General features: G+C 32.1%; 16 protein-coding genes, 1 long non-coding RNA gene and 1 pseudogene across 29 annotated transcripts; 10 read left to right on the plus strand and 8 right to left on the minus strand.

Moving 5' to 3' along the window:
* The first annotated feature begins 707 nt into the window (after positions 1 to 707).
* Positions 708 to 11,784, plus strand: LOC107410749 (uncharacterized; annotated as a pseudogene).
* Positions 11,785 to 14,759: 2,975 nt separating this feature from the next.
* Positions 14,760 to 16,546, plus strand: LOC132799666 (putative xyloglucan endotransglucosylase/hydrolase protein 1). The gene is made up of 4 exons (XM_060812103.1): positions 14,760 to 14,940; positions 15,525 to 15,625; positions 15,855 to 16,048; positions 16,177 to 16,546. The coding sequence occupies exons 1-4, from the start codon at positions 14,760 to 14,762 to the stop codon at positions 16,544 to 16,546; spliced, it is 846 nt and encodes a 281-aa protein (XP_060668086.1).
* Positions 16,547 to 16,753: 207 nt separating this feature from the next.
* Positions 16,754 to 19,059, minus strand: LOC107410800 (ycf20-like protein). The gene is made up of 3 exons (XM_025070377.3): positions 18,703 to 19,059; positions 17,732 to 17,913; positions 16,754 to 17,470 (listed from the first exon to the last, which is right to left on the minus strand). Exons 2-3 carry the CDS (start codon positions 17,908 to 17,910, stop codon positions 17,026 to 17,028), a joined length of 624 nt encoding a protein of 207 aa, XP_024926145.3. The 5' UTR covers positions 17,911 to 17,913; positions 18,703 to 19,059; the 3' UTR covers positions 16,754 to 17,025.
* A 492-nt stretch (positions 19,060 to 19,551) lies between these two features.
* LOC107410815 (pentatricopeptide repeat-containing protein At3g20730) lies at positions 19,552 to 24,437 on the minus strand. Of its 3 annotated transcripts, none has more exons than XM_016018293.4 (5): positions 24,299 to 24,437; positions 23,128 to 23,932; positions 20,716 to 21,895; positions 20,217 to 20,287; positions 19,552 to 20,053 (listed from the first exon to the last, which is right to left on the minus strand). In XM_016018293.4, exons 2-3 carry the CDS (start codon positions 23,789 to 23,791, stop codon positions 20,814 to 20,816), a joined length of 1,746 nt encoding a protein of 581 aa, XP_015873779.3. In that variant the 5' UTR covers positions 23,792 to 23,932; positions 24,299 to 24,437; the 3' UTR covers positions 19,552 to 20,053; positions 20,217 to 20,287; positions 20,716 to 20,813. The 3 variants fall into 3 exon arrangements, with proteins under 3 accessions (XP_015873779.3, XP_060667929.1, XP_060667928.1); XM_060811946.1 differs by having other exon boundaries at positions 19,552 to 20,149; XM_060811945.1 differs by having other exon boundaries at positions 19,552 to 20,287.
* LOC107410771 (putative metallophosphoesterase At3g03305) lies at positions 24,394 to 29,053 on the plus strand. The gene is made up of 4 exons (XM_048466292.2): positions 24,394 to 24,679; positions 25,842 to 26,083; positions 26,256 to 27,812; positions 28,480 to 29,053. Exons 1-4 carry the CDS (start codon positions 24,394 to 24,396, stop codon positions 28,594 to 28,596), a joined length of 2,202 nt encoding a protein of 733 aa, XP_048322249.2. The 3' UTR covers positions 28,597 to 29,053.
* Positions 29,054 to 29,735: 682 nt separating this feature from the next.
* Positions 29,736 to 37,233, plus strand: LOC125419913 (gamma-tubulin complex component 2). 4 transcript variants are annotated; one of them, XM_048466443.2, is made up of 21 exons: positions 29,737 to 29,976; positions 30,164 to 30,222; positions 30,458 to 30,503; positions 30,646 to 30,780; positions 31,190 to 31,321; positions 31,710 to 31,793; positions 31,867 to 31,965; positions 32,111 to 32,202; positions 32,825 to 32,897; positions 32,963 to 33,127; positions 33,266 to 33,385; positions 33,537 to 33,590; positions 33,883 to 33,966; positions 34,068 to 34,142; positions 34,216 to 34,347; positions 34,783 to 34,908; positions 34,989 to 35,096; positions 35,681 to 35,743; positions 35,909 to 35,983; positions 36,553 to 36,755; positions 36,841 to 37,233. In XM_048466443.2, exons 1-21 carry the CDS (start codon positions 29,899 to 29,901, stop codon positions 36,965 to 36,967), a joined length of 2,130 nt encoding a protein of 709 aa, XP_048322400.2. In that variant the 5' UTR covers positions 29,737 to 29,898; the 3' UTR covers positions 36,968 to 37,233. The 4 variants fall into 4 exon arrangements, with proteins under 4 accessions (XP_048322402.2, XP_048322400.2, XP_048322401.2 ...); XM_048466444.2 differs by having other exon boundaries at positions 29,738 to 29,976; positions 32,975 to 33,127; XM_048466445.2 differs by lacking the exon at positions 34,068 to 34,142 and having other exon boundaries at positions 29,736 to 29,976.
* A 4,869-nt stretch (positions 37,234 to 42,102) lies between these two features.
* LOC125419901 (protein FAR1-RELATED SEQUENCE 5-like) lies at positions 42,103 to 48,717 on the minus strand. 4 transcript variants are annotated; one of them, XM_048466425.2, is made up of 7 exons: positions 48,310 to 48,716; positions 44,223 to 46,402; positions 44,062 to 44,135; positions 43,512 to 43,965; positions 43,267 to 43,418; positions 42,842 to 42,974; positions 42,103 to 42,554 (listed from the first exon to the last, which is right to left on the minus strand). In XM_048466425.2, exons 2-4 carry the CDS (start codon positions 45,515 to 45,517, stop codon positions 43,940 to 43,942), a joined length of 1,395 nt encoding a protein of 464 aa, XP_048322382.2. In that variant the 5' UTR covers positions 45,518 to 46,402; positions 48,310 to 48,716; the 3' UTR covers positions 42,103 to 42,554; positions 42,842 to 42,974; positions 43,267 to 43,418; positions 43,512 to 43,939. The 4 variants fall into 4 exon arrangements, 3 of the variants coding, with proteins under 3 accessions (XP_048322382.2, XP_048322383.2, XP_048322381.2); XR_007238643.2 differs by having other exon boundaries at positions 43,267 to 43,965; positions 45,303 to 46,402; positions 48,310 to 48,709; XM_048466426.2 differs by having other exon boundaries at positions 43,267 to 43,965; positions 44,335 to 46,402; positions 48,310 to 48,717.
* Positions 48,435 to 49,905, plus strand: LOC125419902 (uncharacterized). The gene is made up of 2 exons (XR_007238644.2): positions 48,435 to 48,568; positions 49,109 to 49,905. It is a non-coding gene; the product is annotated as an uncharacterized LOC125419902 (long non-coding RNA).
* On the minus strand, positions 49,686 to 57,944 carry LOC107410753 (probable E3 ubiquitin-protein ligase ARI8). Its single transcript, XM_048468137.2, has 15 exons — positions 57,437 to 57,944; positions 56,211 to 56,335; positions 55,866 to 55,971; positions 55,659 to 55,749; positions 53,362 to 53,534; positions 52,736 to 52,840; positions 52,496 to 52,584; positions 52,100 to 52,207; positions 51,796 to 51,886; positions 51,602 to 51,691; positions 51,161 to 51,208; positions 50,877 to 50,948; positions 50,708 to 50,807; positions 50,505 to 50,631; positions 49,686 to 50,412 (listed from the first exon to the last, which is right to left on the minus strand). The coding sequence occupies exons 1-15, from the start codon at positions 57,629 to 57,631 to the stop codon at positions 50,136 to 50,138; spliced, it is 1,797 nt and encodes a 598-aa protein (XP_048324094.1). The 5' UTR covers positions 57,632 to 57,944; the 3' UTR covers positions 49,686 to 50,135.
* A 2,810-nt stretch (positions 57,945 to 60,754) lies between these two features.
* LOC107410803 (CMP-sialic acid transporter 2) lies at positions 60,755 to 69,150 on the minus strand. 3 transcript variants are annotated; one of them, XM_048466419.2, is made up of 16 exons: positions 68,856 to 69,150; positions 68,062 to 68,307; positions 67,651 to 67,767; positions 67,330 to 67,386; positions 66,718 to 66,795; positions 66,461 to 66,505; positions 65,967 to 66,026; positions 65,737 to 65,859; positions 64,322 to 64,399; positions 63,808 to 63,877; positions 63,546 to 63,653; positions 62,781 to 62,914; positions 62,609 to 62,688; positions 61,825 to 61,873; positions 61,673 to 61,732; positions 60,755 to 61,407 (listed from the first exon to the last, which is right to left on the minus strand). In XM_048466419.2, the coding sequence occupies exons 2-15, from the start codon at positions 68,215 to 68,217 to the stop codon at positions 61,682 to 61,684; spliced, it is 1,206 nt and encodes a 401-aa protein (XP_048322376.1). In that variant the 5' UTR covers positions 68,218 to 68,307; positions 68,856 to 69,150; the 3' UTR covers positions 60,755 to 61,407; positions 61,673 to 61,681. The 3 variants fall into 3 exon arrangements, with proteins under 3 accessions (XP_048322376.1, XP_048322375.1, XP_048322374.1); XM_048466418.2 differs by having other exon boundaries at positions 61,681 to 61,732; positions 68,062 to 68,236; positions 68,856 to 69,148; XM_048466417.2 differs by having other exon boundaries at positions 61,681 to 61,732; positions 68,856 to 69,147.
* Positions 69,151 to 78,135: 8,985 nt separating this feature from the next.
* LOC125421180 (phosphoglycolate phosphatase 1A, chloroplastic) lies at positions 78,136 to 83,709 on the minus strand. Of its 2 annotated transcripts, XM_048469193.2 has the most exons (11): positions 83,309 to 83,708; positions 82,682 to 82,749; positions 81,942 to 82,034; positions 81,767 to 81,838; positions 81,200 to 81,271; positions 80,851 to 80,910; positions 80,588 to 80,640; positions 80,233 to 80,330; positions 79,431 to 79,530; positions 78,517 to 78,620; positions 78,136 to 78,411 (listed from the first exon to the last, which is right to left on the minus strand). In XM_048469193.2, the coding sequence occupies exons 1-11, from the start codon at positions 83,595 to 83,597 to the stop codon at positions 78,305 to 78,307; spliced, it is 1,116 nt and encodes a 371-aa protein (XP_048325150.2). In that variant the 5' UTR covers positions 83,598 to 83,708; the 3' UTR covers positions 78,136 to 78,304. The 2 variants fall into 2 exon arrangements, with proteins under 2 accessions (XP_048325150.2, XP_048325151.2); XM_048469194.2 differs by lacking the exon at positions 81,200 to 81,271 and having other exon boundaries at positions 83,309 to 83,709.
* Positions 83,710 to 88,003: 4,294 nt separating this feature from the next.
* Positions 88,004 to 90,345, plus strand: LOC107410755 (early nodulin-75-like). The gene is made up of 10 exons (XM_060811721.1): positions 88,004 to 88,111; positions 88,239 to 88,316; positions 88,547 to 88,648; positions 88,828 to 88,929; positions 89,035 to 89,133; positions 89,235 to 89,312; positions 89,525 to 89,623; positions 89,739 to 89,816; positions 89,977 to 90,061; positions 90,184 to 90,345. Coding segments are annotated over exons 1-10 (801 nt in total). The 5' UTR covers positions 88,004 to 88,032; the 3' UTR covers positions 90,185 to 90,345.
* Positions 90,346 to 92,315: 1,970 nt separating this feature from the next.
* LOC125421182 (protein PSY3) lies at positions 92,316 to 94,307 on the plus strand. The gene is made up of 2 exons (XM_048469204.2): positions 92,316 to 92,479; positions 93,949 to 94,307. The coding sequence occupies exons 1-2, from the start codon at positions 92,386 to 92,388 to the stop codon at positions 94,080 to 94,082; spliced, it is 228 nt and encodes a 75-aa protein (XP_048325161.1). The 5' UTR covers positions 92,316 to 92,385; the 3' UTR covers positions 94,083 to 94,307.
* Positions 94,308 to 95,447: 1,140 nt separating this feature from the next.
* Positions 95,448 to 100,277, plus strand: LOC125420939 (internal alternative NAD(P)H-ubiquinone oxidoreductase A1, mitochondrial). The gene is made up of 9 exons (XM_048468547.2): positions 95,448 to 96,232; positions 96,879 to 97,092; positions 97,179 to 97,339; positions 97,550 to 97,615; positions 98,059 to 98,222; positions 98,685 to 98,799; positions 99,393 to 99,572; positions 99,654 to 99,820; positions 99,945 to 100,277. The coding sequence occupies exons 1-8, from the start codon at positions 95,777 to 95,779 to the stop codon at positions 99,804 to 99,806; spliced, it is 1,509 nt and encodes a 502-aa protein (XP_048324504.1). The 5' UTR covers positions 95,448 to 95,776; the 3' UTR covers positions 99,807 to 99,820; positions 99,945 to 100,277.
* Positions 100,278 to 101,162: 885 nt separating this feature from the next.
* LOC125420940 (uncharacterized) lies at positions 101,163 to 103,491 on the plus strand. Its single transcript, XM_060812060.1, has 3 exons — positions 101,163 to 101,421; positions 102,219 to 102,367; positions 103,209 to 103,491. Exons 1-3 carry the CDS (start codon positions 101,322 to 101,324, stop codon positions 103,284 to 103,286), a joined length of 327 nt encoding a protein of 108 aa, XP_060668043.1. The 5' UTR covers positions 101,163 to 101,321; the 3' UTR covers positions 103,287 to 103,491.
* Positions 103,492 to 110,962: 7,471 nt separating this feature from the next.
* Positions 110,963 to 113,369, minus strand: LOC132799646 (putative glycerol-3-phosphate transporter 5). Of its 2 annotated transcripts, XM_060812057.1 has the most exons (3): positions 112,209 to 113,365; positions 111,403 to 111,731; positions 110,963 to 111,274 (listed from the first exon to the last, which is right to left on the minus strand). In XM_060812057.1, exons 1-3 carry the CDS (start codon positions 113,197 to 113,199, stop codon positions 111,245 to 111,247), a joined length of 1,350 nt encoding a protein of 449 aa, XP_060668040.1. In that variant the 5' UTR covers positions 113,200 to 113,365; the 3' UTR covers positions 110,963 to 111,244. The 2 variants fall into 2 exon arrangements, with proteins under 2 accessions (XP_060668040.1, XP_060668039.1); XM_060812056.1 differs by having other exon boundaries at positions 110,963 to 111,731; positions 112,209 to 113,369.
* Positions 113,370 to 115,255: 1,886 nt separating this feature from the next.
* LOC125420914 (selT-like protein) lies at positions 115,256 to 117,441 on the minus strand. The gene is made up of 4 exons (XM_048468366.2): positions 117,211 to 117,441; positions 116,950 to 117,023; positions 115,739 to 116,057; positions 115,256 to 115,598 (listed from the first exon to the last, which is right to left on the minus strand). The coding sequence occupies exons 1-4, from the start codon at positions 117,376 to 117,378 to the stop codon at positions 115,455 to 115,457; spliced, it is 705 nt and encodes a 234-aa protein (XP_048324323.1). The 5' UTR covers positions 117,379 to 117,441; the 3' UTR covers positions 115,256 to 115,454.
* Positions 117,442 to 133,098: 15,657 nt separating this feature from the next.
* Positions 133,099 to 138,534, plus strand: LOC107410864 (U-box domain-containing protein 44). Its single transcript, XM_048469316.2, has 5 exons — positions 133,099 to 134,191; positions 134,291 to 135,085; positions 135,657 to 135,963; positions 136,160 to 136,624; positions 137,167 to 138,534. The coding sequence occupies exons 1-5, from the start codon at positions 133,730 to 133,732 to the stop codon at positions 138,279 to 138,281; spliced, it is 3,144 nt and encodes a 1,047-aa protein (XP_048325273.2). The 5' UTR covers positions 133,099 to 133,729; the 3' UTR covers positions 138,282 to 138,534.
* Positions 138,535 to 139,714: the final 1,180 nt, after the last annotated feature.

Consider the following 139,714-nt stretch of genomic DNA (forward strand, 5'->3'; position numbering starts at 1 on the left):
TATGTATATATTACACTCTACTTTGAGAGATTAAATATTTTCATTTTATTCTATAAAAGAAATAATTAAGATTTTGATATAAAAATAAGTTTAGTTCTGGTTAGTTGAACAAATTCATATTGTTCAGTTGGAGTCCGATAAATATTTAATAAATAAGGATGTTTTTTAAAATTTATGAAAATGGAGTGGGAGAAGCAAAAATGGTTGTATAAAAAGAAGGATCCTATATCAAACTATTGTTGGAGGGTCTTATGAAAGCTGGGCTAAGATTAGGGTAGAATTTGGGCTTCCCTAGCCTAGACTAGCTTTGCGTTTGGAAGTAGTTGACTTCCGTAGGGGGTCTTCCGGGCCCTTCCACCTCCTATAATTATAATTTGGATTTTTTGACAAAATAACGGCCTGAGTATTTTATTTTATTTTATTTTTATGGATGAAACGGACAGCTTTAATGATTTAATCACTATATTTATATAAATGAGAGTATAAATTCGAGTTATAAAGAATAAAAGTAGTTTTGGATAGTTTGTAAATTAAGTGATTTTTTTTTTTTTTTTTTAAGAAAGGGCATTTTTGAAGAAATAGCAAAAACTAAATTCTATGAACAATATTATATATATATATATATATATTTTATTTTATTTTTCAATTTCACTCTCTCTTCTCTATCAAACCGTCCAAAATAAGCATAACCTAGCAGAAGTAAATGGCAAGACAAGTGCATATTATTCCCAATTGAAACATGTAAATCGAATCTGAGCCAAAACCCATAATTAGTATAAAAACTCCCTGAAACGCAGCATTAATTTTTCCTACTAGTAAACCCTCAAAATTTAAAGCATCATAAAGACATAAAAAGAAGCATTATAAAAATAAAAATAAACAAAAATCCCAAAAATAACCATAAAAGAGTTTCATATTAAGGAAACAAAATAATGATAGAAAGAAACAAGAAAGTTAAACTGGGCAAGCGGTGATGAACCGGCAGAAGGCCGAATACTCTACTGGTGACTTGTCAGGAGGTTAACTTGCACATTCACTTTAACAGGACACCGCTTTTTAATTTTTATTCTCAGAGAATAATGGCAAAAATTAATTTGGTCACATAATAAGTGTTTAACAAGTAGGTTTTCCATATTTAATAAATTTAAAAAAAAAAAAGTTGATATCAAAAGTCTTGGTAAAAGCAGAAAACCACAAACCATGTTGCTGGTCAATCTGGATTAATTTTGGATTCTCATAGAATAATAATAGCAAAACAGTTAGTTTGATGACATAATATAAGTGTTTTTAACTGGTAGGTTTTCCATATTCAATGTATAAAAATGTCTACATCTAAAAAGAATTTGGTAAAGGTAGAAACCACTAAACACAATTACTCTTTTTATCTTCTTTGAATTCTAGTAGCAGCTGATGTAACACTACCAGATAAATTTCCTTTCTTGTTTTACCTTAAGTTCAATCAAGATAAATTGACTCCATTATTTCCTTTATTTTCCTTCAATTTCTGATTAGGACTGTAATAATATTAAACAAAGAAAAAACATGAAAACGAAATACTTATGATCTATATCTGCACCTGCAGTCAAAAGAAAATTACATGATAATGATAGTTTTTTTGTTTTTTTGGGTCAAATACATTAGTTTAGGTGAGTGACATTTTAATGAAGCACGACTAAAGCTGACAAGGAAATACCACAGCATGAAGAAACAAAGATCCATATACTCATAATAATTCACCTAATTTATAGGTCAGAGTCTTGCTTTTCAACTTTATAAATAACACAGATATATCAAGTTGCAAGGTCACTTGGGTCAGAGTCTTCCTATATATATGAAAACAGTGAACAGAAAAAAACATTACAAGCATCACAAACAGTGAAGCCAAAATACTCCAAAGTCCAGCTCCCTAACAATGTGAGTGCACTTGCCATAAACTAAAGCCCAAAGAAAACAAAAACAACTCAAACAGAAAAACAAAATACACACTGAAACAGTGAAGCAGAAAGACACCAACCCTAACAATATGCGTAGACACAGAAAACAAAAAAGCATAGAAAGCTCAAAGAATCAAACAGCAAAACAAACACTAACAACTCAAGAAAACGATGGCCATTGGAAGCAACAATGAAAATACTCATGAAGATTGAGGGATGAAACAGAGAACTAAAAACAACATATATGACCTAAATACTCTAAAAACTTATAAACAAAATATACATCAAATAGTGAATTCAAAATGCACCAACATTAACAATAACAACAGTAAAAGGACACACAAACCATAAACAAAGGCTCAAATAATCAACACGACAAAGTAATGGCCATAGGAAGCGACACAAAAAATAAACGAAACACAAAACTAAAAATACAATACACATGAACGAAATACATCAAAGCCTTATAAAATAGAAAAAAAGCACAAACAAAAACTAAACAAAACCTAAAAATCAAACAACGCAACAACAATGGCCAAAGGAAGCAACAATGAATTATTAAGCTTGTAAACACAAAAAACTAACAAAAAAAGAACTAAAAAAATACAACACACATGTGCAGAATACATGATCAAAACCATACAAAATAGAAAGGTAAGCAACACATAATCACAGACAAAGCTAAAATATCAGGGAAATTAAAAAAAAAAAAAACAATGAACACATATAAAGCAAGTACCACAGAAAATGCACACACAAAATGAGAAATTGAACCAAAAAAAAAAAAAAAAAAAGGTCAAAAGAATAGTACACATCAACAAATTATATTAAGCTTAACAATACAAATAAAATGGTACACATATAAAGCAAAGGCACACAAAATCATAAATAAAGCTCAAAAGAATAAAAAAATCCATAAATGTACAATGAACACGAAGTAATAAGCTATGGTAGACACACAAATCATAAACTCAAAATACAACGCGTCTAAAGCAATGGTATACACAAATCATAAACATTAAGGACAGAGAATTAAAGGGAATCCAACATATTTATTAACACGAACTGCACAGCAGAGAAAAAGAATTTAACAAAAAAAAGAGTCCACAAGAAGCAGTAACGACTACCAAAAAAAAAAAAAAAAAGGAAAAACATACATACACTAAGGCAAGAATCATAAACAAAAAGCACAAAGAATTAAAAGGCATTCCACATTGACAAACAAAAACTACACAAAAAAATAAAACAGAAACATGGCCACAAGAAGCAGCAAACAGTACAATGCATACACAAGAAGCACATCTAAAGCTCTGATACACACAGACATAAGAAGCAAAAAACACAAAGAATTAAAAAGGAATAAGTACATTTAAAGCAATAGTCCACATAGAAATCAGATACACAGAAATCATAAAAACCAATGAAAACAACTTTACACAATTCAAAGCACCAAAGAAGCAGCATTGGATATACTGATAAAAAGTAGTATAATCAAATGGAAGGAATTATTAGCCATTATAGGAAGCAACAATGAAAAATAAAAAGAGAATGCACACAAACTCAAAGAAAGAAGGAATGAAACACAGAGAGAACTAACAATACACACATGTGACTGGTTAACACAAATACACTAGATCCAATATACAATCTGAAACAATGGAGCCAAAAAAACCCCAACCATAACGCTATATATAGACATAGAAAACCAAACCATATACAACTCAAAGATTGAAACAACACAACAAACAAAAACAACATTAAGAAAGCTAAATACAATAGATAATTATCCATTGAAAGCAACAGTGGATAATTTACCCATAAAGATTGAGGAATGAAACAGAAAACTAAATACAACAAAAATCCTAATTATAAGTAGAATACACAAGAAATCAATGACCTTGACAATCTAAAAACACAGAACATCATTAAGAAAAAAGCAAGGCATTCTGATAGCAAATTGCACACGTAGAAAAGGCAACGGAAATAAAACCAAAAAAAATATATATATAACTAATTAAAAAACCAAACTAAATGAAAACAAATTACACACAATAATATAACTAAAAAATTTATAAATATTCTAGATGATATAGTCCACCATACAGCCAAAAAAAAAAAAAAAAAAAAAAGATTCTAACGCTTTAATGAAGAAATTCATCTAAGTCCTTAAGAATTCAATCTTTAATCTATTTTCTTTTACAAAAAGCAAAGAATAGTAACCAGTGAGTATTTACCCCCAAAAAAAAAAAAAAAAAAAGAAAAAGTAACCCCGTTGAAGTATAATAATTTTATATGCCAAAAATATATAACTGATGCAATATTAAACTAACATAGACAGCGGTAGAATAAGAGCATATATAAAACATAGAGAGAAAATTAAATTGATAGACTTTTTTTTTTGGGGAATTAAAACGAAAAAATTTAACTTATACTGCAAATAAAAAAATAAAAAAAGAAAAGAAATTCCATGCACTCGAAATCAACTAGAAGAAAGGAAAAGAGAGAAAAACCCAAAACGAAGGTGTCTTTAAAAATTTCCCTTCCTCGTCCTCCTCCTTCCACGCTTGTCTCTGTCTCCCTCTTTTCCCTCAATACACTTCTGAAAATCGTAATCACAATGCGTATATATACATATACATATACACAAGCTAATTTTGAGTTTTGAAAGAAAATTTCTCCTAATTTTATTATTTGCCCCATGGAAATCGTAATGCAAAATGCCTATATATATATATATATATATATTACAACCAAATTTTTTTTAAAAAAAATCTAATTATGAATTTTAAGATAAAATTATTTCATTCTGCTTTAACTTTTGTCAATGCCCAAAGCTCTAAATTATGAAGAGCCCAGATAATTTGTTTTTAAATTTACATTTATAATTTTTTTTAACAAGAAATCCATTATATAATTTTTATTAGAAATATAAGACTTTAATTATTAAAAAAACTTATAACTCTATATTTATTTTAGAATTAATATCATTTTACCTCCTAAACTATGAAAATTATTTTTATAGCAATGATATTACTTAATTTATTCTATTAGTGTTTTATTTTTTAATTTGGTTTTGCTTTGCTTTGGACATGTTGAGAATGTTGGTATGGAAAATGGGACCTTTTTTTTTTCTTTTTGGTGGCTGGAATGGAAAATGGGACTTTGTAGGCTCTAAAAAGTATATTGGTAATTGTTTCTTTTCTTCCTTCATGAAGGGATATCAATAATTATTTATCTTTGGGTAAAAAAAAATGTTATGAAATTTTCCATCACTTGAAATTGAAAAATTGAAGCTTAATTGCTCGTATATTAATGGTTTATAACATTGTAGGTATATATGCAGGAGAGAACCTTAAAAGAAATGAAAAAATAACAAACCTCATATAACTACAGCGATATCCATATTTGCAAAACTTAAATTAGACATATTATTTTGCATAAAAATTATGCATATATATATATATATATATATATATATATATATATAAAATACATTTTATTTATTTATTTGGGCATATGTTGTAAATTATGGATAAGGAGTTTCCAAGTCAAAATTTACTACATGTATATATCCATTAGAATTTATTTTTTGATAGAATATTTCCATTCTAATTTGAAAAATAGTTTTTTTAAAGATATATATAGGAAACAAAATTATCTGTACACGTTCACTTTCTTTTTTACGTGTTCATTTTAAATGATAATATCTATTTTTTAATTACTAAGCTGCAATTTATTTGTTATACAATAAATAAAAAACTGTAATTTAGTTATTCAAGGGTGTAAATCCATGCTATGGTTGGAATTTTCCAATAGTAGAGGACCTCATGTAATATTTACCAGATATTTTTCTGCATATATGGCTAACCGCTAATTCCTATTTTTTGGGCAAACATTCTCTGAATAACCCATATATATATATACACATATGGGAAACCTTTTCCATCTTTATACCTGCTAAAACTTCCAAATAATTGAACAAAAATTATCTCTCTGTCTCAGCAATCTCTCTTAATTTCATTATCTCTAAGTGCTAGCTTATCTGAAGCTAGTTTGTTAATTTGATTAATATTTATTTATATTTTGTAGATGGCAATAATTAAGAGGGTGAGGCAGATGGATAAAAGAGGTGAAATTGCACCACCCCTTCTAATATCCCACAAAAGATGTTCAAGATCAAGTAGCTTGGAGACCATTTTTGAAGAGGGGTCTTCAGGTGATCATCTTCATTTTCATCATCAAAGCTTTCAATTATTAGTTCCTTCCAAAAGGGTGTTGTTTCTTCTTCCTCTTTTTGTTTCTTTGGCTTTCTCTTTTATTATGTATTCTCACATTTGATTCCATAGTGTTGTGGAAAACTATTTCTTATTATAGTATAACAAGGAAAAAAAAACATTTTTTTATTCTTTACTTTTTTTCTTTTTGTTCTTTTATAAGTTATTTATTTAGGGTAAAAAAGGGAACTCAGAACTCATTTTTAAAAGCTTTTTTTTTTCCTTATCACTTGTTCGATTAAATAGATAAACCGTAACTTTCAGTAATAATGAAATTGAAAAAAAAATAAAATATTGGAATTGGGTATTTCTATTCTACTAAAAAAAAATATTAGTGGAATTAAAATTAATTATTTTGATTTTCTCTCGTAAAAAAACTAGATTTTAATTCATGAATAATCATCAACAAGAGAGGAATTCAATCAACAATTCAAAGTCAGTGAAAACTTTGTTAAAACTTAACACTGTGTTTGGATTGAATGGAAGAAAGGAAAAGAAATGAAATGTTTAATGAGGAAAGGAAAGGAAAGGGGAAAAAAAAAAAAAAAAGGGAAAGGAAATATTTTTTTATAATTGTTGTTTGAATAATTGATAAATGAAAAGGAAATGAAAGGGTATGAAGGAGTAACTGTATAATCAGGGTAATTTTGAAATATTATTAAATTTTTTTCTATTTTCCATCTATTTTCTGACAATTTTGGGAGGAAAACAAATATGATTAAAATGAAAAAAAGCTAATTTGTTTCTTTTCCTTCCATTTCGTTTATTAGTCGAAAATACTATTTTTTTAAAGATAACATTTTTGCCCTTTTTCATTTATTTATAATTAACAGTTATTTGAATAAACCATATAAATTTGTCGAAATTTGCATTTTATAAAGGACACATTTTTATTGAAATTTATTAAATTTACTCTTTATTAATTTTTTTCCAATTAAACGAACTATTTCATTGAATAAGGATAATAACTTCATTCTTACATTGTTTAGTTTTTATGTTTTTTTTTTGAAGCATTGTTTAGTTTTTATGTTGTTCGAACAAAATTCAAACGTGATGGAGATAAAATATGATTTTATTTTTTTTAGAAAAGACATATTATATACAAGGCTTGGACACTGGATATCATAAATTTGGGCCTGATTTCTGGGCTATACGTATAAGGCCCAATCACTGGCCTGGCCCGATGGAGGAGCTCCGTCTCCTCTTTCTAAAGTATATATATTAAAGTATAATGTGTGTGTGTGTGTGTTTGTGTATATAAAAATATATAAATATATATATATATATATATATATTTGATGAATAATAATATACCAGGAAGCAAAGGAGAATTTTGAATTGGCTATAGAGACAGACAACTCCAATACCCATGCTAGATATTGGTTGTCCAAATTGCATTTGAAATACCATGTTCCTGGGACATGTAAAGCAATGTTCAGTACAATTTTTTTAAGTCACTGTTTTTGTTCAGTATTTTTCTCTTTGTTCCTTGATGGAGGTTTATGTGCAAAGATTTATTTATTTATTTGTTTTGTTAATCAATGTAATGAAGATGTTAAATGTGAAAACCAATTGACGGTTGCAATGATTGTTATATTTGTAGATGAAAACATTTGAGGGAAAATGTTAATTATATTTCAGAAAGTTTAATCTGGTGTCACAAACAGTTGTTATCATTTTTTATCCCATATTAGCAACCAGTTGCTGATCATTTAAATTGTAGTTTTTCTGGTTGTTTGCATTTTCTAACTGATTGGCATTTGCCTTTTTCATTGTAAAGAGGAGCTGCTTTTTTTGGTTGAAGCTGCAGATATGGGTGACCCAGAAGCACAATATGAACTGGGTGTGGGCTGAGAATGGAGGTTAGGTTTCTCCATATGATATTTTGTTCAGTACATTTGAATCCTTTTTTTTTCTTCTCTGTCTTCACATGGACTGCTTTGCTTCCTGGAAGTGAAAGACTTGAAATTAATCTGTTATGGCAGATTTTAACATGAGAACAACAATGATATTTGTTGCAACAATTAGAAATATTAAAACATGATGAAGAGAAGGGATTTTAAAAGACAAAGCTGCATGTTCAAAAAATGTGTCCTTCCTTTTTATGAGAAAAAAGATGAAGTTAAAATATCTTGAAAGAAGCAACCCAAATCTCTCCATTTTTTGGTGTACATAAAATTGTTTTCCACCTGCAAACGCATGGAAAATCTTATACATGAAAAATATGCAATAAATGCAACATAACTATTAACAACTTCTACATGGAAGAGATAAAGCCCCCCGCCATCAAATGCTTATTAATTTAATTAAGCATCAATGTTGTTTACCTTTTACATACAGAACAATCATTTTAGTACAAAGCAGCCTATGGTTAGTGCAGGGCTGTCTTTATTTAATAAAGAGGATGATCATAAAAGAGCTAAGGAGAAGAAGAAGTGCAACTTATACAACTAAGATGCTACTGCTAATGGTTCCTTAAATAGTTATGGAAAAAAAAAAATGATAAACCAAGTGACATCCTATAAGAAATTACATAAGCAGCCACATAGACAGCATTCAATATCTACTGGTCTAATGAGCCTAGACTTGACTATCACAGCCATGTGCCACCAAGAAATGAAGATGACCTTGGAGGGGTAATGTTAAGTCAGAAGAAGATACAACAAGACCACAGTAACGTAGTTTCTCTATCAATAGTAGTACAACGAATTAGATACTGAACCATGGATTTATGCCTGAACATGACACTCCTCTAAGGGTTTTGTTTTTTTGTTTGTTTTGTTTTGTTTTGTTTTGTTTTGTTTTGTTTTTTTTTTTTTGTTTTTTTTTGTTTTTTGTTTTTTTTTTTTTTTTAAGTAAATCATAGCTACTCAAGAGGAGAGTTTTCCACACGAAAGAGGATTTATTGATGCATTCTGCGGTGATCCAAAACTGGGAATGGAACTATTAGATGTCAAATAACCGTGTATAGAGATTTCTCTATCTATTAAATTTGATCAATTGGATGACACTTCATTGCAATCCTCTTTTATGAGAAAGTTCCATCTACAAGATCATGACACTAATCAATGTAATAATGTTAATTCCTCCTTGAGCACCAGGCTAGGTGCAAAACTTACAAGGGAGTTATCTCTTATGCTATCTTAAGGTTCTCATAGAAATGAAACGAGTAAAGAAGTATATCCTGAAAAAAGAAATCCATTAACATAAAAACTGTCCCGCATCATCAAGTTTCAACGTAGTGGGTAGGGCAATAAAAGAATAATAGTAAGTACTTGACCATTTTAATCGGAAATCTTACCACAACTAATTTGGCATTCAAAATTTAACTAATATTAATTTGAATGATAAGAGTTATTGGTAGGCAAACAGTCTAAGCGGTGATGTTCATCCCCAACAAATAAGCAAACACTTTTCCAAAAACAGTAAGAAGCACAGAAAATATTCCAAGCTGCATAGTAACTAACAGAAAAGAACAATATAAACTCTTAAAAAATAAACCAGAAATGTAGATTGATTTCACCCTAACAAATTTCCATATAATATATTAAGAAGAATATGCATGGAAACCAAGCATGAGATCATGCTAATGAAATGTACATCATTTCGACACAAATACCATAATTAAAACCTGTTTCAATAGTAAACATACGAAAATGTTAGTCATGCGACTCATGAAAAGTAAAACAACATTTCAAAGGGAACCAAACAAGATGTTTCTATTTGCAAAAAAACCAAAGAAGAGGCACATCTAATAGCCTTAAAATTTTCAAATAGATCGACTATAGAACCCTGGTGCGTGGGTACTTGAGACACTCTGCAGCACTCGGCTAGGAATCATCTGTTAAAGAATACTTCACAGGTTAGTTAATATGTTCAAAACCAAGCATTCAAATGTAACAAGACAGAAATAAACATTGAGCAGGCAAGATCAACAATAAGCCAACCCTTGTACTTGTTAGAATATACCTTGCATATTATGGTCAATGCTGCTGCTGCCGCTGTTTATGCAATGGCAGATTCTTTTGCTGGGACCCACTTTTTTCCCGAGGAAGCTTGATTTTTAGAATGCTTTAAAAAGCATTTCTTATTAAAGATGATTTGGTTTTCTTTTCCCTTAGGGAACTTGATTTGGATTTTCCTTTTGCTTTTGAGACATTATGGCTCATAGGCTTATTTTTTGAATTGTTAGCTTGAGTTTCTTGTAACTTATATTTATGTCCGCTAATTATCTAATGGTTTCATTTTCTTTTCCCTTAGAATTTTATTAATTTCATCATGAAATGATGATTATCTTGGTTTTTTGATAGAATGACTATGTTCAATCAGATCAACAAGCTTTTAATTATTTGGAGAGGTATATTTTAAAATGGCAGATTTAAACTTTATGTCACTTCCACAATAAGTCTCAGAACCTTACTGGGTCTTGCTATTTTTTAGTTGCATCCAGGTGCTCTTTACCTTCTGAGTGTTGTGTATTAGACAGGACAATGTGTGAAGAAGGATATGGCTTCAGCACTATGGTGTTTTCATAGGGCATGAGAGAAGGTGTAGACTGGTTTTTCAATTTCATCTGCTTGAGCACTTTAGAGAGATAGAGATGAGTAATAGTTATGAGTTGGTCATATACAATCAGACCTGACATTCATAAGCTCTTGAAGGAAGATATTTGTCTGTTGGAGTAGCTTAGATAAACCTTCCAAAGTCATAATTTATGAAATCTGACATGCAAACAGAATTTCTTTGTTGAAAATTTGACATGTAAAATTAGTGCATATATTATTCAAAATGAAGTGGACAATCAAATTTTCTTCAGTATGTTTGCTCCTCGGTATCATAGCTTTTGGTTAACTAGATGCAGGGGCGCGTAACTAGCAAATTTTGAAAACTAAAAAGAAAGTAATAGTTTCACTTTTCATTTAGCTTATGCACTTATATATCCTCTCACTAGAAATATGTGTGCGGACATGCTGATGCAGCTATCGCATATGGGTCTCTTCTACTTCAAGGTTTGTTCTCTTCTACACTCGTGCTTCATTAGTTGTATACTTGCACTATGTAGCTAATGGAGTTAAAGAAGATTAGCTACAATACCTGAAGATGTTATGCATTAGTTATTATATTCAATGATTTTATTTTATTTGAAGAATAGGAACAGAAGTGATTAAATGAAATTGATATCACATCTGTGGTTAATCATACTCGGATTTTTCCAGTGTGTGATGACATCTTTTTGTGTATGGTGGCATGTCTCAGGTGTTGAAATCCCAGAGAGGAATTCTTTAGCCAAAGAGGCAAGAAAGGATGCGGAAAGTCCTGTGATAGATCCAGTAGAGATGGCATAAAGAACAGTTCCTGATTGCAGCGACAGCAGGATGTGATCTGGGACTGAATTAATGGTTGGAGAGACTTGAGGAGGAAGAAAAGCGTTCTTCGACCGCATAATACACCGGATAATTATTGATATAATGCCAAGGTACCTGGTATGCCTCATCCATTCAGTGCTTAAATGATAGATAAGCTTGTTGCATATAACCTCCCACCATAAATAATTTTTTCCAAGAATTTTTGGACAAATGCATGAAAATAACATGCTGCCATGAACTTCTAAAGCCAAGGGAACTGTATTCTTTTTATATATTATTCACATAATGTACGCAACCATATGTTTTATGTTTAATCTTTCCTCCTCCCAGAATTTGACACTTGTATAATAGAATTGGCCTTTGGTTCTCAAACATGCCAATGAATATGGCAGATGGTAGGAGAATGGAGCTCTGGTTATGTCTCTTTTCTCTTTAACAGAGTGAATAGTTAGTAATTTCTCATGGTTCAATTTGTCTCCTTCATATTATTTATATGTATATATATATATATATATATTTTCTTCTGAATAAAGGCTTATCAGAATGAAAGACATCCCCAAAAGAATGACAAATTTACTTGGCTTTAAAGTCCATAAGATGTTTTCCAACGTCCTACTCAATACAAGCAGTTTTTTCAGTAAATAATAAATTTGAAAAGGTTACCAGAATCACTTTTATTATTATTATTAATTTTTTTTTTCTTGGGATGATTGGAAAAAAAAAAAAAAAAAAAAAGGGGCCTTGGATCGTTCATCAGTGTCCAATGCAATATTAGTGTTCTGTTTGGTACACACGACAGGACTGAAATTAAAAATGATGAAAGAAAATGCAAAATAATAATAATAATAATAATAAAGAAAAACTAAAACTAAAACTGATAAAGAAAAAAAAGAAGGAAGAAACGAAGTTTATAAAAATAAAAAAATAAAGAGAGAGAGAGAGAGAGAGAGAGAGAGAAACAAGGGGAAGATAAAAGACCACCAGCATTATAACGATAGTAATTTTATTTTATTTAATATATATATATATATATGGATGTAGGAAAAACTAAAACCTTTTTTCCAATCCGTCAACATCAAGTTGCCTAAAGTAGTATTATATTCACCTTAATTTCCAACCTTATTCATGATTTTCCATTTAATAAGGGATAAAGCTTCGTATTATATATGGCTTTTATTCCTAAATAGGAAAATAGGAAATTGATTTCCGTATTTAAATGAACTTTTTTTTTTCTCAATATAAATCTAGTCCCATGATGCAATTGGTTGTTATAAGCAAAAAGAATCCATTTAGAAAGTCTTTTGTGGCTCCAATTAGGAGTGTTCATTGTTCCAAACTGATCTAATTTGAGAAAAATTTAATCAATCCAATTATTAGTTGATTTGTTTTTTTAATCCAATACATACATAAAATCCAATCCAAACTAATCCAATTAGTAATTTGTTTGAATTGGTTTGGATAATCAATTTTAAGCTTGGGCTTATTAAAATTTTATTATTATTATTATTATTATTATTATTTTAAATTTTGGATCGCAATTTTAGCTTTTTTATTATATAAAATATATACTTCTTATTTTATGGATAGATTGTTTAAAAGAAAAAGAAATAAAGAAAAATGATAATACATAAAATTACATAAATATTAAAACAAAAAACATAAGTTAAAAATAATAATAATACATCAATTTTTAAGCTAATATAACAATAAAGATAGAATGCATAGATAATAACATAAAATATATATATATATATATAATTTATTATATTTTATGGTTAATTGATTCAATTTGAATCCGTTTAATCGGATTTTTATTTTAGAAATCAAATTAAACCAAATTGGTATTTGATTTTTAATTTTGAAAACCAATCCAATCTAATTACATTTAAAAAATTGATGTAAACATATTAGATTGGATTATTTGATTTTATCGGTTGATGGTTTTTTTACACACCACTAGCTCTAATAGCTACTAGACCAACATGTTATTATTTTAGGAGAAATTCTTATCGACATTTACTATGATCTTTGGATAACTATCAGTAAATTTATAGGCCTTATCTAATAGTAAATAGCATAAAAAAAAAGGAATTCCTTGTATATACCTTCTTTATCAAGAAGTAGAAGAAGCTATATAAGGGTTTTGCTTGGCCTGCTCGCATGATGCCTAAGACAAATATTTTGTGGCCTAACATTCTTGTAAATATATATATATTTTTTTGATATTCCTAGTTAGGTAAGAATGTATTAATTAATATTCTTACTTTTTTTTTTTTTTGAATTTTGTTTTCTTTAAAAACTTTAATTTAAAATTAAAGAAGATAACTCATCCAATAGGAGAAAGAAATTGCTTTCTATTTAATTTAATACCAATAATTAATGTATATATGTTGTACATGCATGATGCATGTGCTATAGAAATTAATTTGTACATATTAATTATAAAAGGATGAACCTAATACATAATTATTATTCATGTATCCATCTCTACGGTATATATAATTAGTTAATGTATTATAGATAACTAATTATTATTAATGCTTCAATGCATAATTATTAATATGTACATTTTAATTTTTAATTCACTGATATGAGTATGATTAGTTTCAATATATGGCCAATAAAATTAACCATGCAACTTCACCCATTTTTTTGGTTTTGTTTTATTTTTATTTTTTAAATATGAATGACTTATCAACGGAATCAACCTCACTTAACTTTTAATTGTAAACTTTACTTAACTTTCAATTGTAAACTAACTTCATTATTAAAGCTATTTAAATTTAAAATTGAACAATTAATAATTTGCAAAAATTTCAATAATATATAATTCAATATTTATATTACTTTAAAATTAACTCGCTATTCCATATATATATATATATATATAGCATATCATTTCAATCAAAAAAACTACAAGTAGTCTAATATACATAGAATTTGTCCATATTTGGATCATATTTTGTCGATATGATCAACAATTATTTATATATTAATTACGAATGAAGACGATAGTCTCAATAAATACCAATAACCAAAATTCACATTTATAAATACTATATTTATATATGTGTATATATATATATATATATATATATATATATATATATCTTTGCCTTGCCTTGCATTCCATTGCTTGGGGAAATAGACAGACAGATATATATCGTTATAGCCAATATTAATTAATGGATTCTCTGCTGCATATCCCAGGTGCTTTTCTCATAATTCTTTTCAGTTTCAACCTTAATTCAATTCGTGCTGTAGATGTTCCTTTTAACCAAAACTTCGAGATCCTGTATGGACAAGATCATACACAGTTGCTTGATGATGATCATGAAATTCGGATTTCCATCGACGAGCATACAGGTTAATTAATCCATATATTCCATTAATCTACTTGATGATTTCTCTAATGTATATGTCACACTTACATTTATGTACAGGATTTTTTGCACCAAAGTCTTGTAAATTTATTTAATTTTTAATTTTTTTATTTTTTAAACTTCGTTTTTGCATATCAAAATCCTTTGAACTTCATAAACAGTGCATCTACCTTCTATAACTCTAATTTTTATAAGCTGTTTGGAATCACGTGAAAATCTTATTTTGATTCATTATAGCAAACCATTAACATGCAAAATTAAGTGTGTACATATATATATATATATATATATATTGTAATTGCACTGTTTATGAAGTTCCAAAAAAAAAAAAAAATTTAACACTATATAAGTTTGAGAAAAAAAGAAAAAATTTAGGAATATTAATTGCTACAAAAAATCCGTATGCTACATATTTGTGTATTAATTGGTACAAAAAAATCCATATACTACCTATTTGTGTGTCTATATAAACAAATCTAATAGTGGAAGGCTCTTTTTTTTTTTTTTTTTTTTTTTTTTTTTTTTGGGTGGGGCTAAACGTGGAAGACCCTTCTTATGCATATGTAGGATCTGGCTTTCATTCCAAAACGAAACATGGTTCTGGATTTTTCAGTATGAGAGTGAAGCTCCCAAAGAAAGATACTACTGGACTCATTACAACCTTTTATGTAAAATCTCGGTTTGGCTTTCACCACTTTAGTATTTTTATTCAGCTGAAAAAAAGTACTTTTAAGTATTTTTCAAAAAAAAAAAAGAAAAAGAAAAAGAAAAAGAAAAGGGCATATTAGTACTCAATTTAATTAGGAATTTATCTTCTCCTTTCATTAAATAATTGCAAATTAATAAATTATATTTTATAGGAAATTATGATAACATGGCACATTACATATTTTGCAGATAATTTCCGATAATGGTAACACTCGCGATGAGGTCGATTTTGAATTCTTAGGTAACAAAAAAACACCTTATGTGCTACACACAAATGTGATCATGGATGGAAACATTAATAGAACACAAGGAATTAAGCTTTGGTTCGATCCAACTGCTGAGTTGCATGAGTATAAACTTCTTTGGAATCGACACCAAGTAGTGTAAGCACAATGTTACTTAATCATGATCATCTTCTTTCTTAGGATTTTTTTTTTTTTTTTTTGGGTCTTTTTGGTTAAACTATAAAGTGAAAATGATTTTAATTAGCCATTTAATTTTATGTTTTCAGGTTGTTTGTGGATGATACTCCAGTAAGAGTGTTCCAAAACAATGAGAAAATTGGAGTTCCTTACCCGACAAAGCCGATGCATATAGTGTGTACCATATGGAATGCAACATGGGCTTCTTATGGAAAGCCAGTAAACTGGAGCCAAGGACCATTTGATGCTCTCTATCATGGATTTGGGGTTGATGGGTGCCCATCAGAGAGTATAGATCCTGAAGAATGCTATACTTCCCAATATTATTGGAATGAAGAGCAATATTGGTCATTAAATTCTACTCAACAAGATGCATATAAGAATGTGAGAAAGAATCACATGGCCTATGACTATTGCAAACAAAATCCACAACCCCCAGAATGCCTGATTAACTCATAGACAAGGAAAGCCAAAAAACAGTCACACATGCTATTGTCCATATCTTTAAAAAGATATATTATAAATATAAAATTTTATTGGGATATGTTATTTATTTTGTTTCAACATCGTTATCTTTTATCTGAATAAACAATCATTTTATCAACCTAACTATTTGAAAAATATAAAAAAGGGTAAAAGATAAAGATTGGTTGAACCGGAGAAAGATTATGGTTAAAAGGTAAGAAATGACTTCTTAAATTCACCTGGTAAGGACTTCCACTTACAGACAAATAGACCACCTTCCTTGGGTTCAGAAGTCTAATTTGCACAATTACAATTGAGAATGATTATGATACAAGGGAGACCTAGTTGGAATCTAATCTTAGAAATAGGGTTAAATAAAAGATGAATGGAGGGGCTTATCTCCATGGTTCAATACCTTAAGAATAAAGAGAGATTAAATAGTAACCAAAAAAATGAGGTGGAAAAAAACATGGTTAACTACCTAGTTTAAAGGCATCCACAAAGAGGCCTAAACAGACACCAGCTTTCCAGTAGTTCATCATCACAACAAAAGACTGCAATCTCTCAGAAGGAACATAAGGAGGCTTTCTATACATAAGCATGCCAATGCCCTCTATAGCAGCAACCACTACACCAGCAACCAAAACATCCCAGTCACCAGTTTGCCCGAGGATTGTCGCCAATGCATTTGCCGTGTAGAAACCCAAGAGAAGCAGAAATACTTTCATAGGGAAATTCTTTCTTGCTGAGTTTAGCTTTTCCAATAGTTGCCTGCCACCTGCACTCACTATCCTACCTAACCGGGTTCGACCTAGATCAGGACTGTCACCATTGACACTCCCTTGTTCATCATTTCCAGGAACCCCACCAGTGTCCAATGCAAAGGCTAATTTCCAGCCACGCCTTCTCATCAGAAAGCTGTATCAAGATAACATAAGTCAAATAGCATGTTCACAAAAGGCATGGCATCTACGTTAGACAAGTGCTTATAGTAGTCTGGAATTGACCAAGAAATGTAGTTTGGGCTATCGCATTAATGGGGATCAGTTTATGATATGAAAAGAAGACCATTGAAATGGAAAAGAAAGATTCAATATTGTACTTGCACAAACTAAGATGAAGAGTATGGCAAGGTAGAAGCCATTAAACATATGCGATTTCAAAAAATTCAAAATATACCTCCGAGGGAAGGGAGCGGAATTTATGCCAATCTTTGTATTTTGTCCATTAAAACTTGGCTCACTGGTCCAATTCTGGATAGAACAAGTTGCAATAGAAATACAAGATCTTTCTGATGTTTCATTCTCTATTTTAGATGTAACCGGGTGCAGCATCATGGTTCCCATTTGGCAGGCCATGAACTGGAAAAACATATAAATTAAATAATTTTCAGTATAAAAATCTTAGTTTAACAAGAGTTGATTCCTCATCAGATACATCACACCATATTCTCATGAAATGCGAAATAAGTTTGGATGTTGAGACACCCCCACATAAAGAGATCAAGAAATGTGAATAAAATTAAAATGCATTGTTTAAGTGGATGCATCTCTACTCTTACATATACTTTCAGTAAGAATAAGCCTATCTTACAGGACAATCCCCACCCAAATTTTAAACCTAGTCAACCAAGTCCTACAATGGCATTAGCTGCATACAGGCTTAACCCCTATAAATGAACAAGAGCTCAGCCATTGTTAAGGTAGCATCAGAACTACAGTGACCGCAAGCTAAACTAGTTCACTGGCTTCCTCAAACGAAACAACTTATATACTACCATTCCAAAAATGAAATTAACAAACATACTCAAACGAACAATTAACACTATCATTCACCAACAACCCAGACATTAGAATCCTTAAGAAAACAAAATTATACCAACAAAATACTAAATTGGTCTTTAAGAAACCCAATAGACAAAAACAACTTTAAGAAGTATGAAGAAACCAGATAACCAAAACCTTAAGGACAAAAAAAAAAAAAAAAAAAAGCAAAAGAAAAAATAAAAGAAAATACTGAATAAATTATTAAAGAACCCACTTTTTACATATTAAAAGAAAACCCGAATGCACAAATTACATTGACAATTATCGATTGCACATAATCTCATAAAACTTATGTAGGAGAGAGAGAACAAAAAGACTACTGACCTCGAATCAGAAGAAGCCAGAGGAGGTATGTTTTTCTTTACAACTGAACGGAATGAGAGATGAAGAGCTCAGTAGCCATGGAGCATGAGGATTGAACAAAAATAAAATTATTATAAAAGCAGAGCCTCAGCTTCACCACTCGCTCAGTCGCTCGGGGGGTTTTCTCCTCTATTACGGTACTGTTAGAAGTTGGAGTTGGGTACCGCACCTTGAACGTTTTGAGCCATTGGATTTTGGATAAAAATTTCTAAGCCCTAGATTTTATGAAACAACAAAGGCTAATCTATATATACTCTGACCCGACCGCTCCCATGTCTCTCTCTCCATCTTCCACTTTTGGGCTGATGATTTTCACCATTTCAGTAATTTTTTAAGAACATAGAGTTTCTCTCAGAGATTGAATTTTTTAATTTTTAAAATTTTTTTTTTTTTTTAGCTTTGGAATTATTTAGAATAAGTTGATTAGGACCTGCCAAAGTTTTTAAAATGTAAAGATTGAGAAAAGTTAAAAAATTCTCAGAGAAACAATAGGATTGAAAAATATATTTATTGAACTTTGTTTCTTTTTCTTTTTTTTTTCCTTTCTTTTTTTTGGTAAAAACATATTGAACTCACTACTACTGCCTATTTTGTGGTTTTGGAATAAATATTGTATCTTCTAGATTTTGTTTTTTTTTTTTTTTTTAAATAACCTTTGTAAAATGAAATATGTGTCCCAAATTTTTGCTTGTTATAGAAATGCATATTACAAAATTATTCATTTCATATTTGGTACAGGGACTGTTCTTGATTAAAAGGGGAAGGAAAAAAAAAAAAAAAAAAAAAAGAAGCTACCAGGGACTGTTCCTGTTATGTAATTATATATATATACCTATTATTTTCAGCACCCAAAATACCGCTAATTCTCCACACACAAATGTGTGTGTGTGTTTGTTTGTTTGTTTGTCTTTTTTTTTTTTTTTTAAAAAAAATAGCTCAGTATTATCTCCTTTTCAACCATACATACTCTCAGCAGCTACCAACTACCAAGCTCTCTCAGCTGGAAACAAATCCTCAATATTTTCTGAATATGCTCCATCCCTAGACTCCAGTGGAATCCACCAAAAGAGAAAAGCTTCAATGTGACCTGTGGCCAGTCTCATCTACCCTCATCTGCAGCATGTCTTTCTCTGGTAACTGTTTGATGAATCTGGGCATCTTACCACAAGAAGATTCAACAGCAATTAGCAACTTGAAGATGCCAAAAGAAAGTTCCAATTTCCATTGACAGCTTGATGATGAATGTTCTCTGCCTTGTTCTCTAAGCTTTAACAAGGGATCTCAAAAAACTGTCTCTTCGTATGTTCATGCTCTTGTAAATTATGTCCACAAGCATATGACCATTCCACAGATCAGCAAACATTCAACAACCCACCGTCCAAAAAACATAAAAAAACAATTCAACAATCTGAAAAACGAAGTAATAAGGAAAGGTAGCATAATTTAGCAATAACAGCGTAGAACTCAGTGATTACCTGAGGCTAGGCCTCTGTTATGAGTTAAGCTGTCACCCAGGATGTCACTTTATGCCACTAAGCTTCTCAACCTACGATATTAAATAATCATAAAAACCTATAAAATAAATTATACAAGCAAAAGTTCAAATTTTAGGACCATTACTCTTTTCGTAGAGAATAATCATTGGTTATTTCTTGAAGAAAATAACCACAGTCTCCATTTTAACCTGTCTCATTTTAGCATGTTACCCAAATAATAATTCGGGACTAGCGTTAGAAACCAACATGCATTACATGCATATTGCAGTGTCTTTAACATATCACTAGTCTGAGCTTCACGGTATCTTTTTCAAAGATTTCAAATGACGTGTTAACAAATTAAGATCACAGTTATATATTTTCTTGTTGAATGCATCAGTAATTAAACCATATAAGAAAAAACCATGAAATCTGCCAAAACTTAAAACATAGTCAATTATGTTATGTTGGAGAAAGCAAAGTGTAAATATGGAATCACCTGGTATTAGCGTGAGCTAACTTCAGCCGTTGAGTCCTTGCTTTTCATTTCAAATAACAGCAAATTCTGAAAATTTTGTATTTTTATAAACTGTCCTGCTAAAGTATAGTTTTATCCTTCGTAAACTGTAGAAGACTACATGCCGGTTCTTTCTTTAAACTTCTCTCTTCTATTAAATTCCTTATCTTCAAAGCATCTTCCCATGCACCACCAGCAGCATAGATGCTTGCTAGAACGACATAGTTTACTGAATTTCTTGGATCCATTTTAAATAGATGCATTGCAGCTACTTCTCCAAGAGACTTATTGCCATAGATGCTACATGCCCCAAGAATGGAACCCCAAAGTGAGGCAGTAGGCTTTACTTTCATCTTGCATATTAAATTATAAGCTTCTTCCAATCGACCTCCACGTGCAAAAAGATCTACCAGACAAGATATATGCTCTGCTCGAGGAAAGATATTGTATTTATTAACCATGTCATTGAAGCATTCCCATCCTTCTGTTGTCAATCCAGTATGACTACAAGCAAATAGAAGGGACAGGAACGTAACATCGTTCGGCTTCAATCCCTCGCATTCCATCTTCTTATATAATGCAATTGCCTTCTGGCCATATCCATGCTTCCCATATCCAGTAATCAATGAAGTCCATGAAATTATATTTTTCTCTTTCATATCATCAAAAGCACAGTGAGCATCTTCAATTTCTCCAGATTTCGCATACATGTCAATGAGGGCGTTGCCCATGGCCACATCATAGCAAAATTGGTATTTGATAGTAAGAGCATGGATTTGTCTTCCTAGGCTTAATGAAACTATGTTTGCGCAAAGATTAAGCATAGAGCATAATATAACTCCATCCATCCCCACGTGCTTATAATTCATCTCTTTGAAGAGATTGAAGGCATCTTTGGTGTGCTTAACATCTCGTGCATATCCAGTTATCAATGCAGTGCAAGATATAATATCCTTTTTTACCATACTCTTGTATAATTGATGAGAACTGTCTATGCTTCCACATTTTGCATATGCATCAATTAATGATCCACTCAAAGAGTTACATGATCCAAAACCCAATTGGATGATGAGTCCATGCACTTGGCTAACATTCATGAAACAACTACCTCTAGCTAAGGATCTCAAAAGGCTTGCCAAGGTGAAGCAATCAGGGGTCTTGCCTATTGAAATTGAGTGTCAGAATCAAATATGAAGGTCAAAATATAGCAAGCCTAACAAAACAACAAGATTACTTCCAGAAGTTTAGTGTAATAAGGTGAGCTTGTAAAACATTTACAATGGGAGCAATAAACATTGAATATGGTAATATACAAAATTATATTCTGGATATTTTTATAATCCACGACTTCTAACTTGAACATCCTGCTGAGAGTTTGAAGACTTCAGTTAGAAATCCCAAAAATAATAAAAGAAAACCTAGAAACTTTTATCTTTCTCATACTAAGGATGCTAACCAACCAACTGTCGACTATTTAACCAATATAGCAAGAAGTACAAGATTGAAAACAACAATAATGCGGGTAAATCTCTTTCTTGTTGAATTTATGCATCGGTATTTACACCACATAAAAAAGAGCAGACGCTTGCAAAAATTTAATGTCAGTCTGTCAGGTACTGTAAATTTCTTATATCATGAACAATTGGTATGTGAATATAGAAACAGTTACTACAGTTGGGAATATTAGGGATATTGTTTGGATCTTGTAACAATGGGGACAATTTATAACTTGTAACAATTTTATAATGTTTATTTTAAAGTTTACTCAGTCAGGCACTTGAAGTGAGTAAAAGTGATGTGATGGTGTGTTCTTGTGGTGAATGGTCTATTAAAGTTATCACATGATTGATGGATAGTCAACTTGTTTTCTTAGTTTACTTTGATTTTTGATCAACTTGTTTGGTAAGGGAAAGCCTACTTTATATACCTGTACGTGCTGTAGTGTTTTGTTATCATTACTTAAATGCTTCATCGGAGGTTATATATAAGGCTTTGATAGGACATGTATCTGTAAATTTGTGCATTTCTTATCAGTTGGACGACCACCAACTTGTAATCAAAATCAGCATACCCTTGCTTTATGCCTCTATCTCAAGAACATGGTACTTAATGAATCAAGAATCAGAATCTAATAATCTCTAAATAATAAAAAATGATATGCGGATGTGTGCTAGCGTGAGAAACAGGGGAGAGTCTTGTAGTTGCAAGGTGCCCTAAACCAATATTGCGTGACTGCAATTTATATAAAAACATGCTCATTTTGAGCAGTTAACAATCAAACTACTAATTTGGCAAGTGGAGATTTCTTAAAAATATTGAAAAACACAAAAATGATAAATTTTGATAGGAATAAATGTATCAGAAACTTTTTAACAATAACCTCTAAAAACTTACCTTCCTGCATCATTGAGTGAAATACGTGAAACGATTCATTGGTAAACCCCTGAACAGCATAGCCGCCAATCATTGTATTCCAAGAGACCAAGTCCCTTTTTGACATTGCTTCAAACAAAGAACTTGCATCCTCCATCATTCCACACTTCGAATAAAAATCAACCAATGCACTTTGCACATATAAATTATCAACAAACCTTCCCTTTTGAATGCACCCTTGTATCTGTTTACCTCTCTCCAAACATCTCAAACCAGTACACGCCCTCAAGGTGCTTCCATACCCAAACTGATTAGCCTTAACACCTGCCCGGCACATCTCCACAAATACCATCAAAGCATTTCCATAACACCCATTTTGCGTGTACCCAGAAATCATAGCAGTCCAAGAGACAATACTTCTCTCACACATTCTGTCGAACAAGTTGCGAGCAGCAACCATCCATCCAAACTTAGCATAGAAGACGATCAGTTTGGTGTCCAAGTGCACATTTGAATCAAACCCATTTACTGTAACATGTTTGTGAACCCAAAGACCAGCTCTTTCGGTTCTTTGGTCGATACAAAGTTGCAAGATTTTCATATACAAAGAATAGTAAGAATCAGGGTAAGTTGCTTTACATAGAACTGATTCCACATATTCTCTTAGTCGTCCAATCCTTTGCATATTGTGAAGTCTCCTCTACTATTCTGGGATTGAATGTGTTTTTTCACTTATTGTGCCAAAGGCAGCTTACCGTTATTTGTATGGAAAGGCTCAAGGGAACGACGTCGCATTCAATCTTTGTAATCTTCATCACCAATTTATCTAAAAATAATAATAATAATAATTTACATTAAATTTACTTTTTATATCTATAAATAAAAGTAATTTATCTTCCATTTATCACCTTTAATTAGTATTTCTAGTTTACTGCCATTAATATAAACAAATAATAATAAATAAATAAATAACTGGAAAATTCAATCTCCAAAAGGTCTACATTTTTTTTTTTTGGCTGCAAAAAAAAGGTCTACATTTTTGGTTCCTTTCGGGGAAAAGAAAAAAGTCTCCATTTGATTTTAAAGTAAAATAAAATGTGGAAAATTTGAGACCAATCTTACGAAATAGTAGGTAGCTTAAATTTGGAATTGGAATTTGAGGGATTAATCAACAATCAACACAGCATAGTACCAATCTAAACGTTTCCCTCTCAAAGCTGAATGTTGACGACGACTGAGCGAGCGCGGTTGATTTCTTGAAGAAGACTTTGCGGTCATTTGTGATAAATGGGTATTTCGAATCTGATGTTACTGCTCTGCTTCATCGCCATTGGCATTGGAATTCCGTCTTTCCATGCAGATGCAGCAGCAGAAGGGGGCAGATGGCAGAGTAACTATAGGAAGGTGATAGATGTGGAAGGAGGCCCAGAGTCTGTGGTTTGGATAGTTCAGCTCTCTGATCTCCATTTCAGTGTCCACCACCCTGACAGAGCTCTCGACTTCAAGAGAATTGTGGGTCCCACTCTTTCCTTCATCAACCCTTCTCTGGTCCTCATCACCGGTGATCTCACAGGTTCTTCAAGCCCTTGCCTTTTTGATATTCTTTCATGGTGTTATTTAGGTCAGATGACATATGGGTTTCATGTTTTGAGCTTGTTCTGTTTGTGTTGGAACGCAACTATGAATGGTTTGTTATGTTTAAAGAATTCTCAGTTTCTAGCTTTTTTAAATGGTTATTACTGAATTAGTTACAAATTTTGAATTTATTTTATTTTAATTTTTTTTAAAAAAAAGGTGAAACAGGAAATCTGAAATGGATACGCTATAAATTTCAGCATTAGTTACACAAGAGATAAAAATATCTATAATTTATTTTGTCAAATTTGTTAACCGGGGGAAAATACACACTTGGATTAATAGTAGGTTCACAGTTCAGTGCTGATTTAGTGTGGAACGGTTTAACTTATATGTTTTCCCTCGGACAAGAAGATAACCTTGAGTTAGAGTGTAGACAAATTGCCTGTTGAGAGTTAGCATACCCTCTTTTGTTGAATATATGCTATACGTTTGCTCTTTAGATCACACTGCTATCTGTTATGGTCTTATCTGATATAAAGACAAAAACAGGTTATCTTTCAGATGCTCCTAGAACCCACAACCTGGGGTGTTCAGATGGGGTGACTTTTACTTTCCTTGTTGGCTACCTTACAGGAAAAGCATGGCCTGTACTACATTTAGCGTTCCAAAACAACTTCCTTTACGTTCTAATCACAAGCTTATACCTCCCACAATGTGTTTCTCTCCTATAATAGTGGATACTGAGCTGCTAATGCACTCAAGTCTTCAAGTCCAAGGACAATGAAAGGGCTTAGATGGTGGTTCTAAGAGAAACTGTACAAAAGAGAGAATAAAGTGTTAGATAACAATACTTGAGTATTGAGAGCTGTGACTAATGCATTAACCGCCCCTTTCAAGTCCTAGGACTTTCTCTTATATAGAAGAGAACCCATTTAATGTTTTATTTACCATTGCCCTCTTCTTCCTTGCCTCATCTTAGTAGGGTAATGTTGTTTCCCATTTGAAGCTGTCATAACTTTAGGACATCCTATTGAATCTACTAAAGACATCTGTATGCCCCCTGGATAATGGGTCATGGGTCATGGGTCATGAGCTGGATGGACCTGACCTGTTTCCCAACATTTTCTTATCTTGCTTTTATGTTATTTTTCTATTAGATGGGAAGAGCAAGGATTTATTAACAATGAAGCAAAATGAAGAGGAGTGGCTGGAATACCAGAATGTGATGGAAGATGTGATAAAAAAGAGCAGGCTTGACAAGAGCATCTTCTTTGACCTTCGAGGAAATCATGACAACTTTGGTGTGCCAGTGATTGGTGGTTCTTTTGATTTTTTTTCAAAATATAGCATCAATGCGCAGCTGGGCAGAAATACAAACATTAATAGTGTCACTCTTCAGGTGAGTTAATCCCTCCCTCTAGAGCTGGTTTCATGGTCATGCAACATCACATAGAAGAGTATGCTATATTTGTGATCTCAAGTATAAAATGCTAGTACATAATTTTGCTACGTCTTAACTTTTAAGCTTTTTTTTATTTCTTCCACTTAACATATTTACTCCTATTGTGTAGACTGGTGAGAAGAAACATCTCTTTGTAGGTTTTGATAGCACAATGGCGGTTGGTTTACGAGGGCCGACTAATCTTTTTGGGCATCCAACTGATGAACTATTAGCTGAATTGGATAAGGAACTTTCTCAGTGGGATTCTCAATCAACAGAACCAGTAACCAAGATTTCCTTCGGGCATTTTCCTCTTTCATTCTCATCACAATCAAATTCTGGAAAGAGCCTGGGAGACATTTTCCTCCAAAACTCTTTATCAGCTTATATATGTGGGCATCTCCATACAAGGTTCGGTAAAAATTTAAAACGGCACCATCAGTTGACTCATCATTTTCTATCCAAGTTCTTTCAGTTTAATGTGCACCAAGATTCTTATGATAGTATATTAAATTGTTCAACCGATACCAAGGAATTCTGGGAGTGGGAGATGGGTGACTGGAGGAAGAGTAGGGCCATGAGAATATTGGCAATTGATAGAGGTCATGTTTCTTATGTGGATATTGACTTTAAGTTAGGAGGCAAAAAGACTATTATAGTGCCCACATTTCCTCTAGATTCACGCTTCATGTCAACATCTTCAACTCATCGCAATTACAGATGCCAAAAAATAAACTTTTTGTCTTACGAGACAGTTAGGGCTTTGGTGTTTTCTGCTTCTCCAATTGTGTCAGTTGTGGCCAGGATCTATGACTCAAGTCCTGGGGTTCTCAGTCTGATCTTTGAAGCATCTATGAAAAAGCTTGTTGATAACTCCTCTAGGGGAGATCTTTATGTTGCTCCATGGAATTATAAAGCCTTTGAGGACCCATCTCCAGATAGATTTTGGTTGCAAATAGAGGCAACTGACATAATGAGGAGATCGAGTTTGACTGATTTAAGGCCATTTTCTATTAACAGTCTTAATGCTAAGCTCTCCTGGACATGGAGGGAGTTTCTAGTCATGGGTTGTCAATGGGCTGCCCTTTATTACCCACTGTTGTGGTCTACATTATATTTTATGCTCACCATTCTTCTTATTCCAAAAGCTGTGTTGATTTTCTCAAAGAAGCAGTTCACTTACTTGAATTTTGTTGCTGATAAAGGATTCATAAATTGTATAGGATGGCTTTTACAGGAACTTTGCAAGGTTCCCATAGTATGGTTTGGTATCCTAATATACTTATTCTACCTTATAACGTTCCCCTGGTTTATTGGGAGAGTTTTCACTGACGGCAAGGATAAGGGATACATGACTTATATGGGCTGGGTAGTTAAATCTATCGATCAAAAGGGAAAACATGAATATATTGGATCTCCTGACATAATGGTTACTGTTCTTTCCCATATTTTCTATGTGGTTTTGCCTTCTTTGTTGGTCACTATCGCTTTGGCAGCTGAAAAAAGTATATATCGGGAATACTTTCTATCACTTTCAGGGAAGAAAGTAGATGATTATGATCAAGAGCAATCAACATCTCTGGTAAATGAGCAAGGGAGTGAAAAATCAAGATCTTACATTGGAAAGCGGTATATCCGAAAAGTTCTTTTGGTGGTTATCTTGACAATCTGCTGGAAGCATTTTATGGTAAGGTTTCCTACTGATCTATCTGAATGATAGATATGGGTTGTTTTAGAGCACATAATGCAGGGGACATTTTATGAGGTTTACTACTGTCATATAGACTATAAGGTTGAATAAATTTACTACGATGCATTTTTCCTTCACCCAAATTTCTTTAGGACATCTGAAACACATGACGCTAGGCTTTAGCAGTTAGACCTTCCTTTCCATTGCGCTTTTAAAATTGTCCAGCTTTTTTGAATTATACTGTCTTACTTATTAAGATGCCTTTCATTAATATTCTGGATGTCTTAAGACATCTATCCATCTTTTTAGAAGGTTACAGCATCTCCAATGGTAATGCCAAAAAGGATGCTAATGCCAAATGAAGTGCCATATTATAGCAATGCCAAATCCATGTCAGATATATGATTGACAATGGCATTTTAATAGTTTGGCACAACATTCTTTGAATTGTTAAATATTATCTTGCATTCAAATGGTGTTGTCATATTGTCATTTGCATTGGGAGCTCATGCTAATACCAAAATCAAAATGGAACTGCAATTAGAGCATTTACCCTTGGAGATGCTCCAATAATGGAGAAAATGAGTGCAAGTATAATTTTTGTTTGTTTTCTGATTGACTTTCACTTTTCACTAATTATTTTCTTTTTTGCTTTTAATCACAGAATTGCAAGGCTCTTCTTAAAGCATACGAGATGAATCCACTTATCCACTTTCCAGGATACAGCTTCACAATTCCACTTCTATTGGCTTATGCTTTCTATAAAACTAGAAAAGTTTAGCGCACGAGCGATCAAATTTTCCTCACCTATAAATATTCCACTCAGACTACCCTATTAGCAGTTTTTGCTAGATTCACACAACATAAATTTGATGCAATTGAAGCAATTTTTTTTGGAAAAACTTCGCATCAACTTGCCGGACCAGACATATATGGACTCTTTGAACTCTTTTATAGTCGATTAGACTCTGAAAGTGATTGTTGCATTTTAAGCAGAAGAAAAGATGAATCAGAAATGGATGTTATGAAAGCAGCCCTAGTTTGATATAACAGATGCTTTAATTTTGTGTGCTCTGACTTGCATTTGGACATTTGTTTTTGGGTCGAAAATGTCCTTAAGCATCTATAATCTTGAAGAATTTCCTTGTAAAAATGCAGTGTTGAATATGATATAAGAAATACCCTGATGAGGAGTAAATTTATGAATGAATGTTACCTATGATTTTGATTTGTGATTATTGGAGGCAATACAGTTATTATGATCTGGTTAAAAAGATTTGGGCTATGACTCCTGGAACTTGGGAAATTTAATGATATGCTCTCTGATATCATATAGATTCTATATTTTCTTGTCCATTGAAGTTGAGTACCCCAAATTTCAGGAAAAACCTCTTTCCCTTTACTGAGTATAAAAAAGGCATCAGATCAAGTAAACAGCAGAAGAGTGCTTCAATTCATAATGTGCTTGTATGTTAATAATTGATAAATTAGTGTAACTTTCTAATATATATTGATTAGTTAATCTAATAAAACAATTTCACATTATTTGTCATCTAAAATTTTTTGAACATATTTTATAGCAACAAATAAATGTAGCATGGCATTTCTTCAATCAATGGTTGTTCACATACTAAATCCATTATTTTGGTGTGTAGACCCCAAATTGTTATTATTCACGTACTAAATATACTGATTAGCCGAGCTTAAATAATTTTTCAAAGTACTTTTCTTTTCCTGTTTAGAAGCATTAATTTATTAATAATAATAATAATAATAATAATTGCCGTCAAATTGTGAAAATAATAATAAAGATAAAAGTTTGTGAAAAATAAAAACATGTTGCAAAATTATTTGGTATAATTTTTCTGAGATAAATATTGGGTCGGGTTGATACCGACCCGTTCCACAGTAGAGAGAAGAAGCAAAATTCAAAAAAAAGAGAGAGCTTTGGCTCTTTTTTCTTTTCATTATTGCTTTTTTGGGTTTTGTTCCACCAAATCCCAAAGGAAGCAAGTTTTGGTAATCTGAGGGAGCGATTCAAATTGAAGTGGAGCTGAGCTGAGTGGTGTGGTTTGACTGTGTGATGGAGAATTCGTTAACGTGCTCTTCGACCCCTCGTTGGAATTCCGAGAGGCCTTTCCTCACCGGCCGATTTCACCAGGTTCCATTTCTCTCTCTCTATCTCTCTCTCCTGGATTTTGCATTTTGGGGTTTTGTTCTAATTTTTTTTGAAGTTTTGAGGTATAAAAAAGTTTGAATTTTTTTCCACGCATTACAGTAGCTTCCGTTTCCTTGATGTTTTTAGAGAATTCTTAAGTTGTGGTAATGTAAGATTCGATTTGATTCAGGAAAACAAAACGACTTCGCGCTTTGCTGAAACCAAGGGTTATTCCATTGATTCTTTTAGGTACCAATTTCGAATTTTTATTTTTTTATTTTTTTATTTTTTACATTTTTCATGCACTAGTTCTGCTACCACTGTGTTGTATAGTGGTGATGAGTGATGAGCGATAATACCTTATTTCAGAATGTAACTTGATAATTTGAAAAAAATTAAAAATAAATAAATAAATGAAGAAGAACGTTTTACTAATGCTGATATTAAACCCTTTTTTAATTTTCTTTTTTTAAATTTATTGCAGTTTGGGGTCAGAAAAGGCTATAGGCTGTTACAATGCTGCAGTTCAGGTGAAAGTGTCTTTTCGCTTTGACATTTTTATTTATTTTTTATTTTTCTGGTTTAGATAATTTACTATGGTTTACACAGTCCAGTTTCTTGTGTGCATTTTGTAAATATAAGAATAGGGATTGTTTTTTGGTGGATATATAGGAACTTATCGTTATCGATGATTTGCTTTCTGCATTGGTCGGGATTGAAGGACGGTACATTTCCATCAAACGTGTTCGCGGAAAGGAGGATAGTTTTGCCTTTCAGGTTGACACATCCATGGATTTAGCACTTCAGGTGGGACTTTTTGATTATTTGAGTTGTTTCACAGTTAGGCATGATGTACTACAATGATTTTTCTTTGAAATGTAATATAGATTTAATAAAGCAAATTTCTGGATTGTGTGGCAGTTGAAAAAAACCTGAGTGAAGTGGGTTTATCTAAGTAAATGGATAGGTTGACTGTGGTTTTGTTATGTTAAATGTGAGTGAATAAACAGTTGAATCAGAACATAGAGTATTTGGAATTTTTAAAGGAGGATAGTAGAGCCTATGACCTTAAAGGTGGCATAATTCATCTGCAAAAGTGAGTATTATGATCATGCACATGAAGAAAATATCAAGGTTCCCCGCTCCCGCCCGATTGAATTGACCAATGAGTATCACCTTTTGTGATGTTTTAGCTGATTAAAACATGCTATTGCAGGAATTGGCGAAGCGCATATTTCCTTTGTGTGAGAGCTTTATGTTGATCAATCATTTTGTTGAATCAAGATCTCAATTCAAGAATGGATTGGTTAATCATGCATTTGCCGCTGCACTAAGAGCACTCCTTCTAGTATGTTTTCTTGTCTTGGAATTTGATTTTATATTTTATTTGTTATTGTGGACCTGTGGTTGACGCATGAATCTTAATTGGAATAAATTGATTACTGTTCAAGAAGTGATTTCTCTTATTGAAGAAAGCAAAAATCAGCCAAATGTGGGTCTGATCTTTGTTGTTTTTTTTACAGTCTATTCTTACTTCTAAGTTAAAAATGAATAGAGATCAAAAGAAAATCAAAGTAGATTTAACATTGTTGTGTAAAGTAAAGTGTACTCTGTTAGTTTGGTTGGTCTATATTTAATTGATTACTTCAAGGACAAAACTTTGGTTAAACTGGATAGTCCAACTTTGCTGATGCAATTGCTGGCCTCACTGAAAAGTCTCCCAACTTTTTGATTAGGATTACCAGGCCATGGTCGCACAGCTTGAGCATCAGTTTCGGCTTGGAAGGCTTTCCCTACAAGGCTTGTGGTTTTTCTGCCAGGTTTGAGTGTGCCGTAAACAGATTGATCAATTTTTTAGGCTGTTTACTAAAGATTTTCTGATTTATGTTGCAGCCAATGATGGGGTCCATGCAAGCATTATACACTGTGATACAGAAGGCTTCAGCTAACAATTTTGCAGGCTCTGCAGTTCTGAACCTCTTGCAGAGCCAGGTCACATTTTACTGACTCTAACATTTGTCAAGATATTAAGAAGTACACATTACTTTTGGCTTCTTCAGTAGTAATTTTAAGTTTCTCTCCTTTTGCTTCACAGTTTTTCATTTTTCAAACTGATTTTGTTCTTGGAAATATCCAGGCTAGGGCCATGGCTGGTGATAGTGCTGTTAGGTCTTTGCTAGAGAAGATGGTGCAATGTGCTAGCAATGCGTACCTTGGCATATTAGAGAGGTACACTTAGCAAATCTACTGTCAAGTCATCTACTGTTCTTTTGTTGTGCAGTTTCCATATGTTTTCATATTCAAAGTGTTCATGTCATAAAAGAAGTTTTATTTTACTTCTTAGTTAAAAAAAGTCAAGGCCTATTAGAAATTACAGACCTCTCATTGGCTTCCATTTTGTTACCATCTTTCTCCTTTAAAATAGGGTGATTATCACTATTTTGCAAGTTCTAATGCTGTTGCTTTCCCCCCACCCCCAGAAATTATGCAGATCTCTCTTGAATTTCATTTTAGTTACACCATCTTTTTCTTAAACAAATATTAAAATTAGATGTACAAAAGGGAAAACAATTCGCAAAAAGTAAATTAAAAAGGGTGCCAAACATGCACAAGTAACAGAGAGAACCTACCCCATGTAAATTCAGGATCAGCTCTTTGTAGCATGGGAGATCTGTCCCTTTTTCTTGTAGAAGAAAACCAAATATTAAGAATGACTTCAGATCTATGTTCTAATCTAAGTGATTGAGTAGTAAGTTGCATGTGCAAGGATATTGGTGTTGCTTAGTCTCATCAACCATCTTCTGCAGCATTGTTAACAGTTCTTTCTGATTGTTTTTAAACAAAATTTTAGGTGGGTCTATGAAGGGGTGATTGATGATCCTTATGGAGAATTTTTCATTGCTGAGAATAAATCACTTCAAAAGGTATGTCAACTTCGTTCACAAAATTATGGACATTAAATTTATGCTATGGTGTTCACTTTTCACAGTTAACTCTGCAGGAAAGCCTCACTCAAGATTATGATGCTAAGTATTGGAGACAACGATATAGTCTGAAGGATGGAATTCCTAGCTTCCTTGCAAATATATCTGGGACAATTTTGACCACAGGAAAATATCTAAATGTCATGAGAGAATGTGGGCACCATGTTCAGGTTCAATTATATTTATATCTAGGAATGTGTTCAACTATATTTATTTTATTGTTATTTCTATAGAAAATAAAAGGAAATCCTATTGCTATCCATGTGGTTTCACTTGTAAAATTTTAGTGACTGGATTTGTTCTGGTAGGTTCCTGCATCAGAAAATACAAAATTAATGAGTTTTGGCACGAACCATCATTATCTTGAGTGCATAAAAGCTGCTTATGACTTTGCCAGTAATGAACTTTTAAATCTCATCAAGGAAAAGGTGAGTTCAGTTAATGCGACCTGATAAATTCCATTTCTTTTGTATTCTGTAGAGTTTCCTGTCTCAAACAAATAAAATGTGGTGTTATCTTCATGACAAATGCTTTACATCATTGGCTGATGATTAGTTACGCTATATTTGCTTTTTGTAGTATGATCTGATGGGAAAGCTACGATCCATAAAGCACTATCTTCTACTTGATCAGGTATATTGCTTTCGTGTGCATTTGCTAGTGAAATTGCACATTTTGAACCATAGCATGTGTATTTCTTTTTGTGGTATATTTGGTGCAAAAAGGCTGTATCAAGTGATAATCAGTCTTGGTTAAAAGTGGTTCTTCTTCTTCTTGTTCTTCAACTTATTTGAGGTGGGGCAGGGATTGTGTTTAATTGTATTCAACTTACATGGTGGAAGCTCATTTCTCTGTTCTTAATTCATGTTAAATTAATCATGTTAGTCAAATTAAAAAGCGCAAATGATGATCGTATATATATCAGGGTGATTTCTTGGTTCATTTTATGGATATAGCTCGGGATGAACTTACAAAAAAGCTTGATGAGATTTCTGTGGAGAAGCTACAGGTTTGGTCTTTTACCATAATCAGGTGCCTTTCATTCCACATTTTCTCTATCTTAATACATGTCAAAGTGACTGAGATTTCAAACAACTTTTGGCTAAATAGTCTCTGCTAGACCTTGCTTTGCGTACCACAGCAGCTGTAGCAGATCCTTGTCATGAGGACTTGACATGTTGTGTGGTAAACAGCTGGCTCTTCTTTTTTTCCTGTACTTGTGAAAATTGTTCCCTGAATTTGCATTCAATGTTCACAGGAAACATCTTCATTGCTTAAAAGACTAGGGACATTCAAAGATCTAGGAAATAGCAGGACTGTTCCTCATGGTAATGATATAGAAGAACCAGTGAGTGTAACTGGCCTTGAGACATTTTCTTTGAGCTACAAGGTGTGTGCTCTTTCTTTCTTGTTTTATTATCATATCTATTTTCCCTTTCCGAGTGTGTGATATTTATGTAAAGAACTTGCTGATCCCGTTGTCTCAACCTTTTTTCTTTTTTTTTTTTTTTTTCTTTTTCAACAGTCCTAGTTTTATGTCCTTTTTAAAAAAGTCTGACAGCGGCCTGACAAGTAGTGTAATGTGACAGAGGAGTTTGACTTTCATTACTAAAAATTATACAGAAATATGCTTTAAATTTAGTTCTCTATTTTATTTATTCTTTTTAAGTAATGCTGCAAATAGATTTAACAAAGTATTTCACATGATGTGTCTTTGATCAAAGACTCTGACCCTGTGGCATGTGCAAATGATGCAATGATGAACTCAGACTCAATCATTTGTGTCTTTCTATTTGTGTCATTCTTTATTTTTCTTCTTCTTCAGGTGCGGTGGCCATTGTCTATAGTCATATCTCGAAAAGCCTTAACCAAGTACCAGTTGATTTTTCGCTTTCTTTTCCGTTGTAAACATGTAGATCGCCAGCTTTGTGGGGCATGGCAAATACACCAAGTATGTTCTTCTTTTTGTCTATGTAGCCAAATTCTGCTTTCCTCTTCTTGCTTGTAGTTGAAGGAAATATGCATCTGCAGGGTGTTCGTAGCCTTAAAATGCGTGGTACGGCCATCCCTAGATCATCACTGCTCTGTCGTAGCATGCTTAAATTTATTAACAGCCTTTTACACTATCTAACATTTGAGGCAAGTTTTCTCTTTCCAGATTTTTTTGTTTGCTTCTTGGATTCTCATGTCATAGCTGTAATATTATAGCTTATTCTGCTTGCTTAAACTTTTTGTCCTCTTAAAATCATTAATATTGGCATTTTTGGTTGCAATTGGTTTACCTAAATGTTTCCTAGCCATATAGTGCCGATGTGAACAGAAAAAAAATGCATGACCAAAAGGAGAAAAGTCTGACATAATATGATATTTCCACAGACACTTCAAAATAGTAGAAGCCATCTGAAACAGTTGAAGCTGATACTTGGAGTGCATGCTTGCAGTAGACACCTAGTTTACTATCTTTAGTACCATAACTTGGAGTCTTTTTTCCCCCCTATTAACAGCTAATTTTCTGCACTTTTTCCTTTTGAGATAGGAAATTTAGTTGCCAGTTAGGAAATGATGTAGGATCTGGGTTTCATCTTATGCTGGTGACCTGGAAAAGGAACAGAGCACTTAGATGAATTAACTTTTGTTTTTATTTTTCTTGAAATACAGTTTTTCTCTGTATATTGGTAATTTTACTGGGCTTTTGGGTTTTTTACAAGAATATTTGTTATCAGGTTCTTGAACCAAATTGGCATGTGATGCATAACAGACTTCAGACTGCAAAGAGCATAGATGAGGTCTGATTTTCCACTTACAGAATTTATTCTTTTGGCTGAAAGGGAGTATGCCATTTTATATTACATCTTGACTGTGGAAAAAAAAAAAATCGCATTTCACCAATAAATTTTCTGCATGGGTGTATGTGCTAGTATTTATGTCTTATAAGGAATTTTGTGAAGCAGGTTATTCAACATCATGACTTTTTTCTTGACAAGTGCCTCAGGGAGTGTTTGCTTCTCTTGCCTGAATTACTCAAGGTTAGTTCTGATACTTGACATTAAGCTTGTAAGTGTTGATATAGTTACCTGTGATCGAAGCCTTAGGAAATCCATTGAAATACATACACAATTAGGAACTGGGAAATACTTATGGTTGTGCCCTTGAAGCGATGCGGAGTTTGCATCTTTTTGTGAGGATGACAGCTCTTCCTCTGGTTTTCCTCCTTGTTTATCAATAAAATCCCTAGAAAACAGGAGCATATTCAGCACTTCATTATACATGCAGCCTTATGTTCAAGCCTTTATGCTTTGGAACTAATCTTGCTACCTTTAAAAAACCGTAAATGATGATTTCAACAAACTATAGTATGGCTTGTTCTATCACAAATTTCAAACGATTGGTTGAGTGAAATTTTAAAAATCTTGGTGATGTTATGGTTTCTGAAAATGGTGACTTCAATTTGCCTGTCTAATTAGAGAAAAAGACACTAGTTGGAAACAGTACAAAATACTTATTTAGAAAAGGGAAGCAGCTATGCAATTTAAAATTAAGATGTCGCAGTTTGTCTTTATAGTTTCTTTCTGATTGATAAGCTTTCCAAACACAGAAGGTGGAGAAGCTAAAATCACTATGCCTACAGTATGCTGCGGCAACCCAGTGGCTGATATCATCTTCTATTGATATTCCCAACGTAGAGGAGTCATCTGATGGTTCACTTGTATCAGAAAAAACCAAGCAATATAAATCACGGAGCACATCGCAGGTGCTAAAATTAAGCTCCAGCAACACAAATGTCACCGAATCTATTCTGTAAGTTTAAAGTGGTTCACAAAACAAACTAATGCATGCACACAAACGCAAGCATCTCTCTCACACAAAATCTTGTAAATTGCAGTAACTTTGAGAGAGAATTCAACGCAGAGCTTCAGAGTCTTGGACCAATACTAAGCAATGGTTCTCAAACGGAACCACATTTGGCTCATCTTGCACAGTGGATCTTAGGAGTTGGGAATGACCAATGAATTCTAGATATCTTCCTCCTGAATTTGTTCCAGATGGAAAAAGATGTAAATAGTTTGTTCCTGATGTTATTGTATTGATCTTGTGAGTGATGTGTGTCTAGTGTCACAATCCTAAAATCTTTGTGAGAGGATTGTTTTTTACTTTGTACCAATAGGTATAGTTAAAAGGATTTGGTTTTGTATTACACGTAAGTGTTTGATTGTTCATTTTTGGACTCAGATTCAGAAATCTGGTCTAATGATTTATATTATGTTTTGGGAATCTTTATCTGGTCTCATGATTTATATTATGTTTTGGGAATCTTGTATTATTCTCCGCCATGATTACTCTGTATCCATTTGATAATCACAAAGGTATCAAAACGTCAAAAAGGTAAAAGAACTTGTGGTGTAAGCCCACCTGATTGGAAGTAAAAGAAGGCACCTATTGCGGCACAAATTGTAGACATTTTTTAGAGTTTAGTTTGCACTAGAACGAAGTATTTTATGTTATTTTATTGTTTATTTATTTATTTATTTTATAGTTTGGATGTGTAGATACAAACTAGGGTTCAAGGAAACAGTGGCAAACCATAGGGTTATCAGATTAATCTTTGAATAGTTGAGTAAATTTTTAATTTGTTTTATGATAATATTTCTGTAAATTTGAATTCAAATATATCACGCTTATTACCAATATTTCCATGAGTCTTAGTAGGTTCGAGAAAATGAATTAAAATTTGCTGATTTGATTTGCATAACCTTCATTTTTTACAAATGAATTGATTATTAAATTGAACATGTTTTCTACATGGTTTCAACTTGGTTTGTTTTTCAGATTTTTTTACTAGCAATCTAAACCAAATTTTTTATTGATACAACGGATGAACTTATGTTAAATTAAAAAATATGAATGCTTAAATCAACTATTGCAGTATTGCTATCCTTCAACCAAGCAATGGGATCTACAGGTCCTACATGTGGATCCCATTCATTTCTGCGAGCGAGGGCCATGCAGTTTTCTATATGGTTGGAACTTGATCTCTTAGATTATTATTAACATTATAATAATTTAAACAAAATTGTTCGGAATTTTTAGATTGATAAAATGAATGAACTCATTTTAAAATTAAAAATATGAACGCTTAGATCTATTGTTGCTATACTTCAATCACTCGATTGAATTTGACAAGTTACAAGCATAAATATCAAAAGAACAAAATATTCAAAGCTAACTCAAAATAAAACAGGAACAAAATATTACTATATATGAATGATAGATTCTACTGTCAGGTCCGGTTTGAAGTAAATTCATACGGTCCAAAAATATTTGGAAATTAATGGCCATTAAATTCAAAACTTATCAAATAAACGATTCAAATTATTCCTTGCATCATTCTTTGCATCACGTGATAAAAATTTTACGGAAAACCAATTTTTGTCCCTTCCCGCTCGCACCACTTTTCCACATAAACCTCACCATTTCAAAATTCCCAAATCCAACCCAACCTACCTTCCTCTTCTCCTCCCAACCTACCTTCTTCTTCTCCTCTTCTCCTCTGCTCCCAACCTACCACCATCTCCCTTATCTCAATCCTATGAACTTGTTGCAGGTTGAGATACTGAAGAGGTTGAGATGTGATGATGATAATCGTGCACCCAGAGATGCACTGCTTATTACTATAAATGGTATTGTTGCTGGGATGAGGATTACAGGCTAAAATGAAGCTCCTCTCAAGCTCTTGGTTATCAACTTCTCATCTGCTACTACCTTCACCATCTCTTTTAATTTTTATTTAAATCTACTTAAAAGGTGCTCTGTTATTTTATAGAAGGCTACGTTAAGGAGTATTATATTCATGTTGAGTAGGTTTTCTTGGAAAAAAAAAAAAAAAATTATGTACACACCCAGGTTTTGGTCACTGCAATATATGTGGTTTTGACAATGAATGATGGATCGGATCAAAATATGTTACAGTTTTTATTCAAGTTTTGGAATTATGACCATTAAGTTTCAAAAAATTATGAAATGGGACATCATTTAGATGACACGAAATTAAAGCAAATGTCAATTTAGTTTCTGAATATCTAACCCTGTAGAAAGATATTTAGAAGTCCATTCTTTTTCCTAATAAAATCTTGGGCAGCCACTGTTTTTTCATGATAATGGTTGGAAATTGGGATTTTTTCTTGGTTGAAACCAAGGTTTAAAATATCGGATATTTCCTCGATATTTTTATTTTTTAAAAGGATCGAAATAAAATTTAAAGTCGATATGGAAATGAATAGAATTTCCATAATATCTATTGAAATTTTCAAAAATTTGGAAAAAATTTCCATGAAAATTTCCATAAAATATCTACATTAAATCCTTGACGATTTGGTTAAAAAATCTATAATTTTCATGAAAATTTCTGAAATTTCAAAAATATTCTATATTTTTTAAATTTTTTTAAAAAATTCATAAATATTATTGATATTTAGTAAAACTTTTTATCAAATTAACTTCATTGATAATTTTTTTTACCCTTTAATTGCTTTTTAGATATTTCGTGATATAAGCAAAGTAGAATGAATTGAATTGAATATCATTAATAAGTTCTACTTATTTATTGAATATCGATAAAGCAAAAATACAAAGATTGTGGATTTTATTTTTGAATATTGAAAATTTTAATATTTGAAACTATAATGGAAAATGATAATGAAGAGGGCAATCAAATATACCAATGGATTAGAGATGTTTATTTAGATGATCGTGAAGAGAATCCTGATCCAAAGATTGCTCAACAAGATGAAAAAGAGGGAATAAATGTTCAAAAAGTGATGCTGAAGAAGTGAATTCTAGTAGTGGTGATTAATTTCAAAGGTTTATGAGAGAGTCAACTAAAACTATTAGTGCTTCAGCTCCATCATGTGGTACGCATTCACAATTTGAAACTCTTAGTAGTCACTCTAGCTCCAAGGACAATGAAGATAACTTCAATAAATTATTTGAATTAGAAGTTTGAAGAGGTAGTGGCCAAAGGGAATCACAAAGTCAAGAAGTTGGAGTAAGCCCATTTACTGGTGAACAATATTACGCACATACAAAATAAGATGAAGATCATGGGAGTAGAGATGCAAGTTAAGGATTCGGTGCTGTCGTAAAAGACTATATACGTAATGAAAAATCTATAATGAAGATGTCACAAAAAGAAAAAGATTCAATTTCTACGAAATTTTGGATCTATGAGGGTTGGAAGTCATTTTCATAATCCTTATTCAATGGATATGTATGGAATGTCATCAAGTAAAAACTCATGGGTACCATCTCAAACTCAACCATCAGAGAGTAGTAGTTATGCACATAGTCAACCAATAATGCAAGATCCATATAGTTGGCATATTAATAATTATATGCAAAATTATCAAGGAGATATATCTTTTTATAACTACTTCTCACATTTCACATCTTAAAATCAAAATAAGGAAGAAACTGATGATTTTCAACACCAAGAAGTTTTATGTGGTATCAAGATGACATTTATAAATTATAATGTAATTGTAATAATCGTTTTATATATTTTAGTTAATAAATAATTTTATCATATATGTATTTTTTGATATATTTTTATTAATAATAATTCATCTATGGTCATTAATGCTTATTATAAATCAATTCACTAAGAAGAATATAATATCCATTCAATATTTTAGCAATTTTTATAATCAATTTGATAAGCAATCGATTAAATAAGCTAATTCTAAAGTTTTAATAAAAATTTTCACTTTTTAAAACAAATTTCCATTATTTTTTATAATTTTTTATCGATATTCGATATTTTTCTATATTTTCATAGAAATTTTCGTATTTTAAACTTTCAATATTTCCATCGATATCGACTTTTTGAACCTTAGTTGAAACCCTATTGTTGGTTGAATGGAATTATGTTATTCTCATTGGAGATGAAATGAAAAACCGATGGTTATATCATGGACTTCCAGTTTAGCATATGAAATTTCTCAAAAATAAAAAATAAAAAATAAAAAAGTTTAGCATCTGGGAAGAAAAAAAAAAAAAAACTAAAAGCATGATTTTCTTATAAATTTTATGCCTGCCTTAAATCAATTCTGAGTTCTTTCTTATATGTGTATAGAAAATTTACTTTGGAAAGAATATTAAAAAAATAAAAAAAGGAAAAAGGAAAAAAGCCGACACTATTGTATATGTTTTTAGAAGTGCTATTTGAAAAAAAGCGTCGCTAAAAGTGTCGGATTTTCTCTTTTAGCAACGGTTTTTCATTTCCCTTTTTTTTTTTTTTTTTTAACTTAAAAGGCTGTATTTTTTTTTTGAGATGTGGAAACCATCTTGTAACCTTATCTATTCGTGCTAGCGGAAATATTTACAAGAATTTTGATGGATTTTCATAATCAGTTTTGTTTCCAGTGTGAGAAAAAAAAAAAAAAATGAAGTTGACCCCTCCATGCTTTAGATGAACAGAGGATTTCTGCTGCAGCAACTTGGTGTCTGCTGTTAGGATTACTTGGGGAACATAATCGATTATGTTACTTGCTTTGGTGCAGATCAGGAATATACAGCTTTTGCATAAGTCAGGCATATAAGATTGCAAGCCTCTTCTTGAAAAGATTTTAAAGAGAAATAATAGCTTGGATCATTAGAAACCTGTCACTAAGTTGCTGGAAGAATGCAACTTATATGTGTCGATATTGTTTTTACAAGATGTAATCATTCTAGTCAAGCTTATACATATTTCCCTGGAAGTTGAGCAAGGTTGAATGCGTTTTAGCAATGTAAAGGAGGGTCAGAGTAATCAAGAAGACCGCATTCAGAACTTTGTGGATATTGAAATTTCTCTTGGAAAAAAGCCATGGTGTTTGTTGTTCTAATCTTAGTCTGCAGCAAACACCATAGCTTTTTTTTTTTCTTTTTTTTTTTTTAATCAAAAGATTAATTTTTTAATGGATTTAAGTTGTGGCATTCTCCTCATTTTTTGGTTCCTCGTATAGTCAACAGCTATAATATGACAATTATTTTCAATGTTTTATTTACCAAATGACTAAACCACATATTTTAAAAAGTATATTTTATTGAGTTGCATCTGGAGTTATGTATGTACGATATATATCATAAGTGCATAATGAGGAGACTGCTATTAGCTCAGAGGAACCAGCTGATGTCACTGCCCTGAAGCAAAGGCAGGCATGACCCAATAGTTTTTTCCCAACACAATGAAAGAAGGTAAACAATGTGTACTGCCAGATAACCAACAAAAATACCAAGCAGGCATGCCTATAAATAACACCCGATAATTTAATTTATCTACTACTGTAGAAGACATGCACTGGGAAATTTCTACTAAAGCATGCTCTACTTGGTAGAAAGAAAATTATACAGGGAACAATAAGATCAACAGCAATGGATACCTCTATCAGTAAGAAACGAAATGTACATCTATTACACTCAGCTACAGACTGAAAGTATTTTCCATCATATACCAGAGGAAATCAATGTGTAAGCAAGTGCTCTCCACCAATTTGATGAGTAACCTTTCCCAAGTCCATGGAGTGGAAGCTTGTCAAAGTGAGCATCAAGAACTTTGTTTGACTGTGAGCCACACCAGAAAGATAAAACAGCCAGTAAGAGCCTCATCAAAGTTGAAAGTCAACAATTAAATACTTTCTATTAAACAAAGTCAATCAAATCCAATTTTTTTCATAAGCTGAAGATATAGCAACATTATTATAATCAAACAAGCGAAAAAAATAATTCAACAATTTGATCTACTTGATCAATGGACGCTGAACTACATGTACACTCTTGAAGTTAACTTCCTGCACAGCTCTGTTAACAATAAAAAGTGAAATTGTATTCAAAATGTTTGAAAAACTTACTCAAGAACCACGAAGAATGTCTACAGGCATATTTAGGCCCCATCTACCCTTACACGATTGAATGCAAGACATTAAAAGAAATGCTTCTCCAGACATGTCACGCTCCCTCCACGACAGCTTTTCACTGATTTTCCTGGTGAAAAAGACATGACTCATGAGTCAGAGTACAAACTCACACAGTATGATTGTCAGGAAAAGCATGAAAAAAGCTACTTCAACTGCCAACTGCCAAGAGCCACATATTTAGTTAAAATAACTCTGTTGCATAATCTATCTGCCATAAACCATAGGGAGTGCAAAGTAAAACATGCATTCTGAGAGAGAAACAAATACACATACACCATCTGTTGTATAATCTATGTGCCATAAACCATAGGGAGTGCAAAGGAAAACATGCATTCTGAGAGATAAACAAATATACATACCATCTCTACCACAACGCCCACTTTCCTGATGGTAGGACTCCAAACTTTTGGGACAGCCATAGTGTATCACTTGCCTTACATTTGGCTTGTCAATACCCATGCCAAAAGCGATAGTAGCAACCATAACATGTAGTTCATCTGTTATAAATAATCTGGAAAAATATGCAGAAGAATGAGTTGGGTATATTCTTATGTCCTGACTTGCACTACACCAACACAGTGAATGTGACCAGCATATTAAATACCAATTCCACCAATGGCAACCACATGCAACTTTCAGTCAATCCAACCCGAGGCTGCAATAGCTGGAAAATTTCCAATTGTGTTATTCAAGTTGAAACTCCTCCCCCTTACCAATTGAAATTGTTTTTGTGTAGGTCAATACCAACTACATTAACAGAACTACTACTGTCCGAATTACATATTAAAATGAGAAGCCTGCATTGGAAAAATAAATGGCAAACCAGCATACATTCATTCCAAGAATCAAACAACACTTCATATTACAATACATGACAAGGTACGGAGTCTATTATCATAACACAACCCTATTTTACTAAGCTGATGCCTGATAGTTTTTGCAATAAGACAGAAAAACCCAGACAACCACACCAAACTAATAAAAGAATTATTTCCTCCAAGCTGTTGCAAGATAGTTTAACACACCCAGGGGTCATCCCTTAGTTTTCTCATGCAAACCTACCAAAACGAAACAAGTTATTAGATGAGCAGCATGTTAGTTCAAGAAAATGTTGAAAACGATAAGGAAACTATTTAGTTTTATAAGTTTTATACCTGTAGAAGTAAAACTATCAGCTTCAGATTCAAATTCCGATGCTTGTTGATGATTTTCCTCATTTTGTGAGGACCTACATAGATAAGCAGCATGGTTTGTACAAGGTATGATCATTCCAATTGCATAAGTATAAAAAATAATAAATATATTAATTTATTACGGATTGTCGAGAACTGGAGAGTTTTTTTTGTCGTGTGATTGTCCAATTTTTTCATATCCCTTTACCCTCACTTGACATGGGTCTTTCAAAGTTGAGTCATGAGTATTACTACCTTTTTCAGAAATGCATCCACTCTTCATATTGCTAACTACAGATTTAATCTTATCTAGCAAACTTTGAAGACCATCATTCACAATTATAGCTTCTTCATTTGTTATGGCTTTATCAATGACTTCTGAAGCAAGTTGGAATAGTTTAGCTTGCCACATCAACATTGAACTACATTTTCCACTTATTTCAATACTTTGCTTATCGGATATTATTTGAGATTTTGCAACTCTCGTCCACCTGTTCATGATATATTGATTTAGCAAAGGAATATTACCAAATAGTCGCAAGAATGCCAAAATATGTCTACATGGAATTCCTTCACTCTCAAACTTCTTACAAGTACAAGACGCATAGTTCAAAACTTTATCATAAGCAATTTCCCGAACTCTACTAACACCTTCATTTGAACTACTCTCGACCATATACATTTTGTGTGTAGCATTTTCACGAACAAGCTGTGGCATTATTAGTAAGCTATGCCACAACTCATCTTGAAACTCAAGAAAAATCTTGCGTGTGTAAATCCCAGCCATTTGCTTTTCCATTTCCAATGGCAATTTCAAAATAGGCTTCTCTTTAATATTAATGTGATCAGCCCGTAACTCTTCGTGACGTTGATGTGCAAGTGCCCTATTAAATCGAAGTATGAAATCCATCAATAAGTTTTTCTTCGAAACATATTTCTTGAAAAATGCATGGAAGCTTTCTGCACGTTGGCTACTTGATATTCCAGCTGAGAATATATGATTAACATATGCAGGCACCCATCTTGAACGTATCTCAAATATTGATTTTAACCAATCATTGTCATATAGGCTTGCCTTCTCAATGGTAGTCACCCATTTTCTTTCAAACTCTTCTAGACATTCTGATTCCCAAATGCATTGCTGGAAGTCCTTATAAAAATTTCTATAAATGATTGCATTTAAATATGTAGAAAACTTCTCAAGTATGTGCCAACTACAATACCTATGAAATGTATTCGATAAGCTCTGAGCTATAGCCTTTGTCATTGCAGGATCTTGATCGGTAATGATCATCTTTGGATTGTTAGTAGGCATGCTCTCCTTTAATAGCTCAAACAACCAAATGAACGATTCGGTTCTTTCATCACTTAAAAATGCACATGCAAAAAGCACCGTTTGACTATGATTGTTAACCCCAACCAAGGATGCAAATATCATACTATACTGATTAGTGTTGTAAGTTGTATCAAATACAATTATATCACCAAAACATCCATAAGCTCTTCTAGACACCGAATCAGTCCAAAAACAACGCTTCAATTTACCAGCATCATCTACATCTATTTCAAAAAAGAAGCATGGATCCCTTTCTTACTCGGTTAGGAAATATTCTTTCAATAGTTCGGCATCTTATTCTCTCAATTCATTATGCAACTTAGCTTCATGGTTATGGATATCCTTCTTCGTACACCCAATATTTTCTATATCTCCAGCTTCAAGTTCAAGAATACTTATTTGTTGGTGAGTTAGCACATTTGCTGCTGAAAGCTGTTGGGTTAGTGATTTTTTGGCTTTAGGCATACTATAATGTGACCTCAATAAATGCACTCTTCGTGGGGATGATAATGAATGACTATGTTTTTCAACAAATACACTGATGACATATTTCCCTAATTTTGACCTTATCACGGCAAGTTTTGCCTTACAATTTTCTCTTGTTATACCTCGACACCTTTTTTTCTCACCATCCTTTGTAGAAGACACCCCTTCCTTATAACACACAAATTCTTTCCTTACAACTTCATTGGTATCTTTACATCTCTTACTGGAATTGTTACAAACACTAAACCCTGCTTCTTTTGAATATTTAACGTAAAACTCATGTACCTCATCTATCGATTCAAATTGTTGTCCAACCTTTGGTTTGCAGTTTTCCAACACTTAGGGAATGTAAACATCATCAACGGATTTCGAACATGACAGTAGGGATATTTCTTCAACTCCTATAGGATCATAATTTGCTTCTAACGGCAAATCATTCATGTTTCCAATATTGCAGAGCTAATTGCAATCAAATGAGCTTCCTTTCAATCACTTTCCGACCTAATAGACAGCGAAGCAAAACCATAACAAACTTTCATCAATTAACATGGTACTAAACGTTAAATTTTCACACTTAATTCAAATATGTAAACAAAAAAAATAGGAATAAGTTTATCTTTTCCAAACTCGTCAGAACATAAGTATGTAAACAAAAAACCTTGTAAAGTATGTACTAATTTAGCACTGGCAAATCTATGCATTAATTCCCATACAATATAGCTAACCAAAACAACAGTATTAAAAAATTTTTTGTTTCATTCTCTGTTCAAACAGGTCGAGTCTATACTCTGGATGTGTTATGATATATGGCAGTAGTATAACAGTTAATTTTATCCTCTCTGACTCGCTCTCCTCTCTTCATTTAATATTCAATTACTCGAATAATTTCAATAGTTATACTGCTCCAATCTGTTGCTGATGATATATATATATATATTCTAAATTTTGATATAGTCTAAGTTCTTTTTTATTTTTATTTTTTTTCTTTCTCTCTTTTTCTTTCCGGAAAGGAATTGATGCATATGTCCTTGTCTGTCTTTCTTCAAGCAAAATGAACATATATATATATATATATTAACTCGTTAGCTAGGTAGCTCAATTAATATAGAATCCTATATACACAATATAAATCTAATTATTCTAATCACACCCACACATACACTTGGATGGCTATATATATATGATTGAAGATGATGATGATTCTAAATAAATAAAGAAAATGGTGAACAAAAAAACAAAATTGTGTTTAGATATGAACAAGTTTAAATGAAAATCATGCAATCTTAGAGTAGAAGGTTGTAAGAAATTTCCACACTCGCCATCACCTAATACATTGGGATTAAAGTTGATGACCTTCCCCACTTGTAACTTTGTTTCATTTTCTCAACCTCTTCATCTATGACGTCCTACTTTTTCTTACACATGTTAATAAATAAACAGATAAACAAATAATAAACTTTCTATCTGTTAAGAACATGTCGTTTACATGCAATCAACTATAATTTCATTTGCTAATGTTCTTTTCAACAATATATATATATATATATATATATATTTCTTTTTTTGGTATTCAGATACTATTTAAGATGCCACATCATCAGAATTGTACACCACACCACTTCACTGCAGTTCAATTTTTTTATTTATTCATTTTTTAAATACACAGATATATAGGATATGATGGCCTTAATTAGATTTTCTTTTTTTCTTTTTATTTTCCTTTTAGTTACATTATTGAAGCAGAAATTTTCAAGTGACGGTGTATTTTAAAATTGGACAGGACTCAATTCAGGTTTGTAGTTATTCTTAAGAATCTTTTCTTTGCAACCAATAGTTCTACGATTAGTTCATATTTTAAGTTTTCAACAATGCAGGACTACATAAAAGAAAGTGATAATTTGGTATCTCTTCATGATCAGATTCCTGTACAACATAAGTTGATACCGCCTTTGTTCATGTACTACATAAGTCAGAGGTATATGAAACCGAAACACTGGAGGCATTTTAAATAATATGATTTCCTATTATATGCTTGTTGGAGTAAATTAGATTCATTCATGTAGTATCAGGATTTCTTGTTTTTATGTTTTGTTGCTTAATGTTTTCATATTCTTTTGTTGAAATTTTTATATCCTACTTGATTTTTTTTTATTTTCCTCCCTTCCAAAAATATTGTTTTCTGCCGAAATTGTTCCTATATTATCAAGATTACTTATAGTATTAGAAACTCTTCCAAGGGTGTAATTGACAAGGTCTCCAACTCAGAATGAAAAACCAGAATGAAAAAAAAAAAAAAAAAAAAAAACAAAACAAAACAAAACATGAAAACACCAACAGAGGACAGAGGTAAAATCAAAATGAAGCAATCAAAATGAAGAAGTGGAAGGAAACAATGGCAACGAACTCACACTCCTCCGGCGAGGCACTCAGGGAGACTACTATCCGAAATGGCCCGAACGGTGGCTGGAACGGTGGAAGGGTGGAAGCAAACTAGAAGAGGATAAGAGGAAGCAGAGTAGAAGAGGAGCGAGCTGGTGCGATTGGGAATTTTGGCAAAGGTGGTTCGTGCTGGTGCGAGCGGAAGGGCCAGCTGATGCGAGCGGGAATGGCAGATTTGGGTAAAATTTCACACGTGAGTTGCTCTTCAATCTGGGTCGTTCATGCCAGGTATGACAATACAATGGCTTCCCATTTCATCACGCTTTCGGTCCTGAAATAAACATCCGCTCTGTCCTTTCTTTTTAAGTATTCTCTCTTCTTTATTTATTTATTTTTTTTTTCTTAAACTATTCTCACTCCTCAACTATTGACCAATTTCAATTTTCTATGAATTAAGTTCTAAGTTCTAAGACTTCCAATGTTAATAGTTTGCTGACGAAATAATTTAAGCACAGACACTCAGCATAACTAGATATCTAATTCAAGGGATGATTTGTTTTGATGAACAAATCTTCCATTGATATATTTTATTTTTAAGAAATCAATTTTTGATTTTAAACCTCAAGTTTGGTCTTTGATTTTATTTATTGGAGAAACCTCAAGTTTTGTATTTGATAGAGATTATAGGGTGTTTTCCATTCTTAAGTTAATGGTGATTTTGAGTTTTTTAAAACAATATAGATTCAAGCTATGGTAAATTAAAAAACAAAACAAAAAAATCGTGAATTCATAGCTTTTATAAAGGTCCTAATATAAATTTTCTTATAGGAAGAGTGGGAGTTGAAGGGGATCGTGCATAAGTATCAATTTGCTGCTGTTGGGCTCCTCTACAAGAATCTCTCTAATTTTCCGTAGAATTGAATTTGTAATTTTCCATAGAATTGAATTTGTTTGAAGGTTGAGATTGAATTTGTTTAAAAGTTGAGAGACCTTTGACTGGAGAATGGTGCATTGCAATAAATATCATTCATTTTTCTCACTTAAAATAAGGAGCATCGAGTGTGCCTGGATATGAAGATAAAAATTTGATTGGCCTTGACGATAACAAATTTATGCAGTTAGATTTGATGAATTCAAAAGTTAAAAAAGTATACTTGTCAAACACATTAGCATGGGAAAAACCCTCCTATATAAATATTACATGCAGTCATGTACTTTTAAGATACACGTAGCCGGGGCAAACATAATCCAAGATTTCCCATGATAGAAGAATCATATTATATATGGATAGGTCCTAACAGAACTAAATGAAACACACTAAACCAACAAAAGCTATAAGCTTTAAAACATAACTATAAAGCCCAAAATATAAGATCAAGTAATATTTAACTGAGCCATGATGAAATAGTATAAGTTTATTTCATTAATGCAGGGGCCAATTTAGATTATTGTCCCCAACTAGTTTTTACTCTTACAACCCACTTGGAACACTCCCAGCTCGCTACAAATATGTAAGTAGCTAATAAATGACAATAGAGATTGAATGCATTTGCATGGAATAGGACAGCCAAGAGTTAAAAAACAGAAACAGCAGCAGCAGCAACTATATACAGCACCACACATTCCAACAACACAACAGTCGTAAGAAATAAAAGTTTGTTTCTCCTTTCCCCACTCTCCCCTCACTCCTTATTTGAACTCTTGTCTTCGTTATCCCAGAGATGGATGAAGGATGGAAACTTCCCCCCAACAAACTTCTAAGGTATTTTTTCCCCACCATAATCAACCACAAGCCCAAGAGGCAAAAACGGATGCCTCTCCTTCCAGGTAGGTCAATTTGCATAGGGAAATGAGATTACCGGCGTTGATGGCACATCTGACAGACGGTAGCTGTCTTGACATTAGCAAAGGTGCAATGCTCACAGGACCAATGGCCCGAATCATCAATATTTCTACTGGAACTACTTGATCTCGATGTTGTAGCCTTGCCCCTCCCACCTCTCCCCTTACTGCTTGTACCTCCCAAACTCTTTGAGCTCGCTGCCCTGCTACAGGTGGCACCATGCGAGTCCACATCTGATAGACCATTCTCTAAAGCTCGAACTAAGTTCTCAAAGTAGTTTCGTGTCACACTGTTGTCATAAATAAAACATAACTGGTAACTTCAAATGATACAAAATAGCATAAAAAAGAAGCTCTAGTAAAGTTCTTAACTAACAATAACCTGGTCAGTCCAGCAAGTTTGGTGCGGAACTCATTGAAGTCTTTTGATGGGCCCTCTGCATTGAGGTAAACTTGTAGCTCCTTTTCTGCACATTGATGAAGTCGTTCCAACCCAGACTCTGCCTCGCCTGCACAAAGAATCTGTGATTAGAAGAAAGCAAAATGATCAAATAATCTTGCTTCAAGCCTGAGGAAACAACATACCTTGCAAGTACTCAAAGAACACTCTCTTGGCTTGTTCATGCTCTGGTAAATAATATCCATATGCATATGTCCATTTTAGAACACGCCTGCATTCAACTATCTGAAAACAGAGTAGAGTTATAAAGGGTAGCATATTTTCAGGGAAAAGAATCGAGAATTTGGGAATTACCTGAAGCCAGGCCTCTGTTATGAACTTCAACTGTGACTCAGGTTGGCACTGTATGTCACTTAGCTTCTCAAGCTACAATATTAAATAAACATCACAACTAAAGTCATAAAAGCGCAAGTACAGGACAGACAAATGTTCTCCCACTTCCTCCAAAAGAAGAAAATATACTATTACTCTAGACCTCAAATTATTAGAAGAACATCAGAAACAGGAAAAATAACGTTTTTAAATTATAACGGTGTCATTAACCAATAAAGAGCAGATATTAAAGAAGTTTTGCTTACAGCCACAGTCTGCATTTGTTGCAAGTCTGCCAATGCTTTTTGCCTAGACTGCAATCACAATGGAAAAAGGTTGAGACTCCAATATGAGACATAACAAATAATGCATATAAAGCTTATACACTTGATAGCAAAACAGATATTATGCACAATTATTTACTAACAAGAGGCACCATAACTAAATAAGCAAGTAGATGCAAAATTACTCATTAAGAAGAAACCAGCCTTAATCTAACATATTCTGAAACAATGAGAAAGAAAGATAACTCCAGTCAAATTATTTGGAACTAAAACAGACAGATACAAGCTACAGTAATCCAATCCTGACACAATTTTGACAAATATAAAAAGGTTAATTGCAAAGCTGAAAATCGCGAGCATAATCACAAGAATTCTTAACAATACAAGCAAATTTCGACAATAACATGGGAATTAATAACATACCGATTGGTTGGTCGCCCATCTTTCATAATAATGAGTATACCTCTCTAGAGAATTTTTCGCCATCTCTCTTCGTTTTTCCGCCTCATCATACTGTAACATTATTCAGTTATTTTTTAAATACAATGCCTGAACACGGTAATAGTATACTTTAGAAATGTCTTACACTCAGCAAATACACAAATCAATTATCATACCACTCCCTCTTGCTTTGCTGTTTCATAACGGTTGCATGCATAAAAACCACCTGTCCTCTCACCATGGTCTGACCATGCACCAAGGCAAAGCCTGAAACCATATATCACCAACTGCATTAGGAAAAATAAAAAGCAGAAATATACTTTCTTCTTTTGAAAGGGAATGAAAACAGATATGTGTGTGTATTATGCTTGACCAAGCAACCATAGCAAAGTAGTAATCAACCTTTCCTAGAATGCATGCAACAATCTAGTAAGTAGAAAGGAATTTCACATTCAAGGAGACGATGTTAAAGAAGCTTACCAGCAGAACTCAAATTTACAAGGTGGCGTGCAAGTGATATGCATACAGCCCTGGTTTTTCTCAATTGGACGTTTGCACTTTGGACAGGGTTTGGAATTAGCCAATATCCTGAAATTCATCAAAGACATGATTTTATATTTATGTTCAAAAAGTGTAAAAACAAAATCTTGCAAAGACACTAGTCCTGACGATACTAAAATTGAGTCATTGGCGTAATAGCACGTAAACATACACCAAAGTCGGTTGGAGAGCATATCGTTAACATAAAATTAATTTCAGCAACAAAAATTGAAGAAAAGAAAATAATGTTCATCACAACCTGCTTCTCACCAGAAACTAAAGAAAATAAATGTACAAGAAAGATTAATGGACCATAGATTCATGATCTCTTCATACCAGTTCATATTTTCTGACTCAGCACTATTCTTCAATATCCATTTCGCAACAGTGCCACAATCAACTGGACGGTGGGCCTCCTCAGTACACTGCAAGGTCAAATCCATAAGTCTTCACATATAAAAGAAAATAAGAGGAAAATAATACACACACCAAATATCCATGTAAATTTTCTTCACCCCACAAATTGAATATTCACTGAATTAATACACATAATCTAAACCGTTCAAAGAAACTTACATTCCAGCAAAAGCTATATGAACAGCGACATGTAACATCATAACTTCCACTTCCAACAATAAAATCCACAGCATACTCACAGCCTGGAGCAGGACACCATTTGGTCTACAAAACATCCATGAATATTTAAGTGATTGCTTGACTTAAAATCAGACAACACATACTAAAATTTTAGTAAGCAGAGTAAATTGAAAAAAAAAAAAAAAATTAATAGAACAGATTACAAAGATAGAACTGATGGAGACTACGATTGGGGAGAATGTATGATATTTAAAAATTAGTAAGAATGCACAGCCATAATAAAGAGCATAAATAAAATTTCCAGCAGGGTTTATAACAAGCAAAACTATGCAAATCTTCCATCACGATATAGTAGATCACATATGATTCATTAAAAGAACACCAGGTCAAGCTCAAGGTCCAAATTTATTCATGTCCACAAGTATGCTGCAGGAAGTTGTTATCGTGTTAAGGATTCTACACCTCACTGAACATAGCTCCTATTTCACTTCACTTATCCACATACTAATTAATCTCAACCCAGTAAAAGATATGACGGGTAAAATACAGCTGTTGTTTTGATATAATGGACAAATCACTTGTTGAAGTTCTAAATTTGAAATTACCTTCCTATTGTCTTCAACATACGATCTAATGAAGTAACGAGAATATTTTTGCTTGTCTTCGGCAGAAGCCAAACGGCTAATCATATCTTGACCAACAGCGGCAGTACAAGAAGGGTCAGGACATCGCAACATCAAACATCCAGGACCATCATTAATGGCTGTGCTAATATAACCTAGAAGAAACAAAAGATAAATCCTAAATCACAAGTGAATTATAATTTAAAAAAGATTAACAATATTGACACACTCAAAATTCAAGTTATTACACATAAACTGGACATGGTGCAATAAGAAACCTAGATAAACTTTAGCAATAACAATATTGACACACTCAAAATTCAAGTTATTAGACATAAACTGGTCGTGGTGCAATAAAAAAAACTAGATAAACTTTAGTTGCAAGTCATCAAGTCAGAATAAGTAATAGATTAAGTCTTACAAGATTCAACACGTTAATCTTCATAAGTTCTTTGGCAACACAGAATCAAAAGAATTTCTCAAATGTCCTATAAACATGTCGCTTCTGTAGCATGCATCAAATGACAAGAACACTATTTTTGCATGATCAAGTTGTCAAATTAGTGCACAGAAAATAATTTCTTACAAAACACCATTCCTACTATTTTTTTAAGCCAACACGCACTTCAATTCGGTAGTAGAAAAGAAACCTAGATGCATTCCTTTTCATTTTGTCCCCCCCCCCAAAAAAAAAAAAAAACTTAGATCAATGCAATTATTCAACCCTTTTGTGCTTTTATATGTTCATCCATAAGGTTGCATAACAATGGTCTTTATAGAACCAAACCAAGAGAGTTGCAACAAATCAAATATGGAAATATACGAAGTCATCTGGAAGTTCATGATGGATCCAGAGAGATCCAGAGAACAGAAGAAATGATCATGTTGACAAAAATCATAGGATAAATAAAAAAATAAAAAAACTAGATTATTGGGAATAAATCAGAGTAACAAAATGATGGACATTAAAGCTGAGTTGGAATAATGTTATTATTGTAGAATAAATAATATTAGACTTGTGTATTGAGAATTTTTCATTTTTCTTTAACTCGTTGCTCTCCATTTCCATTCAATATATGTATATATTTATTAGTAGAGAAAAAGAGGGGACCAAAAAAAAAAAAAAAAAAAAAAAAACCCAGAAAAGTATAAAAGAGACTTATCATTTATCCAGTAATAAAATGAAGTAAAAAGAAAAGAATCCCTTGCAGGCACATACTGCTAACACAATAATACAGAACCAATAGCAATTAGCATGGGTAGAACCACAACTTTGAAAAGAAAAGGATCTTCCCATCAAATTATGGGATGCATCAAAACATAATATTGGATTCCTAGTGTGTACACTTTAATAAACATGTCACAAACAGCAATCAGGAAAAAGCAACCTATCAATCACTTTGTTTGATATCCCATAACTGGCTTAAACTGAGGATAAAGAAACTCTATATGCCACTAAAGCATAAGCTATTTCAGTCTTATTATTTCTTCCTGCTCCACTATTTACCAGCAGACTCAAAAGCCTCATAAGCACCTATATTGAGTGCTAATTAACTGCCTTAAACACAAGAAAAGTGCAACTCTAACATCACACTAACAAGACTTTGGTAAATGACACTAAAGTCGAAACTCCCAACTAAGAATTAAATTCTCAAAACTAGTGAAATTAGCCAGTTAACTCCTTACAAGAGTAAACCGACTAAACTAGTTAGCTGAAATTGCTACTTACAATTCACAATTCTTCACCATGAAATCGTAAAATAAATTGAAGGTACCAAGCAGGTATTCAAGCATGAGTTATAATATTGCAATATGAAATACTGCAGCCAATGATGACCACTTAAGTATGCAAATCAATAGCAAAACAAACATACAGTTTTTTACATCAAGACAATTCAAAACTCTCTAAAAGTTTATATGGTAAGAGGTTGGTTGTTGCACAGGTTGCCCAGATATAGCCACCAAAGTCAGAGTAGCTTTGCATTGCATAAATGCCACAGAATTAAACAAAAATAAAGATTTGACACAATTAAACAAAGTAATTGCCAATTTTTTCTCAAATTCATCACATTAATGCTTAAATCTGGTCAAATGTTTTCATTAGGATTTGAAGGAACTGATTACAGAAGTTAAGAACATGTCATATAAATCATCTACACTAAAATTCATATTTACCATGGCACTCAAGAGTTAATCCAGCTTTTTAATCAGGAATTTAATTTGAAATAACTTGCTGTTCAGTAACTTAGATTAATATACAAAGTTGTAGTGGATCAAACCTGTCCAGCATGTACTACAAAAAGGATGACCACAAGCTGCAGTATACATCCTATCAAGAGGATAGGCTTCAAAACAGATCCCACAAATAAGCTGTCAAAAATTATAAACAGGCAATTATAAAGGATTAAAATACTATAATAGCATGACCAGCTTCTGAGCAAAAATGTCAAACAAATCAATGAACACCCTAAGCATGTAATACTTACTTCCCTAACATTTGGAGAAGCAAAAGCCGGTTTCTCCAGTAAGCCAACAACCTTGCGCACCTTTTCTTCGTCTGCAAACCACTCATCATGTACTTTACTGACACTCCTATTAATAGAAAGGAATTATTGATTCTTTAGACCATAGAAACACCATAATACAAAAAACCTAAACCTTGCCAACATTAGGGCAATACACGATATCACAAGGCATAATCAAACTTAACTTTAAACATAAAAGAAAAGTTACAAAAGTTGAAGATTTTGAAAAATAACCACTACTAGAAGCAACCTAGAGAAATAAAAAAGAAAGTACAGGAAATAAGTAGAAAATTGTTAGTTTGTTACCAATTATAGTGACGGAGCAATACGCTAGCTGCAACTTCTGATATGGAAAGCACAGTAGATATCCTCATAATATCCTCCTCCTGACGTTGATGAATATCTGCTTCGGTCAAAACGGTATAATTTTGCTGTGACAAGATATCAGAAAGGTAGGAAACAGCATTAGACTGTGTTTCAGTTTAGAATGAGGAGTTAAGATACTGGCAAACACTAGTCCATTACCATTGTTGCTATTAAATGCTGCAAATATACATACAAAGACTTCCAAATTGCATTTTTTTGGCACTTTGGCTTTTAACAGCAGGTCCTCAAAATAACAATTCACAAGAAAAAACACCAAGTTCCACAACCTATACATACACAAGAACAGTACACTCAACAGAAATTTCTCCCTAAACTATAATTTAAAAAAATCAGACTGGAAATTGATAGCTAAAATCCAGATTGAAGAATGGGGAGAAAATGTGAAAATTAATATGATATCTATTTAACAAAACAATCATTCCAACTCTTATTCAAAATCCCAAGTGCATGGATGTCGAATTTTAGTAGGAAAACAAGAAATAACGTCTTGAGATTGTAATAATCAATTCTAATCAAATTTACAAGAGAGATTTACCAAGGGCTACGTTCATTACAACAACAAAACCACGAAGACATCATGCAACCAAGATCAAAGTAATATCTCACTTGGTATCTTCTATTCTTTAACTTATTACCAACAAGGCATAAATACATTTTTACAAGCTACCAAAACAGAATTTGTCGCAATCATATGATTAATTACATGACAACATCTAAGCTGCTCAAATGCATTGAAAAATAGCAACTTCAACAATTGCTTGAATATTAAAATTTTAGACCCACCGTCCTTAAGTTCCCTACTCAGTGATCATTAAAGCCAAAACCACGCAACAAAAGTCATCTAGCGCCACCCAATAGAGAAGATATCTAAAACAAACAAGTTTTAAAAAAGAAATTAAAAAGTTCATCGCAATTAACAAGGAAAAAAGAAAATTTCAGCTGATTACGCATCCTTGTATGGGAGACAAGGTGTTCTACGTTCACCCAAAATTGTGATTGAAAATTTCCTAGTCAATCGGATAAAAAAAAACTAAAACCGAGCAGAATTCTTCTTGTAAACTCATCAAAATTGAATCTACAATCATTTCAAACGAACGAAAAAAAAAAAAAAAAAAAAAAAAAAGCTAAAAATTCCTAAAAATTACCTGGTAACGATGCGAAGCGATGTCATCAGAATCATCGGAGTCGTTATCGATGAACTCATAATCGGCAACGTCAGCTTCATCGCTGTCCATGGCGGCAGCGGCATCGTCGTCTCCGCCGCTATAGAAGTCATCGTCATTGTCGTCGTCGTCGTCACCGTTAGCGTCGTGCATATCGAACTCATCCTCGGAATCCATCCTCCTTTTCCCTCTAATGGGGTTACCAAACACCCAAACCAAAAAAAAAAAAAAAAAAAAAAAAATCAAAACCCTAGCTTGGCTGTCCGATTAGAACAACGAATTGGACACCAATTTCATGCAAATAAGCGAGCGAGAAACAGATAGAGAGAGGCAGAGACAGACAAAAGCGGTGGCAGAAAAGTAAATAGAAGTAGGTGAAAGGGAGAAGCAGGTAGAGAGAAATGAGAAATGATGGTGGTCTGGTCGCGATGAAAGAAGAAAAGGAACAGAGAGAAAACAGAAGGGATTCTGAAAAATCAAAAAAATAAAAAATAAAAATAAAAATAAAAGTGATAAAAAAAAATAATAATAATAAGGAACGAAAACAAAAGGGAAAGAAAGATTGCTTTTTTGTGAGGAGAAGGTTTGGAATGAGAAATATATACAAAATTTATTAATGTTCAATTATTTTATTACATTTTTATACTTTTTCCTTTCCATTATTATTTATCATTATTATTATTATAAAAATAGCCATAATTATTTTACATGATTTTCTTTTAAATAATTAGTACATATAATGTTACATTGTGTATTTTAGTACTTTGTTGTTTAGTGATATAAAAAAAAATAATATAGTTTTTTTTTAAAAAAAAAAGGTATTTTTCTTTATATAAGTTCACAACTTTGTTCTATTTGTTGAACCACCATTATTCAATATTTTTGGGATAGAAATTGAGCCTTTTTTTTATTTTTTTGGTTAAAGTAGAGTTGGATTATTAAAATAAAATAGAATATATTTATATATATATATATTACTATTTGAATTTTTAATTGAATAATTTGTTAAAAAAGTATTTATTAAATTTGTTTGTAAAAATTTTAATAATAAATAATATAATAATATTTAATTAATTTAATTTTTTTATTTATCTGTTTAAAAAATTATTTATTTAAATTATATAAATATATTAAAAAATAATATTTAATAAAAAATTAATAAATATTTTAACACTAGCGTTGGTGCTACTAATTAGGCCAAGGGCAGACAAATAGGCAGCCTCATATGACAATATCATATAGCGTCTGGTTGATTATATATATTTATATATTTTTGCAGAATATGTGGTCTGGATTATTCTAAAATCTATCCATTTTAAGTTAATTTTAAAAGCATGTTAAAGGGTTCCTCATAAGAATCAGAATCCAAAAAAACCATTTATTTTTTTAGTACTTAATTGGGCCTAAATGGGTATTGCTTTATGTTCCTTTCACAAATAGACCAATTTTATGAGAAGTGGATTTATGGCAATTTTGGAATTTTCTATATAATCCAGTTTATAATATAAGACCCAATATTGTAAGCGAAGACTGTTATTGCATGTTTTATTTGATTTTTAATTTTAAATTATTAATTGAAATGTATATATAATTTATAGAGATTTTGGTATTTTTCGGTGAAAGATGATTTTAGAATAGTATACTATAGAATAATACGGAAGGAAAAAAAAAAAGTTTTACTAACCAGATCGTTACCTATTTTTTTAAATGTTTTATAATGTAATATATATATATATATATATATACACCGTCGAGGATGGTAGTTCAGTAGAAGAAAGCCACTCAACTTTCACATCTATATGTTTAAGAGTTGAGATTCGAATTTTAATAAGTTCTATTATTATCTCGGATCGTCCCATGCCATGTGGTTCGAATCTTAACAAATCCTGTTATTTGCAAAAAAAAATAAAAAAGATAATGACAAAAATTTAGTACAGGGTGTTTGTTATTGTGGAAATAGTCATCCAATTTTTAGATGAAATGTTAGAAATTTTTGCATATTTGTCCTCCACCAAGATCAAAGTAAAGAATATTTAAAAAGGAAAGGAAGGTTACCAAGTCTAAAGGTCTTTCTCAAGTTGCTTTTTTCTAGTTTGATATGAAAGACTAAATAACATATTAGGATTTTGTCCTTAGATTTAAAAAAACATAAAAATAAATTGAACCTTTCAAGAAACCACAAAATGAGAAAAAAAAAATAATTAATTTAAACGAAGCACAATTATTATCACTAATATCATAATTATTGTTATATTGAAGGTGGAAATTCAAAGTATAAATTTTCGTAATAAGGAGTAACAACTTTGTCAATTTTTTTATTTTTTGGTTTTTTGGTAATAAGTAACAACTTTGTCATTAGTATATCTTCATGAAAACAAATTGAAGAAATTAATCTAATAATATTATGCAGCTAGAGAAAGTGTGATTGCAATTATGTCATGCTACATGGGAAAGCCATAGCCAACTTGTCATTCCACTTTACACAGTTCTAAAGTATTAATGGAATAAAATTATAATACCAAGTACAAACATGTTAAAATATGAAAAGAATAACAAGAGCGAACGCAAGGTGTTAGTGTAGTTAAATCAAATTAACCTATGTCCACGAGACAAAATTTAATGGGGCTATATATTTGTTATGCTCTTTTATATTGCGTAGATGGAAACAAAAAAATAAAAAATAAAAAAATCCATATTTATAAGATAAAGATTATATAAAATGAAAGAAATAATACAATTTTGGTGGATTTTGGCAGGGTAAGATTCTTGTCCAACTTAGAAGGAATACCATTTTCAGATTATAAAATATTATGCACGTAAAATGTTATATCTAGATTTGATGTGGTAATGTTTCCACAAAAAGTGTAAAAAGAAAGGCATTCAATATAAAAATGAGAAGAAACATAAATGAGCTTTCAAATGCACATGACACCACCCTTCACGGAGATAACCTAAAAAAAAAAAAAAAAGCAGCTTCATACAATCAGTAAGATCAACTTTAGGATCCCAAACATGATTGGTTCCTTCAATATGAGCAGTTTTTTTATTTTATTTTATTTATTTATTTATTTTTTTGGGTGATTTTGAATATGCCCTTCATTTCAGGGTCATTTTCAATTGCATTGAAAAATAAAAAGTTAAAAGCCCAAAAAGCAATTAGAATTATAGATATGTCACTCTCTGTCTCCCCACAATGGCACGTTTTCTCTTCCAAAATGAGTAGACAATTGGCCTTCAAAGAGAGTGGTTGTACAATTTCTTTGGTAAAGATAATAAAACATGGTGAAATTAAACGAGAAAGAAAGAGAAATATTGGAACTTATATTCAAGGAAAAACAATAAAAACTTGTATGGTTATTCAACAAGTTTATCAAATCAAACATTACACCTTTTGATCAATGTCTCTCATATATTCTGAACCTTCAAATAGGAAAAAGACCAAGAAAAGAATAATAGGAGAATGAAAATGCGAGAAATAAACAAATTTCTAACCGAGAAGATGATATTGGAATTATTATTTTTTAAATTTTACATCTCATTAAAATACTAAGATCTTAAGAGAAAAACTCGTATAGGAGTTGTTTTCCTGATATAAAGATATGCTCCAGGGCAGTTGTTGTACCCAAACTACAAAAAGAGCATAACAGAAAAACATCTGTGAAAATGGACTGGAGAAAGACCATATACCTATACTAGTTGAAAGATGAGTGAAAAAAATTCGGTATGAAAACTATGAGCTTCTTCTATCGCGGAAACTGAAGTTGCTAGATACTTTCAACATGGGTATTGGATGCCATGCCAAGGTAGGTGATGGATGGCTGACTACTGAAGGTGAAGAAAAATGCTTCAAGAAAGCAAGGAGATTCGTCTGCATGGCTTCATTCTCTTGAGTATGGAGTTCTATTGAAAACTATCTAATGAGTCCAACAAAAGAAATGTGTTCGCTACTATACCTGAAACGAAAGATCATTACAGATTCTTTAGAGATACTTATCTACAAGAAGAAATGGATCGTGATCGAATTCTTTTTCTCACTAATTCAATCCCAGTGAAAATGTAAGTACAGAATTATAAACAGAACATACACATTAAACTCCATTATGTTAAGCTTGGTTCAATTGTTTTGAAAGCACACATGAATTGGCTTTAACTTCACCTTAATATTATTAAGTCTAACCTTGGACCAGAAGAAGGTTTTAGGGTTTATTGAGAAATTACCAACTAACCTTAGACCGGAAGAAGTGGTGCCTTCTCATCATATCCAACATGGTGATTAGCCTGGGAAATATAGAAAAATCAATGAATAAATTTGAATGTTAAGAGTGACCATTTTCACAAACTTAATGGCCTTTGGTGTCAATGATTCTTACATCATCATTTGCCCCAGCTGCCATATTCACAAAGGATGCATCCTTGGACCTGAGAAAATGAGTCAAGAAAATATGGAATTCAGTCACCTATATAAGTTTTTTTTTTTTTTTTTTTTTTTTGGGATAAGTATTAACTAATTAATTATTGAGATTGCTAAGTAGCTAACCTGGTGTTGGGAAAATGATACATAAATGAAATAGAAACCAAAATTTTCTTCAAAAGCAAATGATAATAGGAATATATATATATATAACATATATATATATATATATGCATGACTGTATCTTAGCAAGAGAAGTAAGGTCAAACAAACAACAAATGTGAGGATTCTAATAGAGGAACCACAAACCAGATTTTCCAAGAAACTAATGGGACCATTGATTACATCAATCAGACTTGAACACAGCATTCTTTTGTATGTTTAATTAGAAAACATAAGTTAAAACATGGGTGAAATGCAAGGAAGAAAGAATAAAGCACAAAGTGCAAGTTTTGAAAAGATAAACATTGTTGCAAGGACCTCAAAAAGTGTAAAGTCATGGATGGCTATGTTAAAAGAGAACTGAAATGAGTTGGAATGCACACTGAGGAGTGTGATATAGTGAGAATTTTGCACATTAGTTTCAGATCAACCAGAAGAAAAAATGTCAACTATCAATTTCCTGATAAATACTTTTCTACAAAGTGTGGTACAATTATATGGCTCAATGCCACTTTGATTTTGTAAAAACAACCATTTATGTAATAACTTGACATGGCATAACCAAATGATTTTGTACACACCTCTGATTGTTCAGACTGTCAATCATTTCCAACCTGCCATCCTGTGGCTCATCTTTAATCTTTGAGAGAGGTGAAAAGAACTGCAGAGAGAAAATACTATGTTATCCAAATTTGCAAAGCAAAAAAGACAATATAATCTCTCTCCTCATTTCACACCATTCGTCACAATTACCTGATGCATGGATATAAACACAATGGAGATTCCTATGATAAAGTTCATTGTTAGTGTATGACCAAACAACAAAGCAGATCCTATTCCCGTAAAGATTGTGGCAACGGTTGATGAATATTTTTTTAAAATAGTATCTGCAGAATTTAAAAAAAAAAAAAGTTCTGATTTAGACAAAGCAGGAGAAAAATATATTAGAAGTAAATGTACTGTTTTACACAATAAAAAATATAAAGGTTTAAGGCATGAGATGTGCAAAATGCATAGATAGGCACTTAAGGTTTATATTTTTTTTTACTCTCATTTTAACTCTGTTTTTTTCATTGCTTCTTCTAAATAGAACGAATCCACACCGCATTTTTGCCCCCAAAGTTATAGACATTAGCATCAAATCTTTCAACGCTTCTATTTGAATTGTTAACTGCAGGCAGCAGTCAAACTTTATTCTTAGAAGATAAATCTAGCACATAGAGATGGGGAAAATGTGATGATCAACTACAAGTGCAAAAGTGAATCAAATAAATCTAAAACGAGTCTATTTAATATATATATATATATATATAGAGAGAGAGAGAGAGAGAGAGAAAGCACAACATTCTGCTTCATATAATTGTTAAAACTTAAAGACCGAAGCAATTAAGGGATGCATTAACATAAATTTTCAATAGTTCAGTGACTTGTGTCGATGGAAATTGGAAACTAAGAAAAAAGATCACATGTTCAAAATACGGAACAAAAGAAACAAAATCGAAGTAATCCAGTGGTCACCTGCATATTTGAAAAAGAATGATGATAGAATCCCTTGGGCTGCATTGTTGCAAACTAAAAGAAGGGTAGCCTTTGAATGTCCTTGCAGTATGTCCAATCCACTGGGACCTTAAAATGTTACCAAAAAGACAAACAAATCAACATAAACATTTTAGCAGATGGTAAGAAAACAAGTTGATACTTGATAGCATGCTCTATATGGAATTGCATATAATTCTACAACAGTCAGGCATAATTTTATCTGTATATTTGATGTCTTCACCTTTGAAAATAGCCATTCCGAAAATTGCTAATAAGTTGAAGATGGCACCGTAACCATATAAAAATAAGTTCTGCAAAATGTAAAACAAAATTTTTCTGATAAGAAAAATGTACTAGTGGGACGAGAATTAAAATCTAAAAGTTTTTAGACATTTCAATATGTTGAGATATTAGAGATATTTAGTACACTTATTATAACTCTAAATTGAGCATGATAAACTTCTCAAGAATGACAGGTTGCAATGCACAGAAGGTCATACAATCATGCTAGGGCAAATAAATCTAGCACCACTATTTGTCTAGGAACTAATGCTGGATTCCCTTGACTCACCAGTTGTGGTAAGCACTAAGCACAACAAATGAAGAAATAGAATCAAGACATCAATATTTAAAAGTTTACCATCCCAACATTTAGCCTTGTGACTTCCTCACCAACTGTGTAGCAACAAAATAACATGACACTTTTACAAGTTATAGAAACCATATTAAATTATCAGAACAATAGTAGATCATACCTGAAGGTAAATGCTTGTCTCAAATTGACTCTTCAAGGCATACTCATTAAAGACTGATGCCAGTGATGGAACAGTAATCTGTATTCACATCAGTTCATATTTTATAAGGAACAAGTCTATTATCAATGAACAAAACATAACAGGGAAAGTAAGCTGAACTAGCAGTGGGACCCAAGTACCCAACACACCATGCACCTTAAGAAAAGAAAAAGAACCCAAACAGCATACAGCCACAATTTCCCAATCGCTTAGAATACAAACTCTTGAACTTTCTGGTGAAAAGAACATTCATATAATCTTCACGTTCTAGTATACATAAGGTAACCATACATTTTAACGTTGTTTCTAGTTGCTCAGAACTTAGTAGATACTCTCCAATAATCTCTGTATGAGAATGACGTCTGTAGTGTGTCTAAGCATGCCCTTCAAGGATAAACAGTTTCTAAACATTATTGATAGACATAAGAAGCAGAAGAGCAGTTGGAGAAGACAACAACAAATGTCAGTGAAAACTGCCATTTTCCAATGCCAGCCCCTCAGCCTTACCAATTGAAAGTTATTATTCTGATAATGAAGACATGTAATTTACTAGAAACATCTTTTCCCAATTCTGTAATGCAAATTTAGCCACCAACATGAGTCCGATGCTATTAAACCAATATAGTTCTTGCAAAGCAAATGGTCATGTAGGCCATAAAAATTTTTAGTCTGCTCCACATGAACTAGCATCAAATTCATGCTGAATCTTAGTTTTTAAAACAACATGATTACATGCAAAACCATCTCATTTTAAGATTCTGTATTGTAGTAAGGATGAGTAAGAGAAGGAAAGGATGTGTTGACCTCTTTCTATACCTTCCAAACTCTTTCCCAGACATTAAAATAACATTCTCTCCCCTAAACCATCTTATCAAATGTGTGGCTAGTTGATTGGCTAGCAGCTAAATCACTAAAGTTATGAGCAACCTAACATAAGTCCATTTGCTTCCAAATAAACATATAATAGCTATCTATGAAATACAATTGCATATACATTTTAAAAAAATAATAAATAAAAATAAAAACAAAAAACCAACAACCAGCCGCAGATTCAGCCATTACATACAATTATTACATCTTTGTGGTTCAGGTGTATCTGCATATTTTAACAAAGATATCCCTCAATGACCGAAAAAGTCAAGGGGGCTCCTTCTGGGGCAATGTGGTTGGATTTTACTACATTATTTGAAAAATGTGGTTTTGCTGATGCTTTACAATGCCTTTTTCTGGAGTGTGTGTATGTGCTCTTTTTAAGTTATAGTTTGAATTGGTCGGACTTTGCCGTACTTGATGAAAAGAAAATATTTAACCACATAATACAGGTCTCACACAGTACCCACATTGAGCAATAACATAGGTTTTCAAAACACACTTACAAATATGAGAGTATACAAGTATGCAATTGCTGCAAGTGGAAGATCCAAAGCAGTAGTACCCTGAGGTAGAGATTGCAGCTGATTCACACTAACTCCAATGAGCAAAAGAGCAAGAGCCTCCCACTGAGAGAAAGCAAAGAAGCATAAGATCATTATGAACACTAGAGATTAACAAATTCAGAGTCAAAGTGAATGCAGATCAGCAGAAACCATTTATCATCAAAACTAACCTGGATAATGGAAAACCGTCGCCTCATGATTATTTTTAATAAGACAGCAATGACCAAAACCTGCAGATATTTGCAACTCATGAAAAGTTGTTTGAGAAAGAGAAACAAACAGAAAGACTATGTATGGATTGTCTCTTTCACCAAGAAAGCGACAAGTGGAAAAAATTTGGTTCTAAGGAACAGTAGCACCACCATACAGATACAGGATTCCACATATATATAGCTCATAACAAATTCATACTGATTGTCCAAGTCATACCAGATATCTTGCTGAATATATTCAAGACTCATGTTTGATAACTAATTGAAACTGGTTTACAATTAGGATTTAATCTGTCAAAATTTGTACTATCCCGGTTAGAAGGAAACTGATAGTTGTAATCAAGTATAAACTAGTAATGATAAGACCTCAAGAGAACTCTATATAATAAGTACATCAGTACAACATATACCCTTACAAAACGTTGGTAACTATATATCATGCAGTAAGATACCTTCAGGTTGCTCAGCATCTTCACAGTTGCAGGACTAAAATAAAGCTGCACAACATTCACTATGATTAGGATTGTTAAATGAGAACCATAGATGAAACTCTAACTAATTTATTATGGCTTCTGAATTAAAAAGCAAATGTTTTACAGGAAACAACCACATCATGATCAGCTCATCCTTCATGCTGAATCAGGACTATGGGAAATCATCATCTTAGATATACAAACAATGAGATAAAACTAAATATAAAAATACATACCTGCATGGTGAACTTTAAATAATTATTAACAGCATAAAGGAAAGCTGGGACAGCAAGGAGTACATTGCTTTTAGCGGCCTGTACAAGGGGAAAAGCAAAAAAACCAACGAAGATACCTTGAGATTACAACATGCTTCAGAGCTTGGATGAAAAAGATACAGAAAAGTTAGACACACTAGATGATGCAAAGAAAACAATATCTTAATAAAGCATGGAAGGCTCAAATCAATTTGATAGGCAGTTCTACATAAAATACATGAAGAGAGCCAAGCATGTTTCTGAAAAATTTTCTTTGAAAATTTCAAAAAGTTATTTTCACTCAACAATCAGGTACGATGGTCCCAAATGAAGAGACACACTGTCATCCAAGAGAATACTCCAGACATAATGCAATTGCTATGTTATACAACATCCATTTTAGCTCAGAGCAAAACTTATACAGCAATAATCATTCATAACATTCTTCATTATGCCTTTTTTCTACAAGCAACGTTTTTTCATTACTGATTTTAGTTCTGATGACCAGTAATTATTTTTCTATAATTCATATTTATTTTTTATTGTCATAAACCATCGGGGCAACTAAACTTGCAGTCATGTAACTTCTCCTACCTGTACAAATGTAGAAACTGAGAGAAGTGACTTCTCCCCAACTTTCTTATGTCGAGCCTGAGAGTAAAAATGGTTCAAAAATAAGAAATAACATCTTAATGCTTGCCAAAAACTAAGGAGAAAAAGATAAATATTTCCTCCAACCATGTTTCACAAGAATGACCTATTGGTCTACATTGAAGGATCCGAATGGCTGTGATGCCACCGGCCATGACTATTAAAAGTACCCCAGAACCTAGGCAACTGATATCTATCAAGCCCAATGACTGGGCAACCTTAATTTCTTACACAAGACAATAAGACTCAAAAATGTAAACATACCTGTAACAGTAGCATTACAACAGCAAAAACAACTTTGGTTGCTTCAGTTAAAAAGTTGACACTGATAGGACTAAAGTTGAATTTTCCATCCACTTTACACATATAAACCAAAATAGGCTGCAGAAAAAGGATGAAAGATAAGCAATAAGATAACCAAAAAAACTAAAGAGAAGTAAGCTCCCAAGTTGTAATATAGGAATTACATATATATCATCTACTTTCTGCTATTATCTTAAAAGCTTAGAAACTGATATTATCCATCAATTATATATATATATATATATATATAGATTATCTATGAATTATATATATATATATATAGATATCATTTACATTGCTACTATTATCTTCTTGTATACATCTTTTTCATCAGATTGTATCAAATTGAAGGAGATGGTTAGAAATGGTCACCTGTAAACCAACCAAGAAACAGTCACCAACTACCAAAAGGATGTTAAGGACTCGGGATTTAGAAGAAACACCATTTCTACGCCAGTCATATGCGTTGACCACAGCTTTTGAAGTTGGGGACAACAAATGTGAGTGGCAGACACTGCATTCTACCATCCCTGCTCTTACTACAAATCTGTATTTACAATCAATCAAGATTATCCGATTTAAGCAGCTGCAACATTTCAGTATGTGCCCTCAAAACATCTGACAAGAATAATGTAGAAAATCAATTTAAAGCATCATTGCAAAACAATAACAGAGCAAAAGAAACTTCTTTTGGTCGGCACAGATACTTAAAGCCATTAGAATCTGTCTAGGAATCAGGCCGTCGATATAGTAACATATCCATATATATGTATATATATATATATATAGAGAGAGAGAGAGAGAGAGAGAATTGTCAGTATGAATTGCATATATGTTAGTATCTTACACAGATAAATATGTATATACGTACATATATATGTTTTACTGTCAGCAGCACATATTCAAATAAATTGTGGACTAAACTACATCTACACAAATATACTGTATTATTACATGTAACGGTTCATCAAAAAGTTGTCAAATAATTTCGAAACCAGCTTAAAATTTTGAAGAATTTGCAGCAGGAAGCAGCAGCAGAGTTCAATGACATTCATTAAGTAAAAGAAAAGGCATACATAAACTCCCCATCAAATTCAAACCCACAACCAAATAAACAAGAACACTAAGAAGAAAGAAGAAAAGAAAAAAAGCAAAACAAAATTTACCCAGTTGACAAAATTCCAGACGCTATATGACCCAGATCCCTATTGCTAACACAAGGAGCAACCAGTCAATCATATATAGAAAGAGAAATAGAAAATAAATATAAAAAATAAAAAAGAGAAGGAAAATTGAGTTTGGTGGATCAGAGTTTGAGCACCAAAAATGGCCCCTGAAATAAAGGAAGGAAATTTACAGAATTTGGATCTGTGGGCCTAAAGTCTGTGAAGTTATACACGAGAAAAATATGTATGTTATATATGTAAATAAAATTATATAAATGCAAAAAGAGAGGGAAAGACGTGGGGATGGGAATCTGGTGTAACGTCACTAATGCTTCTCTGTGAAACTACGAAACAGAGAACCCCTTATTCAGCCAAAAATTACAAATTAATAAATAAATAAAAATTAATTTAGAAAAGCACGAATTAAATTTTTTTTTTTTTCAAATAAAGAATTGTGCATTTTCTATTGACTTTTTTGTTCAGCATTATCTTCTCTTTTTGAATAATTATAAAATAATTTTATGAAAATGTTTGTAATTATATTTTAACTACCAATTTTTAAATTTTCTTGAATAATTAACTTATGATTTTATGCTATAAAAATATTTTTTTAATCAAGAAAACATTAAATTTTTTTTTTTTGGGTCAAGCAAGAAAACATTAATTAAATGGGCTATAGTATCCCCTCAAATTAAAGAGAATTTTTAGTATAATTACTTGCCATTTATATTAATATTTTGGTTTTCCATTTTTGTAGATTTCTTAAACAACATATCAAGACTACAAGTTGTTGAAAATGACATTATAAGGAATTACAAAAATTAATAATAATACTGTTGCCACAATTACTCACAATGTAGTAGGTGTAGGTTTTTATTGTAATTAGGCAAAGAATTATATTATTATTTTTGTATCAAATTAGGCAAATAATTAAAAATAAATATAGATGCTAATTAATGAAATATAATGTTACCTATTTTTTGTGGTAACAATATTATATTACTTACTTAGTGAAGATAAATGAAAATCTGATTGAGAATGGCTTAAAATAAATATTTTGATTTTATTAACAGAGAAAAAAATTATTATTTAATTAAATTTTTATTATTGAAACTTAATTTTAAAAAATAAAATAAAATCCCATGTGTTGGATGAGTGTGACTTATATTGGATTTGTATTGCACACCGACACTTTTTAGAGCCAAGCAAATCATCCATGTGCTATTGAAACGAATATAAAATTTCACTATTTTGTCTCAATACAAGGTATCAGACAAAAATAAGGGTCATATAATTTTTGTATGGATTATATTTTAATCATTTTTTGGGAAAAAAAATATTTAATGCAATATGAATATAACATAAAATATTTAATGCAACTTGACTAATATTTAATGCAATATAAATGTTACAAATTTTTTTTTTTTTTGGGTAAACTATAAATGTTACATATATTAGTTGGACATCAAAAAAATACTATCCTTCAATATTAATAATAATAAAAAAATGTTTGACTCTCTCCCTATAATATATGGAATTATCAGCGATAACCTCTATTTCTTCCTAATGATAATATTATTCTTCCAAAAAAAAAATAATAATAATAATTTATCAGCGATAAATTTAATTTTTGTAACTGTATATTATTAATTTTCATGTTATAAATGATTGCTTATTTTCGTTTAATCTGTTTGGAAAACTCATTTTAAATGCGTAATTATACTAGAGAGAAAAATTTTCTTCATAGAAAAAGGAATCTGAGCAGGTTAAAATGAAAGCATTGAGGGTTATGTTCAATTCTTTTTATGGTATTTATTAATTTTTAGATTGTATAGATTGTTTTTTAATGAAATATTTTGGGTATTGTATTGTTTATGGGTTAATTAATTAAATAATGATTTAATAAATTGTTCTCATCAGGTCTCTTGTTTGTAGCTATACACACTTAGAAGTAAGTATACCCTATAATTCAGGACTAAGAGTGAGAATTATCCCCAAAAAATAAATAAATAAATACATGGATTTTTATTTTTTTGGGTTAGGGACATGGGATTTTGGATGAATCCAATTCAGATTAACACAAAAATTTTAGATAACAATTGCTATTGATATTGTCAAATTGCTATAGAATTTGATTTCATTCAACTTTCAATGAAATAACAGAGTGAAATAAATATATGGGAAACCACCAAGTAAACCAAAATATAAAAATAAAAACAATAAGAAAAAAAGTCAAATTGAAACGTCTGGTAGTATTATAAACTATCCGTTTGGGACTTTTTCTTTTTTTTTTTAATTATTATACTTTATTTCATTTACAATTTCAATAATTTGTATAGGCTTGAGGATACATTTTTTAACAAATTTTTCTTCAAAAAAAAAAAAAAAAAAAAAGACAGTTCACCGGATGAAATGGACAGTAATTGATTTCAAGATATTTTTGATCCAAAAGATAAGAAACTATACTTGTCACGGAAAATTCTACTTTCCAAACACAATTAAGAAAGCTCCAGAAAATAAAAAACGAATACACCAACTTCATATATGGGACCCAGGGAGTTTAACACCATAAACCAAGTACAATTGTAAAAATAGTAATATTCTATATGAGAGTACCCTCTTTTTTTTTTTTTTTTTGGGCAAATTATTTGGAAGTACAATGACTGTAAATAATGACACTAAACATTATTTATTTATTTATTTTTTAAAAATTCAATCCCATATAAGTTTTTTTTTTTTTTTTTTTTTTTTGAGAACTAAGTTGAATCTATAATTTTAAGGATATAGATGTGAGAACTTACCACTATATTAATTGAATATGTAATAATTTATAATTTTAATTATGGCATAGTTTATATAATTATAGGAAAAAATTATAATTCCGTTTGAATGTGTAGTTAAGGAAAATAATAATAATTTCCTTTGAGTCTGTTTAGGCTTTAGCTACCAACCGCTAATGATTTTGAAGCTTTATACAAAAAGAAACAATGATATACAATAATAAAAATAATAATAATAATAATAATATAACCAAAGACATACTGAAAAAATAAATGAGTTTGTTGCTTCAAATAAGACAAGAATTTTCCTTGCGTCCTAGTCTGGATTCATGTCTTGCCATTCCAATCCAACAACATTGGTATCAAAAATAAAATTTAAAAAATTAGGTGGAATATATATATATAATATGATTAATAATAATAAATAGAACACAAACCCAAAAAGCAGAGTTTTCAAATTTTATTTTTTTATTTTTTTATTTTTTCCCTCTTACCAAGCATCGAAAAAAATGTCGGCTGTTTTGTAATTTTATTTTCTAATGTAAAATGGGCTTAGCTACCTACTAAGGGAAGAGAACCCATTGCAAGAAGTGACATGCATGAGTCTGAATGCTCTTATTTGACAAAAAAAGAAAAAACAAATAAAATAAATATTCTATTTGATTTCTTATAAAATTTGATTAGCATATTATTTAAATAATTTTTTTGCATGAATTTAAATAATTTTTAATGAGATTTTATATTTGCTAATAAGCTTTTAATCATATTGTATTTAACATCACCTAGTATATTCTGTTTTTAAGAAAACATAATTGGTCTCTAAAAAAGAAAATAATAAAGAAGTATAATGGTAATGTTGATATTGGAATTTTTTTTAAAAATAAATTAGTTCTAAACAGAGTCTTAATTTAAAGCATATAGCAAATTCATGCACATATGAACAATCTTCTTCATTTGGGATTGCAATACTACCATAGATAATCCTACCTTCAAAAACCAAAAAAAAAGAAAAAAGGATAAATTCTCAGGCTTCATAACCAAATATTGATTTGGTAATTTGCAACTTTTTTTTTTTTTAATTTGTAATCTCTACATAAATTAAAACTATATTACAAGCTTATGAATTCGATTACCACTACAAAAATTGCACAATCATTAAATTAGAACAATAATTCGTAAAGCATTAAATTAAAATTATATTACAAGCATAACATGCTCTGTTACTTCTTTAACCAAAAAAAAAAAAAAAAAAAAAAAGGGTGCTCCATTTTTCTTTCAATAATCAAGCTCATCCTCAATATTATTCCATGGTTAAAAAACTGCATCAACCAAACAAGAATATCTCTCTGTCCTTGTGTAACCACAACACCATTAAACCCCACATATCTATAATTAATAAACATTTAGAAAACATTAATTAATCTCTAATATTGCACTAAACTGTAAATTATTAAGTTGGGGAAGTCAATGGTGGACGATAATGTTGACAATCCTAATTAATTAAGCACAATCAATGCATAGAGGAATCTGCGCTAAGTTTTAATTGCAACAAAGAAAACAATATACACTATAACACTAGTTTGGAAATTGGCATCTACCTAACATATCTAAAAAAAATAAGTTAACTAAATAAATTGGTACTCTGTTCGATAACCAATTTGTCTATTACAATATCAAATAACTGGTTTACAGAGTACAACCATTTTCAAATGCGACTATCCCAATTCAAAGATTTCTTTAGTCCCCTACTCTATTTAGAAATATAAATGGATTAAGCAGCCTCTATTAGGATTAAAGAATGAGATAAGTATGCAATTAGCCGAGTTGGCAAAGATCATACTTTCTTATCTTTTTTTGTTCAGATTTAAATTTGTGATAAGTTGGCGATGCCGTTAATTATAAAAATAAAAAAGATTAAAGTATGAGATCCAACAAATTCTAATGCCTACTTATTAACATAATGTAGATACATGGATGAGTGAACCTAAGAAAATACTGTTAGGTCATTAGCTATTGAAAATTTAGTAAACAAATTTGGCTACCCTTATTATTATTGATAAGAAAGATCGTTACACTTACAGTTGAATTCAAGATAATTAAGTCAAACGTATAATTAAACTTTACAAAGCTAATGGATAAATGTGAAGTCCTACATCCATTGAAAAAGGAAATGAAGCACGCCTTATAAGGTGGTTGAGTGTGGATACTTTTTCTTTACAAGGCCTTTTAAAACTTTGAGCGTTGGATTGTAAGAGGATTCTTCAAATTCAAAGAGGACAATATCTACATGTAGATGGTCTGAATGGAATGCATATAAATTATTTAGTTCTTCATCCATTACAGAAAAATGCATATAAATTACTATCTATACGCAGATAGTATGGAATGCATATAAATTATTTAGTTCTTCTGTAATGGATGAGGCCATCCATTGAGTGGTGGATGACTAGCAATTGCAAAATATAAAGTACAAAGTTACTAGATAACAAGCAAATAGAAAGTTTAAATTGTGAATGGAATGAAATTATAGCGAAGTAAAACATCAGCGAATTACAGAAGAGTCATGTTTTGTATTGGATAAAGAATTATTTAATTTAATTTAATTCCTAGCTAAGCAACTCTACATTGGAGCCAACGGGCAAGAAAGATATATACACCAACGTAGACAAGTTTATATAGCTCACACAAATCTCCCAATCCTCATCCTGTTATATATAATAGTGTTACAAACATTCAAATTTAAATGATGGAAAACCTGCTTTTTTTTTAAAATCTCTAGCTTCCGATTTGGAATCTTGTCCACTACTTTCTAACAGGGATAGGATGCAATTTCCATGTAAAAAAACAATAAAAAAAATGCATAAAGATAGCTATATAAAATGAGTATATATGGCAGATAAAATCGGTGCAGTTAGCTTCAAATTATCTCTTCCTTCCTATAAATTGATAACAACTAAATGAATCAAAAAGGAAAAGAAAAAATTTCAAAAACAGATATTTTACCCAAAAAGCCAAAAAAGAAAAAAGATAAAATGAAAACTACGTACAAACCAGATATGTCAGTAGAAAGCCTAGCTTAAGCAAAATTTGCAACTAACATATTAATTCTATACTCTGTCTTAATAGTCATAACATTTAAATCTTCCATTATTCGACCATTTGATTATAAACCCACATAAAGTTATCATTTTAACTGCATTCTCAGTTTTTAAAAATTAATAGATTCTACACAGATGGTAACTATATGCTTTTAAAACTCTAAAAATAAAATAAAAAAGAATAAGAATGTATACAGGATTTTTGAAGGGATGGTAGGGATGGAGAATATGGTCGGCTATTCTAATGGACACCCCAAATAAAACACACAGAAAAACTTAATACACCCATTCAAACATGTATGTAAGTTTATTAACAAGTATTTATAATAAAAGAAAATAGTCCAACCCAACCAATTAAAAAATTTTAATTATTTACTTATTTGTTTTTTGGAGCCTGATGATGTAATAGAAAATCCAAACGTGGTCCTACTTTGCCGATATGGGGTGAAGACAAAGACTCCTTTGTATTTAACCAGTTCGTTTTCCCGCTTTTTCACAGTTTCATCGTGAGATTTGACTGTTAGTGTTTGGCTTTGAGGAAAATATCCTCAGCTGAATTCTACATGCTTTCTTTGTAAGAATTTTTTTTTTTTTAATGTCTTTATTCATTTTCTTAAAACTGTTTTGCCTTATATCTGAGTGCTTAGTGATTTTCTTCACTGTTTGCTTGATACTCTTGTCTGCCTTTCCATTTTCTCAATTTTTTAATTGTTGGTTCTTTCGAAAATATCTCCATCCAAATTCTACTTGTTTACTTCTTTTTTTTTTTTTAATAATTCTTTTAAAATATATATATATATATATAAATATATTTTAATTTTTTTTGCTTTTTATTTTATTTTATTTTATTTAATCGAGTACTTAATGATTTTTCATTGTCTGCTTGATACTCTGTCTGGATTAAATTTGTTTAATAAAGTTTCGCTAAGAATTATCACCATCTGAATTCTACTTCTTTCTCGATAGGATTTTTTTTATTCTTCAATTTTTTATGTTTTTATTTTTCTTAATCTTTATTTATTATTTTCTAAGTGTTTAATGATTCTCCACTGTTGGTTTGATACTTGAATTCATTTATAACTTTCTTTATCATTTTTTAGAGATTTAAAATCGTAACTTTCTTGATTACTTTTAACTTTTACATAATATATAAGAGAAACTAAAATCCAAAAAATCTAATTACAATTATTTGATTTCTTTAGTTTTACTTAAAATTTTTAGATTGTAAATTATAGGGTTAAGCTCTTTTGGGCATGTCTATTGGATTGGTGGTGTTAGAAACGATAGATGAGTTAGTAAATGTATGTGAAATAACTCATTAAGAAATACATGAAAGTGAAATATATATATATATATATATATATATATAATGCAAAATAGCCAATAAATTGTAACTTTGAAATAGCAAGAGCAGATCATTTCTCTATAATTTTGATCTTTCATGGATTTTAATTATAGCTTTTTTTCTTTTTCTTTTTTTAATTTAGCTCTAATAGTTTTAGTTTTAGTGTAGGAAGTAGGAAAGTGAAAGAATTTGGGAGAGAATGTAAGTGCTTGTTGGTTACAATTGAAGTAGGAAAGTGAAAGAATTTCATAAGCTCCAGCTTATGTGAGGGTAGACGAATTTATAGCATAAAGCATTCTAATGCTTTTCCATCTCTTTTCCGTCCCCTGTGAAATAAAATAGGAGCCATTGCATTATTGGTGCAGATCACATTGTTTAAATCAGCAAAACCTACTTTCTCTTTGAAAATTATCATTCTATATTTCTCAAAATATGTGGGCAAATTCACAAAATAAACAAAAACTGCTTCCTAGTTGCCAAGATCAATGTTCTGTTTTTGACACATCTTAGAACTCAAAGGAAACAAACGGTTGGGAAAACACAAAAGGACTTGGTTAAGTTTCATGGTAATAGAAAACTTTCCATTTTAGATAAAAGGCAGAGATTTAGCCCTGTTTCGGATATATAGGGGGGAAAAAAAAAAGCTTAAGATCCAAGATATGCCACAATAAAGTGGCTTCTTTGGTGGCTGCAATGGAGTTTTGCATTTCTTTGAGTTTTCAAGACTTTTTTATTTTTTTTATTTTTTTAAGTGTTGGTTCCCAAAATGAACTCCTGTTTAATTCCTAACGTGAAGTGAAAGAGCAAAAACCTTAAAAATTGGTTAATAATTCAAATGCCAAACGGGGAGCATTTGCATGAAATATGCTTTTTAACACCAAGAAATAAACAGTGTTAACATTTTATCTTTGTTAGCACTATTTTTAAAGATTAGAAGATAAAAGATGACAAATATACAAATTAGGAGGTAAAATGTAAAAAGGCAAATGGTCAAGAGCGATTATGAAAAAATCCTTAAATAAATCCGTATTCTAAGTTTGGAAACCAATTTGTCTTTACAGTGTCAAATAATTACTTGGTTGTACAAAAAGACTAAACCATTTTTAAATAAGATTATCCCAATTTCAAAACTGTGAATGTGCACTTAATTAGCGAACATCACTATAATAAATAAAAAAATGCAGAGCAGAATGCATATATATACTGGCCAGAACATGTTGCGATTCAAATATATCCCATAAAATAAACATTAATTTATGTAGAGAGAGAGAGAGAGATTGGTCAACAATGGACCACCCACCCTATCAATTTCCAAATCATGAAAGATCAAATCTTTGAACAATTAAAGAAATGTTCTACCAAATACTCGCTTTCAACACAAGTTTTGGCAAGTAAGGAAAGGCATTAAGAAAAGCAACCAATTTAAGAACATTATAGTTGTTACATCGGTTAAGTACCAATGTCAGCTGCTTGAAACCCCAAATTTAGAAGTAGCTTTTTTTTACTCGTTTATTTTTATTTTTTCAAACAAATTTAAAAGTAACTAATTGTAGCATTGAAAGGTGATTAAAAAGAAGAAAAAAATAAAAAATAAAAAATAAATGAGGTCAGAGTGGAAGCCAAGCCCATAATTTTCTTTCACCAAACCATTTAGGAGAAAGCCTACTGAGTCTGGTGTTCCTTTAGAAGCATCTGTATAACTATCAGAAACTAAATTTGTAATTTTATTTATCATTGATACATGTATACATCTATGTCAAATTAACTTTGTAAGTTCTAATTTATTTTGCTCTTCAAGCTTTTTCTCCCCCTAGCTTTTATAAGCTTCTTTTGCCTTCACTATTTTTCTGACGGCTAAAAGAAGGAATTTTATTTATTTTAACTTTTCTCTTCTTCCTTTGTTTTAATCTTCCTGCTTGATAACCCCTAAAAAGAACAATTTCAAAAAAAGAAACAATGTATAGCTATGCTTTGATTTCCTTGACAAGAATATCGATATATGTAGGGAAAACTCCAAATTCTACTGCAACCATTTTAAAATTTACAAAGAGAGGACAAGCCAAGAATATTGTACAACTATATATTGATATGCTTTATTTTACGTCATTTCTGATAAAAATATCCATTCCATTAAAAAATTGTGAAAATGGAGTAAAAAAGAAAATTGCACAGGCATTATACATGGTGGAAATGACAACATTTTCTAAGGGGCTAACATGATCATACTCATACAGTTGCAGCCCTGAGAGAAAGAAAGTCTGAAATCTTATTGGTGTAAAAATCTGGTTGTATGGTGTTCTTAGGATTCTGAAGCATTGACAAAGTGGTTACACCTGTTTAAGAAAAATGAAAAAAAAAAGAAAAATCCTTAATTAAGCTACAAATCAAACAAAATGTAAAGTTACCTGGGCAAAAAACATCAGAGAAATGTGGATTACCAGAAAGAACAAGAAGTGTTTTGCAACCTCCATTCTGTCCAAACAGAATATCAGTATCGAGTCTGTCACCAACCATGCAGATCTGAGATTTTGTGATTCCGAATCTGTCATTTAATCCAAGCAAACAATGTTAATTGATCAGGCATGCAACATGACCAGTATGTTTGATAAAATCTTTCAAAAATCCTTGTGTACTGGCACTCCGGTGGTTTTCGCATATCAGTTATGAAATATAGTCAGTTGTTTGACTGGTTTCCCAACAAAGGCCCTGTAATGTGTTACAGTAATCATGTTGTTCAACAATTGGTAATAACATAGATGTTAGTCATGGCTGTCAAAGTCATGACAAGAGATTTTTCACTGCTTGTTAACTTTCAAGATATAAAATGCTGACTTGAAAGCAAAATGCAAACCCACTAAGTTATTAGCACTTCATGTGGCTTCATTTTGATTAGTTGATTGAGATCATCTACGGATGCCCTCAAAGAAAATGTGTAGCTGTCTTGTTAACCAAGAAAAGTTACAGCAATTTATTACTTGACTATGGACATTTATAACATCTTCAATGCATTCTCTAATATTGCATAGCATTCTATGCTTTAAGCTTATTTTCTCCCTTGTTTTATTCAACCATCCCTAAATTGCACCAATGGTGAATTTCCTAGTATAAATTTGGTTACTTGACTATGTTTAAAGTCACTCATAAAATGCTAGATCAAGCAAATATTTAACAAAGCATGTGCACCATTTATAATATATTTCATTTTATAACATGTATATTGCGAGAATGCTTATGGATACATGAGATAAACAGCACTCATTGTTGTTAGCAAGAAATCGTAAATTAAAAAGAAAAAAGAAAAGAGAAAAAGGAAAAAGAAGAACAAGAACAAGAATTGAAGGATTTGAGTTACTTGGTTGCTAAGTAGTCCATCATAAAAGTTGAAGGTTTTCCTACAACCAGTGGCTCACGTTGAGTAGATCCACTGATAGCCCCAACCATAGAACCACCACCTGAAAGCAAAGAAAATCCATATGGCCTTAGAAGAAAAAAACAACATATTGCTAAACTTTCTTGAAACAAGTTCCCAGTTCCATACAAACACATTATCTATATATTTGGATATTTTGTTAAGTTAGCAATTTTTTAAAAGTTCATAAAACTAGAAAACTAGCCCAACAGTGGCTAACATAACAACACGGTGCTTAAAAATTTGTATATAATACTATAAGAAGGTAGGGCACAATCTTAGTACTTTGACATAGTTCCTAAAACCATGTTGCACATAGTTTCTATTTTATACCACAAGGAATTTGGTTGATTAGTTAAAAATAGGACCTATTCTAGCCCACTCCTTTTGCCCATAATATAAAAAATATCACCATCTAACTTCATCTTTTAACAGAAGTTTAAGTCACATGTAGCAAGCTAAACTAGACTTGACAAAAACAGCAAACCCTTGAAAGCAATTTGCTTAGTCTGACTCAATATCCATAAGAGTACCAAGACAACATTCCCTTTAAATGGATTTTAATTCATATTCCAGTTGGAAAAACTTTTAGGATGTCAACATAATTCTCCCGGAAACAACTAGCCAGAGTACATTTAAAAAAGCCGACCATCGCAACATACTATTTATTTAAACATTTGAAAAATAACATCATTAAAAGGCTGCAGAGAAGTTTAAAGTGCAGTAAAGTAGGAGAGAAGTGGACCTGCCCATTCCTGAACATCTGTGAGATGAGTAACAGCATCACGATTGGTTGCAATGAAAAGACACCCCGGATTTTCACGTATACATAGTGTTGCATACCTTCCATCATGAAAACAATATTTGATGATCATGTCTCCACAGAAGACCAAATCTAGCTTATTTATTTAATGCACATAACAAGAAAGTAAAAGCTTAAAGAAACACCATAGCTTGGTACAAGATGACTAAAATCGTAAAAAATATTTTTAGAATAACAAGATATTTCTGCAAAGTGTACAAGTATATATGGTTAAAGATTTTGTGATATGGACATACATTGCAACTATGATATGATTCATGTCACATGAATAACTTACTGGACTTTGTAGTAGTTGAAATAACGATCAAATCCTACCACAACAGCCCCAACCTGCAAAGGCAATGAACAAAATGTTATAATCATGATTAAAATTAAAAATCGTACAGAAAAAGAAAATTTGATGATGAGATTATAATTTAATAAGGCTATAATCTATAAATCAATAAGCAAGTTCCCTGTGTAAAAACTCAAAAATTAAAAAAAAAAAAATTTGAAAAAAAAAAAGGGAAAGAAAGAAAGAAAGAAAGAACAGATGCATACATTCTCATCATGCTCCATTCGAAACCCAGGTTTTAGCTCTATTTTCTTCTCACCATCCTCCTGTAAAAGAAGAAATTCTGTATAATAAGATATGCTTCATACATACATAATTATTAAGAGGTAGCATTCATGATTGGATAAAAAACTTGATCCTAAAACTTCCAAAACAAGACATATAGACCTATTAAAGAATGAAAACTCCACCTATTCAGTTTTGAACAATGCTTCTGTTTGTAAAATTGGAAATTAAACCACTCGATATCACAGATTATGACTTGAAAATAATGTATGCATGTCAAGTATATTGGTATAGTGCAGTGGATTTTACAAAATTGGAACTTATACATACCGGTCCACCAAAGTATTGAAATCCAGCAAGTTCAACCTCCTTTATGATTCCATCTTCTCCAATCACATAAATCTAAAACATGCCCTATCATCAGTTTGTATAATCTATGTTGATCATTAGCATAGTCATACAAGAAAGTTAAAGTGAATATGTTTTATCTAATTTGATATTTGTGAAGAACGGATATCTGTATCAAGCTGGACTAGAGCCAGATGCATGTCAATGGTAGAGGATGCAAGAGTAACAACAGTCTTCTATTCTTATTGCAAGTAGGAAAAATAAGCAGAGCCTAGTATACCAAACTATACTTATCTTTTGACAGTACCATAATTAAGATACAAAAGCCATTGACAGAAAACAAATAAATAGAAGATATGAAAGCCATTCAAAAAGCAATATGAAGTTCTTTCTCTCTCTTTCTTTTCAGTGAATGAGAATGCTGAAGCATAGTGAAATAATACATCAAAGAAAAAGAATGTACTTTCTTTTAAAAGATCTATTACTCTTACAGCATAGGTCTTCTAACCCGTGTTGCTGCAGCAAATGTGTTAATAGCATGTTTAATACCTTTTTATCTTTTGGGAAATTGATGGACTTCAAATAGGCAGCAGCAGCAAAAGATGATGCAAAAATTTCCTCCTGAAAGCATTCAAATGTGATTAAAATTATTGGTGCCGAAACGTCTGCAACATCATAAAATATATATATACATATATATATATATAAATTTGGCAGACTTAACCTCATTGACATTCAGGCCAAGCGTCTCGAACTTTTTTCCATATTGCTTCCTAGACTTTGTTGAGTTGTTGGTAACAAAGACTAATCTTTTTCCCTAAAGGAAAAAGGACACTGTCAAATGGTTAGGGTTTGCAAATCAATTATTCTCTTTAATTATTGCTCTTGCAGTCAAACAGAATAATAATATGCAGTATTTTGATCCACAAGTAATGTTCCGAAAGTGGATTAAGTGACTGTTAGGCAGAACTTTTTATTGGTTTAAAAGCTTTACTTGAAGGCCAAAAGCTCTTTAATTAAAAAATAAAGAAATTTGACAAAAGTTAACAAGCATGGCAAAAAAAAGAGTTTTTTTAAGCTGTTTTAGAGAAGCCAAATTTTTTATATATTTTTTTTAAAAAAACTTTTTTTTTTTTAGCTAATATGGAAACTCAATAAGCATTAATAAGCATTTGATACAGTTTTTTTAGCTTATATGGAAACTCATTGAGTATTTAATACAACTTTTTTATTTACAGCCAAATATTTATTAACCTTTTAATAAATGTTCTTTTTCAAAAAGATCTATTATATAAAGTTTCAAAAAGATCTATTATATAAAGCTTTACAGACAAAAGTTATATTTTTTTCAGCTATATCAAACGGCCCATAACTATATTCCAGTAATGCATCAAAAATACAAACCTAATTTGCAAACAAATATAAATTAGGAAAAACAGAAAAATGCCTAATTTGCATACAAACCTTTGACCGTAGCAGTTCAAGAGTTTCCGGGACTCCATCAATCAGCTTATCCCCTTTCCATATAACTCCTGCATTTATGCAGTAACAAAAATAAACTATTTCAATAAAGCATTATATTATCCATAAGAATCTAATTTAACCTCCTTGCTCCGCCATTTCCCACACTCAACACCCTGGTACAAAATCAACAACAAAACAAGCAGATAGTTGCAGGCATTGAACAAATTACAACTCAAAAATCCTCCGATATAAGAATCCCCAAACCCAGAAAAAATTAAAAATAAAAAAAAGAATATATTTGTTTATAAGACAGGGTTGATTAATGGGTTTCATATAATTCATTCAATTTCTTAACATAGAAAACAAACACTTCCATAAAAGCCCCATAATTTTTTTTTTTAACCATTCCTTTTCAAATTTGCACCATCAAATAATGTAAACCAAGAAACCGAAAACCTTCATTATTCAATCAGGACCACAAATCACACCCTCAAAAACCCAATTAAACGGACAAAACGAAATCGACCCCATCCAGTCAAAGCGCTTCCATTTTACAAGATCAATACTCAAAACAACAACAAAAACAAAAACTAAATAAAATAAAAATAAAAAAGAGAGTGGTCTTACCATCACAGTCGAAGATAAAGGTCTCAACAGAGTCGATGAGTTCGTCGGCATTCTTGAGGGGCTGTGCCGAAGCTCGAGTGGTGAAACTTGCCATTCTCGACTTGTTAGCGGTTTTCTTAGTGTTCCATGAAAGACAGGGGAAATTGGAAAGACGGTTTGGAGCAGAGAAGGAGAGATTATGGTTGAGACCCAGAAATTTGGAGGTGTTGGAGAAGAAGAAGGATGGTTTTGATGGGTTTGCAGAAACAGCAGAGACTGAAAGAGAAGCTGTGGCTGCTCTGCTCAGCATCTCTGTCTTCTGTGTCTTTGCTTTTTTTTGGTCTTTCAAGGGATATGTGTGTGGTTTTTTTTTTTTTTTTTTTTTTCTTTTTGTGTTGGACGTTTAAGGCCGTTAGCTTTTTTGAAGTGGTTGTTTGTGGTGACTTGGAGTTTTTTGCTTTTTATTTGGGTAATGAGGTGACGTGGAGGTTTGAGTGGCTGAATAGGTGCCCGTTGGTTTTATCTTTTTCTCCTTAGACTAATAAAGAAATTTATAAAAACCAGTTCTTCTTCTAAAAAAATAAAATAACAAAAAAACAGTTCTTAAAAAATAATAATAATAATAATAATAACAATGTTAACAACGATAACAAAAACAAAAATAAAACAAAACCAAAAAAAGAAGAAGATAATTTTGTAAAAATTACATGCAATAATTTTAATTTTAAATGGTACTGGGTTGAGGTTCAAGGGGTTTAATATAGAAATCAATTAAAAATAATATTATCAACATTTTCAAAAATCTTGATGAATGATTTATTGTGAGATTTTATAGGTGGTATAATACATTTTTTTTTTCATTTTCTTTTTTCTTTTACGAATTATCCTTGGAGAATTGGTCTAAAATAGATGTTATTTCTCTCGTCACTAATGATAAATGAATATGAATATTATGAAATCATTGATGCATATTTCTGCGTCTGCGTTGCATTTATAAGTGTCCATCAGGATTCAGGATTGCTCAAACAGTTCAAATATATTATATATAGAAATGTGGAAATTCAAACTCAGGAAACAGGATTAACCCACATGATATTTAAATATATATATATATATATATACATAATCAATTTTTTATCAGAACATTTTTATAAATTTTCTATCAAAATTACGTTTATTAGTCTTTGAATATTTTAAAAAATTATAATTTAAAAATATATTTAGAATTCATATGAGTTATAATAAGATTTATTTTGTCTTTTTAGAATTTAATATTTTTCTCTATTTATATAAACTTAATATATTTTTAAATTTCAGCTATTGAAAAGATTTAAGAATTAATAAAAGAGATCTTGATAGAAAACTCATCAAGTGTATTGATGAGAAATTGACTTTATATACATATACAACCAAATTCAAATTGGATTTTTAATATCAAGATTAATTTCAAAATTTTATTTTTCATACCTTTGATTATATCAAAAGTTGAAATTTAAAATTATATTTATTAATCATCAGATCTTGATAGTTTACTTTCTGTACATAAAGTTTTAATATGTTATTAAACTCATATTTCATCACTTTTTGAATTTTAAATTTTAATTCTTAATGTAATCCAAAAGTTAACAAAAAAAAGTTTAATATTAAAACTATGAGATTATCTTAATTTGAGTTTAAGGCATCAAAATATTTACCTAGAACATACATTCATTGTCAACTACATTGTCAACCATTGAATAAAGTTAGCTCAATTAGTATGTTTTTCACATTTACACGCATAATCTTGTGAGTTTGAGATTCACTATCTCCATTTTAATTTAGAAATTATTATACTTATAAAATAATATATATATATATATATATATATACATAGAATCACACTTATAGCAGGACATATATATATATATATATAATCCGACTTATATCATGATGGCATGATGTTTTTAAAACCAGATATTTATTTATTAGCCTTTAATTAGAAATTCAAAAAAGTCAAATATAATTTTATATTTTAATCATTAATATGATTTAAAGCTTAAAAAGGAAAAAGTTAGTCTTGATATTCAAACCTAATTTGAACCTAATTGTATATATATATATATATATCAATAATGTTAGAGTTACCAAAATGTTTATCAAATTATTTACAAAATTTATTTATCATTTATATATGAATTATACCAATTAATAATATTTTAATATATATTATTTGGTAAATAAATATGATAAATATTTTGATACCTATAATATTATTGTATATATATATATATATATATAATAAATAACATATATTAATTAGGACAAACTTGAAAGTGAACTTTTAGAAGGGTTAGAGTAATATAATATATAATTTGAATCCTTTTTATTTAACAAAAAGTAACATTTTTTTATTGTATTTAATATTTATTTTAAATATTGATATAAAACTAACCTATAAAGTAGGCCTAAGTATACGCCGATGAAGTACTTGTCCCCCTCAATTTATTTTTGCTTTTATAAAAAAATATATATATACTTATTTATTTTTTAAAAACAATTTTGTAAAGATAGTAGATAGTGCCCCTCTCAAAAAATTAAATAGTATGCATTTTGTTTTCTTTTTATAAATATGTATTATTTTTTTATATTTTCAAAGTTTTTTTTTTTCTTTTTTTCTTATGAGATACTTTTACATGGGAAATAAGTTAAATTAATTTATATCATTAATCATTCTAAATTTATCTATCTTTTCTAGTAAGTATTGGTGTCTATGTAATTAAAACCTCATCTTATCAAAAAAAAAATAAAAATACAAAAATACAAAAAAAAAAATCTCTCTTTTATTAATTAAATTAGCTTCTTCTTCTTCTTTTTTTCCTTTAACTTTTCGTTGAATTTAAAGATTCTTGTATGCGAAGAAAATAAAAAAAGTTCATTTTAGTTTAATTCCTAATTATAGCAAATAAATCATAATTTGAAATTTAAAATTCATCTAGATGATTTTTTTCCATAATTATTAACCTAATGCAACAATTTAGAGTAACATTACTTTAAAAAATACATTTCATTATACAATGGTGCCTCCTAAACTAAATTTCTGGATCCATCGCTCGGTCTAAGGCTCCTAAACGTCCAAATTCGGCGTTAATGTTAATATATTATTGATTGAAACAATTACATAATTTAAATATGAATTACATTATTTGATAAACAAATTTGGTAAATAATTTAATAAATTTAGCATTATTAGCATAGAGGTATTTATTTATTTTGTTTGAAGTGGGGAAATACAAACTTAGGATTTATAATTATGAGTGAGGAGATTGTAAGTTATACTAATAGACATGTTCCTAAAATGACATTAATACTTGTTATATATTTAGCAAAACAGATTTTTTTTTTTTTTTTGAAGCAGGAAAATCCTAATTGAGGAAGTTAAAAATTATTTACCAAAAAAAAAAAAAAGAGGAAAGTTGATAAATTGTTATCCTATAATCACATTTATAAATGATGATCTTATACACTACCTTTTCTTAGTAATTTTTCAACAACTTTTCTATATTTTGTATAATCACTTTTTTTTTTTTTTTCCTATTTTCCATGATTACATATAATAAGATTTTACCACCGCTTACCAGTTACAACCTTAAAGAATCCCAAATTGTTGTCACATTTTGCTCTAAAAAACTTGTATATGGATACATTATCAAAAAGCCTGTGTACTGTAGCAAATTCCTATATTTTATTATGATTTGTTAATTTCTTATGATTTTTTATTTTTATGCACATGAATTGTACACCAGAAATGAACTATATACAATTTTTTTTGAATAACTATATAATACTTTGAAAATATGAATGATAAAAATTAATCTAAGTTAATACTAGAAAATATGAATGATAAAATTAATCTAAGTTAATACTTAGAAAATATGAATGACAAAATTAATTTAAGTTTGAACTTTATAACGTTGTGTGTTCATATATATATATATATATATATATATATAGGATCCTCTCTATCTCTCTCTCTCTCTCTCTCTTTTTTGGTTTGTGAATATTAGGATCCTTGATATGTTGCCATCGTGCAAATTAATGGTCAAGATTTAGTCTTTTAGTTTATTTTTTCTTTTCTTGTTTTTTTTTTTTTTAACTTTAAAAATTTTCATAATTAGGAAACTTATTTTAACTAATTAAGATTCCCTACATTTTTATTCAAAAAAAAAAATGAAGGTAGTAAAACAAAAAACACACATATGTTAGATTCAGTGAAAAATAAAAGAAATAAGAGATTAAAGAAAAGGGCTAGTTTTATAGATTAATTGCTTTGATTTATTGCCAAAAATAATAACAATAGTTGATATCATAAATATTTGTATTTATTACAATCATTTATTGTAAAAAAAAAAAATTGTTTGGAAGTTAATGGAAATCAAAATATGGAGAAATCAATCTTAATCATGTACATATATTTTATTTTAAATGTTGTGTGTTCATATAAAATATAAGTTTTATGGTTTTCAAAAATAGCCATTAATTGTGAAATGATATAAATGACAAGTATTAAGGTTAATTTATCCATTTTTAGTATGAAAGCAATTATGAGTATCTAAAAACTTAAACCTTAATATCACGTTAATTTTTGGTATCAAATATTTTGTATTTACTCAGCATGTCCTCCATATACAAATATAAATACAGAAGTTCAACGCTCTAAACACATCACCAAAAGAAAATCCCATAAGTTTCCAGAGAAACAAGAAGAGATGAGTTCAGGAGCTCAGTTCTTCATCATCTGCTTCTTAGCTTCTGCCCTATTATGCTTTGCTCGCCCCATACCTTCTGGTACTCTTCTTTTTCTTTTCCTCTTGAATTATTCATATTAATTATGTATTGCTTAGGAACATTTAATTTTTATGCTATTTATATAATTATAATATTATATAATATTTTCTTTTTCCATGCTATGCAGAAAATGAAGAGTCAATGCTGAACTTGGACTATAGTCCTCCACACACTCACCCTCCTACTCCTCCACCGCCTACAAATGGTGAATCTACTTTGTCCTCTGGTGGTATTATTGTTGTTAATTTTATAATAAATTAAAAAATCAAAAATCTAACTTTAATAATTTATTATACAATGAGCGGTTGAAAATGTTGTCCCCTGGTGGTATTATTGATATTAAATTTATACTAATAAAAAAAAATCTAACTTTAATAATTATACAATGTTACAATATTGATTTAATTGTTTGTGTTACTTTTTATTGCTAAGCAGAACATGAAGAATCATTGTTGAATGTGGATTACACTCCTCCTCACACTCACCCTCCTACTCCTCCTCCTCCCACAAAGGATGAATCTACTTTGTTCTCTGGTGGTACTATATATTGATATTAATTTATACTTAAATTAAAATGAAAATTTATTTTTCATAGTTATACAATGTTTAAAAATAAAACTTTAATTTTCATAGTTATACAATGTTTAAAAATAAAAATTTAATTTACATAATTATACAATGTTTAATTATTTGTATTACTTTCTATTGCTACCCAGAAAATGAAGAATCAATGTTGAATGTAGATTACACTCCTCCACACACTCGCCCTCCTACTCCTCCTCCTCCTTCAAAGCATGAATCTGTTTTGTCCCCTGGAGGTATATATATTATTGATATTAATTTTATACATAAATTTAAAAATAAATCTAACTTTAATGATTATACAGTGTTTGATTATTTGTGGTACTTTCAATTCTAAGCAGAAAATGAAGAATCAATTTTGAATGTGGATTACACTCCTCCACGTACTCACCCACCTACTCCTCCTCCTTCAAAGCATGAATCTGTTTTGTCCCCTGGAGGTATATTATTGATATTAATTTTGTACATAGATTTAAAAATAAATCTAACTTTAATGTTCATACAATGTTTGATTATTTGTGTTACTTTCTATTCTAAACAGAAAATGAAGAATCAATATTGAATGTTGATTACACCCCTCCACACACTCACCCTCCTACACCCCCTCTGCCTACAAAGGGTGAGTCTAATTTGTCCCATGGTGATGATGGTATTGATATTAGTTTTATACATAAACAAACAAAATTTAGTAAACATTGATATTAATTTTATAATTTTATACACATAAATTAATATTATCATAGTTATATGTTTTGAACTTTTTATTATAATATTATTTAGTTTTATGTATTATAAGATTTATATTTTTGATTACTTTGTATTGTTGAACAGAAAGTGAAGAGCCATTGTTTAATGTGGACTATAGTCCTCCACATACTCACCCTCCTACTCCTCCGCCCTCAAAGGATGAATCTGTTTTGTCCCCTGGTGGTATACTATTGATATTAATTTTATACATAATTTTTTTTTTTTAAAATAGAAATAAATCTATCTTTGAGAGCTATAAAATATATGATTATTTGTATTACTTACTATTTCTAAGCAGAAATTGATGAGTCAATTTTAAATTTGGACTACACTCCTCCACGCACTCATCCTCCTACTCCTCCTCCGCCTACAGAAGGTAAGTCTACTTTGTCCAGTGGTGATGATGGTATTACTGTTATTAATTTTCTACATAAACTTAAAAAAAAAAAAAATAGACAATATTGAATATAATTGTAATAATATTATTTAGTTTTTATATTATAATAATATTTATATTACTTTCTATTGTTAAACAGAAAGTGATAAAGATTCATTGTTCAATGTGGACTACAGTCCTCCTCACACTAGCCCTCCCATTAAGCCTCCACCCGCCCTGTATTGGTATTATTGATTTTGATTTTACACTCAAATTATAAAATGTTAATATAATAGTTATATGTTTTGTAATTTTTATTAATGTAATACTATTTAAAATATTTGATTATTGTATTATTTATATGCAGAAAATGACGAGTCAATGTTCAATTTCTACTACAGAAGTCTTCACGTAGAGAAGATCTGGTTTTTAGCCTGGACAACCTAAAAATGTTATTTAGTTTGTACGTCTGGCTATAAGCCCAATGCCAATTGGCCGGCTATGGATGAATAATATAAAATAAAGTTTATGTTTGCAACCTCCTATTTTAGTTTTATATGAATTTTATTTTAATTTAAATTATTTCTATTTCTCTTTCGATGCAAGGTGATATCAAATTTTGATTTTTTGACAAGAGAGAAATTACAAATAACTAAAACTGATGGTGATTATTTGCTCCATAATTCCTTAAACTATGTGAATAACAAATAGTTCCTATAATCTCTACAATATATTAATGTGTTTCAATATCAAGTACAAAATGAATAAACATTCCCTTCTCTAGTTATAACTTTGTTACATTTTCAATTTATAAAATTTTAAATGAAATCAACATTGATATTTTCGACGAAGTCAAATTATATAAGAAGCGAACTTTTTTATATTATTATCTTTTGGAAAAAGAAGAAGAAGAAATACAAAGAATGGGGTAAGGATAATGCGAAAGAAAGCTTCTAAAAACAGATCCATCTTTCTTTTGCTCGGTTTTTTGCATGAATTTCCTAATTAAACTCGAGGAAAATGGACTTGTTGAAGAGTTCCGATGAATCAAATTACTGAAAAATTAAAAAGAGGAAAGAAGAAAATATATGGAGAAGAAAAATATTCAAAAAGAGAAAAAAGGCTCTTAAGCAAAAATGTTTAATTTTGATATTAATTAGTAATCGATGCACACATGCACAAGCATTTTGTCCTCTGTAGCCTACCGACCAAAGCATACCAGATTTTGTCTTTATTTCATCTTTTTTTTTAATCTGAAAGAATATATCTATAGCTATCGATTTTGACGATTCTTGTAGGGATTAAATAAAACCCTTTTCGCGCTTCAATTATCTAGTCTATTAATATTTTACTTGCAAGTGGTAGTAGAAGAACACTGCACCTTTTTTTTTTTTTTTAAAGAAAAAATAAATAATTGTAAAGCTACATACTTTTTATATTAAAATAACATTTATCGTTTATTTTATTGTTTGAAGCACACAATTAGATCATCAGATTTATAACAACAAGGTCTTTGAAATTTTGAATAGGACCTAAGACATGCCACATGCATTTAAGAAAAATCTCTACCTCTACCATATTTATAATTGCAAATTGGTAATATATTATCTTTAAAATAATGAAAAAGAAAAGGGCGTACATAATTCCAATATTAGAAATTTAAAATGACAATGATTGCAGACAAGTAGGAGTTAAAAAAGATTGTTTGATTTTCAGACCATGTTTTTTGAAGTCAAACATTACAAGATTTGAAACTCAAATAAACCGTGTTTTAAGTAGGATTATGAAGAAACATGCATGCTTTTAATTAAGGTTACACAAATCGACAATTGTAATCTTCAGCAAAGACAGAAATATTATATATATATATATATATATAATTAATTTTTATATGTCCATGGAATCTGGATGATGGTTATGATTAAATGACTGGTCCATTTTATTTTGTTCAATTTGGCTAAATTGGACTTTTTTTTTTTTTTTTTTTTTTTTTTTTTTGTCTATCATGATCTCTAGTTAATTATATCCCTCCAATCTACAATGAAGGACATGACGATGTAGGACATGCTAAAAGTTGTTTACATTTCCAACTAATTAAGCTTTTAAGTTTTAAATTATTAATTGTCATGTTACTTGTACAATTGATCATATTATTACTGCATCACCCAATATAAAGTAGGAGCTAGTTTACTAGAAGAGCATTTTATATGTATATATATATATATATATATATATATATGTATTATTATGAAAGTATGGATCATATAGATGGAGTGGAAATGTGAAAGTTAGAAGAGATGCTTTACTTTTCTGATAAATTAAGCAAGCGATTGAAAAAAAAAAAAAAAAAAAGAAATCCGGTTGAGCGTTGACCCAAAAAAGGTGTGAGGAACGTGGCATCCATTTGTTTAGGTTTTTGGAAATCAATGTCAACTCTGACATTGTGTATTAGTGTATGTATAGATATTATTTTAAATAAAGGTTGTCTTCTTAATTACTTATCACCGCTATAAAAAGAGAAAGAAATAGAGAGAGAGAGAGAGAGAGAGACCACATTTGAGAAAGAGAGATGGGTCATGGAGGTCGGCTTTCTTTGTGTCTCTTCCTTGCCTTTGCTCTGATTCTCTGCTCTGCTTCTGCCCGACACACCATGCTACTTTCAGGTATGTATAAATAAATTTATATAATGTATATTTATATAAATATATGACCATATATTTTGTTGAATTTTTCAGCTTTTTCACAACAAATTGAGAGTGAGAAAGCAAGTAACTAGGTTTTATTTCATGGTTTTGGCAACTCCATCATACAAACTAGCTCTCTCTCTCTCTCTCTCTCTCTCTATATATATATATATATATATATATATATGTGGCTATATATTTCTAACTTGCATATATCTTTCTGATATTATTAATGTCTTTTTCACATGACCCATATATAAAAGTTAGATATTTAAATATATGGACAATCGCAAATGATTGTGTTTCCAATATTCCATATATATGAATCTATATATGATTTATCCATCATTCATGCATGATTTTGAGCATTCATACTATATCAAGAAGTTCTTACACTTGAATAATACCAGACAGTAAATAAAATTTATCTATGTAAATATAAATCCTTTCCTACCCAGAAAATTACCATCACGATTGTCTTTCCGGTGCTTCAGATACACTGTAGTCCATAATAATATATAAAAATTTGTATATATTATAAATATGTAAATCGTGTTTGAAAGTTAGAACGAAATTAATGTGGATAGTATGGAGGTTCGTACAACACCAGCTAATTCCGTGTTCTTTAATCCTAGCTCAAACTAATGTACACATATATATATATATATATATATAATATAATTTTATAGTACAGATTATAAAATCAATAGTTTTTGAAAAAAAAAATCAATTTTAATGTGATTTATATATTTTCCATCAAATTTTTCTATATATATATATATATTTGGCTGTATTTCCTACCTACTCCAAATTCATTGTAATTAATTTCTAGCGCACACGCACATACCCACCGACACGCACGCACGTGTCCGTACCACCATACACACACACACAGAAGAAAAAATGTATTTGTCTAGTTGATAATTGATATTAATATTGCTTGTCACATTTAAATCTTGTATATGTTAAGAATTTTGATGTTTTGCTAAGGTCTCATTATGGAATAGCTTTTGTTTTTATTTTTAAATGAGTGTTTTGAATCTTTTTGAAACTATTTTCTAAAAGTGCTGCTCTTTTTTGTTATGTACAGATGTATTCCCCTTTTTTATTTTATTTTTTTGGTAAAAGAGACCCAAGGAAGCACTTTGGGCTAGCTTTCTTTCAAAATTAATTATGTTGACTGAGTAAACTACTCTTAGAAAATTACCCAAATAGGTTTTAAAACGACTTTTTATTTTGAAACCCACTTTTAACTTAAAAAAATAAAAATAAAAAAAAAATAAAAAGAAGAAGAAGAAGGAGAAGAAGAAAGCCTTGATTAATTAATAACGTAGTACTGGTCAGAACTTATTGAGATTGGTATTGATTATAAAAAAGAATATATCTAACTGTGTATAAATACATATAGTATAAGTTTTTAATATGAATTAGTTGGGTTTAAAATGCAGAAGATGTCGAAGTGGGAATGGAGGGAAGGTCTCTATTAGTGACCACCAACGACTACGGCGACACGACAGCAAATCCCGGCCATGATCCCTCTCGTGGCACATTTGAGGATGCCAACAATGGCCAAAATGGCTGAAAAAAGAAATCATATATATATATATATATGTAAAATCTTTGTTATTATTATCATTATCATTTTGAATGGTTATTATTCACCTAAAAATATATTGTGCTACTCTAGCTTTTTATTTCTGTGTTGTTAGGCAAGTGAGATGCAAATAATATATGTTAAACTGCTCTCTCACCCAACCTTTTTTGTTTGTTATATATATATATATATATAAAATTTTATTTTATTTTATTTTATTTTTTTTATGTTATATTGGGTCGACATAAACATTAGTATTCTTCCTAGGTGCTTCCAAAACTATGATATATATTCTTTTATTTTATTGAAAAATTATGATATACTCGTGTGTAATAATTAATTAATTATCACAATCGACCCACAAGGAAGATGCTGAAATTGACCAAAATTAAAGGAGAGAGAGTTAGGTATATAGATATCTAGCATTTATTAGCTTCCTAATTTTGGTTGGAATATATATATATATATATATTGTACACTTTCAGATAATACTATAGTCTCTAAATTTTTTTAAAGTTTTAAATACATTTTTTTATATTAATATGATATTGATATTATATTAATTCTTGATATTCTATGATACTCTTTTAAAGGATGTAGTTCCTGTTACTGTTTAATGAAAAATTGACCGCTACAACATCACTTTTTTTTTTTTTTCTTGAATAAAATTTTCCATACCAGTTATATGTGATCTAAAATTTAAAAAATATATATAGTAGCAATGAATTTGATCCAAAAAAAAAAAAGAATAGTAGCAATGAAAATATTTATTTCTTTATTAAAATATTAGGATTAATTACACTTTTTATTCATATTGCATATTAGGCTTTTGAATTTAATATGTTTAGTAGTGAGGTTTTAATTTATAATTTGTTTTATATCAATTAAATTATCAAATTCACTAGTAAAACGTTTTAAAATCGTTTAAAATGAGAATAATGATTAAATTTTTATTAATCAATTAATTAACTTTTTCATAATCTTATTTGTAAATAAAAAGCTAATAAACTTTGTTAACTCTTCAAACTTTTCATGAATCAATTTAAAAACTAAATTAATTTAAAATAAATTATAAATTGAGAATTTGATGTAAAATGTTTTTAAATTGAATATTTAATATGTAATTTGATTAAAGTGAAGAATATTAAAACACTAGTAATCCAAAATATTAAGATAGAGAATTGGATCTGCCAAATTAATTTACAACATTTGTTGTATGAAAATCATCGAAAAACAGTTTTCATTATAATTTGTGAAATTTTAGAACTTAAAAAAGAAAAAAGAAAAAAAAAGTCTAAAAAAGAAATAAATAAATAAGTAAAAAGCATTATCCAACATGAATCGGATAAGGAATGTGTGTCGACTTTTAGCAGCAGATCTAGTCGCATGAAAAATTTCGAAACGTATGGTTTTCGGAAACGAAAAGTAATCGAGGGGAAATGCTTAAGCAGACGCCAAATGTAGCTCGTAGAATCTGCCACGCAAGAAAGGCCACCGGTTCCTGGCTGTTGACTCACCCCCGATTCCTCGCCGAGTCAGCAAATCTCTCATCGCATCCCAAAATTCGGGAGCTTTCTTCTTCTTCTTCTTCGATGCCTTAGAACACTGTATTATTCACTCTGCAACAAAAAAACCCATTTCAGAAAAACGTATATATATATATATATATATATGGTATAATTATGGCTTGGTTCAGGAACCTAATCCAAGTCTCAGCCACCACAAAACCATTCATCAAACCCAGAAACAAGAAAAACCCATTTCCTTTTCCTATAACCCAGCTCTTTGGGCTCGCACCCTTCAGCTCCGAGGCCATTAATGAGGCTCCACAGGTTAACGAGTGCTCGAATTTGGGACCCACAAAACCCGGTGAAAAGCCGAGGGTGGTGGTGTTGGGAACTGGGTGGGCTGGGTCTCGGCTCATGAAAGGATTGGACCCAAAAATCTATGATATTGTCTGCGTGTCGCCTCGGAACCACATGGTCTTCACGCCATTGTTGGCATCCACATGTGTCGGGACGCTCGAGTTCAGGTCGGTGGCTGAACCCGTTGGGAGGATCCAACCCGCTATCTCTAAGGAACCCGGGTCTTACTTCTTCCTCTCTAAATGTACTTCCATTGATACTGATGACCATGTGGTATGTTTTTCTTTTTTCTTTTTTATGGTGTTTTTGTCTTTTGGATTTTGATTTGAGTAATATGGACAATTTGATTCTGGGAGTTAAAAAAGGTTGATTTTTTTTTTTTTTTTTTTTGGGAAACTTGGACTTTGAATTGAATCACTGTTGGAAGATTTGATTCTGATATGTTATTTATAGAAGTGAATTGATATATTTTTTTTGACCCAATTTGTATATTGGGTGTTAAAAACTTGTTAGAGATGGATATCTGCTTTTCTCGTAGATGTAGAAACTAAGAATTTAAATTTTGGGACCACTATGTTGAAATTGAAAGGAAAAAATAATTGAGTGACTTCAAAATCGTACATGATGAAATTGAGAAGAAATATCTCACTTTGGTGAACATACATGCTTGGTTCTGGCATTGCTTGTGCTCTAAGAATTTGTTTGATTACATTTTAATTTTTATAAAAACTTTATGTTGTCATTATATGGAAACTGGAAAGCGCACTGATGTCAGTTCAGGTTGAAGTTTTTCTGTGGTTAATTGCTCCTCTGTAATGTGTCATAATGGCAATAAAAAATCAGGTTTGGTGGTAAAGATGTTGGGCATTTGAAATTCTGTAGTGTCTTACATGTAAGAAATTTGGTTTGGATATTGAAGGTGCAATGTGAGACTATTACTGATGGAGTAAGAACCTTGGATCCGTGGAAATTCAAAATATCATATGACAAGTTGGTAATTGCCTTGGGAGCAGAGGCTTTAACTTTTGGAATCCATGGTGTAAAAGACAATGCAATTTTTCTTCGCGAGGTCCACCATGCCCAGGAAATTCGTAGGAAGTTGCTTCTAAATTTAATGCTGTCAGATGTCCCTGGTATGCTACTGCTATTAGATTCTGTGCTTGAGAATCAACCATATGATGTGAGATGAATTTCACTTGTGGTGTTGCTGCTGAATCAGGAATTTCAGAAGAAGAGAAAAGTCGACTCCTGCATTGCGTTGTTGTAGGAGGTGGTCCTACAGGAGTTGAGTTCAGTGGTGAACTTAGTGATTTTATCATGAAGGATGTTCGTCTAAGATATGCACATGTAAAAGATTATATCCATGTTACCTTGATTGAGGTTTGTTCCCTAACAACATACAAATCTACCTACATTGATTACTCTTGCTACAATTGCTAGCCTTTTAACGATTCTTTTGTAGTGCTATTTAATCTACTTCATCATAGAAAAAAGTTATTGATTTAGGAATCTTATTGTAAGACTCAAAGCTATTTAAGACTAGTCAAGTTAAAAAGGAAGTTTTCTGATTAAGAGTTTTCTTCTTTACAGGCAAACGAAATATTGTCTTCTTTTGATGTTCGCCTTCGGCGCTATGCTACCAATCAGTTGACAAAGGTGAAAGATTTTGTTCTTTCTTAATTCAAACTATTCTCATTATTTATGTTATATTTTAACTTTTGTAAGGATGGATGGCCTTTCTTGTTTTCATTTAAAACAGAGAAATTGAGGAAATAATTTTTTTGTCTATTAAAGGAGTTAATTCCTTCAAATTATATTAGGGGCTCTTGTCCCTGCAAGGCTAAGCCAGTTTCTTTATTATTTATCTATTTATTTATTTTTTGGGTGGGGGAGAGAGGGGCAGGGGATGACTCTGTGGTCTGATGAGGGAAGCATATTTCTTTGCTGTCTATTTTGTTGATATGCCTCCCCACTCCCCTGTGACTGGCTTAAGTTAATGATATTACAGCATTGGTCCCATTGAGACTGAAACTCTTTAAAATTGTTTTTCCCATTAAACCTCTAGACAAATTCATCTTTCATTTACTATCCTCCTTCAGTCAGGAGTTCGTCTTGTCCGCGGGACTGTCAAGGATGTCAAAGCTCAGAAGATAATTCTTAATGATGGCACAGAGGTTCCTTATGGGCTATTGGTGTGGTCTACTGGTGTTGGTCCATCAACTTTTGTAAAGTCCCTTGAACTTCCTAAAGCTCCAGCTGGAAGGTGAGTTACTTTCCCTTTCTTCTTGTGAGATGCAGTCATTTTAGTTTATAGTTCTGATAAATTGTTTTATAGAGTAGGTCGATAATATTGCAATACTATGGGATACGTCACTTCAAACTTGTATTATTGTGTGGCAAACATATGCATGTTGGAAATTCTCATGTGAGTCGACGATTTTGTTTCTGCTTGTGAGAGCTTCTTAAAGATTCAAATTAGTTGGATTTAAAAGCTTCAGAACAATTCTCATTCTTATTCCCATTTTTTCAATCTGTTTTTAGTTGCATGTCACAACTGCTTCCTACCATCAAAGTTTTAGAAAATTTTATCAATGATAATAAATTTAATCTGCTTATTTTATGTTTATGCTTTCCATGTTTCTCGTTTTATTTCTGGAATTGATGATTATGCTATAGAAATGATGACTACGATGGAAATTTTCATTGAAGGATTCCATATTTACAGGATTGGTATAGATGAGTGGCTGCGTGTTCCTTCTGTACAAGATGTATATGCAATTGGTGATTGCAGTGGCTTTCTTGAAAGTACTGGAAAACAAGTTCTTCCAGCTTTGGCCCAGGTAAACTTTGATTGTACAGATAATTCTATCTGAGATGATTATTCTCGTCTTACTACTGAATTCTGAAATCTCAAGTAGATCCAGAGCTCTGGGTCACCTTGCAAGTTACCTAACACAATTCTTTTCTCAACTGATTCATGGCAATGGCTTGGACTCTTTGATATATGTGATGTTACATTTGAATTTTTATTGATTAATGAGTTTGCATGTGGAAAGTCTATTTTTGTACTCTTGTCATTTTCGTTATTGAGGTCCTGTTGCAGCAAAGCACTTAACTAGTTTATGCTTGGGGTGGACAAATGAATGCAGTAGGTTTCCTTTTTATTTATCTAATTTTGTAGGTTGAATTTTTTTTTTTTAACTCAATACTTTATTAGCCAGAAAAGCAATTTAATGTCAGAATTCTTTCATGCTGAAGTGGTGATTTTGATTTATCTTCTTTTTCATGTAACTAGTAATCACTCTATTATATTGAGGTGCTATGATAGTTTACCTGGCCCAAGCTGCAAGGTTTGGCCATTTATGCTTAGATTTCTTTCAATTCAAGTAATGACTTTGGTACTGGTCCTTTGACAAACCATTGAATTTTAAAGGTTGCAGAACGTCAAGGAAAATATCTAGCAGAGCTATTGAACAAAATCGGTACAACTGGTGGAGGTCATGCAAACTGTGCACAAGATATAGATTATGGGAATCCATTTGAATACAGGCATTTGGGAAGCATGGCAAGCGTTGGCAGTTATAAGGCTCTTGTGGACCTCAGACAAAGCAAGGTGAGAATCTCAATTTCCAAGTCACTTCTAAGCCGTTTGTCTTGAGCTTCTAAATTGGTGGTTAATGGAGTAATTATGCAGGAGGGAAAAGGTTTATCTCTTGCTGGCTTCTTCAGTTGGTTCATTTGGCGCTCTGCATATCTGACTCGTGTCGTAAGCTGGAGGAATAGATTCTATGTTGCAATAAACTGGGCTACAACTTTTGTGTTTGGCCGTGATATCAGCAGAATATAGAGTCGAAGAAGAAGGTTCCAATAATTCATCTTTCTAGACCAAGTGCATATATTTATTCTTATTGGATATTGGATGATTGGTTTCTAATATTACTTGGACTACTTAAAGAGCATCCTTTGTTTCCCTCATTGCTTGCAGGGCACCATTCTTTTTGGATTTTCCTTGCAGGATCTGTTAAAGTAACCAAGTATGCACATTGTCCTCGTCACAGTGTGGATTGCAGCCACTGAATTGAGTAACAATGACACCAAATGATTTAAGTTTATACGCTTTCTAATAATGAAAAAAAAAAAAAAAAGTATTTTTATTTTATTCTCCCCCACGCTTTTTCTGTTATTCCTTCTATAATCTCAACTTTTTACACTTTTTTCTGTACATGAAGTTCTACCAAGTATTTATTCAATTTGTAACATGTAGTTGCTGTCATATAAAGGCTGATTTTTTGGAAGTTAATAAATTATGTCTTTTTTATGTGATGTCCAGATAAACTGCCTCAGACTGCCGATAATTAGCATTGTAATCACCGATAATACAATAAAGAAAGTAAATAATAATTTGAGATATTATGTTCCAAAGAACTCCTTGCTGCCCCATTTACCCATTTCCTTGTAAAATAGATTTTTATATTTTGGTAATTGCATTTCCGTGTAAAATACTTGCTGATTGTAGATAAAAAGCCATTGCATTGTATTTGTAACTTTCAAGTTTTGGTCAATTTACAAATTAAATAAGAATAATTATAATACTATTGATAACTTGTTCTTTGCTCTAAACCAATAATGGTTACATGTCATCCACATTTAATTGATTAATTTGTAAACAATCGTGGTTCTATTTAGTTCAGTGCAATAATGTAACAAGTAGAAAATTTTTGTTTGTATCAAAACAAACAGCAGTCCAAACTAAGTAAATTACCACCTTTATCAGGAAACCGATTAAACGTACGTAAGCTTGACAAAGGATTGAGCGTAAGCTTTTCGTTTCCAAGCAAGTGGTACAAATAAATTAGGTTTGGTGATCCTTTAAAATTTTTGTTTTAGTTTTTTCTGGTGAATTTTTAGTTTCGTTTTGTTTTTGTTTCACTTGGTCAATTTTTAATTTTGTTCTAACTTTCACAAAATACAATAAAAAAAATTAAACTTATTTTCTTAAGTAAAGTTGTTTTCCATGTCTTGAGAAGCCTCGTACTGTCCTAGCAAGCCGTCTATTACATAAGGGGAATTTGGCCCAATACCCCCTAAGGACCGAGCTTCATGAGTTTTGCCCTCTCAATTCATTTCTTTTTTTATCTACCCCTTAATATCCCTTATAACCCTCAAACAAAAAACAATTACTTACATATCCTTTTATTTATTTTAAAATATAAAAAAAAAACACTTGGTGAGCGCAAAAACCCATGGCGTGAGAACCAGAGGCCGTATCATCGAGACCATTTTGTGGAGATCGCGGCTTTTCAGTCAGCCGTCGGCGCGGTACTGTGTGATCTAGCGCAGAGAAAGTTGAAGATTGAAGAAGATGGCATGGAGGCAAATGCTCTTCAAGGGGAGCCCAATTTCTCAACCCCTTTCACCAACTGGGTTCGCTAGATTCTTCTCCAAGCCATCCCCTTATGCAGGTTAGTGATTTTTTTGTCCTGGGTTTAGTAACCCATAAAAAGATTTTCTTACTTTCTGTTCGGTTCCCAGAGCAAGAAAAGAGAATTGATAAAGAAGAAAATTTTTCTGGGTTCTTGTGAATTTTGTGATTTGAACTTTGTAAAAAAATTGTCGATAGAAAGAGAGATCCAAGTAGCTGTTTTTGGCTGTTGAGTTTGAATCGAAATGGGTAAAATTTAATTTTATGTGTAAATCCAGGATTTACAGAGTGAGAAACTTGGCTGGTATTGAAGTTAATAGATTCACAGATAGGAAACATAGAGGAAAAAATGATGAATAAGGTTGATTATGCTTAGTTTCCCGCATTGTTTGGTTGGTGAGAAAGATGGGGAATAAAGGAAAAGGAAATATTGGTTTATAATTTATTTATCATTATTTGAGAAACTTATCTATACCAAGCTGATTACTGAATGCTGAATAACTCTTTAAGTTGGAAAAAGAAACATGGTTTTTGTTTCAACGTTATTATAGCATTGAAAAACCGTGTTCACTCTTGTCTGGTTGCTAAATGACTGATAAAGATGAAGAAAAGCAGAATTTGATGTTCTCTGTTTTGGTGATTTTACTTTTAGTGACTGGGAATTAATCCTACAAATCATGTTTTATGTTGGCTCAAGTGAGCAAGATTCATGCTTCCTGATGAGTGATGTACTTGAGCATGAAAGTTTATATGAAATAAAATTTGTTAGAATTAGATTAGATTACTGTGAAAGTGTTATAGTCAGTAGGAGATCTAAAGTTGTTGCTTTTGTTGCAGCGAAAGTTGGAATTCCAGAATTTTTAAATGGAATAGGCAAAGGGGTGGAATCCCATGCGGCTAAGCTTGAAACCGAGGTGGGCGACTTCCAGAAACTGCTTGTCACTCGGACGCTCAGGCTGAAGAAACTTGGCATCCCTTGCAAACAGGTATTTCCTAAATCTTTATCTACTATATATGCACATACTTGAAGCCCTCTGCCTTTTGGGTATATTATAATTCTTTCAGTATATCCGTCAATACATCTGATAGTATTGCAGATCAGAAAATTTGGTTATAGATTGCTTGCTTAAATCTAAGTGAAAGATTTCATGAAAAGTAGGGTGATTAATTTATGTTTATGGTTTCTTAAACTCTTCTAACGAAGAAAGTTTAGGGATGCTTAAAGGAAACTCTGACTATCCGGGAATGGTTAATTTATCTTTTAGTTTGGCAATGGTACTGCAACTTGAAATCACCCTAGTTCTGGAGTTTTGTTCTTTGTTCTGTTCCAATGGTTGCAAATATTTTTGTTTTACTGGGCAAAAGTGAAAATGTTTCAGGAAGACAGCATGCAGAATTGCTTTGAGAGCTGTCATTTATATCATACTGGTAGAAAGAAAAGATGTTATTTAACGAAAATGTTTACCAAAATTGAAATGCAGTGCCGGAGTATGTGTTGCTTTATATTTGGTAATGATATAAACTTTCTAAATACTGACTCAAATGAGTTTAGGCTTCTTCCCTAAGTGATGTAATATTTTCTTGTCTTGTTGTACTGACTTTTGCTTCTGAAATACTGGCCTTGTCTTCTTCTTCATTTCTCTATCTAAGAAGAAAGAGTTAAAAGTAGTGCATATATTTTTTGTTCTGCTACTTGTTAAATTTGTTGGTGAAAGGCGTAATGAAAGTTGCGGTTTTCTTTAGGATTAAGTTCTTTGGGACTTAGCTTCATTTGATGGTTTGAAGAGATTAGATTACTTATATCTGAATATGATTTTTGTTTTTCAGAGGAAGCTGATATTGACACACGCCCACAAGTATAGGCTGGGACTATGGAGGCCTCGAGCGGTACCAATGAAATCCTAACTAGTTTAGGACTAGCTTGCTTATTGAGAATGTATCAAATGTCACATTACAGGTGGAACTATGCAGGTTTTACTTTTGTTTCTTAGTAAAGATGTCATTGCAGAGTGATGTAGGAAACATGCAGAATTTGATGTCATCTGGTGTTCAACGTTCACAATGCCTTGATAAGCCCATTATCATTGTGAAGTTTCGAATTATTTTGATATCCTTCTGGTTCAAATTAATTTGTTTAATTATCAACTTTATCCCGGATAACCAAATAATAGGATAAATGAGTTTTAATTAGTTCAACTTAGTTTAAAAAACAAGTAAGAAGTTGAATTAGTAATGAATATTCATCCAGCAATAATGTTTACAGTAGTAACAGAGGCATAGACTATGCAATAGAATTCTCCGTTATTGTATTCTGCTGTTTCTGCTACATGAAGAAATAGCTCTTTAAAAACTCGTTACAACCTCAAACTTGGTACTCTGTTCTGTAAGCCAAATTCAGCTCTCTCTGTTTGTGTCTCGAAACATAATACTCATCTAAATGGTAGTCGAACTCGAGACCTTATGTCTAAGATAAATGGAAGAATTCAGAGCTCCTTATCATGCTCAAAGCCAAACAAGTTGCTTTCATCTATAAAATAAAAGCGAAAATCATATAGTAAACTAAGAAGCAACATAGGCATAGTATCTTCAAACTTAATCGGCCTCAAAACTCCAACTGAATGGAGTTGGCTGAATACACAATTGGTTTTAAAGACTGCCATAATGCCAGTGACAACTGATGTACATGCTTGGAGTCTTAGGCACTTCAACATTCTCATCATATCTTCTGATGTATACAAATTCTACAATGGACCCAATAGAGGTACCTATAAGATAAAACATAAGGTAACTTCTGGTTAGAACTCACAAAATCCATGTTAGCAATAGCTGCAGACAGTTTATATGAGAACTCGACCGGTATAGAGAAAACATACGTGGGTAGAGAGGAGCAAGGTCCAGATGGGTTGTTATGGGTACAAAACTTGCTTCATGCCATCGAAAACCACTACATTGCTCCCTGGTTTGTAGTTCGTTTACACTGCAATCACATCTGGAGCAAGTTCCCGAATTCAAAAAAGCCTATTACAATGTATCGTGTAGTCACAAAGATTATAACATGAAAACTATTCTCAAGCTTGCGAACAAAAAACATAGGAGAAAGTACTTGAAACAGGTCATACTCATGAACAGATACACAAAAGGATGATAGAACATTTGGTTGCTAATTCATGCCTGCCAGTGCTACGTGTGGTGACAATATGTATGAGATTGGTTCCCCATACAGCCTGATCGAAAGATGAATTCATATTGCCCACTGGAGTAATTATAAAAGAATACAACAAAAATAAAGGAAAAAGATCGATGGGCAAATCGTACATGAATCCATACGGTTTTACAATTTTGAAGATGAACACAGGAAACTGCATCACATCATACACGAGAACCCAAGATACCTGAAAGTTAGAAAACAAATATACCAATACAGTTATCTTCACCTTGTAAAGTTACCCTAAAACAAGAGACATAACCCCAATAAGCAGAGGTATCATTACCTTGTAAAATTATCACAAAGCAGAAGATAATGGTAACAGCCATCGCAATCAGGTTGATATTGGGTGATGATAAACGTCACCTCCAATTGTAGCACCAATAGTTGGCGCTAAAGATGTTAGAGCTAAAGATGCATCCAAAGCTGGGGAGCATTCTAGTGGCCCTCCAGATTCTAATTTCAGGGTATGCAATTGTTACTTGCACGCAAATTTGTATTTCATATGTTGTACTAATATATGTTGACTTATGTTTTGAATATTGATATTGATTAGCTTGCTTGCTTGGAGGCAAAAGTTGATGAATTAAATAAAGAGATGGCAGCGTTAAGGAAGATGCTTAGTTCTGTTATTGACCAACAAAAGCATCAGGTATCATTTAGACAACTTAGTATACTTTACTTTAGTGCTTCAGCATTATTAAATTACATATTGTAATTCAGCAATTACAATTTTTCCAGAGGGCATTTGTAGTTTCCCGACAGTTTCGTTGGTAATTTCCCGAGGGTGAACAGTCATCAATTTTTTCCAAACTTTGATACACTTTTATGAAATTTTTTGATTTTCTCTCCTTAGTACAATTATAGAATCCATGTTTAGCATGTTTTTTCATTCAACACACCTTAGGGGCCTTGTGGGGTAAAAACAATTGGCAAAACAATACGTACTGTACATCCTCGGGAAATGACCGACGAAACTGTCGGTAATTTTTCCAGAGGGCATTTGTAGTTTCCCGACAGTTTCGTTGGTAATTTCCCGAGGGTGAACAGTCATCAATTTTTTGCAAACTTTGCTACACTTTTATGAAATTTTTTGATTTTCTCTCCTTAGTACAATTATAGAATCCATGTTTAGCATGTTTTTTCATTCAACACACCTTAGGGGCCTTGTGGGGTAAAAAAAATTGGCAAAACAATACATACTGTACATCCTCGGGAAATTACCGACGAAACTGTCGGTAATTTTTCCAGGGGGCATTTGTAGTTTCCCGACAGTTTCGTCGGTAATTTCCCGAGGGTGAACAGTCATCAATTTTTTGCAAACGTTGATACACTTTTATGAAATTTTTTGATTTTCTCTCCTTAGTACAATTATAGAATCCATGTTTTGCATGTTTTTTCATTCAACACACCTTAGGGGCCTTGTGGGGTAAAAAAAATTGGCAAAACAATACGTACTGTACATCCTCGGGAAATTACCGACGAAACTGTCGGTAATTTTTCCAGAGGGCATTTGTAGTTTCCCGACAGTTTCGTCGGTAATTTTCCGAGGTTGAACAGTCATCAATTTTTTGCAAACTTTGATACACTTTTATGAAATTTTTTGATTTTCTCTCCTTAGTACAATTATAGAATCCATGTTTTGCATGTTTTTTCATTCAACACACCTTAGGGGCCTTGTGGGGTAAAAAAAATTGGCAAAACAATACGTACTGTACATCATCGGGAAATTACCGACGAAACTGTCGGTAATTTTTCCAGAGGGCATTTGTAGTTTCCCGACAGTTTCGTCGGTAATTTCCCGAGGGTGAACAGTCATCAATTTTTTGCAAACTTTGATACACTTTTATGAAATTTTTTGATTTTCTCTCCTTAGTACAATTATAGAATCCATGTTTAGCATGTTTTTTCATTCAACACACCTTAGGGGCCTTGTGGGGTAAAACAAATTGGCAAAACAATACGTACTGTACATCCTCGGGAAATTACCGACGAAACTGTCGGTAATTTTTCCAGGGGGCATTTGTAGTTTCCCGACAGTTTCGTCGGTAATTTCCCGAGGGTGAACAGTCATCAATTTTTTGCAAACGTTGATACACTTTTATGAAATTTTTTGATTTTCTCTCCTTAGTACAATTATAGAATCCATGTTTTGCATGTTTTTTCATTCAACACACCTTAGGGGCCTTGTGGGGTAAAAAAAATTGGCAAAACAATACGTACTGTACATCCTCGGGAAATTACCGACGAAACTGTCGGTAATTTTTCCAGAGGGCATTTGTAGTTTCCCGACAGTTTCGTCGGTAATTTCCCGAGGTTGAACAGTCATCAATTGTTTGCAAACTTTGATACACTTTTATGAAATTTTTTGATTTTCTCTCCTTAGTACAATTATAGAATCCATGTTTTGCATGTTTTTTCATTCAACACACCTTAGGGGCCTTGTGGGGTAAAAAAAATTGGCAAAACAATACGTACTGTACATCCTCGGGAAATTACCGACGAAACTGTCGGTAATTTTTCCAGAGGGCATTTGTAGTTTCCCGACAGTTTCGTCGGTAATTTCCCGAGGGTGAACAGTCATCAATTTTTTGCAAACTTTGATACACTTTTATGAAATTTTTTGATTTTCTCTCCTTAGTACAATTATAGAATCCATGTTTAGCATGCTTTTTCATTCAACACACCTTAGGGGCCTTGTGGGGTAAAAACAATTGGCAAAACAATACGTACTGTACATCCTCGGGAAATTACCGACGAAACTGTCGGTAATTTTTCCAGAGGGCATTTGTAGTTTCCCGACAGTTTCGTTAGTAATTTCCCGAGGGTGAACAGTCATCAATTTTTTGCAAACTTTGATACAGTTTTATGAAATTTTTTGATTTTCTCTCCTTAGTACAATTATAGAATCCATGTTTAGCATGCTTTTTCATTCAACACACCTTAGGGGCCTTGTGGGGTAAAAACAATTGGCAAAACAATACGTACTGTACATCCTCGGGAAATGACCGACGAAACTGTCGGTAATTTTTCCAGAGGGCATTTGTAGTTTCCCGACAGTTTCGTCGGTAATTTCCCGAGGGTGAACAGTCATCAATTTTTTGCAAACTTTGATACACTTTTATGAAATTTTTTGATTTTCTCTCCTTAGTACAATTACAGAATCCATGTTTTGCATGCTTTTTCATTCAACACACCTTAGGGGCCTTGTGGGGTAAAAAAAATGGCAAAATAATACGTACTGTACACACTCGGGAAATTACCGACGAAACTGTCGGTACTTTTGCCAGAGGGCATTTATAGTTGCCCGACAGTTTCGTCGGTAATTTACCGAGGGTGAACAGTTAGCTTATTTTTTGCAAACTTTGATACACTTTTATCCAATTTTGGGATTTTCTATCCTTAGTACAATTATAGAATACATGTTTTGCATGTTTTTTCATTCAACACACATTAGGGGCCTTGTGGGGTCCAAAAAATTGGCAAAATATGCCGTACTGTACACCATCGGGAATTACCGACGAAACTGTCGGTAATTTTTCCAGAGGGTATTTGTAGTTTACCGAAGATTTCCTCGGGAATTACCGATGGTGAACAGTTATTGATAAGAGAATCATGTACAAAAACTAAAAACAAAATCTGAATATGGAAGAAATTGGATCCTTTCACAAATATGGAAGTTTCCTTTTTTTTTTTTTTTTTCTTTTTTGTTTATTACATTTTGGTATCTTTTTTTCTACAAAAATCCAGCTGAACACAACTCTATAATTCCTATGTTCCAAGATTATGTATAAGATTCGAAACATATTGGATACAAAGTCCTACAAGGTAGCAGACACGGCAAGACTTTGCTGGCATACCTCATGCTGAACCAGAATCCTGATATCCCAAACAAAAATATATAAAAGAAAGAAAAAATTTGTGAAAAATTAAGTGAAAATTCAAACTCCAATGCCTTTTATCAACTGGCCCAGCGTGAAGGATTCTTTTCACATATACCAGGTTAGGCCATCTGCCTCTGTGCTAATAAGCCTTTGCAATTCAAATTTTTTTATGATGCTGAAGAATGATGCCTAAAATTCACACAGCAGCATGCATCTCTAGCCGTCTTCGTGCTAAGATTTTCAAATTTGTTCAGAATGCTTTGAAGCAACCTGTGTGTCCACCGTTCTTGTGTCATGCTTTCTCTTGCTTCGTCTCTTTGATCTAGATGTGCGGGTCTTTGTAGCATGCTTTACAGCATGCTTTTGGATGCCCAACACTACATTTTCATTGGTAGGGAGTTCAGGAGGGGCATCAGGCCATGGTGTGCGTTTTGATGGTACATTGACCTCCAGAAGAGGATCAATTATCCATCTGTAAAGAGACCACACTAATGTCAAATGCATGTGCATAGGAAGAGATTCTGCTAAATGAATTTTAATTAAATAGGCAATTGACTGTCATGATTTTTGTGTGTCAATGATATATATTGAAATTTAGATGGCTTGATGAGGGGTGGGGGGAAAAAAAGCATTTCCATATGACAAAATTATTGACTAAAGGTAAAGATTTGCTGAACCAAAGTAAAATAAAAAGAAGCATGCTACATAAAATCATAGTAGAATTATATAAGTCAATTGTTTAAAGGATTGTAGTCAAATTGCAAGTAAGAAAGCCCTTGGGAATGAGGTCAGAGGACTGAACAGAAATACATTGAAATGCCACACCAATACCACTTGACCACTTGAAACAATGCAATGACATTCACTTGAAAAGAGAAGTTGAGCATCATTGTCACATTCACAGGTAGGTTACTAATTTTAAGTTCTACCCATGTGTGATATTCAAAATCACAATTTCACAGCCACAATTTTATGCTTTGAAAATAAATTAGAGACGCATAGTACTTAGAAATTGAAGGATATAACAGCAGAAAGTTTAACATGACAAGATTATTACAAAACATTTCTACCAATTGTATATGATCATTGGCACTGTTAACTCCATCTATGCTTCAAATTTTTTAAACAACCATGACAGCTTTCAGAATGCAAAAACCATATGCACTATAAAATGGAAAATGGATTGGAGACACAATAGGAAAGAAGATATGGTACCTGTAGGGCCAAACCATAACCGCCATTCACATCTTGCTCGAAATAAAGTAACTGGAAAATAAAGCAATTAGATTATAAATTTAATGTCACACCAGCAACACAAAAGAAAATGCAGATGCAGAGAGAGAGAGAGAGAGAGTTCATAGTCATCAAACATGGTATATAAACAATTTAAATGCAAAAATATGAAATATACATACCTTAAATTTGCTTTGTGCATTTGAAGTAACTCTTTCTACAATACCACACTCGGCTTGTTGCTCGTTGATCAGAACACCAAAGAAATGAGCATTTTTCTTATCCACCTGCAACAAAACAAAATCAACCAAACAGAAAATTCCAGAAAGAATGAAAGTCCATGATAACAAACATGAAAGCACCTTTCCACTAACTGATGACAGAATGGAATGTATCCCTACTTGGCTGTACTCCATCCAGAATCATATCATCATACATATCTCTCAGCAAGAAATGCCTACCACCACCGTTATTTAAAAAAAAAAAAAAACCAGAACACAACTTTCACAATTTCTCTTTCACAATTTCTCCCAAAAAAAAAAAAATTCCCAACACCACTAACAGAAAATCAAAATTAGAGCTGTTGCCTACCTGTTGCTTCTGCTTCTGCTCCTAGGGCTCTCTAAAATCCTGCAGTTTTCTCTCTGAGTCGCCTCTTCACCATCTCCTTCAAAACGCGCAGTCTCCACGCTTACAATCCGGCCGATTCATGAAAGGAAATAAAGGGCTCCTAAGGTCTGGTTATGGATAAAGAGATGGAGGGGAAAAGTCGAAGAAAGGAAAGAAAAAAACATATAAAAAAAAAAACACATAAGGGTATTTTGGGATTTTAAAAGATTGGAGGGGTAGATCAAAAAAGAAATGAATTGAGGGGGTAAAATTCATGAAGCTCGGTCCTACAGGGGTATTGGGCCAAATTCCCCTACTTATGTATCATTCTTTCCATTATATTACTGGATGGTGAGGGGTTATTATAGGGAAAGAGCCAGTGGTTCAGCCGCTATGGCTTACCTTTATGATATGGCACCATATACCTCAATTCTTTAAAACCGTTGCACAGCTCCAGGATCGTACATTCCATCGACGAAAAAGCAAATCAGATAAAAAGGGTATGTAAAAGAATTGTCAACTTAAAAACATCAAAAATTTCTAGCAAAAATATAAAATTTATTAGAGGGTACAGTTATCAATGCCTGGTTATGAAAGGAATAAAACAACAAAAAAAACCTGATTTAACAGATAGAGGGACTAGGGATAAATACCGAAACCAAAAAGAAGTTGAACAAATTTTATATCTTGTGGAATTTATAGGTTCTATACATGTATAAGAGCTACTAACCTGTGTAAAATGAATAAGATACAAAATACATACATGTATAATGGCTCAAGTAACTAATCCATGACCGTATTCTTCCCCAAATGAACTAATCTGACCAGAAAAAACCCATGCATAAATGAAGCATTAGAAGAAATCCTCCATCCATCAATGACCGCCTATGCTGTTCCAAAACCATTTTCCCTCATTCAACTTCGCTTTAATCTCAGTTCTGGCAACACGAATCAAGAACAAACTTGCAAGGAAAATAGAAAGAATTAGCATTAAGAAGACATTGTTCCATCCCCTAGTGGAAATATACCCTGCCAATAGTGGGCCTAAAGCTGCCCCAACAGAACCAGTGCCATCTATAATTGCACTTACAGTAGCTAATGCACGAGAATTTCCTCCAACCATGGTCTGAGTACCAAGATCAGTAGCAACAGCCGTTGTAATGAGTGAGTATGGACCATTTACAAGCAATCTAGAAAGAAACATCAAACTAATATTGGCAAACATGGAGATGCTTCCATAAACCCTGTAGAAAAGGAGGGTTGGAATTGATAGCAACAAGAATACAATTGATGTAACAGCACGAGCTTCAATTACATCAGAGATGAATCCCGCCAAAATTCCTCCAAGGACTCCTCCCATATCAAATATAGTTGAAAGGATCCCAGCAGTTTTGTGTGACAAATGCACTCCCGCAACAGCTAAAATGCCAAACAGAATTCATAAATAAGAGAACCTTGTAAATTGTAACACATTCAAATGCATAGGGGAGCCCATGAAAATTAAGCAGATTTGATCGTTTAGCAGTCTTTAATTATTTCATGATAAAAATTAAATACCCAAAGGCATATTTATCTTTATGGGGAAAGACACAGAAAAAGAAACCTATTGGCAGTCCCAAAACAAAGCAGATTTAGCTGTATGTTCACAGATGCCAAAGAGTTTCTTATGCTCATCATTCTTCATGAAAGAAAAGAGTAAATAATAATAATAATAACAATAATAACAAAGAAACAGAGACAAGATTCTCATCTTGCCATTGCCAATTCATGATGCATTATAGAGCACTAACCACAAGAAGACAAATATAATCCAACTCTGAAAGGAAAGTCATAGCACAACCTATAGGAAAATTTTTATGGCATATTCATATAAACTCATCCTATTTGACCAAGTACCTGTGTGCCTTATGTAGAAGGGCAACCAGTATAGAAAAGTGTAAGCCACTAGCTTTGAAAAGAAGAGACAGAAAGCAAATGGTGCTACACCTGGTAGCCTCCATGCCTCAAAGAATCCAATTGCGGCTAAAGAATCAGAGTCCCCTGTTTCAAGAAGACCAGCTTTCTCTGACTCCACTTTCTCCTCTGAACTCCTTACACTATCAACTTCCGCATCCATTTCAATCTCCTTGCCGGGAGACTCAAACCCCAAATCATCCGGACTAACAACGAGAAACATAAACACTACAATGCCAACCACAATCATCAAAACTCCAGGCAAAACAAAGGAAAATCCCCACCCAAATTCTAAAACACCTGATGCTAAAACTGATCCAACAATGTTTCCCACAGAGGTGTGCGAATTCCACAATCCCATTATCAAGCCCCTCTTTTCTTTCCCAGACCAGTTTCCCACAATTGCCACCACACAAGGCCACCCAACTGACTGAAACAATCCACAAACCACTTGAACAGCAAGAAAGAATCCCAAAACATGAACTCCCAACCAATACCCTAGGCCAAACATTATTGTAAAAATGCCACTGCCTATCATACCAAACACAAGAAAGTACCTCAAATGGACCCGATCACCGACATGGCCAGAAAAATACATTCCAATGGAATATACGGAAAGAAATGCGAGATCTAGCTCGCCTAGCCGGTGTGTTCCACGTGGACCATTGAAAGGAGCCCAACCAGCATCAATCGAGCTCGAATTCAATAAGGTTGAGTTCAAATTACTCTCGGTTAGGGATGAGTTTGAGTGATCATTTGGTCCAAGAACACTCTTAACAATGCTTGGAGGTTTTCTAGAGGCATGAAAGGAAGCATAGGCGAGGAAAGTTATTACTAGGACTAAGATTTGGTGGAAAGCTAAAGTTTTTTGTGGGGGTTTGAGAGATGGGAAGAGATTGAGACCTGGAGGTGGGTTTAGATTTTTGGATGGCATTGTAATCCAACTTCAAAATAACAACAACAACAACAACAACAACACAGCAATCTACACAGAAACCCCTAGACATAAAAAAAGCTTCAAAATTTATATAACCCTAAATATATTGATCAAAGAAGAAGACAATGATGGATGAGGACCTTAATTAGTAGCTCTGTGAATTCACTAATTATAATATTATAAAAATAAAAAAATAAAATAAAAATAAAAAAAGACAACTATGATTCTGGAGAGCTTTGATAGAATCCACCACTAACAGACAACCAAAATTAGAGCTGTTGCCTACCTGTTACTTCTGCTTCTGCTCCTAGGGCTCTCTAAAATCCTGCAGTTTTCTCTCTGAGTCGCCTCTTCACCATCTCCTTCAAAACGCGCAGTCTCCACGCTTACAATCCGGCCGATTCATGAAAGGAAACAGAGGGCTCCTAAGGTCTGGTTATGGATAAAGAGATAGAGGGGAAAAGTCGAAGAAAGGAAAGAAAAAAACATATAAAAAAAATAACACATAAGGGTATTTTGGAATTTTAAAAAATTGGAGGGGTAGATCAAAAAAGAAATGAATTGAGGGGGTAAAATTCATGAAGCTCGGTCCTACAGGGCTATTGGGCCAAATTCCCCATTACATAATCAATGTCTGAGGAATCCAGCTATCCAATAGAGGCCTTAAGGGAGCCCTGTGTTAAAGTAGGGATTACCCTTGCCCATGTTTACTTTGGGGAATTTGGCCCAATACCCACATTTTAAAGACTCTAACAAAAACTACCCCTTCCATTCCAAAACTTTTTTATCTACCCATCTTATTTTCTTTATTCCAACTATACCCTTAATCCATACCGACGTACAATTTCTCTTCCTCTCTTACTCTATATCCTACCTGTTATGTTTCATATTTAATTTCCCTCTCTCTCTTACTGGTAACCCTTCCGAACATTCAAGTTCTCTCTCTCAAAGTGTGTCCCAGTGGAAGTAGTACACTGAAGCCAAACTAGTGCAACCCAGTTGAAGCCCCAACATATATTGGAAATTGGAAAATCTCTATTCATGGTGCTGGCTTTGACCATGGTGATCATGGGGACACATTTGTGAGGCTGACAGGGTCTGGCCCTGCGTTCCCAGTAGAGCAGGACACAAAAACACCCATCTCCATCGCTCCAAAAGCAGCCACCGATAAACTATCATAGAAGAAGATACTCCACCACCCAATGACATCGACAAAATGTTGACTCCGTCAACGACAGCAATATCGGCAGCGAAGAGAATGTCGAAGCTGAAACAGCCGCCAACCTAGCAAACTTTGTAAGCTGAAATTCTTGCAGCAGTTGACATTCCTCTATTCGTTCCATAAGCATGGCCCAGAAGATTGGTACCGCAAGCCAACGACTGTGGCTCCTATATGTGTTCCATGACCATCAGGGGATTTATTTTTCTGGTTGCGGCTTCGTATCCATGAAAGAATATTTGGGCAACGAGTATTTTTTTATTGCAGTGGTGTTTGGCAAAGCCACAGCTCGTCTCGCATGCTCCTTTCCAGTGAGGTGGGATCGGAGTCATATTTGTAAGAAGAGAGGTGAGGGATGTTTTCCCATGGAGGAAAGGAAAGCAGAGGTGGACTATATTTTTCTTTTTTATCTGAATTGTGTGCGGATTTTCTCAGGGAAGAAGAAAGAAAAGAAAGCAGAGGTGCAGGGACCAGGGACTCTGGTGTCTCAGGAAGGAGGAAGAAAGGAAAGAAAAGTAATTTTTAATTTTGAATCAGGGTAAGATAGGAAATAGAGGGTAAATAAAAAAGCCTTGAGAAGAAGAGGGTACGAATCATTAACCCTTCGCTTTAGTGGGTATTGGGCCGAATTTCCCGTTTACTTTTCTAGGGCTGGCTAACCATAGAGAGGAGAGCCCATACCCATCCACACGGCATGCTTAATAACCATTAGCTCAAATTGATTGCATCTCCATTTCAATCAATCCTCTTTTCAATGAAAAGGTAGGATACTGATAGCCAAAAAAGATAACAAGCATAATGCTTCTCTTTGAAGAAGACGGCATAAAATTCTCGTACAAAAAAAGTAAATCTAAGTTTCTATTTATGTTTCTAATAATATGTTGCACCTTCAGTTCGTCATCAAATTTTCAAAACAACCACCAGAATAACTTGGCATCTGCCATTCACGTGACCTCTAAATTTTTAATACAACTTAAGACTCACTTGCCATCTACATTCACATAACCTTCTAAACCCAACAAGTGAAGTAGGATCATAATTCTCCAATGTTAAGGCCATCTGTGATTCCTCCAATGACCATGCTATCTGTGATTCTTGAATTGGCCAGCTTCTTTCCAACAATCGATTTCAGTTCAATCTCACTTGGAAACCTACCCTCCTTTAGTTTAGAGAAAATCTGAAACATAGAAGGAGAAAAGAAACAGTGAGACATCGAAATTCATACGTGATGAACTTGTATGAGAAGTAAGAACTATAAAAATCATGTAGTTGTAAGTCTGATTCAAATTAATTTATGATCTAGAAAAGGCCACCAACCAACTCATCATTGAGGTACACTTCAAAAGCTCCAGTGCTTTGGAGGAAGTTTTGCACAACATTCCCAAGAAGCCAACTGGTTGCAATGGTCCCAAATTTATTTGCTCGCAAAGAATAGTACCAAGGAGGCGGCGCCACAAATCCCAGCATTGGAAATATTTGTTCACCCGCAATAACAATACCCATGACTCCAATTTGAACAACAGGAACCAACTTGCTTAGCAATCGCTTTGGAAAGGACGGTGGATAATTTGCAAGAACCACTTCAACTCCAGGAAATGCAGTCTCCAACATCTTGTTCATGGTTATGGCTGTCCCTCTACAAGAATGCATCAAAAGAAAATTTATCCAAAAATATTCTTGTATGAAGAACGTGGAAAAATGAAATGTAGGCTCAATTTCCAACACTAATTTTAAAATATGCTTAACAAAGAATATCAGGGAAAAAAACAATATATACAAATACATAGGATAACCCAACAAGAATGGGTTTTACCAATTTTCACCATCCAATAGTTACTAAACACTGAATTACTCATTTCATTTTTATTCTTAATGGGGATTTGAAATTTTATGCACCAAAACACTGACTGAAAAAAGCACGTTAAAATACTAACAAAGCTTGAAAGAGTTAAAAGTGATAAAAAAGCACATTAAAATACTAATGATTTTATCAAAAAACTATATACATTCACATATATTTGCAGAGTGTACTACTGTTCTGTTGCTGAATTAACCTTTAATATGCAGGTAAAAATATATTTCCGAGGTTGAATTCGTAGACATGATAAAATCCCACAAACAGAAAACACACCTCTTGCAATAGACATAATTGCAACTTAAAAAGGAAAGCTTTTTGAAAAATTGGAAAGAATTCGCCAATAACCACAAACAAGATTGCAATAAATTCAGATAAAAATCTTGCAAACAAATTTTGTGGTTTTGAGGCAGCATTTGGATGTTCAAAGCACAGAATAAGCACTTGTCTCACAGAAGAATAGATATTCCAAGTGAAAAACGCATATCCCACACTCTCAACTCCGAGTAGAGAAAAACTCCAAACTTATGGTACAGATCAATAATTATGGAGTCCTATTATTCATAACCACACATAAAACAATAAAAACAATATAAACAAACATTCAAACAAGTAAACCCCTAATTGCCAAGAACCCAAAACAAAGCAAAGATAGATAGAATAAGAGAATTACTTATAGGAACAAGACGAACAGAAATCAATCTTGACCGTATTGCCGAACCCGATTCCTCCAATATCTACTGCTTTCTGGGAAATTCAACAAAATAAAAATAAATAAACAAAAAAAAGAACAAAATAATACTTAATTTATTTGCTTTCCAAATCGAAGATAGCTATAGAAATAACTTGAAAATGAAAATCTAAAAATACAGGCTTTGAATCGAAGAATGAAAGATGCGCGTGCTATAGAAATTCACAAAAATAAAAGAATTACCTGAGATGGGAAGTCTAGGGTTTGAGGGGGCTGTTTGTGATGGTGGTGGTGGTGGTGATGAGGTGGAGGAGGTGGTGGTGGTGGTGGTGGGGGAGTGAAGAGATGAATGAGGTCGGTGAAGAAGAGGAAGAGCGGTAATCCCACCAGCACCATCTGTGCTCGATCCATTATTGCTTTTGCTCCTTATTCCTACACAACCAAACAATCGCACACCCACTGAACATTTTCACAATCTCAAAACCATCTTATTTAACAACGCCACGTGATGACGTCACTTTTACTAATGCCACGGCAACCAAAATATATATATATATATATATATATATGTTGGGATATTCTATGCATACTTTGAAAAATGTCTCATCGTTAAATTGGAAACTCATTGGTTTTTTTTTAATATGTTGTTCAATGCCCATGTTTCCCCTCCTTGACCACTTCCCAAATAAGTTATTACTGAGATTCGCACAGGAACATACATTTTAAATTTTAATGAATAGTTATTTAAAAAATTATAAACCATTTCCCATGCCTAAAGCATATAATTTTAACACAATTCATTGTAAAAATATAGTTCTTTTTTTGGAATATTTTGAACCTTTAAAATGTTGGTTTAACAATAATATGTTATATAAGTTATTAGCTAACGATTTCGTAACAAAATTTGTCAAAAAATTAACATAGATTTGTAACGAGGAACAAATTAAATATACATATAAGTTATTTTATGCAATAAATCCTACTAAATTACACCACATGTCCATCATTAATTGATATATAATAGTATTAGTTCTATTATTCTGATGATGATAAAGTTCAAGATATCCTTAACGAAATAAGCATATTCTTTATTAGATAGGTGTATAAATCAATTTTAGTACATACACCTTCAACAAAATATACGCATGTGTGGCTCAGAATATACTAAACTTTGTTTTATACATGTTTAAATTATGTACTTTCTTTCTTCAGGAGTAGAGGGAGATTGGAAATGGAGGATGGGTGTGTTTGGCAACATGGACATTCCATAACTACTTCTTTAATGGGTTATCCTATGTGTCGTCAGGCTTGATGGGCTGGACTGATGCTTTCTTTTTTGAGAAGCCTATATGCTGGGAAGCAATTTGAGAGGCAAAGCTGTCTTATTTTTGTCTTTATATTTAGCCTATTTTCCGTTTATTCTTTATATATATATATATATATATATATATATATATATTTTTTTTTTAATTATGAATTTTAATATTTGTCACTATTTTATATGATAAAATTTAATTGATATATTTATTTTTATTTTTTTATATTAAAATTTTAAAAATATAGATAATCATTTAAATTGCTATATAATATATAGATCATATTCGTAATCATTTATCAATAATAACAAATAATATTTTTTAATTTTTTTATTTTATGTTATTGGCATAAATTTTTTTAATAATTATGGAATTATATTAGTTCTAAATACAACGATTTTGCTTTTTTTCTTTTAAATATATTTACCAAAGTTGAGATAGAAGTTTTTTTAACAATTCCGAACTAATTATATACGGTTTTATAAAAATTAATTTATTGTTTTTCCCTTTTTTTAAATAAATTTTTAAGTTTTATGCTTGGATTCTCCTTGCAACATATCCAGCAACCTCTTTTTCTTTCTGTCTTTAGATCATTCTTTTTTTAACGGGACGAAGGTTTGTTTGTTTGAAAAACCAGCCAGCACTCTTGACGGAGGATCCCCTCTGGATGTCACTCTGAATTTATCTTTAGAATAAAATAAAGGATAAAATTTTATGAAAAAAGAAAAAAAACAAAGGATAAACTGTTGGTGTTATTGAAGGAATAATTTTTTTTCTCAAAAAATATAATGTAAAATCAAAAAAGAAAAGGTCAAAAAGGTAATTTTGGAAACTGAAAAAAGAAAACCTTATTTAATTAATCTAGTATTGCAGCTAGAATTTGTATTAAGAATATTGCATTATATATGTTTGCAAAAAAGAGTATTGCAATATATAAGGTTACACGCATAACAAAGATATGTATGTGTGTTATGTGACTGAAACTAACCTTATAGACTAATTTTATTTGGTTAATTATGACAAAATAAAATTTAATATACATTTGCAATGGATTCATATTCCCTTTTCCCTCGTTGATGGGACAAATAAAGTACTATAAATCTTGAATAACTATTATCTTTCTTCCTCTTCTTTCTCTAAACTACGTCAATGGCAATTATGCATGAAACGCAACAACCAAAACCCATAAGCTCGTTCGGCTTTTCGAACCCGACCCACATTTAATGTTGACCCTTTAAACATCTTGCCAGCCCCTGAAATGGCAGCAGAGCCAGCTTTCTCTTCCATCTCCGATGCCATCGATTCCATTCGTCGTTTGCTCTCCGACCTCTGCCTTCCCAATCAGACCAACCACCATCACTTCTCAATCCCATCTTAGCTCGCTTCTCTTCCCCATTGATAGAGTAAAAGATAATGATGCCCACCTGGCCTAGTTGAAGATATGTATTATTATATTATCTGTTGCATGTATGTGTGCTTACGTTTATATGTGTAAAGCTAGTGAGTTTGTGTTTATCTGGTAACTATATCAAGGCTTTAGACAAGCCTCCCTTAGTTGTATATATGGTATGCTTTACACGGTCAATAGGACATATCACTTCCAATTATTTCATTAAGTCAATAATATTTTACATGGTATCATAGCCTCTCTAAAAGCTCCAATGAGTTACTTTGTCATCCAATGGCCAGCATTTCATCTACCATTACTTGCTCTGCCATTGTCCCTGTTCGTGCTATTCCTAACATTTCAGATGTCAGTCTTCCAACCTATAGCTTTCCCTTTCAACTGGAACAACATAATTATCTTATTTGGAGATTACAGATGCTACTTGCCATTATTCGAGGCAACATGGAATCATTCATTGATGGTAGCTTGCTTCCTCCACCAAGCATGGTGATTGTTTCCTCCACCAACGATAGACAGACTGTGCAAACTTCAGCACCAAATCCTGACTATTACAAACGGAGAAGACTAGACCAGTCACTCTTAGATGGATACTATCTTCCATCTTGCTAGAAATTCATACATAGCTCACTAAGGCTTCAACAACACTGACATCACTAACATCTTATCAACTTTGGTGCTCAATTGAAAGTCTCTTCGGTAGCCAATCACGAGCAAAAATTATGCAGTTGGAAGTTCAATTTCAAACAACCAAGGAGGAATCAATGTCCATGACAGCGTATTTAACCAAACTAAAGGGAATAGTAGACTCCTTAATAATGGACAGTTTTCATGTTACTGATGAGGACTTTATTATGCAACTATTAGCAGGATTACCACTGGAGTATGATGCTATTGTAGCAAATATTAACTCCAGCTGTATGCCTCTTGATGTTGAAGAGATTCAATCTCTTGTTAAAGCAGGAAGTGTGCATCCTTCAAGCCAATACTCCTAAAATTATGTCAGCTCAGGCTGCTGACAAGCAGAAGAAAATTTGCTTCTGGTCGAAACACTAATTTTGGTCATGTGACAAATACAACTCGTGGCTATGAGTTTAATACCAACAGTGGGTTTTCAAATATGAAAGGTAATAATTTCTCATATGGACGTAGCAAAGGACGTGGAAGAGGAGGTCAGCATAATAATAGTAATAGAATTTTTTGTCAAATCTGCAAATTGCCATGACATGGTACGGATGGATGTTGCCATTGTTATGTTGAAGGTTTTACTGTCTAAAATAACAACAATGCTTTTTATACCTCTTGTGATGTGATTGCCAGTCCTGAATGGCTAATGGATAGTGGTGCCACGAATCATATTACTTCTGATCCTTCAAACATCACCAAGAAGAATGATTATCTTGGAGAGGACAAACTCGTTATCGGTAATGGTCAAGGTTTACAAATTAAACATATTGGTTATTCAAGCTTTAATACTCATTCTGGTTCACTTCATTTATAAAAAAATGTTACATGTTCCTAATATTACTAGAAATTTGTTAAGTATATCTCGTTTAATTAAAGATAATAATGTCATTGTGGAGTTTAATTCAAAGTTTGTTTTTGTGAAGGACAAGGATTCAAAGAAGGTATTACTTCAAGAAAGGCTTAAAGATGGACTCTATCAAGTGTTGCTGCCCAAAATCTCTAATAATTTTTCTAGGACTTCTAATTTGTTTCTAGCATCTTTACATAATAGTCTAGAACATTTTTATTCTTTTAATACTAAGTTTCCTATGTTTAAATTATGGCACTATAGACTTGGTCATCTATCATCTATGATAATGAATAAAGTTGCATCTCAATGTAACAAGTCTTTTTCTATAAGTTCTTCTTGTGAGTCTTTCTGTACCTTCTGTCAATTAGGCAAAAATAAACAGATGTTTGCTTCTCCTTCTTAATCGCACTCTGTTAGAATTAGTTTTCTCATATGAATGGGGCCCAACACCTATATCAATTGAAGGATATATATTATATGTTATTTAAGGATAATTTTACAAGGTTTTCTTAGATATGTCCTATAAAGCAAAAATCTGAGGTAACCAATATTTTCCTTCATTTTAAAAAAATGGTAGAAAACTTGACTAATAAAAAAATTAAAGTTTTCCAAGCTGATTGGGAAGGTGAGTATTGTCCACTTAAAAATGTTTTACACAATTTTGGAATAATTTTTCAGTATCCCTATCTCCACACTTACAACCAAAATGGCAAGATTGAACGTAAGCATCGTCATATAATTGAAACTGCTTTAACTTTGCTTGCTCAAAGTTCAATGCCTTTTTCGCATTAGTGAGATGCTTGTTCTACTGTCACATTTTTAATAAATAGACTCCCTACTAAAATTTTAATTTTTCGATCCACTTTTCAAAAATTATTTCATAAAAATTTTGATTTTTCCTTTTTGAAAAGCTCTGGATGTGAGTGTTTTCTTTTTTTAAAGCCTTACCGCTGACGAAAAATTTCTTTTCACTCCGAAAGATGTGTTTTTATTGGTTACAGTCCCTCTCATAAAGGATATCGATGCCTCAGTGTGATTTCTGAAAAAACATGTGTCCTCAAATATTATTTTTAATGAATATGTACATGCTTTTTTTGAAAAGGCTGGGACCCACAAAACGAGTCCATCTCCTGCTCCATTTGTATTTCCTTCCTTTATTTTACCCGTTTCAAATTTTGTACAGGATATGACTTCTTGGGCATCAACACATGAGGAACCATCTTCGGGCTTGCCAGCTTTATCTTCTTCAAATCAGGCCTATCAAGAACCAACTATATTCTTAGACTCCCTGCCAGTCTCTACTTCTTTGCCTCATGCTTCAATAGCCAACCACTCCTCCTCACCAACTCCCATCAGTCCCTCTTGTGGCTCCACTTCACATGTTATTGAAGTTTTGGGAAAGTCTTTCCTCACCTACTCCTACTACTTCCGTGCCACATGCTACTACTTCCTTGCCTCATGTTTCACAAGTCAACACCTATCCTTCAACTCCTATGACCACCTTTATTAGTGACCCACGTGACTCCATCTCATAGGCTGTTCGAATTTTGCAGAATAGTCTCTTTCCATCTGCTCTCACTAATGCTGTGTCTCATGCTTCCTCTTCATTATCAGGTCATCCCATTCATTCTCTACGTCCTACTCATCACTCGTGGTAAGGCTGGCATCTTTAAACCAAAACTCTACTAAGCAACTACTCAACCTGCCTCATCGGATGTTGAATCATTGACTGTTGAATCTGTCTTGCTTTGTCCTTAATGGAAGCAGGCTATAGAAATTGAGTTTAAAGCTTTGCAAGACATCTGGACTTGGATACTAGTGCCTCCTCAACCTAATCAGAGGTTAGTTGGAAATAAATGGATCTTTAAATTAAAGCGAAATCCTGATGGCACTATACTTCGTCATAAAACCCAATTGGTTGCTAAGGGGTTTACTTAGAAGCTGGGTCTTGATTTTTCAGAAATATTTAGTCCTGTTATTAAGCGATCAACAATCCATGTTATACTCTCCATTGGAGTTTCACGGGTATGGCCGATACATTAACTTGACTTCAACAATACTTTCTTAAATGGTGTATTGATCGAGGATGTATACATGACACAATCCATCGAGTTCGTTGATCCTGCTCATCCTCATGCTGTCTGCAAACTTCAAAAGTCTCTTTAGGGCCTTCGTTAAGCTCCGCATGCTTGGTATAATCAGTTAAAAAAGACTCTTTCTACATGGGGTTTTCATAATTCTAATATGGATTCATCTCTTTTTTTGTTTTATAGAAGCTTGGGTATGATTTGGGTTCTTATTTATGTCGATGACATCCTTGTTACTGGAAATAATGGTTTGCTTCTTGATAAATTCATCAAAAAGCTGTATGTTACCTTCTCTCTCAAGGATCTCGGTCCCTTAAGTTTCTTTCTTAGAGTTGAAGTTCATAGGAGCAAGTATGGGTTGCATCTTTCCTAGACCCGTTACATCAATGATTTGCTTCGTCGTGTCCAAATATTAGACTGTAAAGTTAGTCCGTCACCTGCTAGCACATCCACTTAACTTGCTGCTTCTATTGGTTTTGCCTTCTCTGATGCATTCTTATATAGAAGTACAATTGGTGCCTTACAATACCTGATTCTTATTTGACCTAAAATCTCTTTCATTGTTAACAAGCTTAGCCAGTTCATGCATAAGCCTACAGATGTCCACTGGTCTGCTTGTAAGCGAATTCTACGATACTTACAAGGCATGAAATCTATGGGCTTGTGGATCCGACCTTCTGCTAGTCTCACTCTTACTACATTTTGCTAATGCCGATTGGGCATAGAATCTTGATGATCGCAAATCTACCAGTGGCTATTGTATTTACCTTGGTCATACGCTTGTTTCTTGGTCTTCTCAAAAGCAGAATGTGGTGGCTCGTTCTAGCACTAAGTACGAGTACAGGGCTCTTGTGCTTGTTGCTGCTGAGGTTTCTTGGCTCCAATAGTTATTGTGGGAATTACAAATCTCCTTCTCCTCTTCTCCTATTCTTTGGTGTGACATTATGGAAGCGGGGTTCGTGGCTGCTAATCCGGTTTTCCATAGTCGTATGAAGCACATTGAAATTGATGTTCATTTCATCCAGGTTAAAGTGCTACAATGGCAACTAGATGTTCGTTACATTCCCACAGCTGAGCGACTTGCTAACATCTTCACCAAAATATTGTCCACTGATCGGATCAAGCTTCTTCAAGACAAGCTCAATGTTGTCTCTCCCCCATTTAGCTTGAGAGGGGATGATAATGATGCCCACCTGGCTTAGCTAAAGATATGTATTATTATCTTATCGATTGCATGTATGTATTCTTACGTTTATATGTGTAAAGCTAAAGAGTTTGTTTTTATCTAGTAACTATAGCAAGGCTTTAGATAGGCCTCCCTCAGTTGCATATATGGTGTGCTTTACACAGTGAATAGGATGTATCACTTTCAATTATTTCATTAAGTCAATAATATTTTACACTCGTCAATTTCCTTTCTCTTTGCTCTTCTCTCTAGGAGCCCACTTTGGCCATCTCCTAGATGGCTAGCCTTGCTCGATTCCTCCATTGTTGACTCTACTGAGCTTAGGAAGAACGCCGCTGTTCTTTCCACGAACATGAAGGTAGCTCACTTTGAAGTATTTCCTCTCTTATTGCTGTTATATTTATGTATCTATATATTGATTACGTTCTGTTTGATGTTTTGATTGAATGGAATTGAATTGGCGTTTTTTAGGTGACAAAGAGCGAAGAGAGAGTTCACCGTATGAAGTAGAATGCTAATGTTGGTGTAAGAGTCAGGACTTTCTTGCTTAAATTTTTTTTATCTTTTATTTTTGATTAACAAGCTTAAATGGCAAATAATATATTATATCGTGAAGATAGATACTGCATTAATATTAAAATATAGAAATAGCAAGATTATGGCATCCAAGATAATGAGTCAAAGATGAAATTCCCAAAGGCTTAGCTGTATGTACGTAGTAATTGTTGAAAATGTGGTAATCTTGCCACCTTGTGCAAACTAAAATCTACCAAGGTTTGCACCCTCTTTCTTTCTTTAAAAGAAATATTTTGTTGAATGACCCAATGTAATATTTATGTCTATGTTTTACGTTCTTTTTAATGTCTTTTGAATACCTAAATTTTATTGTATTTAGCTTAAGAATTGTCTATTTGTTAGGTATTGATTTTATTTTGTAAAATGGCTATGTGCTGGAAACAGTATTTCCAGCAACATAGATCCATTGTTGGGGCTGGCGTTCTCTGAGCTTTTAGAACAAGTTTACGATTTTTGGATATGTTGTAGTAGATATGTAAATGAAAATATAAAAAAAAAAAAGACTCAAAAAGGCCTTGGGAAGCCCAAGATATGCAGTTTGCAAGTTGGTATAACTGCTGAGATTTCCAGCAATTATGGCCTACAGGTTTGAGATGAATTGGAGGCCTTACCCAATTTTTTTGAACTTGGTCTTCTCTAGATTTCATCCTTAATATTTCTACATGCCACATGCCAAAATTCAAGCAATTTGGATGAAGATATCCCAGCCTTTTATCTGGTGAAAGTAGTGGTATAAGATTAGGTAGAGACAGTTTTTTGAAATTCAAAATCTCACCAACTTTTGTCATGATTATGCACTCACATGTGAAGCTAGTAGTTGAACGGTCATGTATCATAATTTTAAATGGGAAATATGTAAATTTTGAATTTTAAAGACTTTCATTTGGTCCCACACACACCTCACATATATGAGATAAGTTTTGTATCTATATATGCAATAAATGAATGAAAAGCAAAAATGAATTATAGTGTGCTGTCTAGTTTTGTGTGACCTTCTCTAACATTTTCTTTTTTTCCTCATCTTCTTCTTCTTCTTCCTTCAAAACAAAAACCCTAACAATCCTAAATATCAACATATCAAAAACAAACACAAAAATCACCCAAACATCAAACCAAAAACCGAATTAAAGGCTGTGCACAAGACTAACACTTTGTGTATAATACTCTTGGCCAAGTAAACCCAAAATCACACCAAACTCCAACAGTAATTAATATATACCAACTAGTTTAATTGATCGCTATATGGACTAGGTATATAAGATATACCATGACTAGTACTTCCAAAAATTATGTCAAGTTTAACGTGTCTTTAAGCAAAAAAAAAAATATATATATATATATATATATATATCAAGTTTTATGTATCATATCTTATTATAACCTAATTATAGATTAATAATTTTTAAAAAAATAAATAATATTAATAATAATAAATCAATTAAATACTGACATATAATATTTGATTTACATTAAAAGATATTTATTTATTATTCATCTAATCCAATCAAATCGCTAGGTCTTGCAAAAACTCATCTACGAATTCAAAATCGTTCCAAACATGGTCCAAGAAATCTCCAACCTCATCATGGCAGCTTTCAAAAGACTCGTTGTTTGACCCTTTAATATCGATAGTTGGAGTATGTTGCAAATTACTGTCCTCTTTTTCATAAGTAGAAGAGATCATCGCAGGGAATGATACAACAGGATTGTCGGCACTAGTAGTGGAGCCTGATCTTCTTTCATAATCGAGTCTGGTATTTATATTGGTGTAGTCCGAGGAATATTTACACCCAGGTGATGAAGATGAATATGAAAATGTGGCTACCATTTGCTCTGCTAAACGGGGCATACACACATAACGCATGGTCCCTTGGAATTGTTTGCCGTTCGCGTCGCATTTCAGAAGCCTTGACTGCTTTTGGACTCTCATTCTCCAGTAGTTCTTGATATCATTGTCTGTTCTACCACTCAAGAACCGTGCAATCTTCGACCACCTTTTCTTGTTCCAAATATCATAAAATAAACATCATTAATTAAGCATTTAACATTAACTAACTTTGAGATTAAGAAACAACAAAGCTAGCAAGATAGCTGGCAATGATAGCATTAATATGTATTTAAAAAAAAAAAAAAAAAAAAAAAAAAAGAAGATAGAGAGGGATGAGGATCATGAGATACTTATTTCCCCAGCAAAAATGGAGGTCAAGTATCAGTAGCTGTAAGTAGTTTAGCCATCTGAATCTGCAGCTTTTCCTTATTCGTTTCAAACCTGCATAAATCAAAATATAATAAATCCTTAATGTCAAAAAAAAAAAAAAATGAAAAATGAAAAAAAAGAGCTAATTCGATCTCTTCTCCTTTGCCATGAGTTTCAATAATGTGCTTGTATCTATGATGGTTTAAATTTGTACCTTAATTGCTTTGCATATGTTAAATGTCGTTCATCAAATATAAGTGAATGCATGATACACGTTAATGCTCTCATTATTGTCGATTTGATTGCTGTTCAGTGCCTAAATTATATTTATGGTTTTTTAGGTTTCCACAGGATTATTTTGTCCAAATAAAATAAAATATAATGTACTGCTAAATTCATAATTGATTAATAAATAAATTTTAAATTTCAGCCAATAATCTGATTGAAAAGCTAATAAAAAAAGATATGGTAATTGACTATATAAATTAGTAAAATATACGATGACCTGCAGAACGAGCGAGATGGTCTCAGTAACCCTCGCCATGGTTGTTAATGTAATGAACGAGTCTCAAATCTTCTTCTTTTGTCCATTGACCCTTTCCAGTTGTCTGCACCTGGTCTTCTTCTTCAATGCTTTGATAACTTGGAGAAGATGATCTACCATCTACGTGGATAGTATCCATTAATATTTCCTATGGATCCCCAGACCAGACACACAAAAAGGAAGAGAAAGTTATCACGGAGATTAATGGTTTCGGCCTTGGATATTGGAATTTCGGTACACTGATCAGACAAGGGATTGCACATACGGAGGGAATATAAATAAAAGCAATTCTTGTTAACGTGTCACAACATCTGCAACAGATTTTGTAAAAAAGCATTTTATTTTCTATTTTAAAAAGCTTTATTTTATTTTCATAAATTTAATTAGCTTTTTAAAGAGTAAAATTTGATTCTAAAAATCCAACAAGGCAAATTCGTTTTGTATAAAGTTTTTAATTAATTAATTAATTTATATATAAGTTTTATTCATAATTTTAATTATTTTTTAATTTTTTTAAATGTTATTTTGGTGTAAATAAGAGAAAAAATGTGAACCTTAATTGTTTATAAAAAAATACAAAATAAAAAATAATTAAACATAATATTATTGAAATTTGATAAAATATCTCACTCTTAATTATTTTAATTTTTTTAAAATACCTTTTATTTTAAAAATTACATTTTGAAGATGCTTTTACAGTAATTTTACTAAAAATTTTAGAAGATCTTGTTGCTGATATAGGCCGATACCATTCTACTTTGGATTGTCTGTGCCATGTTTAAATGTAGGGGTGGGCAAAATCCAATCCAGTCCGTTCAACCCGCCCAATCCAATCCATTTTTAACGGTTTGGATTGGATTTTTATATCAATTGGATTTGATTGGGTTCAAAATATTATAAATTGTATGGATTGGATTGGTTATGGATTGGAAATATAAATCCAATCCAATCCAATCCAATCCAATCCAAATAATATATTATATAATTAAAAAATTATATATATATATATATATATATATATTTTTTTATATATTAATTTTAGAATTTTTTTTCATTTTTATATATTAATTTTTAAATTTTTTTTTCCATTTTTATATATTGATTTTTAATATATATATATATATATTTTTTTTTTTTCTTTTACATCCTTATATCCCAAATCTCAAATTAAATTATAAGTTGTAACCCTAAACTAAACATTTACTTTTGTTGCCGCCCACCACCAGTCCATCACCATCACCATAATATATATATTTTTTTTACATCCCCATCATATATATATATATATATATATATTTACATATATTGTATCCAATTGTTACTTATATATATATATATATATATATAAATGTTTAAATATAATTTATTGCTAATTTTATTGTTTTGATCTTTGTAGAGCTTACAGAATCAACTAAAATTAGTGAACCTGTCAACGTTGATTAACTTATGATTTACCAAAGTTTTAAGGTTAAAAAAAAAAAAAAGAGGAATTATGCATTGATTCTTAAGTGAATGAATTTGACGAATGTATTATTTTACAATATTTGTTCTAATAATTTTAATTTGATTTTATAAGAGTGAGATGATGACATTAATATTTACTATTTAGTAAGTGCATAATGTGTATCATTTGCTACATTTTCTTCTTTATTTTCCATTGTAGACTATGTTGTATTATTCTAATTGTATTTTATGTTTGGATAATTATAATTTATTATTTATATTTTATATTTGGAAAATTTTTTATTTGTATTATATTTATAAATTGGTAAGTTTCAAACCGATCAAATAATCCAAATCAAACCGATCATAAATGGTTTGGTTTGGTTTGGATTTAATGTTTCAATGGTTTGGTTTGGATTGTAAATTAGAAAAACCGATATGTATGGATTGGGTTGTATTTCGATCCAAAACCGAACCAACCCAATTCATGCCCACCCCTAGTTAAATGCATGAATGGTTGAAAGTAAAAAAAAAAAAAAAAAAAAAAAAAAAAAAAAAAAAAAAACACAAAATAATAATAAAAATATATGACGAAATGCAAGTATTCGGCTTCTTTCTCTATTGTACGAGTAGAACTATTTATATGGTCACAATCGGAATCTTTCATGTCTACCAACCTAACTTTTTGACGATCGCCTCCCATGTCTCACGTTTCCAGTAAATTTCCCATGCCATGCTTGTAAGCCTGGTAACGTCACATCTCGTTTAAACTTTTTGCTTTATTAATATTTTTTTTTTCATTTATTTACCGCATTTTAGATCATATAAGATTTTTATTTAGACTATTTAAGATATTTTTATCAAAAGATTGCTGGTACTCAAATATATTTAATTTTAAAATTTTTTAGAATCATAAAAACAATCGTTTTCAAAAGGTTTTTATTATTAGAAAAATGACTACTTAATATTTGAATTACTATAGTTTCACATTCGTATAACATGGAATCATATATTAGTTTACTTTACCAATACAGTAATCTATCAGTGTTCCTTGTACGTTCATATTTATCCCAGTAGTTTCGCACCAAATCATTATTGTTTATCACAATCTATTTAAATATATTATTCACTGATCTTATTCTTTGTCTCCCATCATTTAAAGCCCATAAATTTTACATTATACTCTCTTTGGCAGCGGCTCCATTGGCACATTTCTAATTATATACATGTTCTGATATCATATGTCACATCTCATCTACGAGTGTATCATTTTTTTATTTTATTAATATTGTTTACTATTTATCCCATTGTATTTCAAATAGTATGGAATTTTTGTTCAAACTTACTAATAAATTATCAATTTTAGGAATGTTCATACTTAAAAATGTCTAATCTCAAAATTCTTTACAACCTTAAAGTCAATCATTCTAAAATAGTTTTGATTGTTAAAAAAATAACTATTTTACATTTGAACTGTTATTGTTTTATATTCAGAAAATATGAGATTGGATACTAGCTAGCCAAGTTAGTAAAATAGCCTGTTAGTGTACAACATGAGATTTTGTAAAATAAATATTTTTAATATTATAAAACTTGCAAAATTATAAAAATATTATTCTGCAACAAATTTAATATGTTTATCATGTGTTATAGTATTTTACATATTAAAGCCCATTAATTTATTAGATGACATCGATATGGATCCAATACAATATTGTCAATCTAAATCTGTAAATTATCATGTGGATTTGTACTATATATTCCTACCTGTAATAAAACCCTTACCTATGATAAAACCCTTACCTATGAATGTAAAAATTATACTAATATAGAATAATTATTTTTGATAAAATAAAAATATTTATTTAAATTAAAAATTAAAAAATAGATATTTTTATTGATATATTTAATTATTATTTTGAATTAGATTTAATATTTAATTTTTATAAAGATTTTTTTTAAAATATGAAATTTGGTAAAAATTAATTAAAAGTTATTTATGTATTTTAAGTTTAGATTAATCAATATTGATTTGAATATATTTTTAATATAATAAGAATGCTTATCCATTAAATGAAAAAAAATAACAATTTTGTACATTTTAAAAGAAATAATCATTCTTTAAAACGAAAGAATAAGTGTTTCTATAAAATAAATATTCCTGAAATTTAAAATCTATCAAATATAATAATAATAATTAATCCTGTAAAATAGCTATTTTTTTCTTTAAATTTTTGCCACATACTAAACTGCCCTAAAATATATATTTTTAATAGAAGAAATTAAATAACTAAGGGGGATATATTCAATTTAGAATTTTAAGGATTTTAAAAGTCTTTTAAAGTTTTGAGGTGTTCAATTTATATTTTAAAGGAGTCCATACAAATCTAATGATATTCAATTCAGATTTTGATGGATTTTATAAAAGTTCATTAAAATCTAGATGTATTCAATTAGGACTTTATAGAATTCTTTTAAAATCTGGTAGTATTCAAAAAGTCATTGATTTTAAAAGACTTTAAAAAATGATAGATTTTAATGGATTTGAAAGGATTTTAACAGGGAAATTGTGAAGAAAATTGTCAATATGAAATCCACCTTTAAATTCAAAGATTTCATTGGATTCTTACAAAATCTTTATGGAGTCTGTAGAATTCCATAACAATCCATCAAATCCTTTAAAGTCTATAATTTATTTTAAATCCATCAAACTCTAAATTGAATACATCCCTCTAAAACTATAATCAAATTGTCAATAAACACTTTTACTAACAAAGCTATAGTGAAGAGGTTAACTAGCTACAGACAAATTTCCATAATTAAAATATTTTTAGTAAATTTTTTTTTTGTATTTGTAGCCAGTTCATCTCTACAGCTTCATCACATAAAGTGTTTAGTATTAAATTTTATTGATTTTGGCGATAATTTTTTTTGTTGGCCACAAATGTTAATGATAAACGTTTCTCTATCACAAATATATACTCTTTGACAATTTTATTTTTGTAGCTAAGAGTTTTACACTAGAGATTAAACCTTCCTGTAGTTTTGTCACTCATCTATCTATATATTATATACTATAGTTGCCAATTCCAAAAAATAGTTATAAAAAAGTGATAATATGTTACTGTGGCATATTCATCCATAACTGAATTTAACTTCTCATAAATGTTACCGAAAGTTACATACTCCATTAACAAGGTAAAACATATACTTTACCCTCTTCCCGCCGTAATTTTAGTGTACTATTCTTTCACAGAAATTAAATACAGCCTCCATATGCTCAGTTTATCAAAATGGCTCACTTCCCTTTTTAATCAATTTTGTCTGGTCAAGAATAATTCTTTGTACGAAATCTAATGGGGTGTTTTTAACAGTAATAAAATTAATAGGTATTTAAAATTTTTTTAAAAAGTAAATTTTCTTTTTATTTGAATAATTTTTAAGATAAAAAATTATTAAATTTTAATAAAAAATAAATCTCTCGTATTAAAAAAATATTATTTTAAAATTTATTAAAAAATTAATTTTAATATTTTTTAAAATATAAATTTATTATTTAATTTTAATATATAAATTTATTTAATTACTTATAAATTTTATATTTTTTTAATTAATTAAATATTATAAAAAAAATTTCAAATAATTTATTTTTAAAAAATTAAATTCTAAAAAATATTAATTTCCAAAAAAAAATTAATTTTCCTTGATATTTTTCTATTTTACTAAACATCTCATAAAAAAACAAATTCTAGTTGTGCTAAAAAAAAAAAGAAAAAAAATTATGCAATTCATTTTCAAATTCCTATAATGTCGTTATTAAATATTTTTCACTTCAAATTTCATTGCACCCCAATCCTTGTCGGACCATTGGAGCTACAACCCACCCGCTTAACCTCAAAATCCAGGGTTTGATGTTGCAGCAGAGACAAGCGCGCTGCATTGTTCGCAGTTTCAAAGGTGGAGTGGTGGTGGTAAAGGAGGTAACGGCACCGTTTCGTAGTGGTTGTGGTGTAGAATTGGATTGGTGTGTTTGTTTGGCTGGTGGCGAGCTATGGTGGAAAGGTCAGATTGATGATGGTGATCAATAATCTTGTAATGACCTTCCATGTAATTTCCCATTCAATCTTCCACAGAGATGGCATTTTTGGTCCTGGGGAATTTTCGTCCATTTTGTAACTTTGTAACAAGTGCAGAGATGGAAAATGAAAATCCCACTTCCCAATTCTGACTTAATTTTTTTTTTTTTTTTTTGTTAATTCCCAAAAAGAAATAAAACATAGAAGCAAGAGAGAGTCCACGCGCGAAAGTCAAGATTTTGACTCTTTCTTCTTCTTCTTACTTCTTCATTATCTGAACTACGTCAATGGCGGTTATGCATGAAACGCATACAAACAAAACGCAGAACGCGTTCAACTTTTCCAACAGACCCATTTAATGTCAACCCGTCAAACAACTTCCCAGCCCATCTGAAATGGCGGCGGAGCCGGCTTTCTCATCCATCTCCGACGCCGTCAATTCCATTCGCCATTCGCTTTCCGACCTCTGCCTTCCCGATCAGACCCACCACCACCATTTCTCTTTCTCAGTCCCAGCTCGCTTCTCTTCCTTCGCTCACCGTCTCCAGCTTGTGCTTAACCAGCTCCTTCGCTCTTCCTCCTCACCTTCACTCGATGACTTCCCTCCTTCCGTCCACACCGCTCTCAAAGGCATCGCTGCTGACCTCGTCAAGGCCCTCGATACGGTGTCCGTTTACAAGACCAGAAGCAAGATCTTCGTCCTCATCAATTGCCTTTCTCTCTGCTCTTCTCTCCATGAACGCACTTCCGCCATCTCCGGATGGCTTGCCTTGCTCGATTCTGCCATTGTTGACTCGCCCGAGCTTCGGAAGAAGGTCGCCGATCTTTCAAGGGACATGAAGCAAGCTCGTTTTGAAGTATTTTCTCTGTTTCCACCATCATGTCTATGTGCCTATATATTGACTATATTCTGTCTGATGCTTTGATTGAATGAAATTGAATTTGGGATTTTTTAGGTGACGAAGAACGAAGAGAGAGTTCACTTTATGTTACAAAAAGAAGGGCAAGAAAGGCAAGCGAAAACAAGCAAAGCAGTACAGAGCGCCATAATCATGGATTTAGCTCGATCTCTTGGCATCGACCCAGAGAATCAAACCGAGCTATCTGAACAAATCAATCTCCTCAAGAACGACCTCGCGCGATCCAGTTCGCTCTCCGAGAGAAGAATTTTGTCTTCCCTGGAGAGGATTATAGACAACTGGGCAACGGAGCCCACCATCTCCACCTGGAAATTGGACCTGGAATTCGATGACGACGACCAAATCACGCCCTTCAAGAATTTCCAGTGCCCATTGACGAAGGCGGTGATGAAGGACCCAGTTGTCTTGGAATCGTCTCAGACGTACGAGCGGAGCGCCATTGAATACTGGTTCGAACGGTGCATGGAGGTTGGTCGAGACCCGACTTGTCCGGTGACCGGGATGGTGTTGGGGTCTTTGGAGCTGAAACCCAACATTGGGCTCGCCGGAGCAATCGAGGAGTGGGTTAATCGGAACGTTGAGATTCAGGTTCAAGCGGCTGTGAAGCATCTGAGTGAAGAAGCTCCTTCTGTTGAATGTATAGAAAGAGTGTTGGATAGTATTTATAGGATTTGTGAAGAGCACCCAATTAGCAGACACAATGTTAGGAATGCTGGGATTGTTGTGCTTATAGTTAAGCTGCTAAGGAATAGTTCTAAGATTATCGGAAGCAATTTGAGGAGCAAAGCTCTCTTGGCTTTGTTGTGCATGGCTAAGGATGAAGAAAGCAAGGTGGCTTACTCTGCTCTTCTATTGAGTTTGTAGAATATTTTACTTATTTTTTTGTCTTTATATTTTCTTAATTTCTTCATTAATTTCTTCTAATTAAGCAATTACAATTTAAATCTTTTATATTTTTTTTGCTTCTTCCTTTTTTTTTTTATATCTATTTTTTTATATATATTTTAATTTCTTACCATATACTCAGCAACTTCTAATATTCATGGAATTATAGTACTTTCAAAATTCAATGATACTCTTCAGTAGAGCCAAGAATTTTGCAATATGGGTTACAGATAAAACAAAGATATGTTTGTATTTTTTGATAATTAAATTTAATTGACTATATATATTTTTTTAATAACTATATGACAAAATAAATTTTTAATGTATTTGCAATATATTCATAATTTACCTTTTCTTGATCTGGGACAAAATTTTGTAACTTACAGTGAAGAGATAATACTTAGATAACTACTATCTTTCTATAAAGTACAGAACATAATTTGTTACTTTTTACATCTATAATTGTGGTGAGAGGCCTCTACGGTGTCTGAAGTTAGAATGTGTTGCACATTTCTAGGAAATCATGCTTGAAGAGGGTACCACTAGATTGGCTATACATGGTCTTATTGGGAGCTCAGAGAAAGAGAGAGAGAATGCTGTGAAGCTATTACTCGAGTTCTCTAGTGATGAAGCTTGTTGCACTAAAATTGCATCAGAAAAAGGTGCACTGGTTCTTCTCTCAAGCATTGCAGGAAACCTGGAGCATCCTGCTTTATCCAACCTAGCAGAGGAGGTTTTAAAGCAGATGGAGAAGATGGAGGACAATGTTCAGCATTTAGCTGCAGTGGGGAGATTTGAACCCTTGCTTACTCGTCTATGTGAAGGTGCGCCGTATAATTGTTTTTGTCTTCCTGATCTGCACACAATTAAATTTTTATGGTTTATGTCTTAAAAAAAAGAGTAAAACAATTTTTAACTTTCTTGTTCTATGGTAATGGAATACTAAGCAGGAAATAGAAGACGAGAGAGAAATTTGTTGACACATATTGGACTTGATTAGTTTGTGGTCTCTGCTTGCAGGTTCTGATGATGTCAAAATAAAGATGGCCACCTTGCTGGGAAAAATGACCTTGACAAATAGCAGTAAGGAACAAATTGCTCGGCAAGGTACTAAAACACTCGTTGAAATGCTATCAAACCCAGAAGCACAGGCACCAAGCTTGCAAGCATTGTGTAACTTGTCAAGCCTGGATGACAACGCAACCATCCTCGTTGATTCTCATGTGCTTCCAGCTCTAGTGGATATCCTTTTTAGAAATTGGGATCCATTTCCTGAATTGAAGGAGTTGTCTGCATTAACAATTGCAAATATAGTGTCAAATCCAGGGCAATGGGAATTAGCATATGCTGATAAGGAAGGACACTCTATGCAGTCAGAGTCATTTGTACATAACCTTTTGAGACTTCTAGCTGTTGCATCCCCTAGATGTCAAGTGTCTATTCTACATGTCCTATATGGAATTGCGTCATCTCCTCAGGCATCAGGTAGTTCTTATGTGATTACTACATGGGTAACTGATATTCATCCACTTAAAAGGGACTGCTTTTTCTTTGTGTAAAACTTGAAGTATCAATCTCTGGCTAATTCATCATATACCTAGGAAATGTTCATTTTATTTTGTAAGCTCCATGGCTTTTCATTTCCTTGGTCTCATTTGAAATCAATGTGAAAGAAAATGCAGTTGATGCGTTAAAAAGGCTTTACTCTGTATGTGATTTCAAGGTCTTGCAAAAGGCTGTTTTGGCTACCTATATCCTGAAAAGTGGCTTCCCCAAAATGGGTCACAAAACATACCTACACTTTTGTGCTTCAATAATCAGATAACAGGGTTTATTAGGTTTTATTATCCAACAACACAACAAAATTGTTTGACTGTCTTGGTGCCTGCTATAAATTTGATTTCTGTTTACATATAAACTTTTGTAGCATTGTTATGAAAGAAATAATGCCAATAAAATGGAAATTGAGATAGTCATGACATTCTAACAGGTTAACACGACTTATTATTTTTAATCTTTATTTACAGAGTCGGTAACCTCTCATATAAAATCTGGGGAAGGCATCAAAATCATATTATCATTTCTTGAGCACCTGGAAGTCGAACACAGGATATCTGCTTTCAGGCTTGCAAGAGTACTCTCGGAAAGGTTTGGTCATGATCTAGCTAAAGAGCTAAGACATTCTAACAAGCTTCTCTTGCTTAGAGACAAATTACTAAATAAGCAATCTACAGAAGGTGAGAAATCTGATGCTGCATGTATACTTGCTAACCTGTCTCTCTTAGAAGAAGAAGTGAAAGTACTTTTAGGAGCCGACTTTGTAAGATGGGCAGTCAGTACTATCAAAATCCAGCGATGCAACTCGGGTGCAAGGATTACAAGGCCTATGTCAAGCATGCTGGAAGGTCTTCTAGGTCTCTTGCTTCATGTTACAAGGAGTTGTGATCTGCAAACTCTTCATGCAGTCCGAGAGAATCGCCTTATGAGCATTTTCTGTGAGCAGCTTGGTTTTCCTTCAAAACCAAGAGTGAAACAACTAGCTCTGTTTGGACTGAAAAACTTGTCAGAATGTGGAAGGTTACTTGCTGCTAGGGATGCAGAACCCTCGCCTCCCCGTGGATTATTCTCTTCCTTAGTGTTCATGTGTGGGAAGGCTTCTTCTCAACCTTCCACCTGTCCATTACACAATATTCCATGCGATGAAGATGGTCAGCTGTGCTTGCTTAAGTGCAAATGTATCAAGCCCCTGGTCGATCTTCTGGTAGTAGATGAGGACACAAGCGTTCATATTGCTGCAGTGGAAGCACTTTCCACACTCATGTTTGATACTTCTAACAGTTTCAAGAGGGCAGTTGACGAGCTTGAACAACTAGGTCTTGTTGCTGCTGTCATTGATCTTTTCATTGAAGTTCGACCAGGGGACCTTCAGGAGAGGCTTAGTTGGATGATAGAGAGGATACTAAGAGTAGACAACCACAACCATCGGCAATCACTGAATCAATCTTTGGTTAAGGCATTGGTAGAAGCGTTTAAGCACGGTAATACCAACACAAAGAAGCATGCTCAGGATGCTCTTACTAACCTAAAGCAGTTATCAGGTGTCAGCGCAAAAACTTCCAGTCAGGCTCGGTCTCGAGGGTAGTCACAACCCGAAATGTTTATTTGTGCTTTTACCGTGTCAATGCTGTATGACTAATACATGGTTTCAACCCGTGTACTAGAAAATTGATTCAGTTTTGCATCCATTCTTGTAACAATTCACAGGATGTTGTGTATTTTTTTTGGCAATAACAAATATATAGAAGATTGCTCTTTTTCCACAAAATTATATAGAATCCGGCCTAGTTGTTGTACTTGTTCATAAGAGCGAGGCAAAAACAGTTTAAATTGAAGAGCTCTAGTTTCAGTCTTTTGTCACACCCAAAAGGAATGATGGAGAAAAGATATAGATAGACTATCATACTACTTTTATTGAGACTTGAATAAGATAGTGTTACAATTACATAAGACTCTGCGTACACTATACTTTAGTCCAATAAAAATTGAAAAAAAGAGAAAAAAAAAAAATCATGGTAATTGAAAATCAAATCAAATCAAACTGAAACAGTTTAATTTCTGTATTTTGTCAAAAACGGTTTTAATTAAAGAGCTCTGGTTTCTGTATTTTGTCACACCCAAAGAGACGATGGACAAAAGATAATAGACAGATTATCAAACTACTTTTATTGAGACTTGAATAAGATAGTGTAACAATTACATAAGGCCCTGCATACACTATAGTTGAGCACAATAAAATTGAAGCTGAAAAAATAAAAAATAAAAAATAATAATAATAATAATAAAATAATAATTGAAAATCAAATCAAATCAAACTGAAATAGCTTAATTTCTGTATTTTGTCAAAAACAGTTTAAATAAAAAAGCTCTGGTTTCTGTATTTTGTCACACCCAAAGAGAACGTCGGACAAAAGATATATATAGACCATCAAACTACTTTTATTGAGACTTAAATAAAATTGTCATACAATTACACATGGCCAAAGGCCTATGCATACGCCATAGTTTAGTCCAATAAAAATTGAAGCTAAAAAAGAGAGAGAAGAAAAAACATCGTGGAAATTGAAAATAAAATCAAATCAAACTGAAGTGGAGAGTTTCCAACTCTAAAAAGAAAAGTTTAAGTTCAATCATGACAACCGACCATTGTTTAAGGTAAACTTCATATTCAACTGCCCAAAAAAAAAAAAAAAAAAAAAAACCTTTTTCCCGTGCTTATTAGACTCAAGTTTTGTTTCCTAGAACCCAGAAACAAACAAGAAATGGAAAATAAAAAAGTTAAAACTAAAGCTATGTGCATGAACCTATTCATGCTTGGCGTAATGAACCAATATATTATACATATTTGCTGTGGTTTGATTGAAAGGAGCAGTCAAATTGCCTGTCGAAAAGGAAATTCAGGAGCAGAGACCCCAGAGTCTTACCATTTTCACTGCAGATCCACGTTTGAAACAATAAAGTTTGACATAAAAGCAAGAACATCAGTCGGGTGCTACTGTCAAAAATAATAATAATAAT

The sequence above is a fragment of the Ziziphus jujuba genome, chromosome 10 (genome assembly GCF_031755915.1).
Source record: "Ziziphus jujuba cultivar Dongzao chromosome 10, ASM3175591v1".
Classification (NCBI taxonomy): Eukaryota; Viridiplantae; Streptophyta; class Magnoliopsida; order Rosales; family Rhamnaceae; genus Ziziphus; species Ziziphus jujuba.

What these genes read in the sequence shown, in the direction of transcription:
- LOC132799666 (XM_060812103.1), top strand. Translation starts at nt 14,760, where the DNA reads ATGGATTCTCTGCTGCATATCCCAGGTGCTTTTCTCATAATTCTTTTC. An exon ending in GACTCATTACAACCTTTTAT is followed by an intron (nt 15,626 to 15,854) that starts GTAAAATCTCGG and finishes CATATTTTGCAG; the next exon opens with ATAATTTCCGATAATGGTAA. An exon ending in TGGAATCGACACCAAGTAGT is followed by an intron (nt 16,049 to 16,176) that starts GTAAGCACAATG and finishes TTATGTTTTCAG; the next exon opens with GTTGTTTGTGGATGATACTC.
- LOC107410800 (XM_025070377.3), bottom strand. Translation starts at nt 17,910, where the DNA reads ATGGCCTGCCAAATGGGAACCATGATGCTGCACCCGGTTACATCTAAA. An exon ending in TCCGCTCCCTTCCCTCGGAG is followed by an intron (nt 17,471 to 17,731) that starts GTATATTTTGAA and finishes ATCTTGATACAG; the next exon opens with CTTTCTGATGAGAAGGCGTG.
- LOC107410815 (XM_016018293.4), bottom strand. Translation starts at nt 23,791, where the DNA reads ATGCAAAGGATTGGACGACTAAGAGAATATGTGGAATCAGTTCTATGT. An exon ending in TCACTCAATGATGCAGGAAG is followed by an intron (nt 21,896 to 23,127) that starts GTAAGTTTTTAG and finishes CAATTTCAATAG; the next exon opens with GCAAGACCCCTGATTGCTTC.
- LOC107410771 (XM_048466292.2), top strand. Translation starts at nt 24,394, where the DNA reads ATGGGTATTTCGAATCTGATGTTACTGCTCTGCTTCATCGCCATTGGC. An exon ending in CATCACCGGTGATCTCACAG is followed by an intron (nt 24,680 to 25,841) that starts GTTCTTCAAGCC and finishes TTTTTCTATTAG; the next exon opens with ATGGGAAGAGCAAGGATTTA. An exon ending in TTAATAGTGTCACTCTTCAG is followed by an intron (nt 26,084 to 26,255) that starts GTGAGTTAATCC and finishes CCTATTGTGTAG; the next exon opens with ACTGGTGAGAAGAAACATCT.
- LOC125419913 (XM_048466443.2), top strand. Translation starts at nt 29,899, where the DNA reads ATGGAGAATTCGTTAACGTGCTCTTCGACCCCTCGTTGGAATTCCGAG. An exon ending in CACTAAGAGCACTCCTTCTA is followed by an intron (nt 31,322 to 31,709) that starts GTATGTTTTCTT and finishes CTTTTTGATTAG; the next exon opens with GATTACCAGGCCATGGTCGC. An exon ending in CATTTTCTTTGAGCTACAAG is followed by an intron (nt 34,348 to 34,782) that starts GTGTGTGCTCTT and finishes CTTCTTCTTCAG; the next exon opens with GTGCGGTGGCCATTGTCTAT.
- LOC125419901 (XM_048466425.2), bottom strand. Translation starts at nt 45,517, where the DNA reads ATGATATTTGCATCCTTGGTTGGGGTTAACAATCATAGTCAAACGGTG. An exon ending in TCTCCAGTTCTCGACAATCC is followed by an intron (nt 44,136 to 44,222) that starts GTAATAAATTAA and finishes TTATCTATGTAG; the next exon opens with GTCCTCACAAAATGAGGAAA. An exon ending in TGATAGTTTTACTTCTACAG is followed by an intron (nt 43,966 to 44,061) that starts GTATAAAACTTA and finishes TCGTTTTGGTAG; the next exon opens with GTTTGCATGAGAAAACTAAG.
- LOC107410753 (XM_048468137.2), bottom strand. Translation starts at nt 57,631, where the DNA reads ATGGATTCCGAGGATGAGTTCGATATGCACGACGCTAACGGTGACGAC. An exon ending in CATATAGCTTTTGCTGGAAT is followed by an intron (nt 52,585 to 52,735) that starts GTAAGTTTCTTT and finishes TTGACCTTGCAG; the next exon opens with TGTACTGAGGAGGCCCACCG. An exon ending in AACAAATGCAGACTGTGGCT is followed by an intron (nt 50,949 to 51,160) that starts GTAAGCAAAACT and finishes TTAATATTGTAG; the next exon opens with CTTGAGAAGCTAAGTGACAT.
- LOC107410803 (XM_048466419.2), bottom strand. Translation starts at nt 68,217, where the DNA reads ATGGTAGAATGCAGTGTCTGCCACTCACATTTGTTGTCCCCAACTTCA. An exon ending in TTGTAATGCTACTGTTACAG is followed by an intron (nt 67,387 to 67,650) that starts GTATGTTTACAT and finishes TTTTACTCTCAG; the next exon opens with GCTCGACATAAGAAAGTTGG. An exon ending in ACTTGTATACTCTCATATTT is followed by an intron (nt 64,400 to 65,736) that starts GTAAGTGTGTTT and finishes ATGTGAATACAG; the next exon opens with ATTACTGTTCCATCACTGGC.
- LOC125421180 (XM_048469193.2), bottom strand. Translation starts at nt 83,597, where the DNA reads ATGCTGAGCAGAGCAGCCACAGCTTCTCTTTCAGTCTCTGCTGTTTCT. An exon ending in TTCAACTACTACAAAGTCCA is followed by an intron (nt 80,331 to 80,587) that starts GTAAGTTATTCA and finishes TCATGATGGAAG; the next exon opens with GTATGCAACACTATGTATAC. An exon ending in AGATGTTCAGGAATGGGCAG is followed by an intron (nt 79,531 to 80,232) that starts GTCCACTTCTCT and finishes CTTTGCTTTCAG; the next exon opens with GTGGTGGTTCTATGGTTGGG.
- LOC107410755 (XM_060811721.1), top strand. Translation starts at nt 88,033, where the DNA reads ATGAGTTCAGGAGCTCAGTTCTTCATCATCTGCTTCTTAGCTTCTGCC. An exon ending in ATCTGTTTTGTCCCCTGGAG is followed by an intron (nt 88,930 to 89,034) that starts GTATATATATTA and finishes AATTCTAAGCAG; the next exon opens with AAAATGAAGAATCAATTTTG. An exon ending in TCCTCCTCCGCCTACAGAAG is followed by an intron (nt 89,817 to 89,976) that starts GTAAGTCTACTT and finishes ATTGTTAAACAG; the next exon opens with AAAGTGATAAAGATTCATTG.
- LOC125421182 (XM_048469204.2), top strand. Translation starts at nt 92,386, where the DNA reads ATGGGTCATGGAGGTCGGCTTTCTTTGTGTCTCTTCCTTGCCTTTGCT. An exon ending in ACACACCATGCTACTTTCAG is followed by an intron (nt 92,480 to 93,948) that starts GTATGTATAAAT and finishes TTTAAAATGCAG; the next exon opens with AAGATGTCGAAGTGGGAATG.
- LOC125420939 (XM_048468547.2), top strand. Translation starts at nt 95,777, where the DNA reads ATGGCTTGGTTCAGGAACCTAATCCAAGTCTCAGCCACCACAAAACCA. An exon ending in TTGATACTGATGACCATGTG is followed by an intron (nt 96,233 to 96,878) that starts GTATGTTTTTCT and finishes TGGATATTGAAG; the next exon opens with GTGCAATGTGAGACTATTAC. An exon ending in TGGACCTCAGACAAAGCAAG is followed by an intron (nt 99,573 to 99,653) that starts GTGAGAATCTCA and finishes GTAATTATGCAG; the next exon opens with GAGGGAAAAGGTTTATCTCT.
- LOC125420940 (XM_060812060.1), top strand. Translation starts at nt 101,322, where the DNA reads ATGGCATGGAGGCAAATGCTCTTCAAGGGGAGCCCAATTTCTCAACCC. An exon ending in CAAGCCATCCCCTTATGCAG is followed by an intron (nt 101,422 to 102,218) that starts GTTAGTGATTTT and finishes CTTTTGTTGCAG; the next exon opens with CGAAAGTTGGAATTCCAGAA. An exon ending in TTGGCATCCCTTGCAAACAG is followed by an intron (nt 102,368 to 103,208) that starts GTATTTCCTAAA and finishes TTTGTTTTTCAG; the next exon opens with AGGAAGCTGATATTGACACA.
- LOC132799646 (XM_060812056.1), bottom strand. Translation starts at nt 113,199, where the DNA reads ATGCCATCCAAAAATCTAAACCCACCTCCAGGTCTCAATCTCTTCCCA. An exon ending in CTTCTACATAAGGCACACAG is followed by an intron (nt 111,732 to 112,208) that starts GTACTTGGTCAA and finishes TTGGCATTTTAG; the next exon opens with CTGTTGCGGGAGTGCATTTG.
- LOC125420914 (XM_048468366.2), bottom strand. Translation starts at nt 117,378, where the DNA reads ATGGATCGAGCACAGATGGTGCTGGTGGGATTACCGCTCTTCCTCTTC. An exon ending in CCCTAGACTTCCCATCTCAG is followed by an intron (nt 117,024 to 117,210) that starts GTAATTCTTTTA and finishes TGAATTTCCCAG; the next exon opens with AAAGCAGTAGATATTGGAGG. An exon ending in TGTACCTCAATGATGAGTTG is followed by an intron (nt 115,599 to 115,738) that starts GTTGGTGGCCTT and finishes TCTATGTTTCAG; the next exon opens with ATTTTCTCTAAACTAAAGGA.
- LOC107410864 (XM_048469316.2), top strand. Translation starts at nt 133,730, where the DNA reads ATGGCGGCGGAGCCGGCTTTCTCATCCATCTCCGACGCCGTCAATTCC. An exon ending in TGAAGCAAGCTCGTTTTGAA is followed by an intron (nt 134,192 to 134,290) that starts GTATTTTCTCTG and finishes GGGATTTTTTAG; the next exon opens with GTGACGAAGAACGAAGAGAG. An exon ending in CTAAGGATGAAGAAAGCAAG is followed by an intron (nt 135,086 to 135,656) that starts GTGGCTTACTCT and finishes GCACATTTCTAG; the next exon opens with GAAATCATGCTTGAAGAGGG.